The sequence below is a fragment of the Mustela lutreola genome, chromosome 1 (assembly GCF_030435805.1).
Source record: "Mustela lutreola isolate mMusLut2 chromosome 1, mMusLut2.pri, whole genome shotgun sequence".
Lineage (NCBI taxonomy): Eukaryota > Metazoa > Chordata > Mammalia > Carnivora > Mustelidae > Mustela > Mustela lutreola.
The window spans coordinates 59,292,185-59,436,363 of NC_081290.1; the positions used below are offsets into that span (position 1 = coordinate 59,292,185).

Genomic DNA, 144,179 nt, shown 5'->3' on the forward strand with positions numbered 1-144,179 from the left:
AGGAGCAAGGACCTTTCAGGAAGAAGCTTTTTAAAATGCCATTGTCTAAATTAGATCTGAGCTTCGATGAGACTTAGATTCTCGATATTTATCTTATTTCTGTACATTCATTCTTCTTTTCCTATTCTAAGTCTTTATCTGTGCATTACTTTACTAAATCATTTCTAAAATCATCCATTAAAAACAGATTCACATATCTTTTATTTGGAGAGAAGTATGCTAGGCATCCTGGCAATGATGAATTAGACTCACATCCTTCATTCAAGGAATGAGTCTGGAGGGGAGTTGAGGGGAGACCAACTAGACAATGATACCAGACCAGCACTGCCACCACCAGCACTAAATGAGCGCTTACTTTGTGTCAGGCTTTGGCGGAAAGCTTTGCATATATTAGTACTGTACATTAATAGATGGATGACTCATTTAATACTTAGAGTAATGCAGCCTAGAAAGTAGTATTTTTATCTCTATTTTACAGATAAAGAAACTGTCTAAGTGAATTGTTCAATGTCACAAAGCTAGTAACAGTGGAGAGATTTCTAGCCAGGATCTAGAACGTGGATGCTTAGCTACTGTCTTAATCTGTTTGGGCTGCTGTAACTATATACCATAGACTGGGGAGCTTAAATCACAAACATTTATTTCTCAGAGTTCTGGAGGTTGGAATGTCCAAGATCAGAATGTTGGCATATTTGGTGTCTGGTGAGGTCCACTTCCTGACTTGCATCTGGCTCAGTCCTCAAGAGGTGGGAGGGGCAAGGAACTTTCTCAGGCCTCTTTATAAGGGTGCTAATCCCATTCATGAGATGAATCTACCTCTATGACCTCATCACCTCCCGAATGCCCCACCTCCTAGGACCACCATACTAGGGATTAGGATTTTGCTGTATGAACATTGGAGGGATACAGACATTCAGTCTTAGCAATTACCAAGAGAAGATAAAATGAAAGGCTCAAATTTCTCTTCATTGGCTCTATGGCTTTCATGTGGAAAGTTTGTAACCTTGAAGATTGTGACCTGAATGGATGAGCAGGCTTGGACAAGTAGAGGAGGGAGAAAGAAGGACACTTTAGACATGTGTCATCCAGTAACCACGTCTGCAGTGCTGGAAATGTTCTGTATTCAATATGGTACTAAATAGCCACATGTACCCAGCAAACATTACAGTGTGCCAATGTGACTGAGGAAATGAATGTCTAATATTGTTTAATTTTAATTACCTTGAATGTAACTGGCCACATGTTTGTTGGTGATATTGGTTGGTGTAGCTCCAAGGATCTCCTGCATCAACACCACAGTTGATGTGAGATCAACTCATGTGATGTGGGGATCATGAGGGCTTCATTTTCTGGGTGGGTGAACCTGAGAGAGATGGGAAATGGGTGTCAGGTAATGGATGTCGCCTGCAGAACTGAGCTATATTGAAAAGACACTGATGACCTGGTCAGGATTCTCAATCTGGCAAATAACTTGACAAGTGGGAAGAAACAGAGAGGGGAGGATGAATTGGATAGTGAGCAGGAGGGAGTCTGGAAAGTGATATTGAGCTAATGCAATCAGAGTCCTGAAGAGGAATTTTAGGAAGGTTTTTAGGAATAGTATACAAATTAGGGAAAAATAATTAGTAAATAAATTATTCAGGTTTTTTTTTTTTTTTTTGGTTTTTGGTTTTTTTTAAATTTGTTTGTTTGTTTGTTTCAGAAAGGGAGAGGAGTGGGAGGACCAGAGAGAGCGGGAAGGAGAGATTCTTAAGCAGGCTCCACGCCCCGTGCTGAGCCTGATGCAGGACTCGATCTCACAGCTCTGAGATCATGACCCTGGCTGAAATCACAAATCGGTTGTTTAAACAACTGAGTCACCCAGGTGCAGTCAGTCGGGTTCTCATTTTTGATGGTTTTGGGCAGTGTAGCCTTATTTGCTTAGCTGTAATTTTACCCTAACCGTAATTTTACCCTTTTACCCTTAATTCTTAGCTCAAACTTTATTTGTGACAATAACCAACTTCAGCTGGCTTAAGCAAAAATGAATCATGGTAAGAAAGACAGCTAGATGGCTCATTGTGTCCAAGAACAAGGGCCTCTGGAAGACTGAAACCGAGAACAGGAAAACGAGCAAGAGCACAGGCAGTCCTCTGTCTTTCCTAATTTTTGCTTCTTCAGGTGTCTACTTTGTTCTCTCTGCAGACTGCTTGCTCTCATGGTAGGAAAACAGCTGCCTTCAAGGTCTCGAGTCTCTATGTCCTCAGCTGCAACCACATGCAAAAACTCATTGAGTGTCCCAGTACCCCAGCTCAAAAATGAGAAGTTTGACTCTCTCTGCTTGATTTATTTCACTCAGCATATTATGCTGAGCATATTATGCTGAGTGAAATAAGTCAAGCAGAGAGAGTCAATTATCATACGGTTTCACTTACTTGTGGAGCCTAAGGAATAACATGGAGAACATTGGGAGAAGAAGAGGAAAAGGGAGTTGGGGGGAAATTGGAGGGGGAGAGGAACCATGAGAGACTGTGGACTCAGAGAAACAAACTGAGGATTTTGAAGGAGAGGTGGGTGGGGTGTTGGGTGAGCCTGGTGGTGGGTATTAAGGAGGACATGTATTGCATGGAATACTGGGTGTGATGTGTAAACATGAATCTTGGATGGGCTCCTGGGAGGGTCAGTGGGTTAAGCCTTCAGTTCAGGTCATGATCTCAGGGTTCTGGGATCAAGCCCCACATTGGGGTCCACTCAGCATGGATCCCGCTTCCCCCCTCTATCTCTGCCTGCCTCTCTTCCTACTTGTGATCTCTGTCTGTCAAATAAATAAATAAAATCTTTAAAAAAATGAATCTTGGAACACTGAAAAAATAAAATAAAGTTTAAATAATAAACAAACAAACAAACAAAAAACCGAGGAGTTTGGGTCAGGTGCCCACTTTGGTTCAAGCAGCTACAGCCTAAGATGTAGAGTCAAAAGTGTCAAGGGTAGCTGGGTGGGGAGAAAAATTTCCAGAAGTAGAAGTTCCCTATGACCTGGAGAGATGCACAAATGGTGGCCGCCACAGTTAACTCCTACTGCTCTCATGGGAAAGTGTTGGCTGAGCTGTGGTCCCATTTGCGAAAGGCAGAAATGCCTTCATTAATGCCAACAGTAAACACAGACAGGAGTTCAAACTGTAATCAGAATTGACAGCCAGAATGTAACCAGAACACTGACTGGTCAACGCTGGTAATTGTTCTTTCCCATTGAGCTTTTTGTCTTCTCTTGGGCTCACCTTCTGTAACATGCGCTCTAGACTGAGAAATAGCAGTTTCCCCTTGGTTAGGATGAAGAGCGCTCCTTCTACCCTCTAAGTTACAGGGAAAGATTCAGGTACAGCACAACAAGACCTGAGACGACTGGTTCTTATTTTGCAACGTAATCGAAGAAGTAGTACTGAATTGTACACATTGTTAATCACACCTCATATTCTTGACTGCTTTTTATCAGGTGCTGGAAATGAATGATCGAATAGTAGTAGTTACTGCAGACCGAGCTGTTCAAATCAAAGACTGGCTCAAGTGGAGGCCATTCAAGTGGAGGTGATAACATGTATGGTCACCCCCCATGTTTGGGAGGAGGCAGTCACTCTCCCATTTTGGAGATGCCCTGAATCCTGTAGGATACCAGCTGGCAAATGTGCTTGCTGTCACAGGATTAGCAATTTTTTTTTTTTTTTTGTCAGAGAATGTAGGTTTTCAGGATGTGTGCTTTAAGTATGAGGTCAAGATGGGAAGAGACAAGGAAAAAGGAGAGAATGCCAAGCGTAAAGGACCTGTGTTTTTTGCTCTGCCATATTCACATAAAGGTTATATATACTTTGCATTACTTAAACTGTCTTCACAACATTTACCTAGTGCTCATTTCTTGAGCATCCACTAAGTGTCTTTGGTCTAAGTGTTTGTGGTACTATTTTAAGTAGGTGTGATACATCAACGATTAAGTCAGAAAAGATTCTTACCTCCTTTCTGTTTTTGTTCTAGCGTGTTGGCACAGTGGGAGAAGATAGATGACAAACATAATGAGTAAATTATATATCTGATCTTGGAAACTGAGCAGGGTTAGGTCTGGTTAATACTTGGATGGGAGACTGCCTGAGAATACTGGCTGCTGTAGGCTTAAAAAAAAATAAAAGGAAAAAAGAAAGTAAATTATATAATGTGTTAAAGGTGATGCTGTAGATAAGGAGGAAAGTAGAGCAGGTTAAGTGGCTAGGTCTTACTGAGAAGGTGGATGTTGAGCAAAGCCTTGAAAGAGTTATAGGAGGTAAAGCCTGGAGTAGCCAGGCAGGGGGAAGAGCTGGTGCAATGGCTTGGAGGTAGGAGAGTCGCTGGAATCTTCCAGCAGCGTCAAGGAGGCTAGTGTAGTTGGAGAGGAGTGGAACAGGGAGGGTTGAAAGTGATGTCAAAAAGGGCAGCTTGTGTAGGGGGTCATGCGGGGACTTGGTGGGGGACACCAAAACATCTTTGAGTTTTCGTCTAAGTGACATGGGAAGCCACAGGGAGCTTGTGAGTGAGAGAGTGGCATGCTCTGACTCAGGTATTTTTGAAGGCATATTTTACATGCAGTAAAATGCACAGATCTGAAGAGTGTCATTTGATAAGTTTTGGAAAATGATGAAGCCATCACTCAGGTCAAGATATAGAACATTTTGCTCAGTGTTGAAAACTTTTGTCATGACCCTTTATTATTTATTATGTTGATTATTTCTTTCTATTTTATTTGGGTTTGATTTTCGCTTTTTGTACTTTCTAGAAGTGGTAGCTTAGATCAGGGGTCAATTAACATTTTCTGTAAAGGAGAGAATGGTAAATATTTTACATTTTGGAGGCCACACATTTTTTATTGCATATACCCAACTCTGCCATTATAGCGCAAAGCCGTGAGAGGCAGTATGCAATCAAGTGAGCATGGAGTGTTCCAGTAGAACCATTAACAAAAAGAGACAGCAGACTGGTTTGGCTAGTGGGCTATAGTTTGCTGACTCCTAGATTAGATGGCTGCTTTTGAAGCTTCCTTCTTTTTTATTTTTTGCTATTGTATTGTTCAGTTCTAAAATTTTCATTGATTCTTCTTTATTTCTTTGCTGACACTGTATTTTTTAATTTGTTTCAAGACCGTAATTCCTCACTAAAGCATTTTTATAATGGGTGCATTAAGATTTTGGGCAGGGGCACCTGGGTGGCTCAGTCAGTTAAGTATCCAACTCTTTATTTCAGCTCAGGTCATCTAGATCTCTCTGGTCCTCATCACCTCCCTGTGAAGAACCATCTTTATTCTCTTTTTAATGACTCCTAGACCTCAACACTTCTGTGCTCTCTCCTCCTGGTCTTTGCTTAGGCTATTTTGTCTGCCTTTGGAGGGACCTCCTTACAACAGAACACCTCATTTTTTGAAAACCTGCTTAGCAGAGACTTCTGTGATGTCCCTTCTGTAGAAGGAATCTTGGTCTCTGCTATGTCTCTGCAATGTCTTGTAAATAAACACCTCCATTATTGAACCTCAGCAGATAAGCTAAGAAAGTCTCCACTGTGTGCTGGGCACTGTGCCAGGTGCCAGGACTCACTAATCAGTCTCCTCTTTCGAGTTGGAGCTTGGCCTTGTCACCACACTGGAACGGAGCTTCTAGTCTGCAGCTCTTTCTTTCATGAGGACAAACCTATGTCTCTACCACTTCTCTTTGGAAAGGACCTAGCGTGAGCTATGACACATAACAGGAGTTTCAGTGCTGGAAAAATCAAGTTATGCTAAGAATAGGACCATCACTGTTGGGGTTTGTTACCATCAGCAATGGGGTTGGGATTCCACAGATACCAATCGGAGGACTCATCACCAAGTCTGTGTTGAAATCCCAGCCACAATGTTTGTGTCATCAGGAACGAAAAGTAATTCTTCTATGTTGTGGAGCTATGCACTGTTGGAACTTATTGTAGAGATCAGGTCATTAATCCAGTATACCCAAAAGTGTGCATGTGTTGGACTGATTGAACACAAGGTGACTTAGGGTGCAGATGGACTCAGTTTTTCATAGTTATATGTTTCAAATGTACATTAGAAAAATATACATAGCATACCCATGATATTACTGTTTAACATGTGAGTAAGTATAAAGGCAAACATTAGATAATCATGTTTTAAGTAACAGAATATATAACATGAAGACATGGTAAAAATCGGGAAGGTGGCACATGAATAAGAACAGTTTGCTTATTTTGCCGATGACTAAAACCAAGGCATGGAATAGTTTTGCTCAAGGTCCTACAGCTTGAGAGTGGCTAAGCAGGAATGAGGCCTCTGACCACCTTGGTCTCCAGCTGGAGAAATTTCTATGTTGCGTTCTTAGCTCCAGGTGGCTGTAGAGAAGGACAGACTGGAGAGTAGGAATTTGGGTGTGGGCACCAGGTGGCCTGTTTGGAGCCATGGAAGAGTGTGGGAAAGGAGGAGGAAACCAAAGGGAACAGAGAGGGCTGGAGTGTGATAATAAGCCCTCAGTTGAGCCCGGGCTGCCGACAGCAGTGGGTGGCCTCGCTCTGGTTACAGCTTCTCTCTGCGGGGGGCAGGGTGGAAGCTTCACTTCAAGAGAGGCTCCTGCCCTTAGCTAGCATATTAATGCCAGTGGACCCTGGTACCAGAAAAGGGCCAAGTAAGAAAATTTTTTTCCATTCATGTCCAGACAGTGTCTCTTTTTTATTTTGTTACACCATGTAGTACTCTTTGGTGCCTTTGGATTGGAGGTATGTTTTCACCCCACTGAGGGAACTGTCTTTGGGGACTGGATTGGAAGGGATAGAAGAAAGGAATCCCGCTATCCTTCCGTGTGCTGCTCCCCAGTCTACCCTGACAAACACTGCAGCAAAGAACAAACATGGCTCTACCAAGAATTAGTTCTTCAGAGAAATCCCTCCTTGTCTGCACAGGGACCTGGGAGCTATCACTTTGCTGGAATTGGCTGGCTGTCCTTGGAGTGAATGTTGTTTTGGATTCCTTGATTTCTTTGGAAGGACATCTTCTTAAATGGTGGGATTTTTTTATGCCAGGATTCAAGGTAGGGAAGCCTGCCCCCCATTCTCTCCCCACAGAGCATTCCTCCCCCCCCCCCCCACTTATTCCAGAAATATATATTGGGCACCTACTTGGTCACCTTGGGCCCTAGAGACACAATGAATGCAAGGCAGGCAAGACCCCCACCCTCTTACATTCTAGTGGGGAGACACCAATGCACACATAAAGGCTGGAGTGAAATACGTAGATTGTGATCCATACCACGGAGGAGAAACACTGGAGATGAGCCAGGGAATGATAGGCAAGGCCTCATTTCGAGGGGTGGGCAGGGCAGACCCATGGGAGGAATTGAGCCCCAAAGAATCAGGAGGCAGGCACCATGTGAAAAGCTGAAGTCATCCAGAGCCCTGTCCATGGAATGACTAAAAACACTGGGTTGGAGGTGGGAGAGAGATTGGCTCCCTTCCCAAAGGCCAGTGTGGCTGGAGTGTGGTGGTGCTGAGTGGGTAGGGGGAGGAGTCTGGGAAGTGGGCAGGAGCCAGATCATGCTGGTCTCTGCAGGTCATGGTAAGGGGGTTGGAAGGACTTGCTTGGAAGAGCAGTGGGGAGCACTGTAGATCTTATTGCCAGTTGCTGGTGTCAGACCTGGGGGTTGAGGTATTGGTCAAGACACCCCTACGCTGGGCTGACTCAAGCCCAGACATCAGCAATGTCCACCAGGGAGGATACAGGGATGACTGACCCAAGTGTCATCCTATCCTCTCGCTCTGGCTGGATTTTGATTTATACTTCCATCTTTTATAGAGGGACTCCCCAAGGCCTTTTAGGCCTCATTATATCCAACAAAGCAGGTTCAAGACATAAACCTTTGTTTGAAGTAACTCCAATGGGAAATTTTCTTTACAATGCAATACTAGGAAAAGGTTGTCTGTTTTCTAAAGAACATTATAGGTTTTCTCCTTCTCTTTGACAGAAAGATTTATGGAACTGGCTCTTTTTCCCTCTGCCTTTGGGTTGCTAGGACACTCAGGGCAAAATCTTTGGTGCTCAAACAGATTGACAAAGTGTCATGACCTGAAACATTCTGATTCTATTTCCCACTCTTGGTCCTGACTTCTACTTGAAAAAAATATAATTTTCCTCATCCTCATTTTTTTTTTTCAGATCCTTTCTAGATCAAAACAGTCATAAACTAAACAACAACAACAACAACAACAACAACAACAACAAAAACAACTCACTTCCCAAAATGGCCCTGCTGTGGTCCAAGCCAGTGGCTCTCCCATTCCCTGGCTTTTCAGTGTCTCCTCTGAGGCCCAGCGAGGGGCCACCTCCAGCAAGAGCTCTTCCCCACTGTGACTCTTCTCCAGATCTCTGCAGCTCTTCTGGTGAGTACCACACAGGGCAGCTCAGCACTCCTAGTGACTGCGAGTCACTGGAGTGCTTGGATGTGATTTAGGTGTCATGAGACTCACTGTGTGCACTGTGTTGAGAGCAGACCCAAGCGAGTGCTCTGGTCTGAATTATATCTTCACTCAAGTACATATGTTGAAGCCCCAACCCCAGCATAATGGTATTTGGAGGTGGGGCCTTTGAGAAGTAATCAGGTTTAGGTAAGGTTGTGAGGGTGGGGCCCTCAAGAGTGAATCTGTGTCTTTATGAGAAGAGGAAGAAAGATAAGAGAGATTTCTCTGTCTCTCTTTCTGTTGTGTGAGCACATAGTGAGAAGGCAGCTGTCTGCAAGCCAGGAAGTGAGCTCCCACCAGGGATCAAATTGGCCAGCACCTTGAATTTGGACTTTCAGCCTCCAAAACCGTGAGAGAGAAATGTGTGTTGGTATTCTGTCACAGCAGTGAGAGCTGACTGAGACACTGGGGCAGGGGTAAGGAGAATAATCATGTTGGAACCAGCATAGCAAGGGAGGTGGGAGATGTTTGATATAGGATATATATAGAAAACAAATTTCTGTGGATTATAAATGAGCAGATTAAGGATGGCTTCAAAGATCTGGACCAATGACATGAATGGTGGAGATTCCATTGGTGGGATGGAGAAGACTTTAGGAACTCCAGTGTCAGTATGCAAGGCTGGGACACCTACGAGTCATGTGCAGCAGAGATGCCCCATGGCCTGGGAATCTGAGGTCTCACATCACCACTCCAAGCCTCCTTTTCCTCTTCTGTCAAATGGACATAGTTGTACCCTTAATGAGACAGAGAGTCAGAGGGGTGGGAAGGATGAATGGATGTGTAAGTCAGAGGGTTGAGCAGATATAAAAAGTGGTCATTTCGCCTGCTGGTCAGAGGCCTGTGAGGGAAGACTGTGCTGTCCAAAGAGCATCTCCGCTTCTTCCTCCATTTGAACCATCCATCCTGTGACATGCAGATTCTTAGCTCATTGTAGACCTGTAGAATTGGGATTTCTGAAGATGGGACTCGGGAATTTGTTTTCCCAATTCTCCCTAGCTGATTCTCATGCACCTAGAAGCTTGAGAAAGTCACTTCCACTATTGGTCAGGCAGTGTATCCTGATGATACTAGGAGTGGGTAGAGCCAGTGGGTGGAACATACTGTGGCCATGACCAAGTCAAGAAGTCCAAGTGAAATTGAAAAAGTAAGGAGTGCCTGGGTGGCTCAATTGGTTGGGTGGCTGCCTTCAGCTCAGGTAATGATCCCAGGGTCCTAGGATTGAGTCCCATATTGGGCTCCCTGGTCAGCAAGAAGCCTGTTTCTCCCTCTCCCTCTGCCTGCCACTCTGCCTACTTGTGCTCTCTATCTCTCTGTCAAGTAAATAAATGAAATCTTTAAAAAAAAAAAAAAGAAAGAAAAAAGAAAAAGTAAGCACGAGCCTGGAGACTACAGGGGCAGCTCTTGGAATGGAGCAAAAAAAACAAAGTCAGGAGCAAAGTGAGAGAGTCTAGATGAGCCCAGAGAGTGGGCGTGGAGGATGGGAAGCTAAGGGGTGCTTGTGTTGGTCTCCAATGACAAGATGCATGCAGTGGGCTGGGCTGGGCTGGGCTGGGCTAAGGATTGGAACCGAAGTCTTCTGAGGGCCAAGTTCCACATTTAGGGGATTCATCTAGGGTGATCGTGCTAATGGTACACGTTTGACCCACTTTCTTCCTGTCCAGCCACAGGCCTGGGAAGGAGGCTCAGTGAGTGGCTAGAGCCTCCCTCTGTAAGACCGGCCTTCTTTGTTCTCACCAATCCCCGGCCTCTTGCTTTGGAGTCCTCCTCACCATCATGTAGGTGGCAATTGATTCATAATGGACATGTTTTTATTAGAGTAATGGTACCACTTTCTGCAGAAAAGAGCAATGCAATTTTGTTAATGAAAGTCATGTGTTGAGACAGGGTTGGATGGGAACTTCTGGGTCTAGTTTGGCTCTGGCTCAAAACCTTCCGGGAAAACACAAACTTTCAGGGCCACACCCAGAAAGTCCCATTTACCTCTGTCAGGACCATCTGCTTTGGATTAGAGAAATAATAACAGTGTTCTCTCAGTGCCCTTTTATAAATATAAAATGTGTAATAAAGTGGTTATTAGAAGGTAATCAATGGTGCTTATGTTTTCTTTTGGGAGGACATTGATGGTGAACTTGCACAGAATCCCATGACCAACAGCAAGGGATCCATTCTGTATGACTGGCCGAACACCACTTTGCTCCTTGACCCTTGATAGGTCAGAGAGCAGAACCCTTCCCTATGCAAGGGAAGCATCTCTATGGATCCTGACATAGGAGAACAGAGAGAGGACTGATTCCAGGATTTTCCCAGAAAAAACCTATACCTGCTTAATAGCTTTAAGGTTGGGAAAAAATGAATTTAGATTGATAAAGGGCATAAATCCAGCATGCTTTAAGTTGCTACAGATTATCCCCTATTCCATCACCTCTCTGTCTTAGTATTTTTGAACATTTTTGGGAAACTTTTAGACTATTAAGAAAATTAAAGGCACTTTTAAATAGTCTTTCCCTTGAGAGAACCCACATGATTTCCCCTTTTTGTCCTAAACCATTTATTGCAGGATCCTCACAATTCAGAGCTTGATCAAATGAAATAACCTCTGAAAGCTAGCAGGGCCTGGCCTAATGTTACTTTATAAAGCTGTGTTAGATTTTTTAAAAAAAAAAATTCTATTTAAATTCCAGTTAGTTAACATACAGTGTAATATTAGTTTCAGGTGTACAATGTAGTGATTCATCATTTACATATACTACCTAGGGCTCATCGCAAGTGCACTCCTGAAGCTGTTAGATTTTGTTATAAAAATTAATAATACTTCTCTTTATCATCAGATTGTAAAATCCTTAGAAATAAGAACCATGTATTTTTATTTCTACTTCTGTCTTTTTCTGTACCCAGCATAGTATTGGGTGCTTATTTGGAATTAACAAATGTTTATTGACTAGTTGGTGATTGCAACATCAATATTTAGTTATTAATTGATTGACTAATTTTTTATTCAGCAAAACTTTTTTTTTTTTTACCTGTTCCATGCCAGGTGCAGGAGAAACTGATCTTATTATAAGAAAGTTAATTTCTTTTGAGAACCAACTCTGGGCTAGAACTGTTTTAAGCATGTTATGTGTATTAACCCTTTGATCCTTACACTCTTACTATGAGTGTCTCAGATCACAGATGAGGGAATGAAGGTGGTTTAACTATGGTACTTGTATTCCTAACCATTGGAACATAACTGCCTCATGAACAAATGATGCCTAGTCTCTATTCTTAACGGATCCCCACCCAAGGGAGGTCAGGGCTAGGCAGGGAACTGAAGAGTGGTAGACAGGTCAGGTAGTGACCAGATACTGAGGCCCCAGAATGATGAGGGAAAAGCTGGACCAGCTGGCTTTCCAGAAGTTCCACAGAATGAAGCCCACGCCTGCAAAGATCTCATCTTTATGTGCTAAGTATGGGCTCCATTCCTCTCTTCTGAAGTCAGTTGGTATAGGTGATGGAGTTACCTGGGTGCCAAGCTGGAACATTCTTTGAGCTGCCTCTCTTGAAGGTGTGGTTATGCTGCCATGCAGGGCCCTAGTCCTGGGAGAATATCATCCATCTCCATGTACAAGTTCTCAGTCTTGAAGACCTCCCTGCTTCACCAGATGGCCCAGTCCATTCATGTTGAACTGAAATAATTTTCCTCCAAAATTGATATGATGGTGTTCTGCCTGTTTCCATGGGTCAGCCCTTTTGGGGTGTCCTGACCCAAATCTTCTCCAAGATAGTATTTATACGTTCTTCAGTTGTTTCTTAAAGGAAATGAATTCTAGGCTTCATTGGTTCACTTATTCACTCAGTAAACACAGAGATAAATGTGAGGGAGGCAAAGGTGGCTTAACCCTGGCCCTGTGCTTAGAAAGTTCACAATATCAAGGGGGGAAACTTGTGGGAGCTATAATAGAAGGTTAGAGGAGCACAGAGGAGCAAATGCAGGTCTCAGAGATGTTACCCCTCCTCTACTCTTCTCTCTACATCTTCTCTTTGAATGTGGCTGCAAGAAACACACACATCAATTAACTCCAGAATCCCTCTCCCAAGCACAAACCTCTTGCCAGAACTTCAGCCCTCCTTGTCCATGTTTCTCCTGGACCCTTCCCTTCTATCGTCAATTCCAAAGTTACTTCCAACTCAACAGACACCATCTGGATTCATGGTCCTTCCTTTGCACATTCTTAGAAAGGGTAAGGCAGCTTGCCTCTCATCTCACAGCAAGCAAGTCACAGTGGCCCCAGTCAAAGCCAGTGTTGTCCAAGTCCACTCTAGTTCTGCCACACATTCTGGTCTTTGGGATTGGAAATTTGGGAAGGATTGGACAATCTTGTCCTTTTGTGGTATGTCTTTTCTCTGTGGTGCCCTCTTCCACCATGCTCGACCAGTGGGTTGGTGCTCCTCTCTGGAGGGCTCTCATCTCAGTAAAGAAACCAGCTATGTGGACCATTCCTTCCCTGAGCCCCACATACTTCAAGCCTCAGCTTTTCTATGGGACTCATGACACCAGAAATTTCATGCTCTGGGAACAGAGGTCCTCCCAGCCCTCACTATATGATCAATTCTATCTTATGGTTCTAGTACCTCCCCATTGGAGACAGGATCAGATTTATCCTTGAGGGTATTAGAAGGTCCTGGAGTGGTACTTGGCTTATGGTTGATGCTCAACATCTGCGGACTGGCTATATACTGTGTCCATACCAGGCCAGAATATTTTTCTTGAAATTACTTACATTTAAAGGTTAGCTTTAGACTGACTGCTAAGTTTGAAAGCAAGTCCAATTGTTCAGAATGCGATGAAATGCAACATGCATTTATTAAGCACCTACAGTATACCAGGTATGGTGCCAGATACTAGGCTTTCAACAAGGGAAAAAGACAGCCACAGGCTTCAGGCAGCTCAGCAGGGAGGGAAGGTAGGAAGTAGAAGCAGTGGTGTTGGTAGGACAGAAGTGATGCAGTGATGACAGCATGATTGTTATGGGACACAGACTGCTACATGGGGCAGAAGAGGGAGCAGCTAGACCTGTGGGTCTGAGAGGGTTTGGAACTGGGGTAGCAGAATTGGGCTCCCTAGGCCCCGCAATGCTCAACTTTCTTGCTAAGGACTGAGGATGCCTCCTCTCCTGGGTGGAAGTCAAACTTCTTCCAGCACCTTAAAGAGAAGTAAAATCTAGAATTGCAATATCTTAGAGCTGAAAGAGTTATCAGCAACATCTAGTCCAGTGGATTTCCAGCTTTCTTTTAGTAGCAGAAACTTCAATCTAAATCTTCCATTGTAAAATGGATCCAAACAAAGTCCCTTTGGTAGGTAGAAAACCATGATCTAGGCCAAACCTCTGACTTTTCAAGTAAGGAAACTGAGGACCAAAGTCCCAGAGTGCATGAACAGGAAAGCCAAGCATGGGTCCCAGGTCTCTGCTGCATGCGGTGGGTGCAGACGGTTCAGAGGAGAGACTGCCGACAGCCCTGCTGGCCTGAGATTAACCATCAGATGCGGGAAGCAATTACGTTCTGCATAGGCGAGATCCACTGGTCCCATTCTCCCTCCCTGCAGGCTATGTCAAAACATGCAGGCAGGATCCTGCTTCTTCTCACGTTTTAAAAACATACAGTGGACTTGTGTTTACAGTACTGAGAAGGGATGTGACGTGGAACAGCAGAGCACACCACCCCCGGGAAGAGCCACCCTGTCTTCACTGGTGTGCTCTCTGTCCAGACCACAAGCTCTTGAAACGCACCCCTCTGGGCTCCAAATCAGAGCGTCTTGCCAGGGGAGGTCTCTGAGCTTCAGGTCTTAAACAATATTCTATGTTGTGCAAACAAACAGCGCCAAAAATGATCTGACCCTTGGATCAGAGCCACATCTGTCTGGGCCACTCAGCCTGGGATTCTTGCAGTGGTGCAGAGGGAAAACAGATTAGGCGTCAGATTTCTATTTCCAGACCCTGTTTTTCTGCTTCTGTGGGACTATAGGTGGGCTTTTGAGTTCTCTTGGTCTCTGCTTTCCCATCCAAATAATGGCAGAAGCTAGGTGGCTCTGAACTCATTCTCTGGTGTGTGTGTGTGTGTGTGTGTGTGTGTGTGTGTGTGTGTGTGTGTGTGAGATTTCTTTTTAAAATGGAATCTCACAGGCAAATCCAAAATATAAAATAGATGAAAGCCAAGCCTTTGGGTTCATGCAGGAGCAGTAGTCTTGGTCACTTTATCTCCTCTGCTCTGGGAACCCTTGAAATATCTCTGTAGATCCTGAGGGTCCTCAGAATGTGGTTTGATACCACTTGGCTACATGATTTCTCAGGTCTTTTTGGGCTCATACCTTCTATGATCCCACAAATAGAAATGTAAATGCTAGGTCACAATCACGAGTGTAAAACTATGTGTGTTTATATGTACAAGAAGAGAGATTACAATTGGACATTTTATCTTACTTTGATCAAGGCATTGTATTTTTAAGAATGAAGACAGTTTATGGGGCGCCTGGGTGGCTCAGTCGGTTATGTGTCCAACTCTTGATCTCAGCTCAGGTCTTGATCTCAGGGTCATGAGTTCAAGCCCTGCACTGGGCTCCATGCTGGCCATGGAGCCTACTTAAAAAATAAAACAAAGCCAAAATTAAGGCAGTTTAAGGTTCACAGCAAAATTGAAGGGAAGGTAGAGAGATTTTCTGCTCCCATACGTGTAGAGCTTCTGTCCCCCATTATCAGCATCAATCAGAGTGGTACTTTTGTTATAACTGAGGAGCCTACGCTAACAAATCATTGTCTCCCAGAGACCCTAGTTTACATTACAGTCCACTCTTGGTGTTGTATGTTCTGTGAGCTTGGGCAAATGTGTAAAGACATGCATCCACCATTATAGAATTACACAGAGTATTTTCGCTGCCCTAAAATTCCTCTGTGCTCCACCTATTCATCTTGCCTAACTGCCTCCTCCCAAATATCACATCTTTACTTATTTTTTCCTGATTGCAAAAGTAGAACATACCCAAGAAGTCAGTATGAAATAGAAATCATATGAAATCCTGCTTGTCTGAATTGAAGTTATAATGAAAGGTGACTCTGACACTTACAGAACTTTTCAGATTAAAGAGGCAAAGCTCAAAAGGTGAATGTGCAAAGCCACTTGGGTTTGCTGTTTAGGAGATCACAGTCTCTCTCACGTTTGCATCGCTTAACCGTGAAAGTAAATCAGGTCCATGTAGTATGAACCATTTGATAGTCAAGCCACAGGGAAAAGAAAACGGATGAGGAGTGTTTTATAGAGAGGGAGATAAGATGCTTAAGATCTCATGGAGAGGATAAGACCAGGAGTAGAATTCTTTGAGTTGGCTTTAATCTGAGAAAACAAAACTTTCATCCACCACAGCTGTGATTTTTCCCCTTTATTTTCAACTCTCTTTTGCTTTTGCTGTAGTCCTGGGAAGGAGCTTTGTGTCTTCGTCCTGGACCCCGATTTCCATCCCCCACCCCACTTCCATCCCAACACCAACTCCCTCCCCATTCCCTAGTTCTCAACTCACATTTCAGACCCCCAGCGTCTTTGATAACCTAATTTGCCATAGAGTGAAAGATGGATATGACCGAAGGCACTCAGCATCATTACCACCCTCTTTCTGATTTGCCATTCTCATACTGCAGAGGATGTAAAGCCAAGAGAACTACATTTCCCAGACTCCCTTGTAGCTAGAGTTATAGATCCCCATTTGGGTTCAGTTGGTAGATATACCTGCTTGAGATTTAGAAGGTGAAAGTGGAACAATGGCTCCCTATAGTTGATGGTAAACCAAATACAGAGCAACAATTAAGCTTTCTACAGCCTTCTTAAGGTTTTTAAATGAATCCTTTGAGGTTACTGTGTTGAGCAACCATCCTCTGCCATATGCATCATCTCTGAATTTCCTGTTTTACTTCATTTCCAAGCTGTACAGTTTGTGAATTCTGAAGATTAAATGAGCTGATGGGAAGTGGGAAGTGCTCGCCACACACCTGGAACACCACAGGGACCTACCCATTTCATTCTTGTCTCTTTTCTTATTCTTTCTGAGGCCTTGACTCACAGTGTTACCATCTCGTCGGATACTGAGTTTCCCAGTTGGGGAAATACCATCCTAGAATTTTATTCCCAGAAAGAATCTTAGAGATCTTTGAGTTTATAGTCCCCCATTGTGAGGGGACTGAGTCTCAAAGGGGGAAAAATGATTTTTCTAATATTACATAGCTAGTGGCGTGTAGAGGAACTTTTGTCTAATTTTAGGGTCAGGAGAAAAAGTCACTAAATCTCTGTGGGCTTTAATTTCTCTGTCTGTGAAATTGTTATAACAAAGCCTCATCTTCTTATCTTACATGGGACAAGTGGCAGACAAGTATTACTTGTGGAAATGTTTTGGAAAGCTCCTTATCTATCTATCCATCCATCATCTATTATCTATCTATCTATCTACCTACCTATCATCTATATATCTCTATACACACATTTATATTTGGAAAGGTGGGCATTGAAGGGAAGACATTATTAATGATCAGTGTTTGTTAATTTATTGACTGAAAGCTTGTTGAGTACCCACAAGGTGCGAGTGCCAGTTCTCAGTGCTAGACATAACAGCGGAGAACTACCAGGCACTCTGTGTGAGCTGGAGCTGCAAAGAAAGTAGAAACACACAGAGAACAAAGAAACTGATGAATAAATAAGACAAGTTAGAAGGTGTTAAGTGCTATGAAGAAGTAAAGTAAGTGTTATGATCAAGGGCAATGGCGGCTGTTTTAGATGGGGGAGATTGAGGAGTAGGGGGGTCATGACAGCCTCTTTGAGGTGGGTGCCTTACACTGGCCCTAGATGACAATATGGGAATGAGGAGGCAGGAGGGTTGTTCCAGAAGCTTTAGGTGAGTCATGGGAGGTGTGGGATGAAGTCCTATGGTGTGGTTTCCTATCACTGGAGGGCCATACAGCCTAGAATAAGCAGTGTGGAGGAAACAGGAGAGGTGGCAGTTTTGGAGACCTGAGTTTAATCCTGGGTCCTCCCCAAAGCGTCTGGGCCACATTGGATGTGCCATAGCATAGCCCTGGCCTCAGATTCCTTATCTGTCAACTAGGAACAGAAGTCCTGCCCTTACCAGAGGAGTGCTGGGACAGGGGTGTGGCCAAGGGTGGACTTGCCCTCAAATGCTCCTGTTTCGAAGCACAGTGATAAACCCCAGTCTGGCTCAGGCCCTTCCTGGAATTGGGGGCTGCTGGGATGAGGGGCCCACAGACTATCCACCCTCATGCACAATGCAAGACCTGTGCTGGCCCCATGGACAACAGGCGCGGGAAAGAGGGTCTGCTTTTTCTTCTGGTGGACTCAAGCCTTCAAGTCTTTGGACTGAATGCCAACAATAATTCATCAGGAACGCTTTACAACTCAGCATTACAAAACCTGTTAGGAGACAGATCGCCCACAGGACAGGATGGAGAAGGAAGCGTGTTCAGGGCTGGTGACCTCAAGATGATTAATGATTTTTCACAGGGTGAACTCTGTCCTCCACCTCCCACGTGCTGTGTGCTCCCTCCCTCCTTCGCCAGCGTGTTTGCAGGGGGAGGGCGAGGGGGACCCTTGAAGGAGAAGTTTACCATCACAGAGAGCAGCGCCAGAGGAGAGCCCTGTGCTGGAAAGGCCGGAAAGCTTTCTTGTTACAATTTTAGTTTTATTTTTCTCAAAATCTACATACAGGTTCTATATCTTGAAATATGTACAATTGATCCCTTAACTGTGAGTGAGCTTGTTCCTGTTACACATTTTGCACAGCATTGTGCGGTGTCAGCTCTGCTTCCTGTGATTATCACCACTTCTGTCCCTACAGATCCAAATCCTGACTCTACTGAATACGAAATGCAGCAGAAAAGGAAATCATGATTTCAGCTTTTGACCTTCAAGATCATGGTAACTTGATTTTGACTTTGTTAGATTATAAAATGTACAACTGTGATACATGCTGTTTTAATAAACCAAAAAGGATAGAACTATTGAAAGAGATATCTGATCCCTTCCTATGCCCTTCTTGGACCCTACAGCCCTGAGATCATCAGTGTCCAGTCAATGCCTCTGGAACAATAATCTCAGGTGCCTTCTGCACAACAAGACTGTCCAGATGCAAACTGAGAATAATGACAGAACTTTCCAGTTTTTTTTTTTAAAGATTTTATTTATTTATTGACAGACAGAGATCACAAGTAGGCAGAGAGGCAGGCAGAGAGAGAGAGGAGGAAGCAGGCTCTCCGCTGAGCAGAGAGCCCGATGTGGGGCTCGATCCCAGGACCCTGGGATCATGACCTGAGCTGAAGGCAGAGACTTTAACCCACTGAGCCACCCAGGCGCCCCCAGAACTTTCCAGTTTTATGGGAAAAGGAAACTGATCATGATGGGGATGATAGCCTGTATTTACTGACTACTTAGGATGAAGGTACATTCCATGTGCTATTCAATTCTTACAACAACCATGGGAAGTACTTATTAATATTCTCTCCATTTCACAGATCAGGAAACTGGGCTGTGGAGTAAAGTTGGAAGTAGTAGAACCAGAACTGGAGTCCAGGAGGACTCATTCCAGGCTGAATGAACTTTGATCAATGTTATGTCTTTCTTCTACAATCTTTCCTAACCCTGCTGGCTTCCTTGAATGTCTGCCTGTAAGTCTTTGTGCAGCAACATAAATGAGAAGGTGGTAAGTGATTGCAGTCTCATAGGATTCCAGTCCTGCCCTCACTGTGAGTCCCTTCCTCTACGGATCCTTGTTCTGGGTGAGACTCAGCGTCATGGACACATATGTGTTCTTGCTCCCATTCCAAAAATCTAGTTAACTGTGTAACCACATTTTAGTATCTTGACTGACTTTTAGTTTTTCAACAACACTTGAGCATTTTTGAGAAATCACTGAACTTGACCCTGAGGTCTTGTATGAAGTCAACATGCTTCTCATGATTGTATTATAAAAGCAGTTAAAAAGGCCAGTATATAGTAAAGTATTTAAAAGCCCAAGCTTTAGACTCAGAGACTTGTAACAATTCTGTGTCTTCATATAGCAATCATATGACCTTGGGCCTCAGTTTCTTTACCTGCAAATTGGAGATAATAGCACCACTTACTTTATAGGGTTGGAATAAAGATTATTTGAAATAATGTCTAAGTATAACATTTAACACAGTGTCTGGCAGATAGTATGGACTTAGTGCACACTACCTGTTATAATGAGTGCAGTAATTTATTATATCTGCTCAAATTTTTCCCTTATCTTCACTAATTCATTAGGAAGAATCATTATCTGAAAATTTTTGATAGTTTCACCCTAGACAGGGTTGATATTACATGACTTTTGTAAAGTTTTACAGAACACGATGAGTCATGTGTTATAGAAAAAGAAAAGGACAGAGAACACTGGACAACTTGTAAAGTGCATTATCTGCATCATTGTAAATTGAGGAGTCAGATGGGTCATGCCCTCACATTGGCCATTTCCTGTCTAATAGACCAGTTGAGGTGGGAACCTTAGTCTCCATATTGGATAAGATGTCCCTGTTCTTACAAAAAACTACTAGGTTGGGCCACCTTTAGAGAATGTAAGAATTGAACTTAAGTCTGAGACATGGCCACCATAGCTCTCTGGGATAAAGGCCTAGGATGGATGAAAGTCTTAACCAGGTTTTAGAGATTTCAGGGGACAAACATCCATCCAGGCTACTCTGGTGATGGAGATTTATTTTAAGGAACTTACAGAGGACAGACCTTCATGGGAATCTGAGTTAGCCAAATAATCATTATTTCGATTCCACAACCCCATCAGTTAACATATTTTTATATACATTGAATATGTCAAATGTGAATATTATATATATATATATTCATATCAAATCAATATCAAACATTAGGTAGCTTAAACAACAGAACTTAATTTTCTCATAGTTCTGGAGGTCAAAAATCCAAGATCAGAGTTGGTTTCTCCTGCAGCTTCTCACTGTGCCTTGTAAGGACCTCCCTCTTGGATCCTTCAAACAGATATCTGTGTCTCCAGGATTCATGTGTCACATAGCAGCCAAGTGATCTTTCTTTTTTCTTTTTCTTTTTTAAAAAATTAACATATAATGTATATTTGCCCCAGGGGTACAGGTCTGTGAATCATCAGGCTTATACATTTAACAGCACTCACCATAGCACATACCCTCCCCAATGTCTGTAACCCAGCCGCTCTATCCCTACCCCACCACCCCCTAGCAACCCTCAGTTTATTTTGTGAGATTAAGAGTCTCTTATGGTTTGTCTCCCTCCTTTGTGGTCCCGTTTTGTTTAATTTTTTCCTTCCCTACCCCCCACGAACCCCTGCCCTGCCTCTCAAATTTCTCATATCAGAGAGATCATATGATAATTGTTTTTCTTTAATTGACTTATTTTGCATAATACCCTCTAGTTCCATCCACATCATTGCAAATGGCAAGATTTCATTTCTTTTGATGGCTGAATAGTATTCCAGTGTGTGTGTGTGTATGTATGTATATATATATATATATATATATATATATATATATATCCCATCTTCTTTATCCAGTCATTTGTTGATGGACATCTAGGTTCTTTCCATGGTTTGGCTGTTGTGGACATTGCTGCTATAAACATTCGGGTGCATTTGCCCCTTCGGATCTCAAGTGACCTTTTTAGAACAGAAGTCCACCTCACTGGTCCCTGCTCTGTTGGTGTTCAGTCGTCTGTGGGAGCGTGGTAACCCGATGACAGTGATGTGGGCTGCTGCTCAGATATGCTGGGCTAACAGCTAAACTTCTGTGACTACTAAAAAGCCCATCAGAAGGTGAGTGACAATAACTAACACTGTAACATTATAGGATCACCATAAATGTATTCTAACACTAAAAAAAAAAAAAAGCTTTTATTCTTTATAAAATTTATTCTTTATAAAATTATTCTTTATAAAATTTTATTTTATTCTTTATTCTTTATTTTTCATAACACAACCAGTGTGTTGTAACCTTGTGGTTGAGAACAACCTGCCTCAGCACAGAATCCTTGGGCTGGCAGACAATGCTACTGCTAGTACTTTGACTTTAGTGATCTCCCTACAGTGAAGTCCACCTGCAGGCATTTGCACCTTTGTATGGTTTCTCTCCTGTTCCCACTTAGCCCCAGGCTGGGTCCGTGACTGCTTTGACCCATAGAATATATATGGCAGAGTGATGCCATGCTGGTTCCAAGTGTGACCATTGATTGGCCTGGCAGCCGCCATATCCTTCTTCTTGGGCACTTCTTTTTGGAATGCAGATATCATGCTGTGAAGCAGGCCAAGCAACCGTGTGGAGATGCCTCCTGGGAGAATACCTGGGACCCTTAACCCTAGCTGAGCTTTTACAGGATCCTCCAGATGGCTGGAGCCCCCTCAGGGGCCCAAGTAGCCCAAGGCGGAGCAATATAACCACCAGTAACTTGTGTCTCATGGGACTGGGGACAATATTGCTTAAAACCATTGTTTTGTGTTGGTTTGTTATTCATCAATAGACCCTGAAATAGGGTCAAATGACCTTCTCTAAACCTGCTAGTGCCTCTCCTGCTTTCTGCACATCCTGTAGTCTAGTCACCCTGAGTTCCTTTTCAGTCCTTAAATCAGTCTTTGGTCCTTTTTACTTGCTCTTCCTTGGCTGTAAATGTCCTGCTCTGCTTTCCATGCAGAGAGATTTTCTATATCTCAAGACAAAGGTCACCTCTCTTTTCTGAGGCCCCCTTGACACCTCCCCTTTACTTTCAGGCAGAGTTAGTGTCTCCCCTGGGGGCACTCTGTGCCCCGTGGCAGTTTCGTCTTCTAGAATGTTACATGACTGTAGAATCCATAGTGTTAAAAAAAATATGTTTTGTGGTTTGTCCAACCTCACTGGGAGGGGATAGGGTCACTGTGGCATTTTTGGAAGTAGTATGGGCCTTAGATCAGACACATCTGAATTTGAATCTCAGTGCCTACTCAGTCTCAGAGCTATCTCTGGATAATTCTCTTAGTTTGAGCTTTCTCCTCTGTAAAACAAGGGCAGTGATTGCCCCTTCAGAGTGGTTGTGAAGATTGTAGTTCACTGTGGCATATCAAACACCTAGCATGTTACCTGGCCTAGCCAATGCGAGCAAATTCCAGAGAGATCCCTATCTGTCATGCTATAGTGTTAAGCCTGATCACACATCCACAGGCACCTTCCCCTGGCCTCTCCCTCATCCCACGTCCTCCCTGAGTTAGGTGTCCTGCCCTGTGATCTTAGAATAACTCTTATTGCCATCATAGTAGGGTTTTTTTGTTTGTTTGTTTAAAGGTTTATTTATTTATTTTAGAGAATAGAGAGAAAGAGAGAGAGAGGGAGAATTTGTTTGAGCATGTGACCAGGGGAGTTGGGCAGAAGAAGAAGGAGAGAGAAGAATCTAACGTAGAGTCCCTGTTGAGTGTGGAGCCTGATGTGGGGCTCGATCTCACAACCTTGAGACCATGGTCTGAACCAAAACCAAGAGTCAGATGCTCAACTGACTGAGCCACCCAAGTGCTGCACAATCATGGTTTTTATGACACCGCCAGCCTTTCCCATGGATGGGGAACTCCTAAAGGCAGGCATTCATTGTTTCTTATTACAAATTTTTAATTCCCAGCAAAATAGCACAGCATCTGACACCTAGTAGATGTATAGTAAGCACTTGCTGAGTTAAGGGTCCCAACATCTAGGATTTAATTTAAGATTTCAGGGTAGTTAGGATGCAGGGAAGTTATCTTGGTTTTTACTGAATGTAGCTTAGTGTTTTCTCTGGACCACCACTGTTTGCCAAACTCATCATGTTTGTGCACTTGACTGAATGTCCCGCAGGTGCCTGAGGTGGGGAGCAGCAGTGTAAAGGTAGGGTCAGCAGAAGAGGAGCTGTGTGAATTTGAGTAACTATCATAACTCGAGTCTTCATTTTTTTCATATGGAGGCATATGAGCTATAAACCTCAGCTTATAAATTTTGGGGTTACACATTTTTTTAAAAATTTTATTTATTTTTTAAATTCCTTTTCAGTGTTCCAGAATTCATTGTTTATGCACCACACCTGTTTTAAATTTGATAAGGCTTCTCTAATCTTCAATTCCACTGACTTAGTTTTCTTGAATCTCTTCAATCCATCAGGAGAGTTTTGGGAAGAAATCCCAAGAATGGGGAACCCAAGTTGCCAAGGAGTGTTTCATAATGTTAAACAATGTTGATATGTAACCTATGTGATATTTTATAGAATCTGAGAATGTTCCCCCTATGCAAATGCGTGGAAAGACAGTATGTGAATAAGCCATTTAACAGCATTATCTGCCACTTGAAAAAACTGAAAGCAACATGAAAGTCCAACATTAATGAGATGGTTTGGTCAATTTCTAATGTGTAAATCAGAATACTCAACAATCATTAAAGATCTACTTATGCCAGGTGTGTCCTAGGCACCACTTAGCACAGACACCTTTAAGGGTCTGGTAGTTTGGTGAGGGTGACATCAATTGACTCATCGAGTATACAGGGACGAGTTTTCCATGAGAGAAAGTATGAGATGTTGTGGGCACCTTTGTTGGATGTCAGGGTGGAGGAGGCAACAAGGCAGGAGGAAGGTGATATATCTACACTTTGGACAAGCAGGAACATGTGGTCTAGGTATGAAGAAGAGTGTTCATAAAGACCAGAGGCTGAAGTGAACTTATGCATGAGATAAACTGGAGATCCCTAAATGGCTGCAATTCAGAATATGTGGTTTGTGATGGGAAGAGATGGGGCTACAGTGGGAAAGCGATATTGAAATATTTAAATTTCTCCTGTGAGAAATGGAGAGCCACTGAACATGTCTTTTTTATTTAACAAAATTAATTATTTAATTTTGAGAAAGAGAAAGAGAGAGAGAGAGCATAGTCAGGGTAGAAGGGACAGTGGGAAGAGAGAATGTTAAGTTTCATGCCTAGTTTGGAGCCTGATATGCAGCTTGATCTTAGGACCCTGAGATCATGACCTGAAGTGAAATCAAGAGTCAGTTGCCTAACCAACTGAACCATCCAGGTGCCACAAGATGTCTTTTTCTTTTTTTTTCCTCTCAGAAGGATAAAAACCATGCTTGCAGAAAGCTTTCAAGGACAAAAGAAAAATAAGGATAGAATAATAAACAACAAAGGAGTTCGCACAATTCTGTATTTAGTGTGATCTTATCTATGTAAAGACTCACACACATACACAAAAATGTGTGGGTGAAGGGGTGCCTAGGTGGCTCAGTTGTTAAGCAGCCACCTCTTGATTTTGACTCAGGTCATGATCTCGTGTTGTGAGTGAGACTGAGCCTTGAGTTGGCCTTCACTCTCAGCAAGGAGTCTGCTTGAAATTCTTTTTCTCCCTTCCTCTATATACATACATACATATATACATACATACATAAAAAGTTTAAAAAAATGTATGAGTGAAGTCTTGGAGGAAAGTATGACAAAATGGCAACAGTAGATGCTTCTTGGTGTTAGGATAATGAGGATCTTCTCTTTCTGCATCTTTACTGTTTCTCATACTGTCTAATTTTTTTACTGTGAGCACATATGGTTTGAATAATCAGAAAAATACAGGAAAAAACTCCAACCTTGAGGTTGATGAGGTTGTGGGGCCTCATACCACATATGTTGTGGGGCCTCGGGGTGGTCTTGTTTTCGACCCCCCTGAACTGATGTTCCCCCTGGGAAAGGGGAGCCATGGTTCTTCCCTCAGGCACGTGCCTTCCTTGCTGCAGGGCTGGGCTGGGCTGTGCTGCTTGGCTGAATGCAAGCCCTGGCTCCCGCTTAAAGAAAACACAGGAGATTTACACCAACCTGAGGATGTGATGAGAGATGGTCATGGTGTGTGTGGGGAGTTCAGGGAGAAGCTGATGGAAATGTCACACTGCAGTGGAGTCTGCCTCCATGAGCACCATGAGTAAAGCATGGAAGAGGGGACAGATGGATCCCAATAGAGATGGTCAGGCAGACAGAGAGAGATGGGCAGAGACAGAGTCTCGGGCATGGGAGATACAGGGACAAGGCAAGGAGCCTGAGGAACAGATGAAGAAGTGAAACAAAGAGAGAAGCAGAATGAGGTGGGGGATGAGAGAGAAAGACAGTGAAAGAGAGACAGAGAAAGACAGAGGAGAAACTACAAGACCACAGAGAGAGGGAGGCAAAGACAGAAGGACTAAAAGAGGCAGAGACCAGAGATGATGGGAAAACCTAGGAACAGAAGGGCGAAGAGACACATGCAGATACTGCAGCTGGGAGCACTTGACTCAGGAGCTAGAGGCAAACAAAGACCTGCAGAGACAGAGAGATGATACAGAGATGCAGAGAGGCAGAGAGATGGAGACAGAGACTGCAGCTGAGGCAGGAGAGGCAGAGGCTAGAAGGGTGGCCAGCAGGGAATGTTGGCGGCAGGTCCCTCTGAAGACCAGTGTTGGCAGTGCATCAGGGATAGTTCCTGCTCAGAACATTTTTCACAGAGTGCACAAACTATGGCGAAACTCATTTCTTGCCCCGTTGTGTTAAGCAAGTGTAAGTAATAAAGATTTAAAGATCATTTGTATAATAATTTATAAATTATGAATCTCTTCTATAGTCTTGATTTTACCATTCCTTCACTCAATCAACGAGCTAGTAATATGGTCCTTCGACTTGATTTTTAATGCCCATTTTTCATGTGTGAGATCTGATGCCCAGAGCAGCTGAGGGTCTTGTCCTGGTGGCATAGCTTGCAAATGGCGGAGCAGGGATTGACATCTGTACTGTCCAGGCATGGATAATGGCATGAGGGGCTATTCCACATGCCTGGACCCATTATCAAGGCTTCAGGGAGTTGTGCTGGTGGTATGTAGGAGAATGTGAAAACAGCTTAATGCATCAGCAGCTGTTAAGCACCAATGCTATGCAAATATATTGGATGGTGATGGTATAGTGACAACCAAGACTTGATTTATACCCTCAAAAAGCTTCTACTTCAATTGGGAAGGCTAACTGAATAGAAACACACAAGGGTAATTTGGCTATCCCTCAGGGCTTTCAGAAGAGTTATCTGGAACACCTAGAGTTTTGGTGCTGAGAACCCAGAGTCCTTGCAATTTCTGCAGATTCTTGATTTTCTTCCTCATAGCCTCCTGTTTCTGCTCTTGCAACTTTGTGTACCATCTTGGATTGGCTTTGGGCCAGTTGGGAAATGGAACTTGGCCCCTTTGCCATTTTATTTACCCCCCCAAATCTACTCATACAGATAAATCTTGTGAGTTTAGTAACTTTAATAAAGATCTGAGAGTGAATGACATGAATCTTCCACCTTGAAGATTGCCCACCTAAGTCTTGCTGTCTTCCAAAGCTTGCACACCAGGCATGTCTACACCCCTGTGCATGGCCTCTGGGACACAAAGTCCAAGGTCCTTCCTTTGAGGTTCAGCCCCACTTAGCTGCCTAGTCTTTCCCATAGTTCCTGAAGTTGAGGGGCATGCATTTTTCTCGATTCTATTATGCACAAAAAAAAAATCAGAGCCAAGCCTCAGTTTTGAGGTCTTAGCAAGGCAGAAGGAAAAGAGGGTGGATGAGGGTTATCAGGGCAGAGTACTGGAAGCAGTGTCTTTACAGATGGGTTTCTGGAATGCTCCAAAGCCCTGGGACAAGGCTGTCCTCCTTGGAGACATGCAGGTTGCTGGTACAACACCCAACTCCTGCATTTCTCTCTGCATCCCTTAGACCCCTGACTGCAGAGTAAGAGCAGCAGTTCCTACTTGGTCTTGACCTAGAGACTCTCTCCTCCTTAAGCAGTCAGCTAAGGGTGGTGGGAGGAGGTGGCAACAAACCTTATGTTTGTCTATCTGGAAAATCCACGTTCTTTCTTTAAGCGATCACTTTGGTAGAAGACAGAACTCGCTCTTCGACTTTCAGGACTAGGAACACCCCCTCTCTCCAGACTGAGACAGAGGCATAAAAGTATTATTTGCATTGACTGTGTTTCCAGCTGCCTTTTGGCATGGCTCATCCTTTTGCTCAACTGAGGGTTTAATGTTTACCCAGTGCAACAATGCATGCAGCCCTGGATGGAAACCACAAGTGCAGGATTCCCTGTCTCCTGGGCCTCCTTCCCTGGAGGGTATGATCTCATTTGGGGACCCTCAACGTCCTTGGGCTGGTCTGTCTTCTGTGTGCAGCCGCAGTGAATTTTTTTCATTCACATGCATGAAAAATGTTCCAAAAACATGTTCATAGGCTTTCTACCGACTTTGGATAACACAGGTGTTATGTCTTCTGTCCTGGGCCAAATTCATCAGTTTACATTCCTATTTTTCAGCCATTCTCTTTGATACATACCTAAATAGTTGCCCATTACAAGTAAGGTTTTAAAAATAATACCTTAGAAAAGAGAGAAGAAGGGGAGGGAGTATGTGCAGACAAGAGCATGAAGTTGGAGCCTGAAGCCCCAGGCCCAGTGCTCCTCCCAGCCTCACCATGTGTAAAAATTCAGGCCGCTCTATTTCCAAGAGCCTCTGTCTCCACATCTGCAAATGTGGATAATAATGATCCCCCTATTGACCTTACGGGCTTGTCGGGGGGTGGGTCTCATGTGCTGACAGACTCAACGGTGCTCTGAAAGCTGTCTAACACAGGAGACAGACAGCACCTATGTGCTGAGAATTCTACTTTGTGCCAGGCTTGGGAGAAACATTTTGTAGAGATTATTTAATTGAATCTCTTCTTCCACCATACAAGTCAGGTACTATTAGTCTTATTTTATAGGTGAGGGAACTGAGACTTCATGGGATAAAGTAAATTACCCAAGATCACACAGCTTGGTAAGAAAAGTCAAGCTTTAACTCTCCCTCTTTTTAAAAGATATATTTATTTATTTTGACAAAATGAGAGTGTGCATGTGCGAGTAGGGTGGGAGGGACTCAGAGGGAGAGAGAGAGGGAGAATCTCCAGTAGACTTCCTGCTGAGCACGGAGCCAGACAGAGAGCTTGATCCCAGGACCCTGATATCATGACCTGAGCCGAAATCAAGAGTCGGGCACTTACCATCTGAGGCACCCAGGCATCCTTAAACCTTCTTTCTTGTTTCTTAGTGCAAACAGTTTTTAACCTTTCTTCTTCTTGTGGTTTTTCTCCTTTTCCTGCTCTTCCTTCTCCTTCCCTTTCTTCGCCTCTTCTTCCTCCTCCTCCTCTTCCTTTTCTTCATGTGAACTGTATGAGGAAGTGTGGTAGTCCTTAGGGACATTCCCTAAATTCTTCTCTACATGGTAAATTCTTCCTCCTCTGATCTTTTTTGAAATCAGCTACAGCCATGTGACTGGTTTTGGCTAAAGAAACTTGAAAAAAAAAGTGGCATGTGTCCCTTCTGGGCAGAAACTAAAAAATCCATGCATGATTTTCCATATTCCCTTCCCACTTTTGGAAGCATGTGTCTAGCTGAAATGTCCACCCACCTGGAGTGCTGAGTGATTAAGATCACACAGAGCCCTGCCCTACCTCCTGCACATCTACCTGCACTAGAAATGCTCATATGGGTAAACTATGTATGCACTTGCATGTTTAAACCCTGCAATTTGGAGGTGGTTGTTACTGCAGTGTAACAGAGCCCATCCTGACTAATATGGGAAGCAAACCTGTTGGGAAAGCACTAATAGGGAAAAGAGCAGATTATAACACGAATAGCACCAGTCAGTGGAAGTCTTCAAATTTTGGTACTGCTGTCAATTTATGTGGTAAACTTGGACATCTCAGTTTACTATATTGGAAAACAAGAGAGGTAGAGTCACATTTCTCAGGCACATTCAGGAGATGGAGCTTACAGAAGTCATGGTATTTGTAGTTGCCAGGAAATGCTGATGAGTCACATGAACAATAACTGTTTGTGGGGCACCTGGGTAGCTCAGCCAGTTAAGTACCCACCTTCAGCTCAGATTATGATGCTAGGGTCCTGGGATTGAGCCTTGTGTCAGGCTCCCTACTCAGCAGGGAGTCTGCTTCTCCCTCTTCCTCTGCTTTTCTCACTCGTGCTTTCTCTCTAATAAATAAAAAAAATCTTAAAAAATATAGCTGTTCGTTATGCTCTGCTAGGTGTCATACCATCTAAAATGAGATAAAGGTAGAGGCAAGTAAGCTAGAAAAACAGCTGCTGAGACACCTGAAATTCCTTTGGACTCCTTTGAAATTCACCTGGATTCCTTTGCAAAGGAGCAGCCTGCAAACCCACTCCTTTGGAGCACTGGGCTATAGTTTCAAGAAGCAGCAAAGCTGTTGTGTTTTACAATGCAGATACACTCAGGTCATACCTGTTTGAGCAGCTGTGTGTTCACCTCAGGGAAACGAGAGCTAGCTATGGCCAGGAGCTTTATCTTCTGGCTCAGAACACCAGGGACCAGGCCAGGGACTGATCCAAACACTCTCCCCTCAGCTGAACACTTCTTACTTACAAGATGAGGTAAGGGTGAGGAAGACAAAGACTTGGTTTTTGGGATGACTTTATAAATCCCACTGTCTACATTTTTTTTTAAAAGATTTTATTTATTTATTTGACAGAGAGATTACAAGTAGGCAGAGAGGCAGGCAGAGAGAGAGAGAGGAGGAAGCAGGCTCCCTGCTGAGCAGAGAGCCTGATGCGGGACTCGATCCCAGGACCCTGAGATCATGACCTGAGCCGAAGGCAGCGGCTTAACCCACTGAGCCATCCAGGCGCCCCCCCACTGTCTACATTTTGTTGGTTTCCCTCTCTTAGTGCTTTTTATGTTTTTCTATATTGATGCTTATTAACATCACGCTGGCAATAATTCACTATCTTTTCAAATCCAGGTCTAGTTTAATGAACATAAAAATTTATTTTATTTTATTATTATTATTTATTATCTTTTTTTTTAATGTAGGCTCCATGTCCAATGTGGAGTTTGAACTCACAATCCTGAGATCAAGAACTCTGTGCTCTACCAATAGAACCATCCAGGTGCCCTGAACGTAAAAATTTCTCATGGTCTGTAAGGTTTATTTGAAATTTCAAAATAAATATCATCAGTGGGAAAATAAAAAGATAAAGGCAAATATACTAAACAGTTGAGAAAATGTTTTTTAGTAAAACTTGAGTGATTTTCTATTTACTTATGCCCTTTCACCAAGTCACATTACCTGAAAAATAGAAAGACTTTATGAGTTTTGGATTGTTTTCACTGGAAGCCCTTGCCCATTCCCAGACACCAGCATTCTGCGGGTGCATGGTTCAAGAATTGCTGAATAATTAATGGCTTCCTGTTTCTCTTCTGCTATAATGCCCTTGAATTCTGAGTCTGTAAACCTCAAACCTTTCCTAACATCTCTGGGAGCTCTTTTTGCCAAGAATGCTTCTCCTGGCTCATAGGGTGATCAGTGGCTAAGATAATTAGCTCTGGAGGATTGAAAAAAATATAAATAATCAGGTTAAGCAAACAGGAAGGAAAGCCAGTGGGTTTTTAGGCATATTGGTTGAGAGGTGTGCAACATGAGCTGGAGGGTGGGCTCCATGGTTTCTAGGTCTCCTGGGTGTCTCTCAGATTGGCCCACTCTGGCCATTACTATGGGGCTGTCAACTCTTGACTGAAGAGTTTCAGTAACCTCCCAAAGAGTACCCCTGCTGCCCAGGGCTGGCACCAGCACTTCCAGGGATGGAAGCAACTAGGACATAACATTTAAGGCAACACCCACCCTCAGGTGACTCCACACTTGTGAGGTCATGAAAAGGAGTGCCTCCTTAAATGTTTTGCACTAGGTGCCTCCTTTCCTCCTCTTCATTCTAGGCCAGCTGCTGCCAGGCTTGCCCCCCTCGTCATTGTGCACATCCTAGAAGGATCAATGGCTCCAAAATAGGAATCTGATTATATGACTTCCTTTCTTAAAATCCTTAAAGGGCTGCTCACTACCTCTGAGATGAAGTCACACTTGTTCATTCATCAGTTCACCGGGTTTTTGATGGACTGGTTGATGTTTTTGGTCATTATGTGCATAGAGCCAGACACTGTCCTAGGGACTGGAATGAGAGTGATGATCAAGGCCAGCAGTGTTTCTGTCCTCCAGCTGCTGCTAGTTGAAGGAGAAAGACAAATGGGACACTGTGAACCAATACAAGCAGAACGACAGTAAACTCTGATAAGTGCTGTCAAAGAAACAAACAGGGGTTGTGATGTGGGGTGGACAAGGGCAGGGCCTCTGTCAAATGGAGTGGACAACAAAGGCCTCCCTGAGGAGGAGAGTTCAACAGACTGGAAGATTAGCAGCCAGGTCTCTGACCACCTGGGGAATGAATCCCAGATGGAGGGAACAGCATGTGTGAAAGTCCTGGGGAATGAGCAGGCTTGGCCTGTTCACAGAACAGAATGGAAGCCCATGCAGACTGTGTGTAGGGGGAAGGGGGGAAGCTGAGAACAAGGGCCACATGGGACAAAATCCTATGTGGAGATTTTGAAAACATTATTTCATGTTATGTTGAATGTAGTGTAGAAGGCGCATGGACTGAACAGAGGACATGGATGCGGAGGACATGGAGGCAAGAGATGCGGGTGATGTGGATCTGCTTGAAGGCCTGGGAGGCAGAAGAGGACAGATGCAGTATGAATTTTGGTGAGCAAAAGGCAGAAGTGGGCGATCACTTGGGTGTGAGTGTGTACATGTGTACACATGTGTGCATGAGTGGGGTGTGGCTGGGGAGGGGTGGGAAGGACTAGTGAGAGAAGGACACAGTGAGAACATGTGTCTTCTGCAGACTCAGGAAAGGAGAAATGGACAAGGGAGGGGGAACTGGTGTGCACTTTGGGCCATAAATCAGGGACTCTTGTAGGTGTTGCGTGTCTGAGTAACTATTAGGCATTTGAATGAAGGTGTCAGAGAAACAGCTGGAGTGTGGGGAAGAGGCAGGGCTGGAAGTGTGATCCTGGGAGTCAATAGCTCACAGGCAGATAGCATTTCAAGTCATAGGAACTGTTTCCATTTCTGGCCAAGATGGAGTTAGATTGACCCTCATATCTAAGAACATGGAAAACTGGACAGAGAATTAAGAAAGCCATTTCCCACATTCCACATGGAGCAGGACAGTGGTTCCTGTGTGTGAGGAAACCTATGAGGTGAGCTCTAATGTTCCCTGCCTAGAGCCTGGAGAATTTCCCAGATGCAGTGCAGGGATGGGGAATCTGGGCAGAATCTGGCAGTTAGCATCTGGTGGTCAGCCTGAGTTGAGAGAACAGAGAGGAGAGTCCTGGAGGCTGAGCTGATGGAGGACAGAATGTGCTGGAATGGAGAAGGGTGCCGTGTACAAACAGCCAAGCTGGCCTCTGCCGCCCCTCCTCCCAGCTGGCCCAGGTTGTGGCCTGGCATCTTCTACAGCACTGGAAGGCCATCACAGCTTTCTCAGCCTCCTTGTCTGGGTCAAAGGTTCCTCTCAGCTATGGGTATCATACATTGGGCCTGATGTTGGCCCCCATCACACTCTATAAGCCTCTTGCCATCTCAGTTGTGCACTTTTGGCTGCCCTTGCTGGCTTTTAGCCCAGAGCCCTGTAGGCCTCCCTTCCCTTCTCGCTTATTGCTGTGTGTTTCTCTTCCATGTGTGGGCAGCAGGGCCACAAACCTTGTATCAAAATAGGGCCACTTTTTAGAAAGTCTTTTATATTATATCTCTTAGTTCTGTTTTTATTTTCATGTTTTACTCTGGCTGGAGAGTCCTGGAACAGTCCCAGTATCTGTCTTCCTGCCTACTGGAGCATGTAACCATCTTTTTTGACATACCATCTTCCTTTAGTTTTCCTGATACCATGTCTCCCCCTGTTCTTCTCCTTCCCTGGCCTGTCACTGTCTCTGTTGAAGCTCCAGGGATCCATCCTTGGCCATAGTCTCTCACCCAATTCCATTGTGACAGGTGCCACTGACTCCTGCCCAGCACGCTCTGTTTGCACATCTGCCAGACATTCCCAACTCAATACGTTCAAGACCAAACCCTAAAATTTCCACCCAAACCTCCTCCTCTACCTGTATTACTTGGTGTGGTAAATGGCATCCTATAAAACTAGATATTTAAGTCAGAAACAGAGTGGTATCACAGATTCCTCTTTTTTTTTTTTAAATTTAAAAAGACACATCTAATAAATCACTGTCCCATAAGTGTCATACTTATAAACCAAATATAACCAGACCTGCTGGTTCTTGCCTGGAAGTGTGCCTTGGCTTAGAGTCATAGAAAAATAAAAGGCCCAGGAGTCTGGCAACAAAAAAACAAAAATTTAAAAACAATTTTAGCTTTTCCTAAATCCTATAAGGAACTAAAGGAAGATCACACTCATTTGACACAGCAAACCTTGATATCTGTTCTTCTCGTTTGTTTCTCTCTCTCTCTCCTCCTATTTATTATCTATCTTAACTATACCTGAGTAGCTCCTTTCTTTTTTTTTCCCCCCCTGAAAAGCTCTAAAAGTCTTCAAACCCAGCCTGCTAGTATCCCCAAATTTAAGGATCTTGTAATCTTCTCTTTTGGTGTTTTGTGATCTACTCTGGACTGTTTTTTATATAAATCAATACCATAATTGTTTGTACCTCTCAGATTTCCCCCTGATTCATACCTCTTTCAGCACCATAAAAGAAAAGGAATTGAATAGATTCACAGACGTGTTCTTGGAAAGGAGGGAGTGTATAGAAGAGGGAGAAAGCATTTATTTCAAATCAGAAATTTGTTCTTCTCTCACTGCCAAAAACCACTTAAATTTATTTCCTATCCATTCCTTTCTCTTAATTCCTGCTGTAATAATTATATTCTAGTATCAAGAATTGTAAAGGGCCGGATATTGTTCCCTAATTGTAGGTGAACAGTCAAGCCCACCAGTTTCATGAATGCTGGTGAAAGACATGGTCTCATAGGTCAAAGACAAAGGACAATTTATTGCTCACAGCAATAACCAGGGTCAGAGTGTAAGCATTTTTGTGTCATTCCCCTGACACCACAGGATAATGCAATGAGAGCCAGAAGACACCTGCATACAGTGAGCTGTGTTGCCTGAGAGGAACTTTGAACTCAGGGAACCCAAACATTTTATAATGGGCGGTAACCATGCCTGTTCTATCTTCTTCTTTTCTACTATCACAAAACCTTCCCTTTGCTCTGGAGAGAGGTACTCTCTTCCAAGGCTGATGGATATGCAAAGGTCCTTGAAGATACAGTCTAGAACAGAGGGCAGTCGGTGCTTCACTCATAAGATATGTCTTCTCTCACCATTCCTGGACAATCATAATTTATCGTTGTAGTTATCATACTAGCTGCCCAATTGGCCAACCTGCTCCTAGTCTTGCTTTCCTCCCACTCATACTCCCTTTGCATCCAGGATTGTCTTTTGTAATGAAAATAGGGTCACATAACCACCATTACTTACAATTATTTGGTGGTTGCTTATTTCCTACAGGATTATTTCCTCACTGTGCCACATAAGATATTTTCTGATTTGGCTTTTGCCTGCCTTTTCAGCCTTCTTTCCCATCAATGGCATTTCAACAATGATTATAATCTTGAATTTAATACTATAATAGTAAGTTTGGACCTACCTCCTCTACATGGAAGGCAATTTACAGGTTAATGTATCTGAGGCATCCTTTATAAACTACTTTATAAACTCATAAACGATTCTTGATGAACTGGATCTCAAATTCTACGTGTACTATTTATGTGTGAATTTGTGTGTGTGTGTGTTAATGACAGACAGAGGAAATTAGGCAAAAGAACTCTTCTCTTCAACAAATGGAAGTATATATTTCATTTATTTATATTTACTCTGCAAGATCTAGGCCTTGAATAGATCAACTGCAGCTGAACTTGTCTTCTGTCTGGTTCTTACAGTGACCTCTTGCTCTGACTTGCAACGGGGGTTTAAAATCCCCACTCTCAAGTTCACACAACTGTCCCTTCAGGGGCTGTGCATTTTCTCCCAGTCTGAGCTCTTTAGACAAATGTCAGTTTTTTTGTCATTAGCCTTGTGAGAATTTCTGAAAATAAATAAACAGTTTAGAGAAGGAAACCCGCTCTGGGAGTGGAGAATATGAGTCAGTGCCATGTTGGGAGGAGGGGTGTGGAGACAATGAATGTTTGGCTTATGTCTTGGAGGCTCTTGCAGAGATCTGGAGCTGGGGGTGGCCTTGCAACACCATTTTCTGGCATTTACCCTGAAATAGAAGTCTATGACAGGAAAGTGATGATATAGCAAAATTTATGAGGACCATTGATGATATATTGAAAGGGATAGATGGTCGTTATAGTGACTTGAAATTTCCCAAATTTATAAGGGATTGCAGCCTTTCATAAATGTTGCCTCAAGAGAAATGCAGGCCTCCTCTAATCCAGTCCTAACCTACCCTACCTCCTTACTTCCCATTACAATCCATCAAGGGTTTATCATTCCTGCCACTTGCTGATTGAGTGACCCCGGGTCAGTCACAGCCTGTGCCTCTGCTTTCTATTCATAAACGGTAGTACCAACACCATGGGGTTGTTGTGAAGATTGAAATAAAATAATTGATGTTAATGGAAGAGGATGTCAAGTGATAAAATGCTATAAGAAAGTAGGAATTTGTATTCTTTGGCTTCTGAAATCCTATCCTTCCTTCTTATGCTGCTAGTTTGTTTTGACTTCAGGCTCTAGCAGAAGCAGATTAACATACACAGAGAAGTCATGAACATTTATAGGAAAGTTTTTTTTTTTTTTTAATCAACTGTGCTTGCAAATGGAAACATTTAAAAATACAATTAAAATAAAGTTTTACTATTTATAAAAACTATAGGCAAGAAATTAAAACAACAACAACAATAGGAACTATGTGTAGTATTAATTTTAGTCTTTGTCCTGGAATGGTGTAAACATGGGCTAGTCGTTGTACAGACTTGTCTTTTTATACCCCTTTGCTAGACCATGAAATCCCTGAGGGCACCATGAACTTGTCACTACCCAAATTTAGCACACTGTGAGTATGTAGATTGGCAGTAAATGTTTAAAAAGATGAGTGGGCCTTGGTTTCTTCTTCTTTTTAGAATGAGAGTAGGACTACATCAGGGTTCTTGTAAGGTTGGTGACTCATTGGTGTTTTTTTTTTTTATGATTGTATTTATTTATTGAGAGAGAGAGAGAAAGAGAGAAAGAAAGCATGTGTGAGTATGGGGAGGGGGCACAGGGAGAGCATGAGAGAGAAACTCAAACAGATTCCACACTGAGAATGGAACCAGATGTGAGGCTTGATCTCAGGGTTGATTTCATGACTCTGAGATCACTACCCTAGCCAAGAATGAGATGCTTAACCTACTAAGCCACTCAGGCACCCCTCACTGGTGGGTTTCGAAAGGAATTTTGTGGGTACCACTAGCATGTAAAGATGCAATGGGAGAGAAAGAGTAAAAACTTAGACTACACATAATAAGGGGATATTGTTTTGTGAGACCTTGGTTTCAGTTATGTGTCTATGTGTGTATGTGTGTGTGTGTAATAAGTCTAGATATAAAATACATTTCCTATTATTCATTGTGGCAGAAAATATGTGGAAAACACAGGACTAGTCCTCCCATCTCTAGTGTCACACTGCTGCTACCACTCTCTTAATGCACTATGTTCGATAGGACCTTATGTTCTGTAGAAAATGTCTGCATCCTTGCCTTCATATGGCCTTCATCAGAACCTGGGGTGAGGAAGGACATGTTATGGCTCTTCCCATTCTTTTTTTTTTTTTTTTTTAAAGATTTTATTTACTTATTTGTCATAGAGAGAGAAGCAAGAGCAAGCACAGGCAGACAGAGTGGTAGGCAGAGGCAGAGGGAGAAGGAGAAGCAGGCTACCTGCCAAGCAAGGAGCCCGATGTGGGACTTGATCCCAGGACGCTGGGATCATGACCTGAGCCAAAGGCTTAACCAACTGAGCCACCCAGGCGTCCCGGCTCTTCCCATTCTTGTAGAGGAGGAGAGACGTATCCTTGACTCTCCCTTTGAGAAAGGACTGTGTTTGGAGAAACATTTTATCGAGGCCTGGGAAAGATGGCTGGAGCAGAGATGCCCTCAGGAAGAAGGAACAGGTAGGTCCCTGTCTCCTGAGGATGGAAGGTATTGGGGAGAGAAACTGAGGGTGCAGAGAGGTCAGTAAGGTTGTGTGGGGAGGGAAAGGCTGAAAGTGAACCCTTAATGGAACATTTGGGGAATATGGGCTTTTTAGTGGCATTCTGTTATGTCTTGCAAGATCCAGCCTCCTTCCCAGGATTTGACCAATCTTTAGATTCAATCACTAGAAAGTCATGAGCTTCTTGTTGTGACTGGATTTCTTAGGAAATATGGCAGGGAGCTGTGCCAACATTCAGAAAATGCAGACATTTTATGCAGAATGTAAACTCCTATCAAACAGAAGCTAATTTCTGCATCAAGTTGTAGCCAGAGTCAAAGGGAAAACAGAATGCATGGAAGAAATGACATGAGCATCTAGATTACAGACAGAAAAAGAGATGGAGAGTGAGAGAGGTTTTATGACAGCTTACCAAAAAGATGCTAAGTAATTGACTTAGAAAGCTTGGAAATAGAGGAGATGAAGGGACAAGACCACCTAATTCTGTCCCTTTTTTGTTTGTGTGTTTGTTTTAAACTGATAGGGCTTTATGTGTTCTGACCATGACAGTGTTGTTTTGATGCTTAAACGTGGTACTGTCTGTGATGGGGTAGTCAATACATGAACAAGCTGAAAATGGTCAGCAAGAAAGCCACAGGCTGCCTCAGAAAGAGAGTGTGGTCCTGTTTTTTGTTTTTTTTTTTTTTTAATTTATTTTCAGCGTAACAATATTCATTGTTTTTGCACCACACCCAGTGCTCCATGCAATCCGTGCCCTCCCTAATATCCACCACCTGGTTCCCCCAACCTCCCACCCCCCGCCCCTTCAAACCCCTCATATTGTTTTTCAGAGTCTATAGTCTCTCATGGTTCACCTCCCCTTCCAATTTCCCTCAACTCCCTTCTCCTAACTCCCCATGTCCTCCATGCTATTTGTTATGCTCCACAAATAAGTCAAACCATATGATAATTGACTCTCTCTGCTTGACTTATTTCACTCAGCATAATCTCTTCCAGTCCTGTCCATGTTGCTACAAAAGTTGGGTATTCACCCTTTCTGACGGAGGCATAATACTCCATAGTGTATATGGACCACATCTTCCTTTTCCATTCATCTGTTGAAGGGCATCTTGGTTCTTTCCACAGTTTGGCGACCGTGGCCATTGTTGCTATATACATTGGGGTACAGATGGCCCTGCTTTTCACTACATATGTATCTTTGTGATAAATACCCAGTAGTGCAATTGCAGGGTCATGGGGAAGCTCTATTTTTAATTTCTTGAGGAATCTCCACACTGTTCTCCAAAGTGGCTGCACCAACTTGCATTCCCACCAACAGTGTAAGAGGGTTCCCCTTTCTCCACATCCGCTCCAACACATGTTGTTTCCTGTCCTGCTAATTTTGGACATTCTAACTGGTGTAAGGTGGTATCTCAATGTGGTTTTAATTTGAATCTCCCTGATGGCTAGTGATGATGAACATTTTTTCATGTGTCTGATAGTCATTTGTATGTCTTCATTGGAGAAGTGTCTGTTCATATCTTCTGCCCATTTTTTTATATGGCTGTCTGTTTTGTGTGTGTTGAGTTTGAGGAGTTCTTTATAGATCCTGGATATCAACCTTTTGTCTGTACTGTTATTTGCAAATATCTTCTCCCATTCCGTGGGTTGCCTCTTTGTTTTGTCGACAGTTTCCTTTGCTGTGCAGAAGCTTTTGATCTTGATGAAGTACCAAAAGTTCATTTTCGCTTTTGTTTCCTTTGCCTTTGGAGATATATCTTGAAAGAAGTTGCTGTGGCTGATATTGAAGAGATAACTGCCTATGTTCTCCTCTAGGATTCTGATGGATTCCTGTCTCACGTTGAGGTCTTTTATCCATTTTGAGTTTATCTTTGTGTACAGTGTAAGAGAATGGTCGAGTTTCATTCTTCTACATATAGCTGTCCAGTTTTCCCAGCACCATTTATTGAAGACTTTTTTCTACTGTATATTTTTTCCTGTTTTGTCGAAGATTATTTGACCATAGAATTGAGGGTCCATATCTGGGCTCTCTACTCTGTTCCACTCGTCTATGTGTCTGTTTTTATGCCAGTACCATGCTGTCTTGGTGATCACAGCTCTGTAGTAAAGCTTGAAATCAGGTAACGTGATGCCCCAGTTTTATTTTTGTTTTTCAACATTTCCTTAGCGATTTGGGGTCTCCTCTGATTCCATACAAATTTTTGGATTATTTGTCCAGCTCTTTGAAAAATACCAGTGGAATTTTGATCGGAATGGCATTAAAATATAGATTGCTCTAGGCAGTATATACATTTTAACAATGTTTATTCTTCCGATCCAAGAGCATGGAATGGTCTTCCATCTTTTTATGTCTTCTTCAATTTCTTTCATGAGTGTTCTGTAGTTCCTCGAGTACAGATCCTTTACCTTTTTGGTTAGGTTTATTCCCAGGCATCTTATGGTTCTTGGTGCTATAGTAAATGGAATCGATTCTCTAATTTCCCTTTCTGTAAGAAAGCCACTGATTTCTGTACATTGACTTTGTATCCTGTCATGTTGCTGAATTGTTGTATGAGTTCTAGTAGTTTGGGGTGGAGTTTTTTGGGTTTTCCATATAAAGAATCATGTAATCCACGAGGAGAGAGAGTTTGACTTCTTCATTGCCAATTTGGATACCTTTTATTTCTCTTTGTTGTCTGATTGCTGTTGCTAGGACTTCTAATACTATGTTGAAAAAGAGTGGTGAGAGTGGGCATCCTTGTCGTGTTCCTGATCTCAACAAGAAGGCTACAAGCTTTTTCCCATTGAGGATGATATTTGCTGTGGGTCTTTCATAGATAGGTTGTATGAAGTTCAGGAATGTTTCCTCTATCTCTATACTTTGAAGTGTTTTAATCAGGAACGGATGCTGGATTTTGTCAAATGCTTTTTCTGCATCAATTGAGAAGACCATGTGGCTCTTCTCTCTTCTCTTATTAATTTGTTCTATCACATTGATTGATTTGCGAATGTTGAACCATCCTTGTTGCCCAGGGATGAATCCCACCTGGTCATGGTGGATAATATTTTTAATGTGCTGTTGGATCCTGTTTGCTAGGATCTTGTTGAGAATCTTAGCATCCATATTAATCAGTGGTATTGGTCTGAAATTCTCCTTTTTGGTAGGGTCTTTGCCTGGTTTGGGGATCAGGGTAATACTGGCTTCATAGAAAGAGTCTGAAAATTTTCCTTCTGCTTCAATTTTTTGAAACAGCTTCAGGAGAATAGGTGTTACATCTTCTTTGAAAGTTTGGTAGAATTTTCCAGGGAATCCATCAGGTTCTGGGCTCTTGTTTTTTGGGAAATTTTTGATCACTGTTTCAATCTTGGTACTAGATATCGGTCTATTCAGGTTGTCAATTTCTTCCTGGTTCAATTTTGGGAGTTTATAGTTTTTCAGGAATGCATCCATTTCATCTAGGTTGCTTATCTTATTAGCATATAACTGTTGATAATAACTTCTGATGATTGTTTCTACTTCCTTGGTGTTAGCTGTGATCTCTCCCTTTTCATTCATAATTTTATTAATTTGGGCTTTCTCTCTTTTCTCTTGGATTAGTGTGACCAATGGTTTATCGATCCTATTGATTCTTTCTAAAAACCAGCTTCTAGTTTCATTGATAAGTTCTACTGTATTTCTGGTTTCTACCTCATTGATCTCAGCTCTAATCTTGATTATTTCCCTTCTTATGTGTGGAATTGGTTTGATTTGTTGTTGATTCTCCAGTTCTTTAAGGTGTTGAGACAGCTTGTGTGTTCTGGATTTTTCTTTTTTTTTGAGCTAGGCTTGGATGGCTATGTATTTCCCCCTTAGGACCGCCTTTGCTGTATCCCATAGGTTTTGGACCGAAGTGTCTTCATTCTCATTGGTTTCCGTGAATTGTTTCAGTTCTTCTTTGATCTCCTGGTTGATCTAAGCATTCTTAAGCAAGGTGGTCTTTAGCTTCCAGGTGTAGGAGTTCCTTCCGAACTTTTCCTATTGATTAAGCTCCAGTTTCAAAGCATTGTGATCTGAGAATATGCAGGGAATAATCTCGGTCTTTTGGTATCAGTTGAGTCCTGATTTGTGACCCAGTATGTGGTCTATTCTTGAGAAGGTTCCATGTGCACTTGAGAAGAATGAGTATTCTGTTGTTTTAGGGTGGAATGTTCTGTATATATCTATGAGGTCCATCTGGTCCAATGTGTCATTCAATGCTCTTGTTTCTTTATTGATTTTCTGCTTCAATGATCTGTCTATTTCTGCAAGAGGTGTGTTAAGATCTCCTACTATTAATGTATTCATACCAATATGACTCTTTATCTTGATTAACAGTTTTCTTATGTAATTGGCTGCTCCCATATTGGGGGCATAGATATTTACAATAGTTAGATCATCTTGGTGGATAGTCCCTTTAAGAATTATGTAGTGTCCTTCTGTATCTCTGACTATAGCCTTTAGTTTAAAATCTAATCTGTCTGATATGAGAATCGCTACCCTGGCCTTCTTTTGAGGCCCATTGGCATGAAAGATGCTTCTCCATCCCTTCACTTTCAGTCTGGGTGTATCTTTAGATTCAAAAAGGGTCTCTTGTAGACAACATATGGATGGGTCCTGTTGTTTTATCCATTCTGCAACCCTGTGTTATTTTATGGGCACATTTAGCCATTCACATTGAGAGTGTTTATTCATAGATACGTTTTTATTGACATCGTGTTACCTTTGAAGTCTTTCTGTAGTCTCTTGTTCATTTGTTTGTTTGTTTTTGCAGTACAGAAAATAACACAGAGTTGTTGATGTATGCACAGTGAGACAGAACTTTCTGCTCATGCTAAAAATCAGGGCTATTCACATCATGTTCCCACCACTACACCACAGGGACAGATTGATATCACCCTCAGCTACAGACATCTGCAGTGGGCCCCTTTGTAGTGTGTCTCTAGGAACACAACAGGTGTTCCCAAGTTTTGGCATTACAGGGAGCTGTGCTGTCACCATTAGAAAGCAACAGTAAGAACTTTAAAAATAAGCCTGAGAAAAACAAACAGTTGTAGGTAAACAGACTGGGAATACTTATCAATCAAGCATTCAGTCCCACAGTGAGGAAATGTCTGTTCCTATGCAGGTTGGGCTAAACTCTGATCATCATAGGGCCGTGAGAGGACCAGGGACTGATGCAGTATCCAAGTGGCCAAAAAGGTACAGCTACTGGACAGGATCCCATCAGAGAGACAGGGCTCATGCCAACCCCACTCTGTCCTGCAGGGACTCTCAACTTGGAGTAGGGGGTAAGTGGCAGAACCTCCAAGAAAGCTTTGTTAAATAAAATCTGTCCATCCCAGCAGATTTGAATGAACTTATCCCCCAGATATCCCTTCTTTTCCCCCTTCTTTCCTTATTTCAATCACTGAAAATTGCTACTTGGGCACATGGTGGTGTCTGAGAAGTGTGAGAACTAGAGAACAGTGTTTGTAGGGGAAGTAGCAACTTATATATACCTTTGTAGAGATCTGCATTTAGTTCGTTTTTTTCTATAGTCTGGATTCCATCATTGTCAGGGAATTCTCAAATTCTATCCATTATGAAGTTCGTAACTAAGTAACAGAGTTCAGTTTCTTGCCTCTAGTGTGGGCAAACCAGGTAAGCAGCTTCTGCTCTGGGACATACACACCTGAGCCAGGCTAACCCTCTTCGAGGTGCTCTATGCTTTACAAAAACGCCTTTGTAAACCACAGAATGCTCTTCAAATATAAGTGGAAATGATTTCTGCCCTACCCCAACAGCCTTCTACACTCAATAAGTCACTGCATTCACAGTGGTCTCTTTATGAAATTCCCTTTTTCCCCATTTATGAGCCAGTAACTCGATATAGCTTTTTGGTGCCTTCTTTGTCTGTAGGTAAATAGCCTAGGGTGAATTTGCAAGAGCCCCTCTCTCCATAGAATGTTCACCTACCTGTGAGTACTGGAGGCAGCTTTCCAATCTTTGACTTCCGAACCTCATAGCAATTCTGTAGAGGAGGTGGGATAATACCCATTTTACAGTTGAAGAAACAGAGCCTCAGGGAGGCCAAATGATCTGTGCATGGGCTTTAAACGGAGGCCATCTGACCCCAGCATGCCCTTTACCCATGAGGCTATCAGTGAGGTCAGGGATGAGGTCTGTCTTGCTCACTGCTGCAACTCTAGAACTTAGTGTGTGAACAGCGCTCTGGGATGTCTGCTTGATGAATGAATGAGTGAATGAACAAATGATTGCATGGGGATTAGTTGCAATATTCAATTGCCCAGGGCCTCGCATGGCTTCTGGCATGCAGTTATGCTATGTGGATATTTGCTGCCAGCATTAGAGAGGGAATGCATGAGCGTGTGCCCCTGTGAGGCTCAAACACGGTGCAGGAGGTTACATGCTCCTTACCTGGGTTCATCTCTGGGTTCTGGGATAAGGACATTTCTTTGGGTCCCGGTCAACTCTTTCTGACAGCTCTAGTGGAAGCCTCGCCCTTGGGGCTCTCGGCACATGCAGGGGGCTGCAGGAACACACACCCGTCAGGAGCGCCCTTCCTCTACAGAAAGCAGACTTGGAATGTCAACTGAACATCCATATATGGGCATCGCCTATCCCACAGGCCCACAATAAAAAGTCCCCTCTGCCCGGCCTCTCTGAGAAGCAGCATCTCAGCCCTCTAGGGCCTTCCTCCTGGGTCTTATTTATTGTAGGCCTGTTTCAGAACACTCACAAATCCCAGGGAGGCCTCGCTGCTCTGCTCTGGGCCTTCAGAAGACTGTTGATACTTGATCTCCTGTCCTAATTAATCAGCTGCTCTGTGCACTTGAAATGTCATCCTGCTCACATCCGTGTTGTTGGAATGTTCTCCTTGCCATGACTTTGCCACTTCCAGGCTGGAGCAATGGAAAGGAGATGCACTCTGTTTTTGTCCTGTCCTTCCTGTCTCTGGAATAAGCATATTTTGTCCTGTCCTTCCTGTCTCTGGGAACAGCCCCTGCATTCTACCTATAACCACTGTGTAGGGCTAGGTCAGATTTTCCCACCTTCTGGCCAGTTGATGACTCAGTTTCTCTGATGTACAATGAGGAGAACCTTAAGACCTGCTCTGCTTGCCAAGTGAGATGTCAGTTCAGGCTCGAATTGTTCCAGCTTCTAAGATGTATTGTAAAAGTAGCTTCTTGTTGCAATAAGTTTTTCTTGTCATTTCCCATTTTCTCCTCAAAGCATAATATACATTCATTAGAAAAAAAAAACAAAAAACCAAAAAAAAACCCAAAAAACCAAAAAAAGCAAAAAAATTGACACTAACGAAAGGTCAATATACAATAATCACCCACAGCCTAAATCCAAACTCTTGAATAAGTCACTGCCCAAAAGCCCTTTGCTCATTCTTTGTTTCTCCTTGAGGGGAGGGAGCAGGAGGCAGTTAGCACTACGCACTCTGACCACATGCTGTTCCTGTTAGCCCCTTCATGCACCAGCTCTCACTCAACCCTTAGACCATCATCGGTGACAACACAGCAATTTGTCGTGTAGCTCAGAAACCTTGTCCAAGTTCATGCTTTCATCATGTGTGTGTAAAAGAGTCACTTCAGAGATGCAGCTCTTCTCTCTACCTCCTCCCTCCTTCCAGAAAGAGTCAATAGAAAACACTCAGTGGCCCATCAACATGAATGGCATCAGTCTTTGTGCCCAAGAGATCTTAGACACAAAACTACCACATGAGGCTTTGAAGCAGCATTAAGTTATATGTTTGATCATGTTGCCCCAAAGTAGGAGTTTCTGTACATTCTCAAAGGAGAAGATGCTAAGAGTTTGTGCCTATGTGTGAGCTCACAAGTTAGTGGAATAGTTACTGAGCACAGAGTGTGCATTTAATCCTTTCAGTAACCTTCCCAGATAGCTTTCCTTTTTCTTGACATTTTGATTTTTTATTTTTATCATCAAAAATTTCAAATATATATAAACCTAGAAATAATAAAATACACATTCATATTTCCTTTATCTGGATTAGCAGTAATGATCAATTTTCCACTTTTACTTTCTTTTTTTTCCCCTGCCAAATTTTATAAAAGATTATTTTAGAGAGAGAGAGAGAGAGAATGTGTGTATGTGCACATGCACGAGTTGAGGGAGGGGCAGAGGGCAACAGTCCCTGAGCAGATTCCCTGCTGAGTGTGGAGCTCCACTCTGGGCTCAAACCCATGACCCTGAGATCATGACCTGAGCCAGAACCAAGAGTCAGTCACTCAACTATCTGAGCCATCCAGATACCGCTCCCAGCCTAATTATTTTAAAGACAGAAATAATGGCATATCAATCCAACATATTCTAGTATGTATCTCCAAGACACAAGGAATTTTCCTATATAATTATAATATCACTATGACACAGAAGATAAGGTTCTCTGTATTAACATGAGGAAGCCAGCTCAGAGATGTGTGGAGCTCCAGACAAGCAGACTAAGCTTGGAGTCTGGAAGGATGACTCGCTTTTCTCCCACCATGTTGTGTGCTGAGTTAAAGAACTGACATTTTGGAAGGTGAATTCTCTAAATTTCCTAAAGTTAAGGGACTGGAGATGGTGTTTGGAGAGATGGTGAGCCAACTGCAGCCGTGAGGTAGCACCTGCATTTGGGACCTTCCATTTTTTATCCCGTTTCATATACATCAGTGCCACTCAAAGTGCAGAGAACGTTCATGCTCCTTTAACCATTGAAATCTAGGGATCATAGCTGGGCATGATCCATTTCAACCTTGAAATTCTTAAGAATCCTGTTTGTCTTCTGAAAAATAGGAACTCTGGGGGTGCCTGGGTGGCTCAGTTGGTTGAGCGTCTGACTCTTGATTTCAGCTCAGATCCTCATCTTGAGCTCGTGGGATTGAGCTCCATGTTGGGCTCTGCACTCAGTGGGGAGTCTGCTTGACCCTCTCACTCTGTTCTTCCCCCACACTTGCTGTCTCTTCTCTCAAATAAATAAATAATTAAATAAAATCTTAAAATAAAAAAAGGAATTCTATTTTAGAGTATCCCTAAGTGTCTTCATATGTATGCATGAATTTATTTGTTCTTTCATGCAACAAATACCTTTTGAAAACTCAATATAACCATGAACTGGGAACAGCTGAGACCTAAGAGTTGGGATATTTTTTATCCTCAGTTTCCCACCCACTTTTCTAGTGAAAGTAGCACTCGATAGGAGGTGCCATGGTGATCCCATGGTTTCCTGTGTTCCCTTTTGTCTTTGGCACATTTTGCTTTGCATGAGCACTCAGGTTTGAGAGGCCCTTAAGGCAGGAGATGTCCAAGGGCATTGATTGGTGTGGCTGTCCAGTGAGACACATTGCTTGTGAGTTGGCTGCTGGCCATTCACAGTCTCATTTGCTGAGAATCAGATTTGCTAGGTGTCCACTGCACACCTACTGTATGCTGAACTTTGGTAGTCCTCTGAAACAGATGTGTAGAAAAACTATAGTGTAATGTTATGGGGATCATTGGTGTTAATGCCCACTAGTCCTACATTCTAGAAGAATCTGTTATTATTCATTCATTCAACATATATTTATTGTGTACCTTCGTTTTAGGTGCTGGAGATTATGATTGAGACAGACAGAATCCCTATCCATAGAAAGCTTACCTTCTAACATGGGATCCTAATTCTTTCCTTAAAACTTATGTTTGTCCTGTGCCTTATAGTTTCAAAATATTTTTTCATATATGTCTAATTTTGATACAGCATTCCATGGAGTAGGCAAAATAAGTCTTTTTTATTTCAATTTTATAAGATAGAAAATTAAAGTGGGACGAAATTAAGGGCTTGTGGATAAAGCAACAGATCAGGAATTTCAAAGTTGTGCTCTTTGGTCCATATGTCATACCTTGGTCCATATGAAGTAATAAGGCTGTGTATAGCATTACACAGAGCCCTAGGAATGGAAATATGAAGGCTCCTCCAAGGACAGACTAGTCTTTACTCCTGTTCTGAGGTCTAGTCTTTTCATAAAGCCAAAGAAGAACATTTAAATTTCTTCCTCTCTTCTTCCCTCCACTCACTCCTTCCCCATCTTTTTCTTATCAGTGAACAGTACCATAATTCACCCACTTGACTAAGCCAACATTCTAGGTTGGTTCTCTCTTTATGGTACTGACCCCCCAGATTTTCTCAGCTCTCCAGAATATATTCTATGTTCTCTCCATCTCCACCATGAGCTACATAGTCTGATGACCACCTTCTCCTTTCTAGACCTCTGTAATACCTTCAACAAGATGTCCTGTTCTTGTCTTAGTCTGGAGTTTTTCTCTCCAAAGAGCAGACTAAGTGAACTTTAAAAAACCTTACGTCATGATGCTTCCTTGTTTAATAACCACTGATGGTCTCAATTCCTCCTAGAACAAAATCTTGCCTCTTTCCCTGGACTATAAGGTACTGAATAATCTGGTTTCTTCCTTCCTCACATTCATCTCTGGTCAACCTCTCATCATCCTACAATGCCAGCTGCACTTGTTCATGCCAGCCATACTGGTGTTCCTTCTCTTCCATGAGAACCCCAAGTTGATTTACACTGTAGAGTTTTTGTTCTTTCTTTTGATTCTCACATGAACAGGCCACTCGAATCAGATTAAGTGTTCTAATATTTAATCTGGCTCTCAGATTAAATGTCACTTCCTTGGAAAGGACTTCTTTGACTTTCTCCCAACATTCTTTCAGGCCACCTTATCTTAATCTTCTATGTTATACTAATCTTGATCAGTTATTGCTTCTTGTTTATTTGCTTGTCTACCTATTGCCTGTATTCTTCAGTAGAGAGTAAGCCCCAATAGAAGAATCTTTCCCATCTTTATTTCTATACTCTCAATGCCCCAAACATTGGCTGGCACATAGTAAATGTTTAATAAATATTTTTTTGATTGAAGGAATTGAAGAAGTCAGGGCTGTTGCTTTCCAACTTTGAATAAACTTTATCAATTCTTTGCTCCATGGTTATAGACTATGACCAGGTAAGAGCCCATGTGTATAAATCTTTTGGCCTGATAAAAGAGCAAGGCTGGGAGGGCCAAGTGCTGATTCTCTAAGTAACTTATTGAATCCAGTGATTGTTCTCTTACAAACCTTGTCTTTCAGAGGCTCTTAGGTGGTGAATATTCCATGAGGCCCACTTCAGGCTCAGTGTTTCCCAATCTGCTCTCTTTCAACCATGCATAACCCTGTGATGTGAAATATCACCACTTTATGATACAGGTAAGAAAATGAGGCCAGAGAGATGAGTTAACTTGGTCAAAGCTATCCGTCCATGGAGAGCCAGAGCTGCCATCCAAACTCAGGGCTCTTTGGCTGCTGAGTCATCATCTTCCCTCTCCATATCTCTGGAAGCCAGGGCAAGACTTGAGAGCAGGGATTTTTCAAGATTTAAGAAAGAAATATGCAGGTGAATGGAGCAGTCATGACATATCTGAGAGGTTGATGTTCAGATTCTTGGTGAGTGGAGGACCAGTCTGAGACAACTCTCTGTTCAAATGTTGTTTTCTTTTAAAAAGTGCAATTTCACTATGAGGTTTGGAAGGGCCTTCCTCAGAAAGAGAGCCCAATTACAGGGGCGCCACATTCAAAATTCAAGAATGCCTGATTTGTGCTTTTTTAAACAGTAAAAAGGGCTCTGAAACATATTAAATTTTTATGAGGTGTGTTGCTGACTAAAATTTTTTTGAGCAAATAATCATACAAAAAGAGTAGACCACATACTTAAAATTAAAACCTCCAAATAAGAAAAATATTTATTAAATAAACTTACACCAAGCCACAGTGGCCTTTTGCATGGGCTTTCTCCTTGAAATATTAGGCCATTTCAATTCTTGGAATAATCTTAATCAATAGATCGATGGGTCATTATTTGAGAATGTTTTGGTCTGTGAGGTATGACCTGTCATACAGAGAATCCTGGGCTAAGAGCGAGAAGGCCTGATGAGTTAGTCTCATCACTAACTGTGTGGTTTTAGGAAGTCACAAGGCTCTTTGGGATACAGTGTCACCACCTTTAAAACAGAGATAGTGGTATATCCCCTCGTTGCCTCTTAAGGTGATTGTGAAAATCAAAGGACTAGTGGTTGTGAAAGCACTTTGAGGTGTAATAGGAGCATGAAACATTTATGATATTAACAATACTAGTTATTCCACCAATGTTAACAAGTAGACTTATTTGCAATGGCCAAGAGAAAGAGACTTTCATCCTAGAACTCTTTTCTTTTGTCCTTTCCGTGTACCTCATTCCTGAGAAATTTTTATTTTAAAAATTTATTTATGAGAGAGAGAGAGAAAGAGCAAGCAGGGGGAGGGGCAGAAGGAGAGAGAGAATCCTGAAGCAGACTCCCGGCTGAATGCCCCAGGGGGTGTTGAAGCAGACACGGGGCTCTATCCCAGGATCCTGAGATCATGGCTTGAGCTGAAATCAAGAATTCACCACTTAACTGACTGAGCCACCCAGGTGCCCTTTTCACCATCCCTGAGAACTTTAAGTCTTTCACCCTGGAATAATCATATTTGTAATTTTGCTACACATATTATGTAATCCCTTGGGCCTACCTATTCACGAGATTTAAAAAAAATTCTTCTTACCTTCAGTTCCTTTCTCTTCCAGGCCATCCTGTTATCTTCATGTCAGTCACCAGAGCAAAAATATTCCATGACACTCCACTGACCATCAAGAACAATTCTCTGACTATAGGAACATCCAATTTGGCTTAGCTTTCCATTCAGTCTAACTTGGCTTCAGCTAGATGAACATCTTCTTTATCTGCTGAATAGTTATTATATTTCCCCACTTTCTATTCTTTGCATTTGCTGCCCCTCCTCCTGGCAATGCTCTTCCCTCTCCCAAATGTCTGGCTCAGGATGCAAAACACCCTGAGGCTGCGTCTTTGATATACAGGAATACCCCCTCATCCACAGGGGATGTGTTCCAAGACTTCCTGTGGATGCCTGATACTATGGATAGTACTGAACCCTGTATATACCATGTTTTTTCCTATACATACATAGCTATGATAAAGTTTAATTTATAAGCAGGCACAGTAGCAGATTAATAACAAAAATAAAATACAGCATTTGTAACAATATACTATAATAAAAGTTGTGTGAATGTGGTTTCTCTCTCCCTCTCAAGATATCTTATTGTCCTATACTCACCCTTCTTCTGGTGATGAGGTGAGACGATGAAAGGTCCACAGGATGAGATGAGGGAGGTGAATGATGTAGGCATTGTGATGTAGCGTTAAGCTACTATTGACCTTCTGCCCATTTTGTCTGGAGGAGGATCATCTGCCTTTGGGTCACAGTTGGCCATTAGTTAACAAACTATAGAAAGTGATACCAAGGATAAGCAGGGGACCACTGCAGTTCTTTCAGTTCTTTCATACTCTTGTCACCTCTGACCTGATGCATTTTCTCAGTTGGAGCTCATTTATTTAGTCCATTGAGAGGCTGGGCAATCAGACTCTTCCTCAATATTTTCCCAAATTTATCATTTATGGTGGTGTCTTTCAAGCATTTGACACAACTTGCAGTAAGAAATATATTTTAAACGGAGGCCCAACATACACACACAAGCATGTGTGTGCATGCAAAATAAACATTTCAAAAAACAATAATTATCCTTGTCTACGTAAATGCCCTCTCATGTTTTATTCTATTCTGGTCTCTCATTTAAAAAATCTAGTTACTGGGGCACCTGGATGGTTTAGTCAGTTTAAGTGTCTGCCTTGGGCTCAGGTCATGATCTCAAGGTCCTGGGATTGAGCCCCATGTTGGGGTTGGGGGGATGGGGAGGTGCGTAGCTGCTCAGCAGGGAACTTGCTTTTCCATCTCCCTTTGGGCTCCTTCTCTCTCTCTCTCTCTCTCTCGCAAATAAGTAAATAAAATCTTTAAAAAATGTTAAAAAAATAAAAAATCTAGTTGCAACTTAATATGTTGATTTCACATTCTGCTAATAAATCCCAGCCTGTAGTTTGAAGAATACTGGTTTATAGATATTAATGTTATGTACAGAATCCTTTGGGGACTGGCTTTTGCTATTTGAGCTAAACTTTCAGAACTAAAACAAAGTTTTGATACTGCACTTTTAAGCCTTGGCATCTGGAAAGACCATTTTCTATGTTATAAATTAATTTAAAAAATTGTTTAGGATCTTTGTTCACCATTGATCACCTCTGTGCTATTAGATGCCACTTATTCAGAAAAGTGAAGTCTCAGTTACATTGCCAGAATTTCATCTTGTCACATACTCATCATTGGTGTTGGAATTTGATGAGGTTCATCAAATAAAATATTTCTTCTCTGAGCAAACTGTAAACAGACTGAGAAATGGAAGCAAAAATCAGGAAAGATATCTGCATACCATCTTCATTTCTCATAGAGTGGTTGAGAACACAGCTGGGTGTGCCAGCCAAATGAGCTTGCTAACGTGACTGCTCTGAATGAAACTTACTCTCTTAGGCATGGGCAGCACAGGCAACCCCCAGCCTTGACTGTTCCCCCCACCAGGTTCTTGCACCAGTAAAATCTGATATATATGTGTGTGTAGATATATATATCAGATTTATATATATTATATTATATATAATTACATACTTATTATATATAATATATAATACTTATATGTTATATATAAATAGATATTTAAATATTATATATATATATATATATATATATATATATATTATTTATTTATTTGACAGACAGCAAGAGAGGGAACACAAGCAGAGGGAGTGGCAGAGGGAGAAGCAGATGTCCCACAGGGCAGGGAGCCCTATGTGGAGCTCCATCCCAGGACCCTGGTATCATGACCTGAGCTGAAGGCAGCCACTTAATGGCAGAACCACCCAGGCACCCCCCAAATCCATGATTTTTTATTGTCCGAATTAACCAACCCAAGAGTTCTTCTACCACTGGGCTTCCTTTGTGTGAGATGATAAAAATATTTTTCATTTAAGCAAGTAGAATTGAGGTTTTCTGTTACTTGTAGCCCAAAATATCATAATAGGACATATTTACTTAAGTCTGAGAAGCCAGCGTGGGCAACTTTTGGGTATTACTTATGTTTTCTTGAATGGGAAATAAAGGGACATTTTTCCTGATTAACCCAGTATAATGTATGCCTGCCTTTATGAGTTCTGAGTGATTTACTCACTGCCTTATTTAAAAATATATATATTTATAATTAGGGGCCACAGCGGAGAGAAGGTAATCTCCCTTGATCTTTGGACAAGAATTCCCCTAAAACCACTATGAGGATAATTGTCTTAGAAAATACCTTCTACTGAAGGGCATCTTGGCTCTTTCCATAGTTTGGCTATTGTGAACACTGCTGCTATGAACACTGGGATACATATAGCCCTTCTTTTCATTATATCTGTATCTTTGGGGTAAATACCCAGTAGTACAATTGCTGGTTCATAGAAAAATTAGTCAAGCAGAGAACTAATTATCAAATGGTTTCACTTACTGTGGAACATAAGGAAAAACACAGAGGACATTAGGAAAAGGAAAGGAAAGGTGAATTAGGGGAAATCAGAGGGGGAGATGAACCATGAGAGACTGTGGACTCCGAGAAAAAAAACTGAGGGTTTTAGAGGTGGGGGGGTGGGGTGATGAGTGAACCTGGTTGTGGGTATTAAGGAGGGCACGTATTGCATGGAGCACTAGGTGTTGTACATAAATAATGATTCTTGGAACACTACATCAAAAACTAATGATGTATTTAATGGTGACTAACATAACACAATTAAAAAAAGAAAAGAAAATACCTTCTTTTGACTCTCACCGCCTATATTAGAGTTTCACAACTTCCTTTTCTCTTCATGGACAAATTTCAAAAGAGTTTTCTTCTTTTGCTTTCTTCATCTGTTTATCTCTTTTACTTTTCAACTCATTTATCAAGTGAGTATCATCAGTAGTTTTCTGATTTTGAGGCTCTTTCAAAGTCTCATGTTGTTTAACTTCTCCCTGCCTTTAGGTACAATTATCAGTCCCTTCATTGTCATCTCTGGTTTCTGCTCCACCATGCCAACCTGCTCTTCCATTTACCTCTTGGGATTCCTTCTCATATTCTTTTATGGTTCCTTGTTTCCTGCTGGATGTTAATTGTTGGTGATCCCTTGTCCTTTCTTATCCCATTTAATCCATTCTTCCTTGGTAATCACCTCTAATTCCTGAAATTCTATAGGCTGATGACTCTTAAGTCCATATCTATGAACAAGATCTCAATAAATTTTTATTAAATCAAGAGAATAAATGAAATAATCTCTTCTAAGTCAAGAATCACACATTAAGGGGCCTGGATTTTCACTTTGTTGTCTCATAGGAACTTAAACACAACATGTCTCAACATTTTTTCCTTTCCATCTCTCTCCTGCTCTTATGCCCATACTCCCTGGCTTAGTCAGTTAATTTGTATACAGCTAGGATTTATCCTGAACTCTTCCCCTCACCTTTCATTTACTCCTTTACCACCCTCTGTCAAATTTTAGCTCTTAAATATCAACCAAGTTTTCTCCCTCTTACCAGATCAGTTGCCACTCTCCTACTTCAGAGTCTTATCATCTCTTGCCTTGAATATATCAATGACTTCTCAACTGAGCTCCAATACTGTCCCTTTGATTTTCCTACAGTCAAGGTATTAATTTGCACATAGTATTATGTCAATATAGTATAAGTTCTTATTTTATTTTATTTATTTTATTTTTATTTTTTTAAAGATTTTTTAAAAATTTATTTATTTGTTAGAGAGAGAGAGAGCGCACAGGCAGACAGAGTGGTAGGCAGAGGCAGAGGGAGAAGCAGGCTCCCTGCCGAGCAAGGAGCCTGATGTGGGACTCCATCTCATGATGCTGGGATCATGACCTGAGCCAAAGGCAGTCACCCAACCAACTGAGCCACCCAGGCTTCCCAATATAGTATAAGTTCTATACATAGAATAAAAGTACTCTTAATATGAATCTAGAAAGTTTCTTTTTAGTCTATTCATAGGAAGTTAAAATGTTTTTACTGTAAAAAGAATCTTCTTTTATTATATCTTATCATATATATATATATATATATAGATAGATAGATAGATATGGAAAACTATTTTAAAATACATATTTGTAGGGGCACCTGGATGGCTCAGTGGGTTAAAGCCTCTGCCTTCATCTCAGGTCAAGATCTCAGCACCCTGGAGTTGAGCCCCACATCGGGCTCTCTGCTTGGCAGGGAGCCTGCTTCCTCCTCTCTCTCTCTGGCTATCTCTCTGCCTACTTGTGATCTCTGTAAGATAAATAAATAAAAATATAAACTCAACACACACAAAACAGACAACCATAAAAAATGGGCAGAAGATATGAACAGACACTTCTCCAATGAAGACATACAAATGGCTATCAAACACATGAAAAAATACTCATCATGACTAGCCATCAGGGAGATTCAAATTAAAACCACATTGAGATACCACCTTACACCATTTATAATGGCCAAAATTAATAAGGCAGGAAACAACATGTGTTGGAGAGGATGTGGAGAAAGGGGAACCCTCTTACACTGTTGGTGGGAATGCAAGTTGGTGCAGCCTCTTTGGAAAACAGTGTGAAGATTCCTCAAGAAATTAAAAATAGAGCTTCCCTATCCTTGCAATTGCACTACTGGGTATTTACCCCAAAGATACAGATGTAGTGAAAAGCAGGGCCATCTGTACCCCAATGTTTATAGCAACAATGGCCACAGTTGCCAAACTGTGGAAAGAACCAAGATGCCCTTCAACAGATGAATGGATAAGGAAGATGTGGTCCATATACACTATGGAGTATTATGCCTCTGTCAGAAAGGGTGAATACCCAACTTTTGTAGCAACATGGACAGGACTGGAAGAGATTATGCTGAGTGAAATAAGTCAAGCAGAGAGAGTCAATTATCATATGGTTTGACTTATTTGTGGAGCATAACAAATAGCATGGAGGACAAGGGGAGATGGAGAGGAGAAGGGAGTTGAGGGAAATTGGAAGGAGAGGTGAACCATGAGAGACTATGGACTCTGAAAAACAATCTGAGGGTTTTGAAGGGGTGAGGGGTGGGAGGTTGGGGGAACCAGGTGGGGGGTATTGGAGAGGGCACAGATTACATGGAGCACTGGGTGTGGTGCAAAAATAATGAATACTGTTACGCTGAAAATAAATTAAAAAAAATTAAAAAAAAATTGGGGCACCTGGGTGGCTCAGTGGGTTAAAGCCTCTGTATTTGGCTCAGGTCATGATCCCAGGGTCCTGGGATCAAGCCCCACACCGGGGCTATCTGCTCAGCAGGGAGCCTGCTTCCCTTCCTCTCTCTCTGCCTGCCTCTCTGCCTACTTGTGATCTCTCTGTCAAATAAATAAATAAAATCTTAAAAAAAAATTTAAAAAAAATTAAAAAAAATACATATTTGTAGCCACATTACTGAACTATCTTATTAGCTCAAAAGTTTTTCATTCATTTTTTACAATTTTTATTTTTGAAAGAACATCTTTTTGAAGTGTAGTTGATGTACAATGTTTTATTAATTCAGATGTATCGCATAGTGATTTGACAATTTTATACATTACTCAGTGCTCACCTGGTAAATAGTCTCCATCTGCCACCACACAACATTATTACAATATTATTAACTATATTCCCTATGCTATACTTTCTATCTTCATGACTTAATTATAACTGAAAGTTTATATCTTTAAAAAAATATATTTATTTATTTATTTTAAAGAGAAAATGAGAGAGAGAGAGCGCAAGGGGAGGTGGGGGTAGAGGGAGAGGGAGAGAAAATCTCTAGCAGATACCCCCCCCCCCCCCCCCCCCCCCCCCCGAGCATGAAGTCCAATTCAGGGCTCATCCTTAGGACGTGAGCTGAAATCAAGAGTCAGATGCTTGATGAACTGAGCCACCCAACTGTGCCGGAAGTTTATACCTTTTAATTCCGTTTGCCTATTTTGCCCATTCCTGACCCCATTCAATATTTTTTGTGTATGTTTTCTAAGTGTATAACGATATACTTTCCAAATAAATAAAGCTTTTCACTTATAAGACACTTATAAAGCATACAAGACCTGTCTAAGTCTTTTTTCTTTATTTTGTCTTACTGTATTATCCAGAAATTATGCAAGTGTGGTGACCAGAGAACAAGCTGACAGGGTCCTTGCAGTTGTAGGGCCAGGACAGAGACCAGCCCTACCCATGATGGTTCAGCTCTAAAACACTGCAATAACCTCAGCTTGCAGAAGCAAGCAAACCACATAGTAGGGAGAGGGCCTAGAAAAGGAGATTTGCTCTTAAGCTAATTGCTTTGCCACAATGTAGTGTAATAGGGCGAAAACTTATTTACAGGTAGTTTGTTATGTTGATTGTTCTATTTAATTGTAATTGCAATGATTAAGGTGACTCCCCTGTGATTGTATTGTGCTTGAATCATATAAAAGAGCTGTAAACCAATAAGCAGCATTGGCTGCCACCTTTGACCTACCTTCAGGATCCAATCCTTTGTGTCTCTTTTCTTTCTCATTCCACCCCAAAACTCAGGTTTCTCAGTTCAGTAAAGGCTGGTTCTTTGGAATACAAGAATAGTAAGTAATGTACAGGGCACCTTGCTTTTTTTGTCTTATCTTTGACTTTCATACAAATTTATCTCATATGCTACACTTAAGGATCCTTCTGTCAATTAATTTCAAGATCAATATCCTTTGTCATGTTAAAAAATAGTCTTCACTTTTACTAAAATTCAAAATAAACAAGAACAGATTTTGAATTTTTTATAGCTTAAAAATTTGTTAAAATGAATACAGACTTGTATTCTGTAATTCATTGATGTGATAAGTTATATTAATAACATCCTATTAGGAATAATGTGTGGATCTCAATAATATTATGGCAGTGAGTCTGAGGAACTAGGGATACCTGAGTCCTATCTCAAGTTCCTGTTACTCCTCCTAATGAAGTTCCTGAAGAGGAAATATGCACAAGGAATAACTACAAATAAGATCATATTCTAATTTAAAGAACTCTAGAAAGCAAGGCTGGGCCACATTAGAACACCAATGTTTCTTAAGCTAGGTAGGATTCAGACAAAAGTAGGCAAAGACAACTATTTCTTCTATTTCAGTATACCTAAACTCAACCCAAGTCTCAGATCTTTACACTCTGGTTCTTTGAAAAAAAAAATTAAATAAAATAGAGAGGATGGGTAGTCTTGGAGAAAATCCCAAGTTAGCTCACAACATAAGCTACATGGATAGAAAGGAATAAGATAGAAGTCAAATATGAAAGATTCCCTAATATTAAGACAGCTTTACTTTCAGTGACTCAGTTGGTTATGAATCTGCCATGGGCTCAGGTCATGATCCCAGGGTCCTGGTATTGAGTCCCACATCAGGCTCCCTGCTCTGGGAGGGAGCCTGCTTCTCCAGCTGCCTGCCACTCCCCCTGCTTGTGCTTACTCTCTCTCTCTGTCAAATAAATAAATAAAAATCTTAAAAAAAGAGAAAAAGACTGACTTACTTTCTAGAATAAACCCATTAACAAATCCTTTGGTTCTCCCAAAATACATCCACGGTCTGATATAGTCTTACCACCTCCACTTCTATTCCATGGTCCTGACCACCATGAACTTCTGGATTATAAAAACAGCCTCCAAAGTTTTCAGAATTTGCTTGTCCCAAAAATACATTCTCCGTGTTTGAGAGTGATTCTTTTAAATTAAAACATAAAGCAGAATATACCACTTTTCTCTTTAAAACTCTCTCATGGCTCCTATCTCACTTGCAGCAAAACCCAGAAGTCCTTCCAGTGGTTTACAAGTCCCTGCCTAAGCTGGCCCCTGCTGCCATTACTTCTCTGATTTCTCCTCCTACTGTTCTCTCCTGGAACTCCACAGCCAAATCAAGTCTCTTGATGTGCCTCAAATCCTTCAGGCACACTTTACCACCAATCATTCTTGTCCCATCCTTGGGGAGTTTCCTCACATGAATGTGCTGATCAGTACTTGAGATACTAAGGGTGGACCTTTTGAAGATCCCCAGACTTTTCTCTCTGAATGGCTCTGTCCTGTCGCTGGTACACTTTCCTAAAAAGTCTAGCTTCCTTGGTCTCCCCAGACTCTCAGTTCCATCTTCTCAAATCAGGAAATACGCTGGGCTTGGTCTGTGCTGCTCCTCCCTACACTCCAGCCCGGAAAATTTCTCTAGGCAGCATGCTTGCTTTGTTTGTTTCTTGCCCCTGCCTATCATTCACTTGATATCTGATGACTTGGAAACAATTGTTTTATATGTTTGATCCAGATTTAACAGTTGTTTTAAATGGAAGGGTAAATTTTGTTACTGTTATTCGATCTTGGCATGAAACAGAACCTCTTAGCTCTGCTTAATTCCCTTTCCTACCTTAGTCTTCCTTCATGGCACTTAGTAACATCTGACACAGTCTTTATGTTATTTATTTATTTATTCATTGTCTGTTTTTCTCCCCATTAGGATAATGCTACAAGAGATCTTTCACTGATGTATCTTTGAGCTTGAGGAGCTAGCACATTGTAAGTACTCAACAGTTATTTATTAAACAAATGAATGCAAAAAGTGGCAGCATCAGGAAGAATTTTGCAGGACCATCAGGCTGTGGTTCTACTTCTACAAGAAATCCTCAATGTCAGCAGGGCCTGTGTGGGCTGGACACTCTATTAGTTGCTAGAGTTTATCACCTCCTCAGTCAACACCCCTCTTTGTGGAACACTTTCTCATTCCTCTTGCCCTTTACCTTAATGGGCTTTGTTTACACAACACTCCTTAACTGGATCACAAGACTGAGAAGCATGGGTGGAGGGTTTTAAGTTTTTAAAATATAATCATTTTACAACCAAGCATGTATATGTTTCTTCTCTACCCAAGCACTAAGCAGCTGCTACTTAATCCTCATCTCTTTCTTTTTATAAAACATGAATGTTAAAGGTCTTTTTAGCTCATAAGGGTGGAAGTTCAGGTGGGAATGAATCCAAGGGAAACTTTGGACTCCCTCAGCAAGGGTGGGTCAGCTAAAAAACAGCGCCTTTTCCCACAGACTTCCCCTTGTCACAGCTCCGTGCAAGGATTTCCCATCTGTCAGCCAGTCTGTTCAGCAGTTACTCACTTTAGGAACCTAAGTTAAGTGTGTGCATGTGTAAACATGTGTGTGTGTTCCCTGGAATGTATAGAAGTCTGGGAGACATTTTTCTCGATTTTAATTTCTATCTGGGTTTCATTTGGTCTGAGAGCTTTTGCATAGAGTCTTTTTCCTCTCATGTCTTACTGGCTCCTTGCCAATGTTTAGGTCTCAGTTCAAATAGTTTTTATTTTTTTTTTTAAGAGAGAACTATTCTTCCTAAACCAATTGATGAAGGTTTCTTTAGTTAACATTATCCCATTTAATCTCTTCATTGAAATTACAGCATTTTGTAATCATCCAGTTATTTTAAAAATTACTTTACTTGATCATAGCTAGTTTCTTTCTCTGATGTGACATCTGCAGGGAGAAGAACTTTGCCGGTCTTGTTCACTTCCTTTTACCCTGTGCCTTACATAGTACCTGACACATAGTAGGTATTTAGAAAATAAGTATTGAGTGAATGAATGAATGAATTCATTAGGAGAACAAGGGAAAAGAATACTAATGAGAGTGCAGAATTTACATGGAATTTCATATTTATATAGGGCTAGGGTGGGAGTTGGAGGGATAAAAAGGAGATTTAGGGCCATATTAAGAGGGCATTGTATACCCTGCCATGATAACAATTGGACTTTATCCTGAAGGTGATGTGGATCTATGGAAGGGCTTAAGCAAGGGAAGACAAGGTCATGTTTATATTTTTAAATGATCAATCTAGTTCTGGGGTGGTGAAAGGTTAGAATAAAACATGCTGTAAATTGGCCAATTTGGTTACTACTGGAATAATCTGGAGGAGAGATGATAAAATCCCTAAGTAAGGAATATTTGCAAGACTTGAGGTCTGACAAAAAAAAAAAAAAAATTGATTGAAAGTGGGAAATAAGGAAACTGGAATGTAAAGGAACAGAAACAGAACAGCTGGAAATGAAAGTGGGCCAAACAGAGCAAAGAAACATTGATATAAAATGAATCTGGATTGGACCTCAGTGAAAATGATGGAAAAACAAAACAAAACAAACAAACAAACAACAACAACAACAAAAACCTTTGAAGACCCTTTCCCCCATAAAAACAATAAGAACAGGGGCACCTGGGTGGCTCAGTGGGTTAAGCCGCTGCCTTCACTCAGGTCATGATCTCGGGGTCCTGGGATCGAGTCCCATGTCGGGCTCTCTGCTCAGCAGGGAGCCTGCTTCTCTCTCTCTCTGCCTGCCTCTCTGTCTACTTGTGATCTCTCTGTCAAATAAATAAATAAATAAATCTTTAAAAAAAAAAAAAAACCAATAAGAACATCAGCAAAATTGCCAGAATTAACTCTCTCAAAATTGTGGAGATTAACCAAAGGCTCAAAGCAATCTGTGGAGTATCATTTATTCAAGAAAAAATAGCTAAATCTTCATATGAAAAGTTGGTATGAACAGTGGAGTTTTAATTCTCCCCATTCTCATCACTTTATTTCAAGCTCTATGGTAACCTTGAACCAACAGCCTGTAATCCAGTGAAAACTAGCAGTCTGCCATCCACTAGAGGGAGCAGAGCAGGGTTGGAACTCTTTGAAAGCCCTATTTTCAGAGAATTGTTATTATTTGATCCACCATATGGATTTCTGGAAGAGCCCATTTTCAGTACTGTTCTTATTTAACTGATTCAGAGCTCACCTAGTGTGAAAAATCTTTCCCTTGGGGGCACCTGTTGAATACCATGAAGGACAATTGCTTAAGATCATGGCTGCTCAAGATAGTGGATAACAATTGGGCCAAATAATAGGCTACCCAGAATTCTTAAAAGGAAAAGCTCAAAGATGATAGTTCCACTCATAGCCTTGAAGAGCTTTAACATATTCTTGAGAATCTAGAAACCTATGTATATGCTTTGGCCTCTGTGAATGCTCAGAAAAGACCTGAGAATGCTTTCAGTTCTCATTTGTGACTGACTTTGAGGCTCTTCTCAAGAACTAAAGGCTAAAGCAGAACTGTTAAAGACCTTAAATCCCTAATTGAGTGTTGATGGAATGGTCAGTATGCACACAGAACACTTTTACAAAGACTGTAAGACTTACTGACTCCAGGAATTTAAGGAAATCTCTGCTTATTATTAGTTGACTACTAAGCTAACAAAGCAGAGATAACAGTATTGACACATAACAAAGAATGCAGAACTTACTGAATTATTTCAGTAAAGTCACTAAACCATCAAGAACAATAACAATAAACAGCAGCAACAACAAACCCTGGTTGGAGAGTGGGGAAAATATTTTATTTCCAGAATTACCATATAGTTTTAAATGTTCAGCTTTGGCAAAAATTTATGAGATATGCAAAGAAAGAAGGAAGTATGACCTTTACACAGGAATAAACAAAGTCACTAGAAACTGAGGAAGTGTAGATGTTAGACTTACAAGACAAAGGCTTTAAATAAACCATTTTAAATGTGTTCAAAGAGCTAAGGAAAGCATGCCTAAAGAACTAAAAGACAGTGTAATAATGATGTCTCACTCAATGCATAATATCAATAAAGAGATAAAAATTATAAAAAAGAACCAGATAGAAATTCTGGAGTTGAAAAATGTAATAACTGAAATGAAGAATTCACTGTAGGCTACCAACATGTGAGTAGGCAAGCAGAAAAAAAAAACTAGCAAGCCTGAATGTAAGTAATTGAAATTATTTTGTCTGAGGAAAAGAGAAAAACAGAATGAAGAAAAATGAACAGAGCTCGAGAGACCTGTGGGACATCATCAAGAATACCAACATACATAATAATAGGAATCTGCAAAGGTGGGGGTGGGTGGGGGATGGGCAACAGGAAAAGAGAGCTAGAAAATGTATTTGAAGAAATAATGGTTGAAAACTTCCAATATAATGAACAACTATGTGTAACAAGCTTACTGAACTCCAAAGAGGCTAAATTTGAAGAGATACATACCTTTATACATTACCATCAAAGAGATTCTTTTTTTTTTTTTTAAAGATTTTATTTATTTATTTGATAGACAGAGATCACAAGTAGGCCGAGAGGCAGGCAGAGAGAGAGAGGAGGAAGCAGGTTCCCTGCTGAGCAGAGAGCCTGATGCGGGACTCGATCCCAGGACCCTGAGATCATGACCTGAGCCGAAGGCAGTGGCTTAACCCACTGAGCCACCCAGGCGCCCCACCATCAAAGAGATTCTTAAAAGCAGCAAGAGAGCAGTGATCACTCATGTACTAAGGACCCTTAATAAGTCATGTACTAAGGACCCTTAATTAAGATTAACTGTTGATTTTCCATCAGAAATCATGGAGTCCAGAAGGCAGTGGAATACCATATTCAAGGTGCTGAAAGAAGGTAATATCAACCAAGAATTCTTTATTTCACACAGCTATACTTCAAAAGGTGAAATTTAAACATTCCAAGATAAACACAAAACTTGAGAAAAATTTTTACTAGCCTTTAAAAATACTAAAAGGATCAATCAGGCTAAAATAAATGAAAGGACACCTGGAGTAACTTGAATCTGCACAAGAAAACAGAAAATCAGTAAGGTAACTACATAGGTAAATAGAAAATAGTATAAATGTATTTTTTGTTTGTAACTTTTTCCCCTCTTGCCTGACTTAAAAGAAAGCTGCATATAGCAATAATTACAAATTTGTATTGGTGGACATACAATGTAAGAAGATATAATTTGTATGAAATAACAACACAAAGGAGCAGAGTTTTATTCACTATTGAAATTAAGTTGGTATTAATCTGTGCTATGTTGGTATAAATTAAAATATATATTGTAATTCCCTGACAACCACTAAGAAAATGGATGAAAAAAATAGTGAAAGAAACAAGAAAATTAAAAATAACTCTTTAATACAAATAAATGTTGTGATTTAAGGGTAGAAAAAGAAAAAAAAATCAAACATACAGAAAACAAATAGCAAAATAGCAGACACAAATCCTACCTTATAAGTAATTACACTAAATACAGATGTATTAAACACTCCAATTAAAAGGCAGAGATGAGCAGAATAGATTTTTAAAAATCATCCAACCATATGCTGTCTACAAAAGACACATTTACAAACTATAGAAAGACCTCAGATGTCCATCGACAGATGAATGGATAAATAAAAAGATGTAGTGTATATATACAATGGAATATTACTTAGTCATTAAAAAAGATGAAATCATACCATTTGTAGTGATGTGGATGGAACTGGAGGGTATTATTTAAGTGAAATAAGTCAGTCAGAGAAAAGCAATTATCATATGGTTTTACTCATATGTGGAATTTAAGAAACAAAACAGGACCATAGGAGAAGAGAGGGGAAAATAAAATAAGACAAAAATCAGAGAGGGAGACAAACAATAAGAGACTCAACTATAGAGAACAAACTGAGGGTTGCTGGAGTGTAGTGGGTGAGGGAGTGGGGTAACTGGGTGATGAGTATTAAGGAGGGCACATGATGTAATGAGCACGGGGTATTATATGCAATTGATGAATAACTGAACTCTACATCTGAAACTAGTGATATACTGTATGTTAATTAATTGAATTTAAATAAAATAAAATAAAAAGAGACACATTTAAATTCAACAAACAGGTTGAAAGTAAAATAATTGAGAAATTCATATCGTGCAAATAGTAACCAAAAGTGAGCTGAGTGGCTCTACTCTCTACTAGTGCTGGATAAAATAACTAAAGTAAAACAAAAACACAAAAAACTGTTACAGGAGACAAACGAAGGTATTTTATATTGGTGAAATGATCAACTTACCAAAAAGATACAACTATAAACACATAATTAAAGTAAACCTAACTTTAGAGCTCCACACAAGCCTCACTTTGGATAATAAATGGAACAGCTAGGAAGCAGATAACAAGGAAACGGAAGGTTTCACCAACACTAAGTCAACTAGACCTAAAAAATATCTACAGAACATTTTACCCAAAAACAGAATAAAAATAAAATTCAAGTATGGAATTGGGTAGAAGAAGTATAAAGAGTATAAAGAGGTAGGATTGGGAATAATAAGAGAATGCAGACTACAAACCAGGGTGAGCTTAATTAAGGGCATATGAAAAAGACAAAGTGGATTTACATGTTGTGTCCCAAACCTTAGAGACACTCAGCTGAGATTTCTGACATGAATTTTTTTCATCATTACCTAACTCCTACTCAGTCACTCAAAGTCATGATCTCTATTTCCCCTTCACAGGTAAACCTTAGGTTTAATACATTGTACTGTCATCTCTGGACTTGCCAAGAGATGAGCTGGCCAAAGTGCTGAGACTTTGGAAGACGGATGAAAAAATTGTTGAGAGATAGCAGAGATGAAAGAAGGTGATAGGCCATAGCAGAGATATATGAGACTATATGACACTTGACAGTCCAGGAAGAGTGCCTTGGCAGAAATGCGGCTTCTATTTAAACATAGTTTCTTGCACTTCAACACAGGAGTACAACACTGTCCATTACTGTAGGTTCCTGGTGCAATGATTAAATGCTCTACTTTGGCTGGAGCACCAATGGAGCTAATCCTGCCACTTAATGTGTGTAATACTGCATAGCTCAACCAGTTTAAACCTTAGCATCTTTATTTGCAAGGTGGTAATGACAATAGTATTTTTCTCGTAGGGCCATTATGAGACTCAAATGAAATAATGTTAAGTCTTTAGCTCAGTGCTATCTGAGTCCTGAACTTGGTAGATTAAGTATTTTTCAAAGGGTCCAAATCTCATTAGCCTGGAGTCCACAATGCTGTCCAGGGAAATATCACTCTTTGAATTTAGGTAATTTATTTTCTGGAAAGTTATTGCACCAGATCAATCTATATTAAAAAAGAAATCCCAACAGCTCCCCACAGCCTTACTCTCCTCTGGTAATGTAGTCCATGGAGTTAAGGCATGAGATGGTTAAGCAGGAAATACCCTGACCTGCTCCACTTAGGGTGAGTGTTTATTAATATTACACAGGAAATAACAAGTCACCTGCTTCCAGCCAATGGAGCAAATCCATTTGTACATTGGAACTCCCCCTCCTCCACCTAACCTTTTTGTAAAAGTTGTCAAATATAGAAATAGCCTCTTATTGCTAGAGCAAAGAAGCTTAGAGAAAAGCACAAGCTGAAGCTGGAAATGATGACTTTGTCTCAGGAAAGGAAGTGGCATTCACGAGGGAGGAGAGTTGTGGGGCCCTGAGAGGGTTATCATAGCCTGCAAGAAGACAAGTACCCAGAGCAGACCAGAACAGGGGGTCTTTCCTTACTTTTTGCAGCTCAGGACTTCTACTGAAGGAATAACTAGAAGCTGTTTTTGTGTGACTACAAGCTTAGGTTATCAGTCAAGAAAATATAGTTATTTTTCTTTTCAGAGTATGAGATCAGTGCTTTTAAATGAACCCTGTTGTTGTAAGGTGCTGAGTTAATCACCTACTTGCCCACACACAGGTATAACTCGGTAGAGATGCCTGAACTCTGTAAGCTGAACTGTCTATTTCAGTTAGGGTTCTGGTGCCCAGAGTGACCCAAACAGGGTAGAAAGTGGGTTTCAGAATGCTTCTTTAGCCAGTTCATTCACTTCTGGTTAGCAATAGCAGAGGGCTCATTCCCCAGTGCACCCCCAGCTTCCTCCATTGTAAAGTGAGAAACTTGGATAGATGACTTTTTAAGGTACCCCTGTTTCTAAGAGCCTCTGATTGTGTCACAATGCATAAATCCCCAACCCCCACCCGTAGTGAATCTGAGTAACAAGACTGTCCTGAGGGAAGGGAACGCTAACAGTTTCCTAGTGGCCTCACACAGCGCAGCCGCAGAGAGAGGAGTGAGGAACAAAAGGTAGTAGGAGCAAGATCTCTGGTGATATATTAGGTGAGGGTTACTGACCATAGCCCACACTTTCAGCACGGTTAGAACCTACTAGATGTATTTTACCAGCCATGACACATATATGTGAGAAGGAGCCTCCTATTGGGAACTTTTCCAAAGTCTAATAAAGCCGTACTTTGCTCCCTCTGACCTTGGCCCAGGAACAGGTAAGTCCCACAATCTCTACCACCTTATAAACACTGAGATGGGCTATAAGAAAGGACTATAGAGGCTCTATTTTGAGGCTTAGACCAGCAAGTAGGCAGAAAAATGTCAAAACCACTAATTTAATTTTTTGGTGGCTTTAATGGGAGTATATAGGAAAAAAAAAATTTCTGCTTCACACTGCAAATCTTACTTCAGTTTCTTCATCTACTGTACCCCAAAGTTAAGAAATGGCCGGATGAATATGCAGTGCTACTGTCAGATGTAGGTAGGGGGTGGAAATGAGGAAAATAAAGTATAGGTGAACTTGGGTTAGGAACATCTCGGCCTTTCTTTTTCTCTCTTTTCTCCCCCCTAGTCTCCCCTTGCCTTCCCTTGCCTCCCCTTCCCGCTCCTCTTCTTTCCTTCCTTCCCATTCCCTCCTTCCCTCCCTTTCCCTCCCCCTCATCCCCCCTCCTCTTTCCTTCCCTCCCCAACCCTCCTCTTCCCTCTCCAACTCTCTCCTTCCCCTCCCTTCCTCTCCCCTTCCCTTCCTTTCCTTTCTTTGTCAAACGTAACTGGAGTGTTTACTCTATGCCGTGGCACTACATCAGGAATTAGAAATAGAGATACTAAAAGTATGTCTTGATGTTGATTTATTAAAATAATTGTGCTAAGCAGTGTACAGTGTTTAGTTTAGCAAACAAAGTATAACGTGGTAGATAAATGTGGAAAGTAGCACAGGAATAGACAAAGCCACAATTCACTTTGTTAGGACAATGGTGAATAATTGACCAATGTGTTGACAACTGAATGGGTGAAGGTGACTTGGAGATTTCCAGGTGGAGGTATCGGGAAAGGCATTCTGGGTGCGGAATGGTATGAAAACAATAAACAGGGTAGTGGGGAACAGTGTAGTATTTGGTGTCATTGGATCACAGGGCCTGGAGGAGGGATGTGGAGAGTGCTGGAAGATGAGGCTGGTAAGGTCAGTTGCTGTCAGATCGTGTAAGGTCTTGCCAATGAAGTTCTTCAAAATTATTTCTGGCTTAGGAGGCCATGAAGATGACTTTAGTAGGGTGGGTGGGACAAGGGTCCTAATTGGCTCTGCATTTTATAGAGATCATTCCAGGGACAGCGGTGGGTGGAAGCTAAGAGGTCAGTTGGAGAGCTGCTGAAATGGGCTGAGGTGGGAGTCAAGCCAGCTCTCCATGTCCACAGGCAGAGAGGTGGGGGCTGACCAACTCTAGTGTTGGGAAAAGCCACATGGAATTACCCCAGTGTTGGGACATCTCTAACAGTGAGGGACTTTTCAAGCTACTCCTCACAGAGGAGAAGCGAAGTGACAGCTTCTTATATGTCTTAGACAGATCTCAACATAGTAGATGCCCTGAAGGTTCTGGAAAGCTTTAAATTTCTTTGTATAGCAACCTGATGAATAACAAGGATCTCTTTGCTGGTGTGAATGAAGTTGTTGTAGCAACAACAGCAGACAGCATGAAACCAAACTGATGTTTTCTCCGTGGTGTGGGAGGCTGATGGAGAGAAGAGGAAGGAGAGAAAGTCTCCATGTATGAGCTGACCTCTGCAACCAGCTGTGCTCAGGAGCCTCAGGCCTCATTGTCCCCATGGGTGTTGTGATCAGTGCAGTAGGCGGTAGTCCAGGCTAACCTACTGAAGTGGCTGTGGGCTCTGGGTGTTACCTCCTCCTCTCCAGGACCACTGTCTAGCAAGAGAGGTTTGTAACAGGTGGTCTCAGAGACTCTCTGGATTTCCTACTATCTGGCACCTTGGGTCTAGTTGGGTCTATTAAAGGTTTATTGAATAAACACATAAATGAATGGATGGATTGCGTTGAAAGTGTAAAATGCCTGCATCACAGAGCCCTGGGACTGTGTGTCTTAGAGTCTGATTTCAGGGTGAAGTTCCTCTCTTGGGGTGATAGAGAGGGAAGGGGTGGGTGCATTCTGTCCTGAATTGTGGAAAATGACCACACTGAAATCTGAGCCTCTCTTCCGGGTACACATTTGTTCCCAAGGGTTGGCCTGCACAGTTGGCCATGGACACCTGGGATGCTGTGCAGGTTGTATGTTTTCCTGCAACATTTGGTAGAACGTTTCAGGCTGGGCTGTGGGGAGGAGAGGAGGATTATCCAAACCAGATGTTTGGAGGCCATCTCTCTGACACAAGTGAGTAATTAGTTTTAAGTGATTATCCATGTGACCAGTCTGGGGGCACTCACCCCTTGGGGCTGGGGAAGCGGCTTTGGCTGGCCACCCCCTGATTGGAGAAGAAGCAGGAGTTGAGGAGGGCTGCCTGCAGGTGTGTACCTGTGTGGGGAGATTACTTCAGGAAAAAGCTGCATGAATCAGATGTAAACGGCAGGGCAGGCAGGGCACATCCATCTGTGATGGCTCTGGACGGTAGAGCCGGTATGGCTGGCTGAGCAGTCACAAGATGCTTCTGTGTGTGTGGAACAGCACAGGGTTATGGGAAAGCCACTCTTATGGGCCCAGGAGTGTCCTGTAGGAACTGACCGCTGAGAGTCATCCCGATGCTGGACGTGCTAACTAAGGGTGGGGCTTTATGGCTATGACGACCAGCTGCCCTGCCATCCTCCCTGCCCTGTGTGGCTTCCACAGCCTTGGTTCTATGTCAGCCTCAAGCTGTGTGTAAGGCTCCAGGCAGAGGAGGGGGACACCCTGTATGGACTGACATGAGCCTCCTGTGGGAAGAGGGGTTCAGCATAACCACTGCATCGAATCCCAAAAAAGAGAGGCACGTTTCTTGTGTGTATGTGTGCATGACCCTCATGAGATTTGTACCTGAAACAAAAATGAATACAAGGAAGTGACAGAATTGCTGCCACTTTAAGTTCCCATTGGGGTGCAATGCAGACACAAAAGAGGGAGGGATAGTGCCACCACCCCCCCCCATGGTGGGGAGGCAGGAGCAGTTTCACAGACAACACAAGATCAAGATCCAAAGCGCTTGAGTTCTTCTTTTAACAGTAGACCAATAAAATCTGCTCTTTTCACATTGATTTTACACTCCAAAAGTTTTCAGAGAGGAGGACTCAAACCTGCAGTGGCTCCTTTGGCTTTCACAGAGGGACCCAGGGGGCATTTGGCCATTCGTCTCCACTCCCTGTGTCCTCTCTGGCCCACACTTCCACAGATTCCTGTTCTTCTTGTGATCCCAGGAGGAAGCCTAAGGTGTTTTTCTTGAGACAGATAGCTCATTGAAGGGGAGAGCTGTCCTCATTGGGCCTCTGGGGGTTTGGTTACTGTCCCTCCATCTGTACCTGAAATTCAGGGTGCAGGGGGTGCGTGGGCAGGGGAGGAGCCAGACCTTTCTTCCTCCACCCCACAGGAGCAAGACTGCTGTTTGCCAACACTGTCCCCTTTGTCTCTTCACTAAGACCAAGGGCATTCTGTACGGAGCGCTGTGCTTAATTATTAACACAACTTAGCCTTTGCATCCTTCCAACAACCTCATGCTGAAGTCACAGTTACTACTCAAATCTAACAAGTAAGGAAACTGAGGCACAGAAGGTTTAATGGTACACTTCTATAGCTCTTATTTGACACCAGGCCCTGTTTTAGGCACATTAGGTGGGTCATATATTTAATCCTAGTGAGAACTCTGGGAAGTTAAGAACTACCCAATGCTTGGAAACAAGACAAAAGTTGGAGTTCATATTCTCTTGCGATCATATTGAACATTGTCTAGCAAGCCCACTGTGTCAGGCAGAATATCGGCTCCCTGAAGGTGTCCACATTCTAGTCCCTGCTTGGATCCTGTGAATTTATGATGTCATGTGGTAAAAAGAACTTTGCAGATGTAATTAAGGTTATAGGGTTTCAGATAGAGATATTCTACTGGATTGTCTGGGAGAGCATGACCTAATCACTGGAGGCTTTAATAAAAGCAGAGACTGCTCTCCAGCTGTTGTCAGTTTGAGAGATACAGCAGAAGAGGAATTGGAGACATCCGAGGGACTTGACCTGTGTTGCTAGAGAGGGCCACATGGAAAGCAGCAGAAGGACCACAGCCCCTGGATGACAGCTAGCAAGGGAGTGGGCCTCCGTCCTACTTTCTACCTAATGGAGCTTGGAAGTAGAATCTCCCCACAGCTCCCCAGTAGGAGCCCAGCTGCCTGGCACCTTGGGTTTGGCCTTGGAAACCTGGAACAGAGAAACCAGTTGAGCTCAGCCAGACTTACAGACTTATAGAACCATGAGATAATAAGTTTGTTATTTAATTTTTTAATTTTTATTTTCACATTTTTTTTATTTTTTAAGGTTTTATTTATTTATCTGACAGAGACAGAGAGCACACAAGCAGGGGGAGGGGCAATGGGAGAAGCAGACTCTCCACTGAGCAGGGAGCCTGATGCAGGGCTTGATCCAGGGACTCTGGGATCACAACCCCAGCCAAAGGCAGGTGCTTAACCCACTGAGTTTGTAGTAATTAGTTTCAGCACCCATAGGAAGCTAACAATGCCACCCAAGATTTTTTGAGGGTGCTGCTATCCACTAAAACATTGAGCTATGATTGGAAATGCTCTATTCTACCCTTTCCCACACGGTAGTCCCTAGCTATATCTGGCTATTGGGCTCTTAAAATGTGGCTATTGAGATACTGAATTTTTAATTTTATTTATTTTTAATTAAGTTTGAATTTAAGTAGCCGTATGAGATTAGTGGCTACCATATTTGATGGTGTGGTTCTAGGTCATCTCACTTATGTTTCTTGTTACTTAGGGTCCACACTCTTCAAATCAGCTGTTAACGTGTAGGTTTTGTTTGGTAGAGATGTATAATAGACAAGATAACTCCAAAGATAATGGATTTATTGCCTACAGTATTTTAACCAGCTTTATAGCAAATCTAATGGTCTTATTCTGATATAATTTCTTCAGTGTCTATAAAATCTCAATCCTTCAAATGTTCTTTGAATAATTTTTACAACCTGTTGGTCCCCAACTTAATAATGAGTTAGAAAAAGCTTTGAAGCTATGCACCCTATGTTTGTGTTATGTTTTTTTTTTTTATCTTCTTGAAAATGATGCTATTACTAGATACTGTATTATCCTCATTTTACAGATGGTGAAATTGAGACACAAAGGTGTAGGTAATTTGCCCAAGGTGTCCTAGCTAATGAGAATTACAGCCAGAATAATGCCAGAGGACATACTCTTAATTAGCACAAGAAACTGTCTCGGTTTATTTGTACAATAATCCAAAAACACTACATCAGAGCCTCTTGAAACTTGCTTAGGGGAGCCCTGAGAACAGTGAATATTGATAAGGCAGAGAGATGCCCAGCTGTGTGGGGTGGCAGGAAGCCCCAGGGACTGGCAGACATGCATATGAAAACCATGCCAAGGAAGGACTGAGGCTACTTCCTGGTGGCCATTTTTCTTGATTCCTAGGGTTGTTATTTTTGCTTGGTGTTTTTTGAGGAAGCTGTATAGAGAAGATGTCAGAACTCTCTCAGCAAGTGACTTAGCTAGTTTCCCATTTCAGATATGTCTAGTAAGGTAGTCCACTTGCAGAGTCACACCCATCAACTGTTGTAAAAAAAACATTCCCTCTCCCACTGTGATAACGTCATAGTAAATATGAGTTTTACTTCTCTGGGAGGTGGTGGATCTCTGTGAGGGCTACAAGACAAGATCTGTTACTCTAGGCCTATGGCAGGTGGTTCCACCTGTAGCAAAGGGGGCACGCTCCTCTCCCCACACTTGACCTGGTGTTGGGCTTCCCCAAAACTACCAAAGCTGCTTTCAATCCAGGATTTCTGGGTGGCATTTGAGATGCCTGTCTCTTCTGCTTGGAGTTCCCAATTAATTATTCCTTTTAGGGAAGGCCACCATGAAACTGACTTCACCTCAAGAAAAGAGTGGATTTGTGAAGAATATGGACTTACACCCATTTTTTTTAAAGATTAAAAAAATGGAAAATCTTTTATCATAAACAAATGGTAACAATGATTCTAGCTACTACTTTGGAGCTTATACTATGCGAGAAGCATGTAATTGTCATTTTATATACATTATCTCATTTATTCCACCCCAATACCCAAGAAATTAATTCATTTTTTCATTATTCAATAGGTGATGGAACAGACTGGTAGAGGCTGGCATGATGACGGAGGCAGGATGAGCCTCTGTATCTGTATGACCCAAAACCTGTGTTATTCTGAGTATTAGAAAACACAAGATAAAACTTAGTATCTTCCATTCTTGTATCTCTAATATCTAACCCCTAGTCTGAATTTATTGGTGCTTTATAAATATTTGCTGAACAAGTAAGTGCTTGGTGATTAAAAAAAAAAAAAGCTATACAACAACTCTTTCTTTGTTTATTCCACAAATATCTATTGGGTACCTGCTGTTTGCTGGGTGTTGGCTATGTGCTATGGTGTAAAGAACAAGGGATATAAAATGAAAAGATATACCTTCATGGGAATGCAAAATGGTACCACTATTTTGGAGGACCGTTTAGTTGAAAACTAAACATACTCTTAGTATATAATCCAGTAATCATGCTTCTTAGTATTTACCCAAAAGTGTTGAAAACTTATGTCCACGCAAAAATCTGCACACAGTGTTTAGAGCAGCTTGATTTATAGTCGCCCAAACCTGGAAGAACCAAGATATCCTTCAGTAGATGAATGGATAAATAAACTAGAGTGCATCCAGATAATGGTGTATTATTTAATATGAAAAATATATAAGCAACCCAGCCATCAAAAGACAAGGAGGAAACCTAAATACATATTACTAAGTGAAAGAAGCCAGTCTGTATGACTCCAATTACCTGACTTTTTGGAAAAGACAAAACTATGGAATTAATAAGAGAAAATTAGCAGTTGTCAGGGGTTGAGGGAGGGAAGTATGAACAGATGAAGCATGGAGGTTTTTAGGGCAGTGGAATTTCTCTGCATGATAGTGGTTTAATGGTGGATACATGTCATTCTACAAACTTATAGCACGTATATCAAACACCAAGAGTGAACCCTAAGGTCAACTGTGAACTTTGGGTGATTACAATGTGTTAGTGTAGGTTTAGCAGTGGCAACACAGGTACTGTTCTGGTGGGGGTGTTGGTAATGGAAAAGGCTCTGCATGTGTAGGGTCAGAAGGGCATACAGGAAATCTTTGTACCTTTTTCTCAATTTAGTTGTAAATCAAAAACTGCTCTAAAAAATGAAATAATAAGAAAAAAATAGGCACCTGAAAAGTACATGGTCCGAGGGTCAGGCTAGAGTTTGAGAGCTTATTTCTACTTGTTAATGATGAGAAATCTTCTCAGTGATAATAACTGTGATACCATTGTTTTGTGGAATGCTGAGAAGGACAATTTTCAGTGGATTAATGCAATGAAGTGCTCCTTCTCCACTAAATGTTATTTAATGGTTTATAATATCTTGAGTATGTTCTTGGCTTGTAACTTTTGGGGATTGCAGACATTTATTTATTTATTTATTTAATACTGTCTACCTCTAGTGGAGTTTTAAAGGTTTTTGTTCAAGAGGAAAGTTTTCAGAACTACCTAAAGAGATGTGACATTTTATCTGCAGGTCAGGAGCCACATCATGGAATCCAAGGAGTTCTAGAAAGTTGGTGTGTCCTTTATCACACGAATAGGCTGAAGTATAACCAAAGACAGTGGGCAACACATTGGTTTGGATATCAGAGGGACTTGGGATAGAAACTTGGCTCTGCCACTGATTAAATAGTGAGCTTTGAGAAGTTACTTGCTTTTCTCGAGTGTCAACTTTCTTATCTGTGAAATTCATTCCTTTCAGGGTTACTGCAATGACAATATAGGGAAAAGAACATGGCATAGCTTTGGCTTAATGGAAGCATTTCATCAGTGATAACGATAGTGATTGTTACTTCTATTACCACTTTGCTCTTCATCCCCAATCTCAAAGTTGACACTGTGCTTTTCAGATGTTAATGTGCCCATGAGTAGTCAGGGATCTTGTGAAAATGCACTGTCTGATTCAGTAGGTCTGGAGCAGGGACCATCAAGCTGCATTTTTAGCCAGTTCCCAGGGGGTACGGTGAAGTACCCAGTACTTCTGGATACTGCCAGAAGTATCCAGGCTCCAGTGAATCTTCAGGAATTAAAGTGATAAACTGCCACCTTACCTATGGTGCAAGTTTCGCCATTTTCTTTTCCTTTGCTGGAGGAGATAAAACTATGATTCTTTGGATGGAAACCAGAATTAAAATATCATGATTTCATTGTTTTCTCTAAGTTAAAGATACCACCAGATATTGATGGGCCAATACTCTGTCAGTTTTGCCAGGCTAAATCTTTGGCATTTTTCTGCTCCAAAGAAAACCTTTCTAGGTTGTGTGTTGTGTGGAGTATCAAAACACTAGTTTCTCCTTATGCCTCTTGTGGGCCAACTCCTCACAACCTATTACAGTCTTGAAGCTGGTGGTTTCTGATAGATGCCTATCAGACCAACTCATTTTGGTCTGGTGGGCTACCTGGATGATATCCATTATCTTCCTTCCTTTCTTATTTTAAAATATTTTATTTATTGATGTGACAGAGAGAGATAGAGAGCACAAGAGGGAAGAATGGCAGAGAGAGAGAGTGAAGCAGGCTTCCCGCTCAGTGGGGACCCTGGGATCCAGACCTGAGTCCAAAGCAGAAGCTTAACTGAGTGGCACAGGTGCCCTGATACCCATTTTCAATCTAAATATGCCATTTTATTTTTGGAAAAAGTGCTTTTCAGAGGAAAATGAAAATTACAATGGGAAATCATGACTGACAAGGGAAAAAACATTTTGAGTAATTTTTGTCTTAATTGAAGTAACTTTGAAAACTTGGACATTGTAGAATTTCCACACATCCTCTCCACCAAAAACAGGTGAAGAAAAGAGTATTTTCTACAAAGCAAATGTTTGAGCTACTCTCCCCTTCCTAGCCCATAGTGATGACGGTGAGCTTCATGGCAGTCAAGCTTACTGCCCTCCAGAAACATGTTTTATTCACCCCCTGGTGAGCAATTAGAAGTTTTATGGCTTAAACAGGGAGCAGGGTAGAGTCAGGCCTGGGGAGTTGGCCATAGTTATTTAATCATAAATTTGGTTTTGGTTTTTACATTGATGAAAAATAAGCACTACCTCCTCTGTTCCAGAACAAATTGATCAATAATTTAGGTTCCAAATAGACATTGCAGATTTTTTGTTCTCTCCTGTTTCATATTGGGAAAAGCGACCAAATGGTTTTTCCTTTTAGAATATTGGGTTACTTTATGATTACAGCTTGACTGAGGGGCTGGTTCTCTTACAGTGCTCAAGGACCTTTTGTGATGCTGGAGTGTGTGTGTTTATTTGTAGGTGTGCACATATCACAGCCCCATGGTACTCTACTGGGTTCCTAGGGCTGACACCACATTTCAGTGATATCAGTTTTTATGTGGAGACTCATCTTTTAGAACAAAGTATCACGCATAGAGCTGCTCGTCTCCACAGCAGGATGAGTGGTGTGATCCAGGTCTTTGGAACCAAATGGACCTGAGTTTGAATACAAGGTGTACTGCTGCTGTGTTGCACATGAGAGGCCTAGGGTGAAGCAAGGGAGGCTCGTAGGATGTAGATTTAAGGTGACACTCCAGTGGCAGCCCTGCACTTATATAAGCTTGAAAGTAAGAGCTTCCTTAAGTACTGTATTTAGGTGCCTCTCTTTCCTTACCCTTGTCTGGCCCTGGTGTATGACCATGGATGAGCACTCACTTCTTTGAGATGATCCTTCATCTATAAAAGGATGGTAATAAGAACTATCTCATGGGATTGCCATCCTAAATAAAAGCATGTTGATTAACTTCTTGACATGGTGCCTGGAACTAAGAAAGACCAATCAATGGTAGTTATGTTTAGTTTTGATTCACGCATTAATTAAGCCTCTTGACTACACCCCCTTTTAGGATAGCTGAAGTTAATCCCTTTGTCCTTTGGAGACAAACAAAACTCCAGGACTGTTTAGAAAAGTCTTCACTTAGGACATTGTTTCTTTTGAGTTTTTCTTTAGGAAATAACCTGTTTTAAATCTCTTTTTACATAATTCAGTTTCTCACAGTTGAAGTATAAAGTGTTGCACCAGCAAAACGAGGAACTGAAATTTGAGTGTATCTAGTTACATGCAGGGCAGAGCTGGGGGCTCCCCTGAGAGCAAGCACTTCATTCTGGGGAGACGGAATGTCTCACCCACAGAGTGAAGTACCCAGTGATTTGGGCTGGATGCCTAAAGTGGCTGCGTGCTGCCTGGTCCAGGGTGGGGCCATGAGGCTCCCATCTCTGTGCTCCGTCACTGGGATCACTCACTTAGCACACACTCAGAGCAGCTTAAATTTCGACTTGCAAGAGCGTGTCCTTGCCCTGCTCTGTCTTCTCCCTGCTTGGTTTTTCTGTTGGGAGGCTGACTAAGGCATTCATTGTCAGGATGGAGGGGAATCTGTTAGAATACTGGTGTGGTAAGATGAGAAGTTCTGAGGGACTTGATTCTCCCAGTGGATATTCTTGCCATGTTGCTTTGAAGAAAAAACCAAGAACCTTGAGCTTTTTAAAAATTCCCATATTTTTACACAGTTAACCGGATAAAGTCAGGTACTAAAGAATTCTACTAGATTCCCCCTCCCTTCTTTTGAATATTGCTTCTAACTTGGTTGTTAAGGGATAATGACTATAATTGAGTTATATTCTTGACTTCTGGTTCCATTTGAGTGAACTTTAAAAAATTAATTCCGGTGTAACTAATATGTAGCATTATATTAGTTTCAAGTGTACAATATAGTGATTCAACAATTCTTTATATTACTCAGTGCTCATTATGATAGCTGTACTCATAATCCCCTTCACCTATTTCACCCATCCTCCCCACCTCTCATCTGGTAACCATCAGTTTGTTCTCTGTATTTAAGAGTCTGATTTTCAGTTTCTTTGTTTTGTTTTGTTTCTTAAATTCCACATACAAGTGAAATCATATGGTATTTGTCTTTCTCTGACTGGCTTATTTTGCTTAGCATAATATACTCTAGCTCCATCTATGTTGTTGCAAATGGCAAGATTCTTCTCTCTATGGCTGGGAAATGACCCATTGTGTATATATGCTACATCTTCTTTATCTTTTTGCATATTGATGAACGCTTAGATTGATTCCATAATTTGGCTATTGTAAATAATGCTGCAACAAACATAGGGGTGCACATATCCTTTCAAATTAGTGTTTTCATTTTTTCTGGGTAAGAACCCAACAGTGTGTTACTGGGTCATAGGATAGTTCTGTTTTTAATTTTTCAAGAAAACTCTATACTGTCTTTTTGCAGTGGCCGCACCACTTTTCACTCCCACCAACAGTGCACAAGGGTTCCTTTTTCTCCACATCCTCTCTAGCACTTGTTGTTCCCTGCATTTTTGATTTTAACTATTCTGACAGGTGTGAGGTGATATCTCATTGTGGTTTTTGATTTGCATTTCCCTGATGATTAGTTATGTTGAGCGTCTTTTCATGTGTCTATTGGTCATCTGGATGTCTTTTTTAAAGGTTGTATTTATTTATTTGAGAGGGAGAGTGTGAGGAAGTAAGTGTACAGGTGGGAGAGGGGCAGAGGGAAAGGGAGAAGCAGTCTCTCTGCTGAGCACCGAGACTGACACAGGATTGATTCCAGTACCCTGAGATCATGACCTGAGCTGAAGTCAGATGCTTAACCAAATGAGCCACCCAGGTGCCCCTGGCACCCCTGGATGTCTTTTTTGGTGGATTGTCTGTTCATGTCTTCTGCCTGTTGTTTAATTGGATTAGTTGTATAAGTTCTTTATATATTTTGGATACTAACCTTTTACTGGGTATATCATTTGCAGATACCTTCTCCAGTTCACTAGGTTGTATTTTAGCTTTGTTTGTGGTTTCCTTTGCTTTGAAGAAGCTTTTAATTTTGATTTAATTCTAATAGTTTATTTTTGTTTTTGTTTCCTTTGCCTCAGGAGACATATCTAGAAAAATGTTACAATGGCTGATGTCAGAGAAATACCTGCCTGTGGTCTCTTCTAGGATTTTTATGGTTTTAGATATCACATTTAGGTTCTTAATCCATTTTGAGATAATTTTTGTTTATGGTGTAAGAAAGCAGTCCAGTTTCATTCTTTTGCATGTTGCTGTCTAGTTTTCCCAACACCATTTGTTTGACAGTATTTTTTCCCATTTTTTTTTTTTTTAATCCCCAGAGGAGGAAACTTCTTTGACCTGGAGAAACTTAGAAGCTGGCTTGATATATGAAGCCTATGTGAGTTGAGTAGGATCCAAAGAAATGGACAATGAATGTATAAAGACTTGGGTAGTTGTGGGGCATAAGCTAATACTCCTACAGAAAAAAGCCCATCTGACCTAGAGGATTTAGGTGGCTGGCTTAACTTGGATCGTTAAATGGTTTGGACTTGGATTGCAGGAGGGCAGATGACTTCCCAGACAGGGAAAGCTGTAGTAGAAAAGAGCCCTTGGCAGGGATGAGTATGAGGAATGCAGTGGTCATTTATTACTGTTAAGATAGAAAGTAAATGCTATGTAATTTCAAAATATATAAATTAGATTGATCTATTTTGAATGTTACTAAATTAAAAGAATATGCTACATTTATCTATATTAAATGCTTATTTAATTCTAGACTAAATATAAACTTATTCTTCCACTGTGGAAAGAGCTTTTGGCCAATCATACAGGTGGAATTTCCAGCTAGGTATGAGAATAATATAGTGCAAAGAGCGATGGACCTTCAGCTGGCATTGAAGAAAAGCTGGAGGACACCTGGAGTATGCAATTTACACATGTCATTTAATTGATTACTTATCTGTCAAATATTTTATTGCACCTGGCACAGGGGACACAAAAAGGAACAAGACGGAGGCCTTTCTCTGAGACTTATTCTTAGTCAAGTAGGGTAGAGAGACTCAACAGACCAATGTAATTTTAAGCGTGTGATGGGAAAACCCTCACTTCCCCCCATGTTTCTCCTTTCTGCTGATACTGCTATGATATCGGCAATACTTTTGATCCCAGATGTGGGGGTTTTCCCCACCAAACTGAGTGTCCTACAATTTCACTACATTCAGAAACTGTCTGCCTGGAGAGCATCAGATCCCATAGGATAAAAATGTCAGATCCTGTAAGACCTCTCCCACTTCAGACACCAGTCCCAAGTCAGCTGGTTACCTGTGCTTCTGACTCAGCAGATTTAAATCAGAGATTCTCACTACCCCCTCCTTGGGTTCAGTTAATTTGCTAGAGGGGCTCATGGAACTCAGGAAAAACGATTTACCTATTGTTTATGGTTATTATTAAAGATTATGATAAAAGATACAGGTGAACATCCAAATGGAAGAGATGCATAGGACAAGGTAAGTAGCAAGGGCACAAAGCTCCCATGACTTCTCCAAGCATGCTGCTCACCCTGCACCTTCACGTGTTCTCCAGCCTGGAAGCTCTCCCAGTCCCATCCTTTTGGAATTTTTATGGAGGCTTCATCACATAGGTATGATCGATTATTAACTTCTATTTCCAGCCCTTCTCCTCTTGCTGGCTTCTCCTAATCATGGCTTGGTCTTGTTAATGACCAGCCCCCATCCAGGATCCCACCAAGAGTCACCTCATTCAAACTCAAGAAATTCCAAGGGATTTAGGAATTATGGAGGTTTTAGGAATCCTGTGTTAGGAGTGGGGAACAGAGACTAATAAATTCATTTTCTGTGATCTCACAAAGTGGACTGTCAGCAATATGAGAAGTTATTATGGGAATATAACCTCCTCTAATGCTCCCATCAGTTCCTTGCAGGTAAATGTTACTATCCTCATTTTACAGATGAGGGATCTAGGCTCAGAGAGAGCTGGGAACCATCTAAGGCCACACTGGCAGTCAGTCGCAACTGAGAACTAACACTGAACCCAGTAGGGGCTCATTTAAACCCTCAGGAAAGGCATAAATTCAGGCATAGTTGGGTAATTAGCAAGCCAACATAGCTCAAGCACTTAGTTTCATGTCAGTGGGTCCGAGTTCGCTCTGTGTAGCCAGAAAAGGTGAGATGTGATAGTATATAAGGCTCCTTCCATTGCTGACATGGGGATGACTTGTGTGGACTCTTCAGATTTGACCTCCATTTAGCATGGGAGGGAGACATATGGATCAACCCTCATACTATATAGACACTTTCTCTCTGCTCAACCCCCTGGTAGGTATGTTTCATAAATTGCCTTGTGGAACGTGCAAAGCCAGTTGCCTTTGGTGAGGGGTCCAGTCCAGGCTCGTTCATTTTCTTGCCTTGCTCTACTGGTATGTAAATTGGAAATAATTCTGGAATGATTCTGGAAGTTTAAAGTCTTTATGAATTAAAGCTTTATAACTTATGTTTCTCTTTTCTACATTCTGTCCTTTTTTGGTCTAAGGGTTTGCCATTTCTTGGTAGCTTTTGTTTTAGAATGTGGTATCTTTGAGTCTTGAGAAATGGGGCTTTTTTTTTTTTTTTTTTTAATGAAACAGCAGAATATTCCACAGGGCCTCAGGCCAATGGGTCAGGCTTTTCCTTTAGGACTCAGGTTGTAATTGGGGGTAGAAAGTAACAAGGTATAACAAGGTGTCAGAAAATATTTCACAAAGAAGTACAACAAACTCAACCCATTGAATTACAGAAAGTTTAAATAAGATCCTTGAAATGACATGGATTCTGTGTTCTAGCTGAAAACTAAACTTGTGCAAATCTTTGCATGAAGGCGGTCCCAAATGGCAGGAACTCGTAACAACTGAATCCGCCGTCCTAACCAAGAAATACAATCGGCTGCTTATTGGGGCCATTTGAAAAGAGACTATATAATCATTTTCTGATCTCTCTGATACATATTTCTACAAATAACACTGGGGACAAGTGAAAACTGTTTTATGGTTCATAAGGAATCAACTCCATGAAACATGAGATTCAGATGGGGCTGGTGTACACATGCCTGAATCCCTGTAGAATCTTTAAAAATAAGCATACACTTCTCTGGGATTATCAGAAGCCTCTGATCTGCTCTGTGTTCAATGCCCCTTCCTTTCTTCATCCACTCACAGAAGACAAAGACGGCCAAAGAAAATTGAGCCAATTCCGCATTCACTACCCTTATTCCTTCTCTCTGATTAAACATATTTTGCTAAGTACGCCCTCTCCTTTTTCGGTTTGGCCAGGATGGACCCAAATGAAAATGCCAACTCATTTGAAAGGGAAAGTAGGGCCGTAAATGGTAGTGTGGTGTTGTGGAAAGGATGGGAGTGGCTTTGCATTTGTGCCTGCCCTAAAATCTTCTTTCCTTTGTCTTCTCGTCATGGTGTCTGCATGCTACAGAATATGTCTGTGCCCCCATTTCCACATCTGCTCATTGGGAAGGATAAAAACTAATCGGTGGGGCTGAAATGAGAATTAGAGTGTTGTGAACCAAATAATCATGAGTTATTATTTTTTTTAGTTGCTCCATTCTGAAATTTCTGAGGGTTATCTATAGTAAAAAATGGTGGCAGGAGGAGGCAATAGGCAGAAATGCTGAAAATGGGCTCATAGTAGGATTAAACTTCTTGTGACTGAAGATGACCTGGGGTTGTAAGTGGAAGAGATGTATATATCCTCTGGGCTGGGGTATTCAATTGCTATGTAAGACCCCCTACTATGTTCTCTTACTCTGAGATAGGAGATAGGAACTTCTCCATTTAGCCTGGCCTCCAGGGTGGCTCTGTTGAGCAAAACCATCTGCTGATTCTTGAGGAATATACAGTGTGATCAAAAAAATTATCTCTGCTGCTTTAAATCACTATTAGTTTGATGTTGGTGGTTATAGCAGCAGAACCTAGCTTATTTTGACTGATACAGTGCCTTTTCAGATTACTGATTTTCTCTTTTGTGAAATTCACATATTTTCACAATAAGACCATAGTCATCATTTTTCACGTTTCTCCTTCAAAATTCTACAATTACTATTTGGACCAGCAGCATCTGATTTGGCAGTGACATGCCCAGGAATGATCTTCTTAATGGCAACATCTCTTATTATTTGATTTCAAACATACTGACTTTCTGGCAGTACCATCTCCAGAGAAGCCAGTCAATGTTCTCTGAAAAGATACCATATTCTGACTTTACTTGTTACTGACTGTTAGCTTTGTATCTCTGGTCTGAATCTCTTCTCTGAACTGCAGATTTGGTTTCCAACTGCTGTTTGATGACCCTACTTGGATATTAGCCAAATCACACCTAGGTTGCTAAAACACTATTGTTCGCTTCCCAATTTGTATCCCACATACTTTGCACTTGCTTTCTGCGAGAATTCAGATGAAATATCAATTCCTAACATAAGCCTACAGGACCATGTTGACCTTCTTCATTCCTTCCTCCTCCATGCATCCACCTTGTGTCCTTGGACCCCATCACACCGACTTTGCTCCTAATCCTTAGATACAGTTCTTTCTCTCCAGCCTTTGGCTCTCTGTACTTACTGATGTCTCTGCTTGGATTCTTTGCAGCAATCTTCTTCTTATTCCTAAGTTTTTTTTAGGTAGGTCTCCTTGACTGCCTCAACTAACACCCTTGTTGATACTAAGCTAAAAAATGATCTTACGTATTTGATTAAGTTTTACTCTCTGCCTCCTCATCCCACCTTAGGGTATAAGCTGAATGAGGGCAAAGACTCTCCGTTGGTTCTACTCTGTAACCCCAAGGCATATAATAATGCCTTCACGGGAGTGGAGCTATGTTGAAATCATCCATGTTTATGTCCCTTTCCCCTATGAGCTCTTGAAGGCAAGAGCTATCTATTGTCTGAAGTATAGTAAGAGTTCAGTGAATTTAATCAATGACTATTCAGCTAATTAAAGAAATTCCTATTAGTCACTGAGCTATATATTGGGCATGAAATGAATTTCATCTCTACCTCCTCCCCACCAGACTCTAAGGTCACAGTCATAGATTGTGGTGTGCCTTCTATGTACCAGGCACTGTGATAAGCACTTTCCCTCAGTACATTCTCACACTTGCTCTGTGATACCCCATCCATATTTCCCCAAATATTTACTCCTCCTTCTCTTCTAAGAACATGGTATCATTATTGACGGATGGGTCCCTGTGACAAGTTTTGGCCAACAACCTTTGAACTAGAGTGACATGTGTCACTTCTGGGGTAGGGCACTTGATTGTCATCCGGAGGCTCTCCTAAGCTCATTTTCCCCATGGCACAGCCACCAGAAATGTCTGAGAGGGAGGCTGCCCTGTCAGCCTGTGTTCCTGAAGGATATGAAGAGCAAAGCCCCCTTGCTTACCCCTAATTGGTAATGTGATCAAGAAATCCTCTTTGTTAGTTCAGGTTGTGGAGAACTGGGGACCATTTGTTACTACAGCATAACCCAACACATTCTGACTGAGAGATGAGGTACAATGATCTCATTTAAAATTTTTTTTTAATTTTTTTTTTTATTATTTATTTTTTCAATGATCTCATTTTGTGGATGAGATATTTCATGGTCAGAGAGATGAGTTTCCCAGGGTCATTCAGCTAGGAAGTGGGCACCTGGACTATATTATTTTTATTTATTTTTTATTTTTTTTAGAGATTTTATTTATTTATTTGACAGAGATCACAAGTAGGCAGAGAGGCAGGCAGAGAGAGAGGAAGGGAAGCAGGCTCCCTGCTGAGCAGAGAGCCTGATGCGGGGCTTGATCCTAGGCCCCTGGGATCATGACCTCAGCCTAGGACAGAGGCTTTAACCCACTGAGCCACCCAGGTGCCCCTGGACTATATTATTTTTGATGGATATATAATTTAGGTAGTACAAACTTTACTAATAGATTTTTCAAGATGTATCATGTAAATTTAGTTTATCTACATCAGTCTGAATCTGACTCAAAGCCCCCATCTCATGTGCTAGTGGAAAGGTCATTTCCACTTGGTCATTTCTCTGTCTCTGTTTTTTCTTCCATGGGCACCTATCTTTCTTTCTTTCTTTCTTTCTTTCTTTCTTTCTTTCTTTCTTTCTTTCTTTCTTTCTTTCTTTCAGATTCCATTTATTTATTTAACAGTGAGAGGGATAGTGAGAGAGGGAACACAAGCAGGGGGAGTGGGAGAAGGAGAAGCCAACTTCCCACTGAGCAGGGAGTCTGATGTGGGGCTCAATCCCAGGACCCTGGGATCATGACCTGAGCAGAAGGCAGATGCTTAACGACTGGGACACCCAGGTACCCCTTCTTCCATAGACTTTTAAGAGGAGCCCAGGTGTCATCCCTAGAGCACACAGCTTTGGGAGATCTAGTTGACCTTGATTATCCCTAATGCATTGCATGGTCCCTATACACCTGGAGGTTTTATTGATTCAGGGTATATGTAGATCACCTGGAGGTTTTATTGATTCAGGGCATGCTTAGATGTAGGAATCAACTCAGTCCTGGGTACACCTGTGTCTAGAGATTTACATCCCTTAAAGGTCCTGCTACATTTCCTAGGGCTGGGAAGGAGGTTCTTTACATTTTCACTACCCTGGGCATCTTAGATCTCTGTGCTCCTCCCTCCTCCTCTCCCTCTCTGACTCCCTTCCATCTTTTTTTCCTTCCCACCTTCCTTTCTTCTTTCCTTGATCCTCAATATTTGTTGGGTGCTTTACTATAAGCAGGCATTAGCCTTTGTGTTGGGGACAGAGAGGTGAGGTGTACAGAAACTCCTGCCCTCAGAATGCTCAATGGCAGAGAGTCATAGAAAGATAGACAACAAATAAAAGCAATGAATTATATGGCAGCTTAGCAGAGATTGGAGCTACAGAGAAAGCAAAGTAAGGGAAGAAGGATGTGTGGTAGTGGGAAGAGGTCAGAGCGAGCCTTCCATTTTGCCCAGAGGAAAAACAAGTGATAAAACAAACAGGTGGCTATCTGGAACCAGAGAGTCCCCTGCAGAGGGAAATGGATCTGCTACTGCTGAGGGTAAAATAGCCTGCCTCGTGTGTGTGGAGAAGTGCCCTAGAGTGAAGATGGGACAAATGGCATTGGGACAGATCAAGCCTCACCTTTTGTTTGGAGTGAGATGGAAGCCACACAAGATGAATCTGGTTGATGAATGGTATGAGCTGACTTTCATTATAAAAGGCAGGTAGGTGGATTTTTTGTTTTTTGGGCGTTGTGTTGGTAGCAATGGAAGCTGGAAAACAGTATGGAGGTTCCTCAGGATGTTAAAAATAGAGCTACCTTATGACCCAGCAATTTCACTACTGGGTATTTACCCCAAAGATACAAACATAGTGAGAAGAAGCAGCATGTACTCCAACATTCATAGCAGCAATGTCCACAACTGCCAAACTGTGGAAGAAGCAAAGATGTCCTTCAACAGATGAATGGATAAAGATGTGGTTCATATATACAATGGAATATTCCTCAACCATCAGAAAGGATGAATACCTACCATTTGCATCGACATGGATGGAACTAAGTCAAGCAGAGAAGGACAATTATCATATGGCTTCCACTCATATGTGAGACATAAGGAATAGAGCAGAGGACCACAGGGGAAGGGAAGGAAAACTGAAAAGGAAGAAATCAGAGAGAAACAGAGAGAGACAAACCATGAGAGATTCTGGACTCCAGGAAACAAACTGAGGGTTACAGAAGGGAAGGGGGTGAGGGATAGGGTATCTGGGGGATGGGTATTAAGGAGGGCACACGTTGTGAGGAGCACTGGGTGTTATACGAAACTAATGAATCGTTAAACACTACATCAAAAACTATGATGTACTATATGTTGGCTAATTGAGCATAATTAAAAAACCTAAAAGGCAGGTGGGGAGTGCAAAAGACAAGAGCTGCAGCAGAAGACCACTTAGGCTGCTATTTCAATAATAGTTTCTTTCCAGTATTGGGAAACCTCCCTTTTCTGTTCCCCTGTTTTGGCAGCCTCCCCACCCCTTAAAATGTGCTTCCGCCTCCTCTTCCTTACCCTGGGAAGGCTAGCTGCACTTATTTGGATGAAAACAATTCCCTGCAAGACAGAAGGACATCAGCACCTGCAAGCACTTCTGAAGTGGTCTGACCCACCAAAACTGGCGGACACAGAGGCTCAACTCTGTGATCTCGAAAGGGAGGGAAAGTGCAAAGACCAAAACAGAAATAGTGCCATTCTTCTGAAATAGTTCCCCACAGAGGCAACAAAACACTATCATCTCAATAAATACCTTGCCCCATAGCCCTTAAGTATTAACAGGTGCTCAAAGTAGGTCAGGGTACTTGAGACAGAAGAAGGAGAGGTCAAGAAGAAAAAAAGCATGAAAGTGTGCATATGTGTGTAGGTGGGAACAGGAATCTTCTAGCAAGACTGAATTTCTGGATGCGAGCAGAGGTAAAGCTAAAGCCTTTCAGAGAGTGTTGCCAGATAAACCAGTCAAAGTTGCATTTTAGATAACAGTGAATGGGTATGTCACAGATATTACATGGGACATACTTATACTAAAAATAATATTCATTGTTTTCTGAGATTTAACTGGCTGTGTTGCATTTGTATTTGCAAAATTTTGCAGCTCTGATCTCAGATGATTTTTGAATGTAGCTATGATTGAGAAATGTAGCTTGAGTCTCCAAAAGGGTGTGTCCTCTGGACAAAGAAGTGGGGAAGGAGGAGTGTGGTGTCCTTGGGGGAGGAACGCTGAAAAATGATAAGCTTGGCGATAGTCTGGCTCAGTTTTGTGCAGAGAGAGGAAAGAATTTCACTCATTGAGTTCACCTCTCCAAGTGCCTAGTGTGTAAAATGTGAGTGAGAACCATTGCTTTACTTCTTACCTTCTCTTGATCCTGGGGAAATATACATTTGTCAGGGGTAATGTCAACCATGAGACCTTTATTTGTCTCTATATAGCATTTTCAATTTAATTTGATAGTTGGGATGTAGTTATTTCATGAAAAAAGTCCTCCCATATTTTCCCCCTGGACCTTCTGATGGTGTATAATAAATAAAACATTCATGAGCCATGGGTAGCTCAGTTGGTTAAGCAACAGCCTTCGGCTCAAGTCATGATCCTAGAGTCCCAGGATGGAGTCCCTCACCGGGCTCCCAGCTCCATGGGGAGTGTGCTTCTCCCTCTGACCTTCTCCTCTCTCATGCTCTCTTTCATTCTCTCTCTCTCTCTCAAATAAATAAATAAAATCTTTAAAAATAGATAAATAAATAAATATATGCATAAACCTTATTGACACAAAAGGGACGTTTTGGACTCAAAAGACCCCAAACCAAGAAAATGAGACTTAAGATGAATGGGATATCTTCCTCTCTGTTATCCCAGATAGGGTCTCCCAGGGGTATTCATTGTGGAAGGTTGCAAACAGCCATATTACAGCCTGGTCATGACCGTCCACCTACCAGGGAGCCCATGCCTAACACACATGTTTCAGATGTTTCCTGAACAGGACATTGTACTTTTAATACTTGACCTACACACGCATGCATGTGCCTCATGTGTTATGTGTCCTGGCTTCACAGACTTTTCTTTGCTCCAGTGGAAACTATTTTAATAGACTTTCTCTGGATTCATGAAAATATTCAGAGTTTGAAGAAAAGTCCCTGAAGGGTCTGCCTCCTTAAATTTTTCATATACCAGGAAATTGGGTTTTGTACGTCTTCCACTTTGATCCACTTTGAGTAGGTAAATATTTTTTGAAACTTTCCAGGTGTGAGCTCCTGGACTTGGGAGACAACAGGGGATAATGGGAAAGAAGTGGTATTTATATTTCACAGATAGAGATTAGAATTCAGGTTTCTTTTTTTTTTAATATTAATTTATTTTCAGCATAACAGTATTCATTATTTTTTCACCACACCCAGTGCTCCATGCAATCCATGCCCTCTATAATGCCCACTACCTGGTACCCCAACCTCCCACCCCTCTGCCACTTCAAACCCCTCATATTGTTTTTCAGAGTCCATAGTCTCTCATGGTTCACCTCCCCTTCCAATTTACCCCAACTCCCTTCTCCTCTCTAACTCCCCATGTCTTCCATGCTATTTGTTATGCTCCACAAATAAGTGAAACCATATGATAACTGACTCTCTCTGCTTGACTTATTTCACTCAGCATAATCTCTTCCAGTCCCGTCCATGTTGCTACAAAAGTTGGGTATTCATCCTTTCTGATGGAGGCATAATACTCCATAGTGTATATGGACCGCATTTTCCTTATCCATTTGTCCATTGAAGGGCATCGTGGTTCTTTCCATAGTTTGGCGACCGTGGCCATTGCTGCTATAAACATTGGGGTACAGATGGCCCTTCTTTTCACTACATCTGTATCTTTGGGGTAAATACCCAGTAGTGCAATGGCAGGGTCATAGGGAAGTTCTATTTTTAATTTCTTGAGGAATCTCCACACTGTTCTCCAAAGTGGCTGCACCAACTTGCATTCCCACCAACAGTGTAAGAGGGTTCCCCTTTCTCCACATCCCCTCCAACACATGTTGTTTCCTGTCTTGTTAATTTTAGAATTCAGGTTTCTAAGATACTTCTAGGACACTACCTTGCTTCCAGTATCCGTTGAGATGTCGGTCTTAATTCTAGTCCTAATAAGGTTAGTGCTAATACTAGACTACTCCAAATGCAAGCAAGTACTTGTCCTAATACTGATGCCAGTTCCAATAATGACAGCAATTACATTAGGGGTACCCATTCTAATACTGCGTATCAGTCAGTGTTCTCCAGAAAAGCAGAACCAATAGATTGTATATATCCAGAGAAAATAATTTATTTTAGGGTATTGGCTCACTCAGTTATGGAGACTGGCCAATCCTGAATCTTCAGGGTGGGCCAGCAGGCTTGAGTCCCAAGAGGGGCTGATGCTACAGTTCAAAGGTCATCTGCTGGTGGAATTCCCTCGTGCTCAGGGGAAGGTCAGACTTTGTTCTAGTTAGGCTTCACCTGATTTGAAGGGACCTACAACATTAAGAGGGGAATTCTGCATTACTCAAAGTTCACTGATATAACTGTTACTCTCATCCAAAAACGCCCTCACAAAAACATTCAGAATAGCATTTAACCAAACACCTTGGTGCCATAACCCAGCCAGGTTCACCATAACATATCAGTACTGACACTAACATTAAAATGTACTAATATTAAAATGCACCATATCAGAGTTTCACCGGAGAAACATAACCAGTAGGAAATGTTTATCTATCACCTATCAATCTATGTATCTATCTGTAAATGGATATATATAAATATAGACACACAGAGAGAGTTATTGCAAAGAACTGGCTTACTTTATTGTGGAGGCTGGCCCGCCAAGTCTGAAGTCCACAGGCAGGCCATCAGGAAGTAGGTGCTGGGGTTCTCACTGATGTTGCAGTCCACAGTGGGAATTTCTTCTCTTCTAGGAAGCCTCAATTCTAGTCTTAAGACTTTTCAACTGGCTGAGTCAGGCCCATCTGAATTATTAGGATGATCTCCTTTACGTAAAAGCAGTTGATTATGGATGTTAATCACATCTACAAAACACCTTCAGGCAAAATCTAGCTTGGTATTTGATTGACTAAATGGATACTATAGCCTGGCTAAGTTGACACATAAAACTGACTGTCACAAACATACAAAGCAGTAGCACATGACTTAGCACATACATGTGTCCCATCATTTCTAGTTAGGGTAGTGAGAGATTCAATGTATCAATCCTTAGATTAAGAAGCTTGTGGGGCACTTGGGTGGCTCAGTCAGTAAGCATCTGCCTTCGGCTCAGGTCATGATCCCAGAGTCCTGGGATCTAGCCCTGCATCAAGCTCCCTGCTCTGCGGGAAGCCTGCTTCTCCCTCTCCCACTTCCCCTGCTCATGTTCCTTCTCTTGCTGTGTCTCTGTCAAATAAGTAAAATCTTAAAAAAAGAAAAAAGAAGGTTGTGATGTAGTAGAAAAGGTTGACTAGGGGTGCCTGCATGGCTCAGTTGGTTAAACATCTACTTTTGGCTCAGATCATGATCTTAGGGTCCTGGGATCAGGATCTTAGGGTCCTGGGAGCCTGTGTCAGGCTCCCTGTGTTCAGTGGGGAGTCTGCTTCTCCTTTTTCCTCTGGCCCTCCTTCTCTCTCTCTCACAAATAAAATCTTAAAAAAAATATGACTAGGGTTGCCTGGGTGGCTCAGTCGGTTAAGGGTCTGCCTTTGGCTCAGATCATGATCCTGGAGTCCAGGGATCAAGCCCCTCATCGGGCTCCCTGCTCTGGCAGGAGCCTGTTTCTCTCTGCCCCTCCCCCTTATTTGTGCTCGAGCTCTGTCCCTTTCTCTCTCTGTCTGAAATAAATAAATCTTTAAAAAGAAAAAGGTATGACTAGATTCAAGTATTTATCCATGGTAATAAGCCAAACAACAATTTTTAATTTACTGAACCACTAGAAATGTTCCAGCCACTGTGTTAAGAGCTTCCCATCAGCTCTTTACATCTTATTTTCATACTCTGTGAGATAAAATATTATTATTATTTGTATTTTGCAGCAGAAGAAATTTTATCTCTGAAATCTGAACTTTTATCTCTGAAAATCTCTGAAAGTTTAAGATATTTGGGGAACATCACACAGCTCCCAAGTCCCAGAGCGAGGACAGCCACCTGGGTCAAGCCAACTGTCTCAACCAAGAAAGAATTAAGTTTGGTGGGAGGGAAACAGAGCATGTGTTGGTTGGTGGGGTTGGATACTGGGAGAGTCATGGGATTGAGTGGTGTCCAGCCACTGCTGCTGGGTGGGGAGGACCAGGTGGGGACACCCGATGGGGAATGGCTGAGAGAGAGCAGGCAAGCCACAAGGAGAGAGGACACAGATATGGGGCCCTGGGGGGGGGTACTCTCAATTGTTGGGGGGTGAGAGAGAAGACAGATGCACAGACACGGCAGACCAGTGGAAGCCATCAAACTCAGATGACTTCACTGTGAGCAGACTTCTCAGGAAAAGCACTAAAGATGCTGAGTTTGGTTTCAGGGTTAACAACGTCCCTCCAACCCCTGGCCCCTGAAGCATGAGTAGAACCAGCAGCTCAGGAGGCAGAAACCATGGGTGATATGGTCAATTAATGTTAATGGTAGTGGTGAGAAGAGGAAGAAGAAAAGGTGAGGGAGAAGAAGGAGGGAGAGTTCTGAGGTCACTTTCTTCACAGAACCTCTAATTTTTGTGGCTCATTTGTAGGAAAGTGAGCTTACGTGCTGTGCTCCTGTAACTTTTTGGGACAAGTTCTCATTGTTTTCCTAAGTCCCTAAGCCATAAGAAAAATCACGGAAAAATGGAGGATTTGAATATCTGAAAGCAGCTAGTCCAACTTGGCTGGGGCATTTTTTTGGGGTGCAAAATTTATAAAATGCCTTGAAAGTATTTTCCACGGCACATTCAGTGACTTCACTCAGCCTCGCTTGGACGGTCTATTTTGGTTTTGAGTTCATAAAGCCCCTCTCTCCCCCTCGTCTCCCTGCTCAGGTTCACGTCCAGATAAAACAGCTAACTCAAATATGGTGTAAAAATACAAGCCCCTTTTTGCCTGGCTTTTCATGCTGCGCCCCAAAGTGCGCCTGGGCAGTGAAAGTGAGAAGGGGCGGGGCTGGGGGAGGGTGTTTTTCCAGCGCCAGTTAGGGGGCGGGCACCTTCAGGGGAAGGAGCCCCGGAGCCCCAGCGCCCTTGCTAGGGTGAAATTCGCTTGCTTGCTCGGGATAATGCCCGTATGCAGCGGTCGGTGGAGAGCAGGAAAAGCTGCCAAAGTCAGCAGCTGGAGTAAGTTGAGTAAATCAAGTTAAGAGGGAACGGGACAAGATTTTGGAAAAGGAGAGAATACATGGGTCAAACCATTAACCAGACCTGCCGGGTTAAGATGATGAGATATAAATTGACTGGTATTTCCTGGGTTTAGGAAAGGAAGTCTGGATGGGATTTATATCTGGTCCTCTGGCTCTGCTGCTCTCTGGTACCTCCCTGCCCCGCCGTCCGCCTGCCCAGTGGGCCTCAGGTGTGGGGCATTTAGAGCAGGATGGGGAACACGCCAGAAAGCTCTGGGTTTTGCAGCTATAAATACATTTATCCAGCCCGTCATCCTCAATTAGTGCTGGAGTGCTCACAATACAGCGCTCTTCCCACAGGCTGTAGGGAAGACCACACAGGCCTCCCAAACCTCTCTTTTCTGACTTTTTAAAACCTTTTCTCTTCACATCCTGACAGATACCTGTGGGACACAGCTCTGCCTCTTTTGGAACCATGACAGTCAGAAATAATGGCCCCGTGGGACTCGGTAAAGAGGGAATTGTGCATCCAGCCAAGTCTGGAGGTTGATCTGGCCTGGGGGCATCTTCCCTCACCGGGCTCTGCGGGCTCTGATGTTGGTGGAGGACCTGTACCCCACTCTGTGACTTCCGGAAGGGTGACTTGGAAAGTACTCCCATACCAACCCGTTGTTGTTTTACTGAACCTTCCAAGCATCCTGTGACCAAGATAGTGGTGGTTATTTGTTCCATCTGACAGGTAAGAAAAGCAAGGCTGGGAGTGCTTCTGTGGTTCACTCACGACCACACAAGCCAGGTGTAGCAGATGCAAGACTGTGAGGTTGATACAATGATCCCTATTTTACAGATAAACTGAGGCTTAGAGAGACTAGCAAAGTCATACAAGGACACACAGTGAGTGGTGGAGCTAAACCTTAAATACAGGTCTGTCTCACTCTGTAGCACCCATCATCTCCACCTGCTCTGAAGTCTTGACCTCCCCACTGCTTTACCTATAAAGCCCCCCAGGAAATGCCTGGATGGCTCAGTTGGTTAAGTGACCGACTGTTGATATTGCTTAGGTCATGATCTCAGGGTTGTGATATTGAGACCTGTGTTAAGCTCTGTGCTGGCTGTGGAGCCTGCTTAGGATTCTCTCTCTGCCCCTTCTTCTGTCCCTCCCTGACTGCTTGAACATCCACACACACTCTCTCTCTCTCTCTCTCTTAAAAAAAAAAAAAAAAAAAAAGCCTGGTGGGACCTTGGGAATTGGGGAAGATGGCTGTTGCCCCCGCTCTCTACATGGTACACATAGAGTTGCTCTAAGATCTACTTCTCACCATCATTCTATCCATGTATTATTCATTCATTCATCCTTCCATCCAGCCAGCCAGCCACTGAAATAATCGCCCAGTGCTCCTTGTATCAGGACCTGAGTGGAGTGCTGGGAACACACTTGTGAATAAGCTCCAAACCTGGGACTCATCCTTGATCCCCATTTTCCTTATTCTCAGGATCTCCACACCTGATTCGTTGGTGATCCTGTCAGCTTCACTTCCAGCCTGCAAGCCATTCCTTCTCTCCTTTCCATAGCATTATCCTATCCTAAGACCCCATCTTCTCAGAGTTTACCTCCTGTTTGTTTCCTGTGTCCACTAATCCATTCCACACACAACAGCCAGAGTGGGTTTTCAGAAAGCTACATCAGATCACTTCACTCCCCTGCTTCAGATCTCCCAGTGGCATTTGATGGCACTTAGAAAAAAGACAAACTCATTATTACAGTGGGTAAGACATTGCATAATTTAGCCCCTATTAGTCTCTGACCTTATCCCCTACTATTGCTACTCATCCTTTCCCTCCTCCAGCTCCAATCACACTAGCTTTGCTTCTGTTCTTTGCACACCCCAAGGTTACCCCTGCTTCAGAGCTTTGACCCACTCGCCCCTTGCCTGAAAAGCAATGTCCTGGAGCTGGCCCCTTCCCATCAGTCCTGTGTCAGCAACGTTGACTCCTTCTCAAAGTGTTTCTTGTCACTCCACCTAAAGAACCACCTTATCTTTCTCTGATATCCCTTATCACTCCCTAGTAATATTTGTAATTTGTTTATTTTCTTTCTCCACATTAGCATGCAATTCCATGAACTTCTCTTCTCTACTCTTGTGTTCTCCACACTTAAAACAGTGCTTGCACGAGGTAGGCACTCAGCAAATATTTGTTGAACAAATAATATGGATACATAAAATCCCTGCCTCTATGGAGCTTTCAGTCTGGTGTGTGTTGTGTGTGGGGGGAGATGAAGACGTTTAAGTGTATATTACTATTTCCAGATGCTGGGTGGATCCCATGATTTCAGACCCTCTCCCTAATTCTGACCACTGTGCCTGGCAGCTGTCCTTTTTCTCTGTGGTCCATGATGGCTCCATGTGCCCTTTGACCACACTTCAGAGGAGAGAGAGAAAAAATGTTTTGATAGGTCCATTATTGAGCGATTTATGGGGATGATAAAATTTCAGAATGAAGACTTCTGTTAACTCTGTTCTGCAGCACATTGAAGATCTGAACCTTGTGTTTTTGTGAGTTTGCACCTCAGAGCTGCAGTTCTGCCCTCTGGAGTCTAACATGCTGTGTTTTGTGTCTTTTCCCATTTGGAACTAAAATTTTGAAATATCCAGTTAAGTGTAGAGAGAATATAAAATTGCCTGAAATTCCAAACAACAGATACAAAAGCTATTAATACTTTAGTGTTTTCCCTTCCCATATTTTAGGTACACAGTATATAAATCCATCCACCTCTATCTGTTCATCTAGAACTTTTCACAAATTTGGGACCCTAGAGTCAACTTAAAGTGGCACGTCTGCAGCATAGGAAGAATCCATGAGGAGAGACAGATGAGCACTATGGCTGCACAGGCTCCCATGGGACCTGTAAGCTGCCGTGATAAGGGGGGTTTTGTGCTGAGGACAACTGGAAGGCACTGGAGAATTTTTTTTCAGAGTTATTTATTTACTTTAGAGTGTGAGCAGGAGGGGCAGAGGGAGAGGGAGAGAGAATCCCAAGTAGACTCCATATTGAGTGTGGGGCCCGACATGCGGTGTGATCCCATGACCCTGAGATCACCACCCGACCTGAAACCAAGAATCAGACATTTAACTGACTGAGCTATCCAGGTGCCCGCTGGCATGGGAGCATTTTGAGAAAGGGAGTACCCTGATGCAGATCATGCTTTGGACAGCCAACTGCTATGTGCTCCCCCAACAGAGGCAGGCAGTAAATTGGGAGGCTGTGTTAGTGACCCAGCTATGAGATGGGGGGTGCAGAACAGGGGGACATACAGGAGTGGCAGAATTTTGAGGACTTGACACTGTCTTGGATATTGGGATGTGGAAAGAAGAGAAGGATTCTTGTATGGAGAGGCTTTCACATACTGTTGCTCTCAGTATCCTATTTTAAGAATGGCATCTGATTAAAGACACATTCAAGGGCATCAGAAAGGGTTTACAGACCTAACAGACAAGGCTAGAAACTAAGCTGCAATAGCATGATATATTGCCATGATTAATTGCTTTCATAAGAAGAGATGATGACTGTTTGATCACTTCATCTCAAGGAGGGGGAGGTGCCCAGGTGTCAGTGAGTTTCCTTCTGTCCAAACAAGAATGATTAACTTCAATTATGGCTGCCTTTGGAAAACTGTGCAGGTCTTTTAGCTTGTTTTAAAGTATTTCATTTAGACATTTTGGAAAAACATACATCTCTATTCATAGCAATGGTTACTGTTCTGATTTATAAGTTCTGCTCCACTGTAAATCATTCAAAACTCAAAAATTAAATTTTATGGCATAACACTTTGATGGCTCTATGCCTGAGCAAAGGGCAGGAGGAATGCAATTTTTCTTACTACCAATTACAAGTGGACTTCTTTTCATTATGTCTTTTTTTTTTTTAAATAGAGCAGATGGCTCAAGCCCCATATATAGAGAGAGCAGTACACTAATGTTCTGTTAAGAAAAACATTCAAAATTTGACTTTTAAAAAATGGTATGCTTTTCATCATTAGTTCAATCTTATTTGGTTTTAGAATTATGTATCCTAAGCATGCTAAAAATTTAATATAAATTCCCATGTCTAAAACATAGATGGATGTCTGTGGGCCTTGGCCATTTAATTGCCTTAGGTGCAAACATGAATTATTCAGCTATACTTACATGAGCAGGAAGGACTCTTCATACAAATGTGCTTGCTCTTTCTGATATTGCTTGATTCTGTTTCATATATTTTCCCCCATCTCCTAGGAGCGTGGGATTAGTTTGGTTTCTTCATTTGGGGGATGGAAGGAAGCCATGTTTATTGAGTGACCACTGTGTTCCAGGGCCTGGGGGCTCTAATGCACTTTCCTGAATTTTCCCTACAATCCTTCATACTCCTAGGTTCACAGATAATAAAACAGAGCCAAAGAGGGTCAGAGACAAAGAACTGCACAAATCCCAAATTTATGGAGTTAGGATTCGAACTCAGAGCCCTTTGGGGCCAGTCTGTACTATTTACTCTTTGCCAACGGGAAAAGAGAAACAGATCCTTGTAGCCTGTGTTCTCACACTCAGCTAAAGACAACACATGTCCCTGCTTATTGCCCTGACATGTAATATGTGATGATTCCTCCCTTTGAAGAGTTTTAGTGTTATTTATTATCCAAAGAGTTATAAGAAATAAAAGGAAAACTGGAAAAAAAAAGTGATTTCATAAGTATTCACTGAGCAAATTCTGGACACCATGCTCACAGCTGGGGGAGGGCTGCCAGGGGTGGGTCAAATGGATTTGGAAGAGCCCCTGCTTCCAGGAGCCTATCAGAGGAAGTGCTGAATGCAGAGAAAATGCAGCAATTCTGTGACAGGGGTTGGGGGGCAAAGAGAAGGTGGCCGTCCATGCTGCAGGGATGTGGGGAGGGAGGCCTTCTGGGGGCTGTGGCCTTTGGACTGGGATTTGAAGATAAGCAATATTCAGAGAGGCTGAGCACAGAAGACAGGATTCCTTGCTCAGGACCAGCTTGAGACTGGCTTGCCTCTTAGTGTTTGGGATGGGGTGGGGTCACATGTGTTTATCTGTTCTCTTATCTGTTCCTTTCCTTGAACGGCTTTTGTACAAGGAAGAAGAAGATTCTGGCAGGTACTGGTCTTAGGAGAAGGCAGCTTAGGAGCCTGGGGACCAGGCTGGGGTTGTGTCCTGGGAGTACATGGGTGTCTGGAGAAACAGATTCCCCAGGTGAATGCTGAGGTCAGCCACAAGGGGAGCTTGAGTCCCAGCAGCTTGGGCTGAGCCAGAGACCCAGCGAATGGTACCAGTTTACCCAGTCCTGGGTCTATGTAGCTTCTTTTGTTGTATCTTAGAACCACTGTTAGATCTGTTGTGAGAAAAGATTTATATAAATCTCCATTCCACGTTGATCCAAATGGAAGCATTTTGCATGAAGATAATTATCATCATGACAAGCACCACACTGCTTTATGGTATCCAGAGGTTCCAGCTGTTCACGTGTTATGCCTCCACCAGTCACATAGAGTTGAGCATGAGTTGATGGGGGCTTCTCCCAGGCACGCACGTGTCCCTTCGTTTTTCACCCTCTTTGCTTGAGAAAGGGTTTACAAAGATTAGACAATATTTCTAGAGAGAATAAACATAAGGTGAAGGGGGAAATTTAAGTCACAAGAAAAATGTAAGGAAGGAGGTGGTACCATGAATGAGCTGGAAGAAGAAAAGACATGCCTTCACAGCTCATGCTTTAGTGGAAGAGAAGGTTTCTAGTTTGGTACTAGGTCTCTGGCCACTGATGACACCATTTCATCTAGTTGACTATTTGATAAGACACTCATCACACTCAGTGAGAATGTTGTTTTACACGTATCCATCTTATCATCCCTGCTGACTGGGAGCCCTTTATGGGCAGGGCCTGTGGTACATTCACTTTTGTACCCAGTGCCTTACACAGAGAGGGATCGAAAGAAACAGATGGCTGGCTAAATAAAGAAATGATTTCAACAACATAAATAGTATCAGTCCCATTTTATAGAAGAATTAAGAGGAGAGGTGAATTTGGATCAGGAACAATGCCTTTTCACTCCTACCCCAGTTCAGGGCTTGAACTTCTGGTTCCCAATGCACCTTTTTTTTTGTCTTCATGGAGCCTTTGAAAATTCTGTAAATACTGAGGAATGAGGTGTTCGTCAGACAAGGCTGAGCAGCCCTTGGTGCGTGGCTGCATTTGGCTGAAATGTGCATCATGGGACGAACGGCCCTTTGATATTCTCATTTCCTTTTTGGTGTTTCTTTTCTTAGAACTGAGAAGTTGGTTTCCCTCAGCCTTTGTTCTTTTTCCATAAACATAGCATTGCCTAATCGTTTTCTGCTCATGACCATCACACCAAATAGCAAATATTGAAAAGGGAATATCAATGAGTCTGTGAATCATGCGGCATTTATGCAAAGTCTTCTAAGAATGCACATCACAGAGTTCTGCAAATGATTAAGGCTCTGCTGTGGCTATTATCTCTTCAGCTCAACTTTGGAACCTGCTTTGACTCCAATGGCTAGAAACTCCCTTCCACATTAAGTACCTTGACACAACAGCCTGTGGCAGCTGAAGTATTGCAAATACTCTCCATCTCCAGGTTTGATTCTTCCAGGAAAATATCTGTATTCTGGGCTGATGAATCAAAAGTGATTTTCCATGAGCAGAAAACATGGTGGAACTTTTAACCTTTGCTTTATACATTCCAAGCAAGGAACATATCCATCTTTTTGTATTCTTAATGCAAAGGAAGTATTTATTTTATGAGAACTATTAAATGGGATTCCTATGCAATGTGCCATCTAGAACACAGACCATGTATGTTACATAAAGCAGACATGCTTCCTTCCCAGGGGACCTCTGGTCTTCTTGCCTTTCTTCTCACCTCTCTGAGCTTTGATCTTGATGGAGAGATGCTTTTGCTTCTAGCTTGAAGATTCATAAATCTGAGGGGAGGAAGAAGTTGACTTCTTGGCTCTTCCCTCTTAGAGACTTATGTTCAATTTATCAAAGGCCTCGTCTCAAGAACATGCCTGTAACACCTCAACATCCTAGTAAGATTTCTGTGAGCTTTTCCCCTCTGCCCTTTCGGTTTTTAAAGGCTGATGCAGCTTCTGGTATGTAGGGGGATTTGTGAGGTTAATGGGATTCTTCTAGGAGGTTCAAATTTCTGCAAATATCTAATAGTGAGGTAAGAGGAGGATTTACTCTCACTCCAAGGGACACTTGAAGCTGAGACAGGACAGGATAAGTGTCTGTGCCTCCATTGTGCCAAAATGGAGGAGTTTTCTCCTCCTCCATTTTACTGAACTTCCTCTTCTAAGCTATCAGGCCCATCCAACCCTTAGGTTGGCTTTAGTATAACCCTAATTCTGAATCAGGATTATTTGGGTTTCATGGAAGTGCAGGTGTAGCAGGATAGTTTTGAAGCCAGACAATTTTGGTCTAAGTTCTGACTTGCCATTTTCTAGTTTTGTAATTTTGAATAAGTTACTTAATCCTTCAGTTTTCTTATCTAAAAAGAGGTTAGCAACCCTAACTTTGCTGAATGGATAAATGAGTTAGCACATGAAAGCATCAACACAACAACCTGATGAATGCCACTTTTTGCTTCCTATGACATTTAAGAAAGAGATTGTATCCAAGGAAGGTCATTACCAGGTGCGTGTTTAGAACTATCACTAAGGCTGCCATGTTTAGTCTGTATTGGAGGAATGTTTTGGTTATCTATTGTGTGTAACAAATGATCAGCTGGTGGGGTAAAATGGCATACATTATTGCCTCACAGTTTCTGTGTGCCAGTATCCAGACATGACTTAGATGGGCCCTCAGTGTCTCTCATGAGGCTATAATCAAAATGTCAGCTGGCGTTGAGAGTTCATCTGAAAGCCCAACTGAGTGAAGATCTGTTTCCAAGATTGCAGGGCTGTTGGTAGGATTTGATTCTTTGCAGGTTTTTGGACTTTAGACTCTGTTCCCTGCTGGCTTTCATCTGGAAGCCATGCTCAGTTCTTCATCATATGTCTCTCCATAGGGCAGCTCAAGTATGGTAGCCTATTTCAACAAAACCATAAGGGTGCAAGTCCACTAAGAAGACAGAAGCCAGAGTCATATGTAATCTATTCAGGGAAATGACAGCTTTTCACATTTTCTGTGTTCTGTTGTTCAGGATCAAGTCACTTAAGAAGATGAGGTTACGGGCGCCTGGGTGGCTCAGTGGGTTAAGCCGCTGCCTTCGGCTCAGGTCATGATCTCAGGGTCCTGGGATCGAGTCCCGCATCGGGCTCTCTGCTCCGCAGGGAGCCTGCTTCCCTCTCTCTCTCTCTGCCTGCCTCTCCATCTACTTGTGATTTCTCTCTGTCAAATACATAAATAAAATCTTTAAAAAAAAAAAAAAAAAAAAAAAGAAGATGAGGTTACACAAATGGAAAAGATGTCACCAGGAGGTGAGGATCACTGGAGACCATCTTGGGTTCTATGCCCCATAGAGAGAGAGCATCAGTTAGAGGTAGATAAATGAATGGTGGAAGACTTTGAGTAGTTAGGTAAGGGATGGTGATCAGAAGAGGATGGTGATAGTCCAAGTAGATGGAGATACACATATTTGTCATCTATTAAGGAGAAAGAGGAGATGGGAATGGTAAGTAGGGATAAATATAACTTTCAGGTTGCCGGCTTAATTAGCTAAGGATAAATGGTGGTGACAATCTCTGAGAAGGCGAACCAGGGAGATTTTAGGGGGGAAAAAACAATGAGTTTATTTTCAGTTGTGTATTTTAGAGATTTCTGCTGTCATTTTTACTGTGGGACTGGTCAGCCCAGGGCTCACTTCTCTTCCAGTATAATTTTATGCAGAATCCTATGGCATAAAGCAATTAAAAATGTAGTTTCTCTGGTTGAATCTGGGATGGTGATGCATGGGAGTAAAGCCTGCTGAGGGTCCCCCTTACCGCTGTAGCAACTCCTTACGTACCATACTGGTTTTGTGTTTGAATATACTGATTTAGAGTTTTAGCCACTCCATAAATCCTTCTCTAATTAATATGGGATACATAGATGTAATTTAATTAGTATCAAAGTAAGGGAAGATACTGAAAATTCACACAATTCACAAGACCTTGTGTAATCAGCAAATATTTAGAATTTTTGTGATATAACACAGCCTTTTCTCTTTTCTCTATAGAACCCTATGACAAATATGTTTACATTTACATGATTTTGTCTCTACTCTTCATTAGTCCTGTGACCCTAAGAAGACCATAGGTGCCTGAAAAAGAGATTTAAAACTATAGCCTCCAATTTCTGGATCCTGATATTTGTTCCCCTATCCAGCTTTATCATTAGTTCCTGGATTAACTTTTTATATAAAGACTTCTAAACTCTTCATGTAGCTCTGATAGGTTAAATTGTTTCCCTATTATTACTTTGGTGTGTCAATCAGTTATTGCTGTGTAAAAAAACAACACAAAACCTTCTGCCATATAAAATAAGCATTGATTTAACTTGCATATCTACAGGTCAGCTGGGGTTTGGTGACATAAACTGGGTTTGGCTCACTGGTGCTAAGCTACAGGTTAAGATAAGGTCTCCTCCATGAATCTCATCCTCCTTGACTCAGCGGGCCAACGGGAGTATATTTTTCTCATTGTGATGGTAAGGGCACAAGGCACACCATATTACTTAAGCACATTTCAAGTGTCGGCTTGTATTCCACCTGCTAACATCCCACTAACCAAAGAAAAGCCTAAGCCTAAAGTTATGGACAGGAAAGTATATTCCCATGGACACTTCAGGGAGGGCATGAATATCTTTGAACAATAATTTAACAATCAGTCTTTACAATTAGTAAATTTTATAAAGGACATGGAAATCCTTGACAATGTCAGATGTGTGTAGTAAATATTTGATAATTAATAAATATTCTCCTTCCTCCCTGCCCTTCCTTTACCTGTTTCTTTCACCCACTTCCCCACCTGAGGCTTTGTAGTTTTTGCACATAACTGACCAGTATCAGCAAAAGGTAATGCTCTATCAGCAGCTCATACAAGTATGAGACTATCATTAGATTGTGAACCACTCCCCAAATGGAGAGAAAGAATTTTAGAGAATCATCCCAAGGAACTAGAACATGGTTTTGAGAGGCTTGACCATGCGCTCTGATTACATTGTGTTATAGCTTGGTGTCATTAGTCATAATTTAAGTGGATAAGCAGAAGGGAGGAAGTATGCATTAAGAGACTCATTAAAGAGGGTTCACTTACATGATTGTTGGGGCTGGCTAGGTAGGTGTGAAGTCTGTAGTGCAGGCGGGCTGGGCAGGCTGGAGATCTCAGGTAGGAGCTGACACTGAAGTCCACAAGCTGAGTTTCTAACTCAGGGAAGCTTCAGCTTGACATTTAAGACCTTTCTACTGACTGAATCAGGCCCACCGAGACTATCTGGGTTAATCACTCTTAACTTCAAGGCAACTGATTATGGACTTTAATCACATCACAAAATACCTTCTGAGCAACATCTGCATTTGTGTTTGATGGAATAGTTAGCCTAGACATGTTTACACATCAAAGACTAGCCCTCTTGAGTAAACTTGACAACCTCTGGTTCCTTGTCTGTGAAAGTGGAGATGATAGTATCTACCTCACAGAGTTACCAATGATTAATTAATTCATCTCCTAGAGTCACCACCCCCTTTCTTGCTCCTTTCCTCCATCCCTTTCTGCTTTACTTCAAGCTTTGTTGCTAAGATAAACCTGTCCATCTCTCCTGAATTCTTGTTTTTTAGTGGCATATCTGGTAAGAAGCTGATGCTGGACTAGACATGCTGGAAAGGACTGGAACTCATCTTTATTATAAAAGATCCATTTTGCTTTTTACTGGCCAACACGTTAAGTCCTAACTATTCAGTGTGAACAGGTCCAGAGGCTCCTGTAAGTCTAAGTAAATGTCACTACAGTCTGGTCAGTTCTCTGACCTGGATTGCCACTGGCATAGACACATCTCATTATCAGTGATTCAGGTTGTTTCAGAAAGAGGGTGCTTCTGACTATCAGAATCCCACACAAATTGGAGGCCCAGAAGAGGCTGAGACCAGGGGTGAAATACTGAGAGAGCAGAGGAGGCTATGGATGCCAGCATTTTTCCAGGGTTTTAAAAATCACTAGAGTCGAAGGAGGTCAATGTGTGGGTATCAGCTATGGCAAGCTTCTTCCCCCTGGGCTACACATTTCTCTTCTGCACATGAGAACATCAGCTGAGGTAACTCTGTGCTTTGTTGTCTTATCTGGTGTACCACTGATGGTGAAAGGAATAATTATTCCAGGACAATACCTCTAAACCGGCTTTGTCTAGGTCATTTGGATCATGTGGTTATCCTGAGGTTGCATAAGTTCTGTAAGTCCATGAATCTCTAGGGAAGACGAACATTTATGCAACACCATTCATATGCCAGACCCCAACTTACATCCAAGTTACCTACCATCACATATTTAAACTGCTTTGGGTTTGCTTCTTCCCCTGGTCAAACCCTGGGGTTCAGGCTGCCTCATCATCCTTACAGTCTTTGGTATAGGATGGTTTCCCCACCAACTTGTGTTGCAGCCTTTAGATCCTCACTCAGCCCCATGGTGCTGGTAGACATGTCTTCTCCACAGAGATAGGACAGGGAAGCTTGAAGGCACTCCCACTACAGGAGCAGGCATGTCTTCAGTCTTTGCAGGGCTCCCAGGCAGAGCTGTGGGTCTGGGGGTGCCACGCCTGCTCCCCACCTCAGGCCCCAGCCCTGGGTTTTCCCAGGCAACGTTACCTCTGATTGATATTAAAGGTCATGCAAGGTCCTTTATAGGCCGGGGGAAGTGAAGCTTATTTCTTGCCAGGGGAGTTGTTATGGCTGGTATCACAGGGTTTACAGGCCCCAGGAACTATGTCATGGGGCTTTTGAGTTTAAATGGAAGCAGTTCATAGGCTCCAGAAGACCTGTAATGTTTATAAGAATTGCACAGCCCCATGCAACTCTCTGGTGCCCACAATTCAAGCCGCCATTTCTCAGTCGTTGTAAAATCCGGGCTGTCAAAGTGAGCATCGTGCTCCAGTTTCAGGAAGAGAGCACAGAACTCAATAAAACTCAATATGGAACTTAAAACACAGCTCTCTAGACTACTTTGAAAACGTGAAAAATGCCTTCTGTTCTTAAGGTTATCTCAGCTTGTAAACCAAGGCAAAGTTTTCTGCTGATACATAAAACTTGAGAGATTAAAGAATGCTATTTTTAGGGGGGAGAATGAGACATCTAATGTTCAGTAAGAACCGGTCTGGAAGTTGCAGCTGATTCTTAACTTTAAATTTATGATGGCTTCAACCTGTGTGTGTATATGTGTGTGTATATGAATGTGTGTGTATGTGTGAATGTATGTGTGTGTATATACGCAGGTGTATATATGCAGGTGTATATATGCATGAATGTGTGAAAGTGTACATGTGGGCATATGTGTGTATGTTTTGGGTGTGATTGTATATAATTATGCATGTGTATACATGTGAAATGTTGTGTGTGTGTATATGCTTGTGTGTGTGTGTGTCTACTTTCACTAGGGACATCAGGGAAACCCTCTCTGAGAAGCTGACACTTTGAATGAAGGGGCAGCCATACAAAGACAAATTATCAAAGTCTTTGAGCTGGAGAGTGTAATATATTCAAGGAATACAATGAAGGTTATGTGGCTAGACCTTGGTGTTCCAGGTGTGGTCAAGGGAGATGAGATCAGAACGGTAGGCAGGCTTCCATCACATAGGACACATAGGACTGCAAGGGCTTTGTTTTTGGACTAAGGTTTAAGAGACACCATTGGAGGACATGGGGAGATAGAGAGGAGAAGGGAGTTGGGGGAAATTGGAAGGGGAGGTGAACCATGAGAGACTATGGACTCTGAAAAACAATCTGAGGGTTTTGAAGGGGTGGGGAGTGGGAGGTCAGTACCAGGTGGTGGGTATTATAGAGGGCATGGATGCATGGAGCACTGGGTGTGGTGCAAAAATAATGAATACTGTTATGTTGAAAATAAAAAATAAATTAAAAAAAAAAGAGACACCATTGGAGAATTTTGAGCAGCAAAATGATATATTCTGATTTACATTTAAATATAGAATGAGTACATCATGGGAACAAAAGGTATAGCTTAGGGAATATAGTTAATGATACTGTAAAAGTGTTGTGTGGTGACAGATGGCAGCTACACTTGTGGTGATAATATAGAGAAAAAGAACCACTATATTGTACAACTGAAAGTAATGTAGCATTGTGTGTCAACTATACTCAATTAAAAAAAAAAAAAAGAATATCCTCTTGGCTTTTGTGTGAAAGCTAGAGAGGAAGCAGGAAGCCCAGCTAGGAGGCCCCTGTGGGAGTTCAGCAGGGACTTGGAGAAAGATGAAGTGTTGACGGTGGTGGGGAGGGTTGGATCTACTTTCTCCTTGGGAGCTCAATGACTATGCTGTTGAATTTGATGTGATGGGTGAGGGGAAGAGAAGCATGTGAGATCATACCTAGACTTTGGTTAGCAGAGCAAGATAGTTGATGGTATCCTTGGCAACTATGGAGAATACTGAAGGAACTGGTTTTTAGCTGGAGGAGGCTGAAACCAGGCATTCTTTAACCATGTTACCTTTGAGAAGCATATTCTCTTCTCTCCCTTTCGCTCTCCTCCCCTGGGCTTCCTCTCACCTTCCCTCTCCTTCCCTCCTCTCCCCTCTCCTTTTTCCCCTCCCCCTTCCCCTCACTTTCCTTTCCTTCCCTTCTCTCCTGTGTATCTCTCTCCTGCTTCCTTTTCTCTTCTTCTCTTTCTTTCCCTTTTCTGAAAGCCTATGCACCATATTAGGTGCTAGTGATACAGAGAACAAGGTGATGAGATTGTTGTTTTCAAGTAAATCACACACATGGGAGTGGTGGATGCATAAATAGTTAGGGGCTATTAAGAGAATGCTTTAATAAAGATTTGCCAAATTGTCACGGAAACAGAAGGGACATAGCTACCTCAGGGTTCTTTAGGGAATCACATACAAGAGATAGCATTTCTTGAATTGTTTGAACTTTCCTGTCTTGTACCCCAATTCTTATTTCATTCTCTTGGCTCTTAACTTTTAATCCGGCAGCTGGTCATTGATTCTTTTGTTATACACACACTCACTTTTTCTGGGTTGAATTGCTGGCTCTTTTCTTGGCTGAGGTTTTAGCCTTTACACTTGATGTATTCATAGATTCAGAGTGATAGCTGGCTGAATCTACTTTCCGTTTCCAGTACAGCTGACCCTTGAACAACATGAATTTGAACTATGCAGGTTCACTTCTCTGTGTGTTTTTTTCAATAAATATATTGGAAAATATTTGGGAGATTTGCAACAATTTGAAAAAACTTACAGATGAATCACAAGGCCAAGAGATATTGAAAAAATTAAGAAAAAATTAGTTATGTCATGAGTGCATAAAATAGATACAGATAATAGTCTGTTTTATTATTTACTGCCATAAAATTTACACATATCTATCATAAAAAGTTAACATTTATCAAAACTTTCACGTACATTTATAGATCATACATGGAACCATTCTCATTAGAGAGAAATGTAAGCAAATGTAAAGACACAGTATTAAACCATAAATGCATAAAATTAATTGTAATATGCACTGTACTCCTGTAACAATTTTGTAGCCACCTCCTGTTGCTACTGCAGTAAGCTCACATGTTACAAGCATCAACTTCAAACACCTGTGATGCTAATCACCTCCACTGAGCGCTTCCTCTCTCCAGCAAATTGTATATAGCAGTAAAAAGTGATCTTTTGTGGTTCTCACTATTAGTAAAATTGGGGGGAGTCAAAAGTTCTACATGGATTTTTGACTGCACGGGGTTCAGCATCTTTAACCCTCGTGTTGTTCAAGAGTCCACTGTACACGGTTCTGTAGGTGGCTTGTAACCGGTCCTGACCCATTGGGCAGGGTGTGCACAGATTCTACCCTGGTCTGCAGAAGGCTTTGTGGAGGAGGTGAATGTTGAAGGAAGGGTAGGAACAAGCCACACAAATAAGTCAAAGTTCTCATCATTGCGTGGCTCCACTTTTGGGTGTTAACAAAAACACATCTCATTTCTTCTCCAGTATAGGTTTGCTTGACCCAGTTGCTGAGGAGGAGGTGGGGGAAGGTACTGATTAAAGTCTTACTAAGGCAAAGCAGTATAATCTGCCAGGTTTTAGGCTAAGCACAGTGGGGTACTAACAAAGGTGCCTAAAATACTTCCTGTTTGAGGAGAGCTCAAAAATCAGTGCTGAGTGAAATATGTCAAGCAGAGAAAGTCAATTATCATATGGTTTCACTTATTTGTAGAGCATAACAAGTAACACGAAGGACATGGGGAGATGGAGAGGAGAAGGGAGTTGAGAGAAATTGGAGGGGGAGATGAACCATGAGAGACCATGGACTTTGAAAAACAATCTGAGGGTTTTGAAGGGGTCGGGGGTGGGAGGTTAGGGGACCCTGGTGGTGGGTATTATGGAGGGCACGTATTGCATGGCACACTGGGTGTGGTGCATAAACAATGAATTCTGTTACACTGAAAAGAAATTAAATTTATTTTAAAAAAAGGAAAAAATGCAACAAAAAATGAAAAAACAATAAAAACTGAAAATAAACATCTCAAAAAAAAAATTAGTGGTGGAACCGGCATGTAGATCAGTGATCCTGTGCCCTGTGATACCTGCTATAATGGAGGCATTTATAGGACCTGAGACCACAGCGAAGGGAAGAACTGAGTCTCAGAGAGACATCTGAGGATAGTGTCACAGAGGAGCCCATAATTAGGTTGGAGACTGAAGGATAAGAAAAAGCCCACCAGGGGAGGAAGTGGGTTGAATTCCAAGCAGAGGAAAGGGGAGGTGCAAGGCCCAGAGCCTGGGAAAGACACAAATTCTGGGAATGGTGAGAAGCTGAGCGCTGATAGATCCTGGGGCCTGGGAGGGGATGCAGATAGGAAGTTGGAACCAAACTGTGTAGGAACTTGAGCATCATGCTTGCGAAATGGGGCTGCAGGGCCAGTTGTAGAAAATGGTGAGCTTGATAAGCCACTAAGCCAGATGCGGGTTTTTACGTGCTCTTGAGACCTCTCTCCCTGTTGGATTCCTAGAGTAGGATGCAGGCAGAACCTGCTCTCCCACCCCTTGTTCTCTCGTGTCAAGATGCAGCACAGTTCATTTAATGAATGAAGGAATTTACCAATGGACCATTCAACTTTGGGAAAATAAAATTTTGCTTTTCTTTTGTTTACAGCTCAAAGTTAGTGGATATTATTATGTATGTGCTTCAAGTATGTTGGTTTTCCTATTTTGGGAGGTTATTCCTTCCTTCCTTTCCTCCCTTTCTTCTCCCGTGCCCTCCCCACCCTAATCCTCCTTCCTTCCTTCATTCTTTTTCCCTCCCTTCTTTCTTTATTCTATAAACTTTAATTAAATACTTACTATGGCATGCTTTCAGTGTTACCTCAGGATAATGGCATGGTGGGAAAGCCATAGGCTTTGGCATCAGGTGTATCTGGGTTCATATCTTTGCTCCCTTTATTTTTCAGCAGTCATTCAATCTTTTCAAATCTTCACTATCCTGATCTGTAACATATGATTAATAAAATTTAATTTTAGGCTTTGTTGGGAAAACTGAGACTTAGAGAAATTTAGTAAACCCTGATTAAACTGATCAAATAATGAAAAATGTTTTTAGACCAACATTTTGAATGCTTTGAATCAGATATCTATCTATCTATAGATATAGATCTTATATATACATTCTTTTTTTTTTTAAGATTTTATTTATTTATTTGACAGACAGAGATCACAAGTAGGCAGAGAGGCAGGCAGAGAGAGAGAGGGAAGCAGCAGCCCAAACCACTGAGCTACCCAGGTGCCCCTTATATATACATTCATATATATATATATATATATATATATATATATATATATATATCTTAGGATCCATTCTGTTCAGGGTATTTGGCATGAGGTAAGAGATCAATCTGAGATATTTAAATGATAGTTCCTTTAAATAAGTGAACAAATGAAAAGAACCCAGAGTGGAGCCAGGCACAGAGTCAGTTCTCATCAGATTCTTTTATTATGTAATTATCCCTAGTCACATGAAAATTGTAAGATAGTTAATTAGCTCTTAAAGACTTTCTTTTTCTCCAAAAATGTGCATTCCAGAAACTGGTCTTATTTGATTTTGAAGTCAAATCAATGCATACACACACACACACACACACACACACACACATATATGGAGAGCTGTATGTGATGGTTTGAATGATCATTCAGCAATATTCACTTTTCTCCTCTCCAATTGTGGGCAGAGTAGACTGATTAACCCCTTGGATTTTGAACTTGGACAAATGGTGTATTTTGGCCAATGAAATGTTAGAGGACAAAATATAAGCAGAGACTTTAAATGTTTTTATGTAGTTTGGCTTGGCTCTGGGCTCCAGTAGCCACCATGGGAAGAGAATGCCCTACGTGCATGAGAGAGGTATACTAGGCCTGAACATCACCTGAATATTACCTGAAGCTAAATCCAGCTCACCCAAGGCACAAAGCAGAGTTGCTCCAGCTGTGGTTCCATCCATTTGATAGTAGCCACTTATTTTTGGGTTGGCTTGTTAGGCACCATTACTGAGAAAATTGTTGCCTAATGCGCTATGCACACATCCTTTGTATCTAGTGCCCTGCACCCTGTATCTCTGCATCTAAGTGTTCTTACTCAACCTGGTATTATGCAACACCTGTTGCTTGACTTTGGGAAACAATCTTATTCCCAAAGTCAAGCAACAGGTGTTTCATATTGATCTGAGTAGACCGAGCTCTTCAGTTTTGGAGGTAGAATGTCATGACTGTAATGTTATTTATTCTGGTCTCAGCAATCTTATAGATGAAGAATCCCAGAGGGAAAGCACTTTGGCTAACATCTGACTGTTCTTAAAGGGACAAAGGGAGAGTGTAGGCATCCTGACTTGCCCTTCTCTGCATCTTTTCCTTCTGCAAAATAACTTATAATCACGTGAATCGATGTTTCAAGATACTGTAAATCTGCTTTAGCAACAGAGAAAGATTTGATATGCAGATAGGGAGGGAAGGTGAAGGCATCAGCCTAGTGGTGCTGAGGGAAGCTGAAATCGATAGGTTCGTCAGGCATTTGCATGGCTAGACATAAAGGCTCTTCTGAAGTGTGCAATCATTGGACTTGTTCAAAGAATTTCTCTGGGAAGAAAGGGGATGAAATTAAGCCATGGGAGTTTTGGCCAAGTCATGAAAAAACATTTTCCAAAAGAGCTGTTAATTTGATGGTGGAATGAGTCACAGCCCATGGGCAGGGCTGAAAATCCCATCAGCTGAATTACTCAAAACTTAACTGGACAATAAAAAAATGTATGGTTGAGGCAACTATCAATGCAGGGTTAGGCCAAAAAGACACCGTGTCCCTGTTTGAACTTTTCCTTTGGATTTTCAGGACAAATCTGCATGGAAAATTACCTGGTACCTCAAATCAAGAGAATGTTGGGGCCAGATTATTTCAATACAGAAGACTTTCCTCATTTCACATGTTTTCAGGGTCAGATTCACTGAGTGGCAACTGAACTTTCATTATTATTATTGTGGCAGGCCTAGTACCTACTGGTTAGGAGTTGGGAAGATAAAGTTTCTCAGTGAAACTAAACCTTGAATTTCCCATTTTATAGAATAATATGGTACTGTTTAATAATGCAGATATCACCATGGAGCTTACTAACTGCAAGTGTGCAACAGTGTGGTTTTAAAAATAGAATCCTGGTTATCACAGCTTTGTAATATAGTGTGATCACCAAGATAGCATGGTACTGGCACAAAAACAGACACATAGACCCATGGAACAGAATAGAGATCCCAGATATGGATCCCCTATTCTATGGTCAAATAATCTTCAACAAATCAGGAAAAAATATCCAATGGAAAAAAGTCTCTTTAATAAATGGTGCTGAGAAAGTTGGACAGCTCTGTACAAAAGAATGAAACTGGGCTATTCTCTTACACCACACATAAAGATAAACTCTAAATAGATGAAAGACCTCAATGTAAAACAGGAGTTCATCAAAATCCTAGAGGAGAACATAGGCAGTAACCTCTTCCACATCGGTCACAGCATTAGCTTTTAAGACACGTCTCCAAAGGCAAGGGGAACAAAAATGAAAATGAACTCTTGGGACTTCATCAAGATACAAAGCTTCTGCACAGAAAAGGAAGCAGTCAACAAAACAAAAAGACAACCCATGGAATGGGAGAAGATATTTGCAAATGACACTACAGATAAAGAGCTTATATCCAAGATCTATAAAGAACTTCTCAAACTCAACACCCAAAAAACAGACAATCAAGTAACATAATGGGCAGAAGACACAAGCAGACACTTCTCCAAAGAAGACATAAAAATGGCTAAGAGACACATGAAAAATTGTTCATCATCATAGCCATCAGGGAAATTCAAATAAAAAACACATTGAGATACGACCTTATACCAGTTAGAATGGCAAAAATTGACAAGGCAAGAAACAACAAATGCTGGAGAAGTTGTGGAGAAAGGGGAACACTCTTACTCTGTTGGTGGGAGTGCAAACTGGTGCAGCCACTTTGGAAAACAGTGTGGAGGTTCCTCAAAAATTTAAAAATAGAGCTAGCTACCCTATGACCCTGTAATTGCACTACTGGATATTTACCCCAAAGATACAGATGTAGCGAAAAGAAGGGCCATATGTATCCCAATGTTCATAGCAGCAATGTCCACAACTGCCAAACTGTGGAAAGAGCCAAGATGCCCTTCAACAGATGAATGAATAAAGAAGATGTGGTCTATATACACAATGAAATATTACTGAGTCATCAGAAAGGATGAATACCCAACTTTTGCATCAACGTGGGTGGGACTGGAGGAGATTATGCTGAGTGAAATAAGTCAAACAGAGAAAGTCAATTATCATATGGTTTCATTTACTTGTGGAACATAAGGAATAGCATGGAGGACATTAGGAGAAGAGAAAAATGAAGGGGGGCAGAAATCGGAGTGGGAGATGAACCATGAGAGACTATGGACTCCAGGAAACAAACAGAGGGTTTTAGAAGTCGGGGGAATGAGGAGGGTGAGCTTGGTGATGAGTGTTAAGGAGTATACAGATTGCATGGAACATTGGGTGTTATACACAAACAGTGAATCATGGAACACTACATCAAAAACTAATGATGTACTGTATGGTGACTAACATAACACAGTAAATAAATAAATAAATAAATAAATAAACTTGCCAAAAAAACCCATTAGAATTCTGGTTTTAAAATTGTTCATCCTTAAATATACTGTGGTCCTTTTCATCTGAAAAGGATAATTTCATCTGAAGGATCTGTACCCGATCCCAAAGGATTAGTGTGAGTCTTCCTAGGCCTGTAAGCAATTCTCTGACTCCAGGTGGGTGTTTTACTATTCAACTCCTTTCCAACATCATTTACCTGGAGACAGCATTGGATTCTCCAGGGCAAGGGCTTCGTCCCACAAGACTGTCCTCACTGAGATGCCAGTCACAAGTCCAGGCAGTTACCAGTGTTTCTGATTGATTGGCTGCATATCAGGCATAGTTATGTACCCCTCCCGGGCCTCAATTAATTTGCTTGAATGGCTCATAGAAGTCAGGAAAACTGTTTCCTCACTAGATGACTTGTTTTTTACAAAAGATATGAATCAATAGCCAGATGAAGAGATACATAATGTGATCCCCTCAGTCAAAGAGCTTCTGTCCTGGTGGAATTTGGGGCCTGGCAAAATGGCACACAGATGCATTCTGGTTCACCAATCTGGAAACTCTCCAAACCCAGTCCTTTTGGGATTTTATGGGGAGCTTCATTACACAGACAGAACTGATTATAACTTCGACCATTTGTGATTGATTCAACCTCCAGCTGCTCTCCCCTCCCTGGAGGTCAGCAGGGTGGGAATACAAATTCCACCCCCCTAGTCACATTGTTGGTTCCCCTGGCAGCCAGTGACCATCCTTAGGTGGGGTCCAGAAGTCACTCATTAATGTAACAAAAGGCCCTTCTATTGCTGTCATCACTTAGGAAATTGCAAGGGCTTTAGGAGCCCTGTGCCAGAAATGGGAATGAAGACAAAATATATATATTTCTTCTAATAAGTCACAATATCACACCCTCCTTAGTGTTTGTTTTTAAAAGAAAAAACATGCGATGTGTCTCTACATGGTGGTAAAACTCCTCAGGGAGGCCCTGTATTGCACTCTGGTTCAGGGCCGATGGGAAACTCACAAATACCAATTCTTTTCAGAGGGCTTATTTCACCCTGCCACTGTGCATTCCCTGGTGTTATTGTTTTATTAACATCCATCTTCCTCATTAGTCGGTAAGCTCTTCACTTAATGTCTGATTCAGTGAGTATATCAGACTGAGGGCGATGCTCGGTTTCTAGTGATTCTTCCTGAGGCCTTTGTGCTTACACCCTCCTGTGTCTTCTGTGACGTGGCATGTAGTTGTCTTCAGGTAAGTCCAAACTCCCCCTGGTGGCCCTGAAGACTTCTCGCACTGTTGGCTCCTCCTACCCCAACTGACTCTTCCCTTTCTAATTCCTACTCGGAGCTCCATTTTCCAGTCATCACGGGACTTGTATTTCTCTAATAGAAGGATCTATTTTCTCCTCCTTCTTCTATCTTGCTCATGTTTCTCTTTGGGTTTGCATTATGTTACAAAGCAAAATTCAAGTCAGTAAATTTGAAGATCTAATTGGCTTTATTAAGTGATTCATGAACGGCTCAGCATACCACCCAGCAAGTAGCTGATCTGAGGAGTCGTACAAAATGGACGGTTTTTATAGACAGGAGGGTGGGACAAGGATGTTACTAGCAAAAGAAAAGCCAGCATAATTTCAGGCCAGGTCATCTTTTAGGGGGCAGAGATAAGAGAAGGGTAGGATGGTTTATAACGTGCAGATGACCTCACCGGTGCTGATCAGGAAATTTCAGGTTGAATTTTTTTTTTTTTTAAGATTTTATTTATTTATTTGACAGAGAGAGACAGTGAGAGAGGGAATACAAGCAGGGGGAGTGAGAGTAGGAGAAGCAGGCTTCCCACCGAGCAGTGAGCCCAATGCAGGGCTTGATCCCAGGACCCTGGGATCATGACCTGAGCCAAAGGCAGACGCTTAATGACTGAGCTACCCAGTTGCTCCCAGGATGAATGTTAAAAGGTCTCATTCCTGGGAGAGGTTGAAACTGTCAGTTTTTCTCTGTTGCTATGGGGAGCAAATGACTCCCTATTTGGGGCCTGTTGTTTCTTTCTTAACAGTTTCCTATGATGACAGTAACAAATTACCACAAACCTGGTGTCTTAAAACAATAGACTTACTTATTCTCTCACAGTTCTGGAGACCAGAAATCTGAAATCTGGGTCGCCACAGGACCATATTCCCTCCAGAGGTTCTAAGGAATAATCAATTCCTTTCCTCTTCTAGCTTCTGGTGTTGGTATTCCTTGGTTTGTAGCCAGATCTCTGCTTTGTCTTCACATTTCCTCCTCTGTGTGTCTTCTCCTTTACATCTTACAAAGATTTTGGTCATCAGATAAAGGTCCATTTAATTTGATGCATAAAATTAATCATCACAGTTACACAGAATCACTTCTATTGCATTCTGTTGGTTAAAGTTCATTACCAGCCAAGATTCAAAGGTTGTGGATAGAGACTCCATTTCTTTCAGAGTCTGTGTACTTTACCACAGAAAGGCAAGCATGTTTCTGCGAAATGTGTGTGACTTGATCCTACCTTATATCCATTGATTTAGAATTGAGGAAGTGGGCCCCAGAAATCTAGATGCTTTCAAAGCTTTCTCAAAGATCGTAATTCCAATCATAGTTTAAGGACCCATGTCGTGGGCAATAGAAAATAATCTCCCTGTTGGTTCTGGATTCTTTACCAATACAATTTTTTTTCCTTTAAGATCTGGACCCATCTATCCAGCTTCATTGTCTGTGCCTTTGTATTTATTGCCTACTTTTCTTTTCTCTCTTTTAAATTCTCTGCTTTTCTAATTCTATCTCAGTTACATCATCTTGAAATGAGTCTATTTCATTATACAAAAGTATGGCACTTTCTTTTATTTTTAATTTTTTTTTTGTTCTTTTTCTTTTTAATCTTGAAAGTGTGCTAAATTGTTTTATTTTTAAGATGTTCTTTTAAATTTTAAAATAATTTTACATTTATAGGAGAGTTGCAAAGATAGTATAGAGAGTTACCTTATGCTCCTTACCTGTTTTCCCTTATCTTGAATAGGTAGGCATGGTTCAGTTGTTGAATAATTCACATTGATACCATTCTATTCAATAAACTACAGATTTTATTTGGAATTTACTAGTTTCTCACAGGGACTTCTCTTTTTTTATTATTTAGTCACTGTATAGTACATCATTAGTTTTTTTTTTTTTGTTTGTTTTTTTTTTGAGATTTTTTTTTTTTTTTAAGATTTTATTTATTTATTTAACAGACAGAGATCAGAAGTAGGCAGAGAGGCAGGCAGAGAGAGAGGAGGAAGCAGGCTGCCTGCTGAGCAGAGAGCCCGATGCGGGGCTAGATCCCAGGATCCTGGGATCATGACCTGAGCCGAAGGCAGAGGCTTTAACCCACTGAGCCACCCAGGCGCCCCCATCATTAGTTTTTGATATAGTGTTCAATGATTCATTAGTTACATATAATACCCAGTGCACATCACAGCATGTGCCCTCCATAATACCCATCACCCAATCACCCCATTCCCTTACCCCCTCCCCTCTGAAGCCCTCAGTTTATTTCCAGGGGTCCATAGTCTCTCATGGTTCTTCTCCCTCTTTCATTTCTCCCTTCAGATTTCCCTCTCTTCCCTTATGGTCCTCTGTACTATTATTGCTCATGTTCCACACATGAGTGAAACCATATGATAATTGTCTTTCTCTGCTTGACTTAAATCACTTAACATAATCCTCTCCAGTTCCATCCATGTCCATGCAAATGGTGGGTATTCATCCTTTCTGATGGCTGAGTAATATTCCATTGTATATATGGACCACATCTTCTTTATCTGTTGAACAGACAGTTCTCCAAAGAAGACATGCAAATGGTTAACAGATACATGAAAAAATGCTCAACATCACTAGCCATCAAGGAAATACAAATCAGAACCATGATGAGATACCACCTTCCACCAATTAGAATGGCAAAAACGAACAAAACAGGAAGGGCATCTTGGCTCTTTCCACAGTTTGGCTATTGTGGACATTGCTGTTATGAACCTTGCGGTGCATGTGTCCCTTCTTTTCACTACATCTGTATCTTTGCGGGTAAATACTTAGTAGTGCAATTTCTGGATCATAGGTTAGCTCTATTTTCAACTTTCTGAGGAACCTCCATACTGTTTTCCAGAATGCCTGTACCAGCCTGCATTCCCACGAACAGTGTAAGAGGTTCCCTTTTCTCCACGTTCTCACCAACATTTGTTGTTTCCTGTTAATTTTTGCCATTCTAATTGGTGGAAGGTGGTATCTCATCATGGTTCTGATTTGTATTTCCTTGATGGCTAGTGATGTTGAGCATTTTTTCCTGTGTCTGTTAACCATTTGCATGTCTTTGGAGAACTGTCTGTTCATATCTTCTGCCCATTTTTTGACTGCATTATTTGTTTTTTTGAGTGCTGAGTTTGAGATGTTCTTTATAGATCTTGGATATCAGTCCTTTATCTGTAGTGTCATTTGCAAATATCTTCTCCCATTCCGTGGGTTGTCTTTTTGTTTTGTTGACTGCTTCCTTTGCTATGCAGAAGCTTTTTATCTTGTCCCAAGAGTTCATTTTCATTTTTGTTTCCCTTGCCTTTGGAGACGTGTCTTAAAAGAAGCTGCTGTGGCCGATGTCCAAGAGGTTGCTGCCTATGTTCTCCTCTAGGATTTTGATGAATTCCTGTTTTACACTGAGGGCTTTCATCTATTTAGAGTTTATCTTTGTGTGTGGTATAAGGGAATGTCCAGTTTTCTATATGTAACTGTCCAGTTTTTCCAGCTCCACTTATTGAAGAGACTGTCTTTTTACCATTGGATATTTTTTTCCTGATTTCTAAAAGATTAGTTGACTGTAGAGTTGAGGATCCACATCTGGGCTCTCTATTCTGTTCCTTTGGTCTATGTGTCTGTTTTTTTTTTTTTTTTTTCTTTCCCCAATACCATGCTGTCTTGGTGAGCAAAGCTTTGTAATATAGCTTGAAGTAAGGCAGAGTGATGCCCCCAGCTTTGTTTTTCTTTTTTATCATTCCTTTGGTGATTTGGTCTTTCTGGTTTCATACAGATTTTAGGATTATTGGTTCCAGCTTTTTGAAAAATGCTAATGGTATTTTAATAGGGATGGTACTGAAAGTGTAAAGGTATCCTATGGTTTTTGTTGTTATTGTGAATAGAATCAATTCCTTAATTTATTTTTTTTTACCAATAATGTATAGAAAAGCAACTGATTTTCTGTACATTGATTTTGTATTCTGCCATATTACTGAATTGCTGTGTGAGTCCAAGTAATTTGGGGGTAGTCTTTTGGGTTTTCCACATAAAATATCATGTCATCTGTGAAGAGAGAGTTTTTCTTCTTTTTTTTTTTTTTGCCAATTTGGATGTCTTTTATTTCTTTTTTGTTGCCTGATTTCTGAGGCTAGGACTTCTAGCACTATGTTGAACAATAGTGGTGAGTGTGGACATTCCTTTTGTGATCCTGACCTTAAAAGGAAATCTCTCAGCTTTTCTTCATTTTTAAACCCCTGTGGGCTTCTCATAGATGGTTTTTACGATACTGAGGAATGTTCCTTCTATCTCTATACTCTGAAGAGTTTTAATCAAGAATGGATGTTGGAATTTGTCAAATGCTTTTTCTGAATCAATTGGGAGAATCATATGGTTCTTGTCTTTTCTTTTATTAATGTGCTCTATGACACTGAGAGATTTGTGAATATTGAACCACCCTTGCATCCCAGGAATAAATACCACTTGGTTGTGTTGTATAATCCTTTTAATGTACTGTTTAATCCTATTAGCTAGGATCTTGTTCAGTATTTTGTTATCCATGTTCATCAGGAATATTGGTTTATAATTCTCCTTTTTGATGGGGTCTTTGCCTGGTTTTGGGATCAAGGTAATGCTGGCTTCATAGAGTTTGGAAGAATTCCTTCTGTTTCTAGTTTTTGAAACAGTTTCAGTGAAATAGGTATTATTTCTTCTTTAAATGTTTGGTAGAATTCCCCTGGGAAGCCATTTGGCCCTGGACTTCTGTTTTTGGGAGGTTTTTGATTACTGCTTCAATTTCATTACTTGTTATTGGTCTATTCAGATTGTCTATTTATTTCTGTTTCAGTCTTGTTAGTTTGTAAGGAAGTTTCCAGGAAGTCTTCCATTTCTTCCAGATTGCTTAATTGGCGGACATTTGCTGGTAATAATTTCTAATAACTGTTTCTATTTCCTTGGTGTTAGTCATGATCTTCCCCCTTTCATTCATGATTTTATTAATTTGGGTCCTTTCTGTTTTCTTTTGATTAAGATTGGCCAGTGGTTTATCAATCTTATTAATTCTTTCAAAGAACCAGCTTCTATTTTCATTGATCTGTTCTACTGTTTTTCTGGTTTCTATTTCATTGATCTCTGCTCTAATCTTTATTATTTCTCTTCTCTTGCTTGGTTTAGGTTTTATTTGCTGTTCTTTCTCCAGCTCCTTTAGGTGTAAGGTTAGCTGGTGCATTTGGGATTTTTCTAATTTTCTAAGAGAGGCTTAGATAGCTATGTATTTCCTCATAGAACTACCTTTGCAGTATTTCATGGGTTTTGGACTGAGTATTTTCATTCTCATTAGTTTCCATGAATTGTTTAAGTTCTTCTTTAATTTCCTGGTTGATCCAATCATTCTTTAGCAGGATTCTTTTTAACTTCCAAGTGTTTGAATTCCTTCCCAACTCTTTCTTGTGACTGAGTTCCAGTTTCAAGGCATTGTGGTCTGATAACATGCAGAGAATAATCTCTATCTTTCAGTATTGGCTGAAATCTGATTTGTGACCCAGTATGTGGTCTGTTTTGAAGAAAGTTCCATGTGTATTAGAACAAAATGAGTATTCTGTTGTTTTAGGGTGGAATGTCCTGTATATATCTATGAAGTCCATTTGATCCAATATGTCATTCAAAGCTTGTTTTTTAGTTGAATTTTGTTTAGATGATCTGTCTAATACTGAGAGTGAAGTGTTAAAATCTCCTACTATTAATGTATTATTGTCACTCTGATTCTTTATTTTGGTTAACATCTGGCTTATGTATTTGGCTGCTCCCATGTTGGGGGCATAGATATTTACAATTGCTAGATTTTCTTGTTGGATATACCCTTTAAGAGTGATATAGTGTCCCTCTGGATCTCTTATTAAAGTCTTTATTTTAAATTCTAGTTTGTCTGATGTAAGAATTGTGACACCAGCTTTCTTTTGATGTCTATTGACATGATAAATAGTTCTCCATCCCCTCACTTTTATTCTGGAGGTGACTTTAGGGTCAAAATGAGTCTCTTGTAGACAGCATAAGGATGGGTCCTATCTTTGTATCCAATCTGCAACCTTGTATCTTTTAATGGGAGCATTTAGGCCATTCACATTGAGTTACTACTGAAAGATATTTATTTATTGTCATCCTATTGCCTGAAAAGTCCCTGTTTCTATGGATTTTCTTTGTAGATTTCTGATCTATATTACTTTTGGGGTCTTTCTTCTATTATAGAATCCCACTTAGTGTTTCTTGTAGGGCTGGCTTGGTTGTCACAAATTCTTTCGGTTTCTGCAGGTTCTGGAAGCTCTTTACCTCTCAATCCATTCTAAATGAGAGCCTTTCTGGATAAGGTATTCTAGGTTGCATGTTCTTATTATTTAGTACACTGAATATGTCTTGTCAGCCCTTCCTGGATTTCCAGGTCTCTGTTTATAGGTCTAAAGTTATTCTGATATTCCTCTCTCTGTTTGTAAGAAATGTCTCTCCCCCACCCCCAGCTGCTCTCAGGATGGCTTCTTTGGTTCTAAGATTTGTGAGTTTTACTATTATATGTTGGGATGTTGGTCTGTTCTCCTTGATCTTGGAAGGGGTCCTCTCTGCCTCTTGGATATGAATGGTTGTTTCATTTCCAAGATTAGAGAAGTTTTCAGATATGATTTGCTCAAATATACCTTCTAGTCCTCTCTCTCTCCCTCTCTCCATCCCCTCAGGGATCCCAATAATTCTGATATTGGAACCTTTCATGGTGTCATTAATCTCTCCAAGTCTGTTCTCATAGATTTTAAGATGTTTGTCCTAGACCTCCTCCTGTTCATTTCTTTCTATTAGTTTATCTTCTAGAACACTGATTGGTTCTTCTGCCTCATTTAGACTGCATTTCATTCACAGCATTTTTAAGTTTGGCCTGATTAGCTCTCATTTCTGCCCTTATATATTGTCACTGATGGTTTTCTTAAGCTTAGCTATTGACTTCATAATTGCTACCCTGAAGTGTTTCTCTTAACATCTTGCTTATATCCATATCCACCTCTGGGAGAGGTGATTGTCTCTGGTTCTTTTCTTTGTTGGGAGTTCCTTCTTCTAGTCATTTTGTTGAGAGGTGGTTGAGGGGATGTAGAGTCCAAAATATCAACCACAATCCAGATAAGATACACCCTTGAGACTTCAGATATTCTGCTTGTGGAGATCCAGATATGTATTCTTACATCTCAGGTTGATTTTGTGGGTATTCAGAATGGTTTGGTAGATATCCAGCTAAATTCAGGGCACCAGTTGAATTGGAAACCTCTACTCCTCTGCCATCTTCCCCCCTCCAATCATAGGGCCTTTTTTTGTTCATATTATAAGATTGAATCCAGGAAATTGCTTTTATTTAATTGAGATGTTTCCTTAGTCTCTAATCTATGACAATCTCTCACTTTCCTTGTTTTTTATTATCTTGACAACTTTGAAAATTGCTGGTCAAGTTATTTTATAGGCTGTCCCTCAGGGTTTATCTGATTTTTTTTGTTCTTTCTTTTATTTTTATTATTTTTTGGTATTATTTTATTGGGAGTTTGCATTTGTAGGAAAAATTCTACTGAGATGAAGTGTGCTGCTTTTTTTAAAAATTGTATTTTATTTTTTCAGTGTTCCAAGATTCACTGTTTATGCACTACACCTAGTGCTCCATGCAATACGTGTCCTCTTTAATACCCACCACTAGGCTCACCTAACCCTCCCACCCCCTCCTCTCAAAAACCGTCAGTTTCAAAATCACATTGAGATGAAGTATGATTCTAATCATGTCATGTCAGGGAGGACATGAGGACAACATGAGTTACCATTGGGGATATTAACATCCATCACTTGTTTGAAGTAATATCCACCAATTTTCCCCACTATAAAGTTGTCTTCATAGCTCTCTACACTATTCAATGGAAGTGAGGCACTATGCTCTACCTCCTGCTCTCAAGGGGAGGGAGGTTAAGCTGTTCCTCCTGGGCAGGTAAGTGTCAGGTAAGGGATTCTTCTATAGGCAAGATTCCAAATAATATATGTTTCATCTTTTAAGTCAAGGAATTTTCAAAGTAAGGACATTAAATAAAATGGAGACTCATGAGAGTATTGGGCAGGAAAAAAATGAATTCCACTTTCTCCAATTGTATCCCATTACAAATCTTCTTTTCTTCAACTAGGCCTACAGTGTGGATACTATCTTTAGGATCTATTGAAATATCATATGCTGTCTTGATAAAGATTATTTCCTGAATTTGGAGGGTCTCTAAGTCAGCTGCCTACACCAGACCTTTAAAAATCAAGTGAAAAAGACCATGCCATGAAAAGTACAATTGCTCGCATTTCCATGGAAACTGGAATACAAAGGGGCTGTTTGCCTAGAGAGGTCTGTTTATTTTATTTTATTTTATTTTTTAAAAAACTATCAAGAATAACCCTTTGAGATGTGACATTCTGTTTTCACAAGCGCACTCAAGGTGTCAGACAGAGCCCAATTTTATATTCCTTGAAAATAGAGTGCACTGCAGTGTTTGCTGGACTTTTCAACATGTCACTTTCAACCAATTTTATGTACAAATGGGTTACAGTCCCATGAAAATATTCAGAAAAAGAGGAAACTGTTTCCAAAAGGAGTATTAAGTATTATTACATTGAAAGCCATTCAGAGTGGAAAACCTTCCCACTCAACCTCCGTCTTCTGGAGGAGCAAAGAACCAGAGTATTTCTAGAAAATGGGAGAGTCTCATCTTTACCAATCAGCTGTCTAGGGGGAACTCAGTTAAACTGGTCATTAATCTCTCCTCCTCTAAAATCATACTTGGTTTGGTGACATGATCTTGGAATTGCTTTCAAAGGCACCCTTAATCCCTTGTCTTAATGGCTATCCAATATGGCTCCAGGATTACCATGCTTATCCCACGACCAGGTCTTCATATCCACAGAGAATTTATTACATAAGTTACTGAGAAATGCTGGATTACAAAGTAATCCAGGAATCACTTCCATCTTTAAAAGAATATATTCACTTAGAGCACTGAGGACTGGCTTCTTAGATCTGTCACTTAAAAATATGCCCCTCTCACACTGATGTAGTTCTGATGCAACCATGTCTGAACAGCAGCATTTCAAGGTTGTGTCAAGGCAAGAAGTAGGGATAATTTAAGGTGACAGGGCCAACTTTAAAACAGAGGCCCAGTGTTCCTTATTTTGGGGACTGGGCTCAAACTGAGCTACTTTTTGGCATCTAGAACTTTTTAGAGAGTTTCTCAAATTTTACTCTCCACTCCCAGGAAAATGAGGCTTTCCACCAACAGCACAGATGGAATCTTTGCCCAGAGCAAATTTCAGGGACTTGAATTTGAGGGACATTATAAGAATTAAGAGGAGTTTTGTTGATTCCCCAGAGCTTTTTCTTTGACAGTCTCTTTTAGCATTGGAAATATTTTATACTCATATATTCTGTATGCAAATTTTTATATGTCAAAATGAAATGCTCTTAATGTTTCATCTTTTGAAGTGGAAATCAGAAGTGACCAATCCTTGGAGAAATTATGAGGGAGGTGGAAGACCCAGTCTTCCCTTTCATTGCACATTTCCCTTATTCCACCTTTCAGCCATGTAACCCTCTGGTAGAGTGTCTTGAATTGTGTCTCCTGCTCCCAAAAGCTACATTCAAGTCCACACTCCCAGGAACTGTGAATGCGACCTGATTTGGAAAAAGGTCCTTGCAGATGTAATTCAGTTAAGGATCTTGAGATCAGATCATCTTGGATTAATAGAGAAGATGCTAAATTCAGCGGCACATGTCCTTATAAGAGAGAGAAGAGGAGAAGATGCAGACACAGAGGAGAAGGCCCAGTGAAGTCCCAGGGGAAGATGGATGCCAAGATTGGACTTCTGTTTCCACAAGCCAAGAAGCATCTGGATTCACCAGAAGAGACAGAAAAAGATTCTCCTTCAGAGCTTCTGGGAGGGATGGTTTGTGCCAAAACCTTGGTTTCAGACTTCTGTTGTCTAGAGCTGGAGATAATACATTTCAGGTATTTCAGTTGCCATGTTATGGGGATGTGTCTGACTGCTTCTGGAACTTTATATACCTGTGTTCTCTGTATCATTCTTGTCATCCTTGCTCATCTTGTCATCCTTTTATTCATTTATTTTCTGCTTACTATAGTCTAGGCCCTGGAAATATAAACACCAAAAGGGTGAGTCAGTGCCTTTGAGGATTTTACAGTCTGGGAGTGATGGGAGAGGGAGGTGGGTCTCTCACAGCCTAACTGGTAAGAGCAGACACTTGCAGATCCCTGGGTTAACCTGTGCTTTGCAAATGGCAGAGCTTCTCAGCCTTGACACTATTTTGATATTTAGGATGGATAAATCTTTGTCATTGGGCTGCTCTGTGGGTTGTGGGATGCTGAGCAACATTCCTAGCCTCTGCCCCCTAGAAGCCAATAGCATGTCAAACCCCTCTCCACTACTACAATCAAAACTGTATCCAGATATTGCCAAATATATATCTCCTGTGGAAGCAAAATTGTATCTGGTTGAGAATCACAGATGTATGTGTATGGCATTTCTCTGCCTGGAACACTACTGCCCTTGAGCAGTTGGTAAGCTATTCCTGTCTTTCTGGATACTCAAACATGGGTGCTTCTCCGTTATTCCTAAGGCAGTCTGTGCTAACCTTGCTTAAAGCAGTGATATTACCTTGCTTCATTTTTCTGTCTGAACCTCTGCTTTCTTGTCCTTAAAGTTTTCCAAGAAGAGACGTATGTCTTTGCATGCCTGTTCCCCCCCCCCCCCCCCCACACACCTAATGTTTGTTATGTTCCTTACATGAGTAAGGAAAGACTTACTGGGGTCACATTGTGAGGCCCGCAAAGGAGGCAGATGTGCATGGCCCAGTAAATGCTTTATTTCCAGAAAGGGCTTTGTCCTTACACTTTAGTCCAGGTTCTCAAGGAGCTGGATGGAGCCTTCTGAGGACCACAAAGGCTTCTTTTGTGCCCTCAAGCCTAAGGCTGCAATTTGAGCAGTGTGGGCAACTTCTGAGACCCTGTTTCTGTAGGCAGGCTTCCTCATGCTTGTTCTGTGGCTCAGCAGTCCCTTGAGCCAGTCCTCAGAGAAAGGGTCTCCTGGTCATTAACATTGAGGAAACTTTGCCCCTGTTCCCCCTCTCAGAAATTCACAGTGCACATTAGTAAAGATGAGAGATTGAGATAGAATTTGTTTCACATTATTCAGATAACCATCTTCTAGACTTTTGGACTGAAGAACCTAAGGCATCTGAGAAATATACAATGTCTTAACATATATTCCGGGAAATGATAACTTAAATTCATACCCTAATAGTATCCATCTTAAGCAACACCTGCACACTGGCCCACATTCCTTTTTGTTTCTGTTTTTGTTTTTGGTATGTTTTTAGATTTAAATTAGTGTCTGTATATTGGGAGATTTCTCCTAAAAATGGGTTTAGGGGTTTCCTTAAAATTTTTTTTCTTTTCCTATTTGGTATCAGTTGGATGGGACTTTCTTCTCATTTTAAAGGAGAAGAGTTTTCCTCAGTGAACCGAAGTCACCACCATGCCCTTTTATATCCCTAATGAGAGCAGAGGGTGAGATACCTTTTATCATATGCTCATACTCTCGTTTTTACTGTAAGTAGAGAAATACTGCCCTCTAGGAAATGGGGGCAAAGAGAGATAGGCTTGAAGGCTGTGTTTCAAGAAAAAAATGGGAGCAAAGGTCTTGACTCTCTTAGACACAGACAGCATCACCTTGTGCATGCCTTCCAGAGAGAGAGTAAGGGCACAGGAAAGGAAATCGCAGGCAGTGCTGATCAAGGGAAGTAAAAGAGCCTATCCTTCCAATGTCTAAAGGGTCTTGGCACCCAGGATCCCAACCAGAAGTGGGCCATCTTCCACTCCTTTAGGAGAGATACTCTAAAAAAAGTCTCCTCTAAGGGTGCCTGGGTAGCATCTGCCTTTGCCTCAGGTCAAGATCCCAGGGTCCTAGGATGGAGCCCTGCCTGGGGCTCCTTGTTGAGCAGGAGTCTACTTCTCTCTTTCCCTCTGACTCTCCCTTTGCTCATGCACACTCTTTCTCTCAAATAAATAAATAAAATCTTAAAGAGAGAGAGAGAGAGAGAGAGAGAGGGATAGAGAGAGAGAGAGAGAGTTTCCTCTAAATAAGGAGTTGCCACAGAAGTGAGAAATCTTTGGGGTTGGTACAATGATCCTGCTGAGTATGAGAAGGATGCCTTCCTTGCTGGTGGGCAGAAGGGGATACACGAGCAAAGATATTAGAAGGTGCAGGGCATGTCATGTTTGGGGCAAGACCTGATTAGTTGTTGCTGCCACCCTGGGGGTCTGGAGTGGGGATTTCACAATAGACAGAGAGAAAAGTAGATAGGAATTGAAAAGTTTCTCATGGATCCAGGGTGTCTGGACTGGAAGAATGTTAGCACACTGAGGATCACCCCTTGTGATACCTAAAACTTGACCTGATTTGTTCACTCATGTCAAGAAATAATGACCATTAGATAAAACTAAAGAGGTGGGGTGAAGAGCACAAAGACTTAAGCCAGGAAGGAGTCTGGAACATGGCAGACACCAGGGCACCTGTGGGGCAGGGGTCCTCCATCCCAAGTGCAGACACATTGTTGTTTCCCTCTCAGCCAGTCTGGCTGAGGGACCATGGAGACATGAATTTAGCGCTCTTGGATCAGCCAGGCATTTAGACTTGAGTGTCAAGATCCAGGATCCCGGATTCTGTCACATGGAGCCTGTCTTTGTAAAACTTCACTTTCCCCTGAAGGAGTTAACATGGTGCCTCGGAGTGACCAGTGCAATTAAAATGTCATTTAGACTCTTGGAGAATAATCTGGCTCCAGATTTTAAAGGGCCTCAAATAAGATCTGGTGGGCCCTTTAGGGAGTGAGATAACATTGTTATTGGTGTGAAAGGGGGGTGATGGAGCACAGGGTCATGGTCTAACCCAGGGGAGATAAATCTCCCTGCACCCAAGCGGAGTCCTGGCCATCTCCTTGTGCTGTGGGCTTTATATACAGGCTCTGAGTTGTGATTTCTTAACCCATTCTCATTTGAGCCACTGGTACCCACGAAGGCAGATCTGTACAATCTCATATTCCAGGAAGTCAATGTAATGTCACAGGCCAATGAAATTGACTAGTCTGACAGGAACACACAAACAATCAGGACATAAGGCTGCACCCCACATCCCCCTGCCATGTTTATTTAGGAGTGGAGGTCCATTAAGTGCTCTGTGATGGCCTTCTGATAACACACCCACCTTTGCAGGCTGGCTGGGGCTGGATGTCTGCCCTTAAATGTGACAGCTGACATTTTTGGATACACTTAAAGATGGGCTTGTCCGCCACAGTGCAGAGGACAGAAACCACACATCTTAAAGTTGCAACCTCTCTCATCTGTGCTTAGGAACAAGTGGTTCTTTTCAGGGCTCTCCATTTATCTTGAGGGTCTCTTTTCTCTGTAAGAATATTGCAAATTCTGGCATGAGAAATCGAGGCTCTATTGCTGCAGGGAGCAACATTTCAGCAGATGTTTATGGGATGTGTCAGAAAAATAATGCCGAGATGCATACACTTTATCAACAGTGTACATCTTGAGGGACAGAGCCCCCTGAATCCTTTGCCATCTTCCACTTTGATTGTCAGGAGTCATGTGTCTGAAAGTCTGAAAACTGAACTGCAGCTTTTGAGACCACCAACTACCTACCGAGGCACATTTCTGTTAGTTCCCTGCAGGTACCCTTGTGCTCTCCCTGCCTGAACTTCATCCCTGTCTTGTTCATTGCTCCTTGCCCCGTACCTTGCTAAGAATGACCTATCTTTGATCTTTTTATCGTCATTGATTCATTGATTGATCAATTCACATAATGTTAACTGAGTGCCTGGCACTGACTTCCCTGGTGCAAAGGATGTTGCAGTAAATTACTTAGAAAACTCCTAGGTCTTGTGGAGTTGACATTCTGTGTAAGGCAAGGGGAGAGACAGAAAATAAATATCTAAATCATTGAGTAAAGATGCATGTTTCTGGGAGTAATAAAAGCCATGAGAGAGTGAAACAAATGGAGTGAAGGGACAAAATGGAGGTGAAGAGGGGTCTGTTTTAAGTTGGGTGGTCCAGGAATGCATCATGGAGGAGGGAGCTCAGATGGGGACAGTATGGAGGAACCCTGTGGCTCAGAAGCTGATGTTCCATTTGGTGGGGGGTGGTCCCCTCCCTCTCCCCCATCCTGAGGACAGGATTGGGTTTGGATTGGTTGACAAACATCAGGAGGCCTGGAGGGAGGTAAGGGTATGAACCAAGTTGGGGAGAGATGGGGGCTGTTGGTGAGAAATCCAATCAAAGAACTAGGGAAGGCCAAGGGCATGCAGGACCCTGAATGTCATGGTTAAGGGATTGGATTCAATTCAAGGTAGGTGGGGGAGCCAGAAGAGCACGTGAGCAATGTGGATGGGATGGGATGTACATTAAATCAGTGTTGTATCCTTTCTGAACCATGAGAGACTATGGACTCCAGGAGTCAAACGGAGGGTTTCAGAGGGGAGGGGTGGGGGGATGTGTCAGCCTGGTGATGGGTATTGAGAAGGGCACATATTGCGCGGAGCACTGGGTGTCATATGCAAACAATGAATCATGGAACACTACATCAAAAACTAATGAAGTACTCTATGGTGACAACATAACATAAAAAAAAAATAAAAAGCACCCCTACTTAAATTAATAATCTCAAAAGAAAAATCAGTGTTTTATCTCTCGGTTCTTTTGTGTCCATTCAGATGTGCTGTGAACTGTTTGCAACAGAAGGAACCTGGGGCTCAGCATGTGATGGTGCACTAATGAGGGGGACCACCTTCTTGTCCATGGCCCGTGTGCTCCACGAGGACAGATATCATGCCTGGGTTGGCCCTATTTCTCCACTTTGCACACAGTGCTTCATCAATAAATGTCTACTGCTTTGACCATAATTATAAGCTCCTAGAGGTTAATAACATTTGCCCAATTTATTTTGTAAAATTCCAAAGGGCCCTTCAGAAAAGTTCTTTGATCCGAATCTAGAAACAGTGGTATTAATGGATCATCACCCAGATGGCCCCCCACTAGTTGGGAGGGTAATCAGGGTGAACTTGACCAAAAGAATTTATTCAAATCACTCCCCTTGGTCAATTAGTTTCCTGCAGATGATTTTAGAATATTTCTTAAATGTGTCAGTGTTCAGGCAATGAAAACGAGTTTAAAAGCCCAGACTCCTTCTTGTTGCAGGGCCCAGAAAACACACATACACACACACACACACACACAAACACACACACATTTTAACGGCTGCTCCCCTAACTTCAAAATTAAACTTATTACATTCTTGGGAGTACGATTTCAGCTTCTTTACATTTATGACACAAATGGAGCCATTTGCCCTCACTTCAGCCCATAAAGGCAAGACTCATTAGAAGGAGGAAATTTCCTTTATCATTAATGGGCCACACTCACATGATAAATCCGGCTTTGCTTCTCCCACCCCCTTTCCCGAAACTTCGATTCTCATTTTAAGCAGTTCCCACATAGACTATTTATCTTCCACATTTCCCCAACTCTCAATAGTACCATTATATCCTTTATTTGGAATCATAAAACTTTGAGAATAAAAAAGAAGCAAATTAATCCTCCCAGGGGAGAGAGGGAAGAGGGATCCTGCCAGCGTTTAACTTGTAGGATTGGACTGGCCTCGAAACACAGTTTTCTTTTTCAGCAGCTTAGCTAGTGAGGGGGAAATGAATGGTTATGACAGAGAGTCCTGAAATAAAATGCAGAATTATGCAAACGCGTTAAAATCTGACATCTTGAAATAAAAACTGTTGAAAGCCTGAGGAATAAACAATGCGGGCTGGAAGGGGAATGTTTCGAAGCGTCGAATGGGTCACTCTGCTTTTATTATTCACAGCGGAAAAATAACCTCGATCATGATGTGAAAACCACAATTTCCTTTATTTGTGGATCATGCCAGATTAAAAAGCATTCAGGGAAGAAGTGTGGCTGGGGGAACTGAACGCTGTCGGAAGAGGGGAGCACTCATGGTCCAGAATCCTGTCGCAGACGCTGGCTTTCTCTGTCCCGTTGCCTGAGTCGCTTAACCTCCTGATGACTCCCTTCCCATCATCAGGCTGGAATTAAGGAGTTGGACTTTCCTCTGGGGCCAGAGATCTGGATTTCCTAACAGCCAACTGGATAGCATGCTTGGCCATTGCAATTTGCTCTAAGGAGTCTCAAGGTTGTTGTGAAAACAAGCGGTAAAAGTCCGGCTGCCACCAGAACAGCCAATGAGAAAACCTACGTTAGAGAGTGTCTCCAAGTGAATCTCCAGGTTTGGGGTTCTGGAAACACAGATTCTATGGCTAGTGAAACCTTTATCATTTTATTTTATTTTTATGACTTTTTCAATTGTGAGCTAGAGTCCCTGGATAATAGCTGAATATTGCGCTCTCTTAAAGTCAAATGAAAACTGTTGAGTTGAGAAGTGGTATACAAGCAGGATATAACAGCTTAGAAGGATTTCAGAGATAATCTGGTCGAGCTCTTTCATTTTGCAGAGGACGAACTTGCTGATGCAGAAAGTTTGAATGACCTCCCCGAGTTGGTGGATCCACAGATTTCTTGGTTGGCACTGACTTTGAAACAGGATTTTGATGGTGGCCTAATTAATCCAATAATTTGAATAGGAGTCCTTGAAGAAGGCTGGTGAGACCACAAGGTTTCCGCGTTGCAGTAAATTTGATGGTGGGCCAGAGGGATCCAGAGGCAATGCTGGATAATGTCCTTTATCATGACAGAAGTCTTCCAAATCTAAAGGAGGCACCTTTTAGAAAAATGATGTGAATGTAACTGTTACTTGCAATGTAAATTGCAACAGTTTTTTATTTTACCTTTTCCTTCCCTCCTCCTTTCTTTTTCTGTCTCTGTCTCTCTCTTTTTTAATTTAATTTATTTTTTTTTAATTTGAAGAGACATTCTGGAGAAAAACGAGGTAAATGTAGAGTCAATGTAGGTCTTGGTTGCCTAGGATTGAGAGAAAAACCCAGAAAGTGGAAGGAGGCTTATTCACGTGGTAGAGAGGAAAAAGCTCCTGTGATTTACTCTGACTTGCTAATTTTCAGAAGGAAATTAATAAAATTGATTCCAGCAAAAACTCTAAGTGGACAAATAGAAGAAAAACAGATCAAGAATTGTGGATATTTAGGGCAGAGAGAAAGTTCTTAGAGAAATCTTTCCCTCAGGGAGAAATAAATATTTAGGAGAAATCACTAACTCTAAGGGTCGTTAAAGCAAAGATCACTCATAGGATGGAAGCAAACCCTCCCACCAACTATTAATTCCAATTCCTAGACTTGGTGGCAGTAACATGATTAGTTATTGTGGGTTCTGGAAGAAAGCTGGACCCTTGGCAATAAAGCCCTGGAAATATGTATTTTTAAGTACTATAAAAGATGAGGAAAGCGACTTTTCTTTTCATCCTGGGGACTAGAAATAATACACCTGCAAGGACAGATGAATGGCATAATGTTGGCATTCAATGGGGCATTAAACATTTTGCACCACGTTTATGGGGTTTTCCTGTCATTAATTCTAGGTAAAATAAACTTTTAAAAAATATTTTGTTGTGTTTTTTGATCACATTTATTTTTCACCAACTTACGTTTCTTTGCCATTTTTTTTTTTTTCTGCTGGGTTTTCATGTCCATTATGTTTTCTTGTGTCTATTGTGCTCTTGGCTAGTTTCGTAACTGATATCCCTGTTCGAGGGGGCCATTCTTTTTCCCACCCCCTGCCCCCTTTCTCTTTCTTTCTTTCAGTGCCACCGCATGTGTTCGGACCCATGTCAGGGTCGGATGTGGTTGGTTCTGCTGGCTGTAGTCACTGTGGCTTGCCTGTGGTGTCCTGGGATTGGTGAGGTCTTGGGCAGACGGTCCTGGAGCTGCACAGATTGGGACCACCTGAATCTCTCCATTACCAGGGTACCTGCTCCACAACTGATTATGATGGCAAGGCCTTGTTTTTGCTCCTAGTTCACCTTGAGGGCTTCCTCTTTAATTTTGTCTGCTTCCTTAAAGAAGTTCTCTTCTCTGTTAGCAGTACAGACACCTTTCTTCTTAAACTTGTTCAAATTTGCATCTCAGGAAGAGAGGAAGAATGATGCAGTGGGAGTTGGGATTCCCGGGTCCTTTGTCCCAGCTCTGATGCTTACACAGTGACATTAGATGAGCCATTGAACCTTCCAATGTTCAGTTTTCTGAGAGGTTTGGGTAAGATCCATGTGTCATCTCCCGAGATCCATAATATAGTAATTCTCCTCTGGGGCTCCAGGAGTGATAGAGAAGGAAAGCAAGAAAGGAGCTGAGCAAAACATACTGTCTTGAGGAAGTGGGATAGAGATACTTGAAGAGGTGAAATTTGACTTGAAGAAGTAAGGCTAGCAGCTTACTAAGTACTGTTCAAGGACTAGTCTTTGGATCCTTGGAGCTCTTATGAGAATTGATGAAGTTACTCACCAAATAATTATGCAAAGCTGACTCTGTGCCAGGATCTGTTTTGGGTGCTTGGCACATAGCAGTGGGCAGATAAGATGGGGCCCTGCTGTCAAGCAGCTTAACCTTGGTTAGTGATTCAGGTGGTTATGTGCACCAGGAAGAGTCTAGTCTGCAAAGAGATGGGTGAAAGGCTGCTGTTTCATATGAAGTAGTCAGGGAAGCCCACTGGATGAGGCAGCAGAGTGAAGTAATGGAAGAAGTAATGAAGTCATGAAGAATGAAGTAAAGAAAGGAGCCATGTGGATGTCTAGGGAAAGAGTATTCCAGGTGGGGGAACAGCTAGTGTAAAGACCTGGAGGTAGGAGGTATGTTTGAGAAACAGCAAAGGAGGCCAGTGTAGCTGGCACGGGGGCAGGGGGCAGGATTCCCGAGTTCTGCTATCAAGTCCAACACTGTGTCCAGAAGCCTGGATTTGGGTTAGAGTCAGATGCTAAGCAGGTGCTCCAAGAGTTTCTTATGCCCGTTCAACATTTGAACCTAAGTCTTGCTTGATGGTCAGGTGATAGGTGAGCGATCTTTTGGTTCTGGATTCTGAACACTTTCGGCCAGTCAATGAGCATTCTACTGAGGATTATGATCTTAAGAGTCTGTTTTAGTCTCCCTGGAGCTTTGTTTTGGTAGCCTGGGAACAATCTTCCCCTCAATTCCAGAGAATTCACTATCATCCCTGTTGAGTGATCTTTGGGTGCCTGTCACTATGGACTATGAGCTATTTCCTGGGTTTAGATCCCTAATGATCAGCACTAGGAAAGCAGGACAATGAAGATGGGTTACCTCAGAGGGGACTCTCAGCCTGGATTTAAGGAATCCGAAGTAGTAATTTAGACACATAAGTCTATCAAGACATGTGAGTCAAAGTTTTTTTGTTTTGTTTTGTTTTTAACTTAATTGATCCAATCTAATAGAAAGCCTTTGCTGATTTCAGACAATGGATGCTTGTTAAACAGATACTTTGATTGGACAGCTTTGTGACTTATCCCACTTTGCAAAGGACCTTAAGTGTGTGACAGTTTATCCTCATATCTTTCTGGGACCCTTCCCTGACTCAGCCAAAGAATTTCTTTTAGTTCTAGGACCCAAGTAGCCAGGCCCTGGGGAAAAGTATATCTGTCACACTAAGAACCTTGAGGATCAGAATTTAATAGGCTCTTCATTTGCTGGTTAAAAATAGGGTCAGGAGAATCTTCTGGAAAAGAGATGTCCACTTTCATCTGAGTGGTCTATTTCTCATGGACACCCATGATAGCGGCCAGACTGCTCAGTGAACAAACAAATGTCTCATGGGTCCTCATGCAGAAAATGTTTCCCAGATGCACCAGCCACCCCTCTATTCACTGAGCTTGCTTTTGCAGCTGTGATTTCAGCTTTGGGCTTTGATTCACAGGTTTCTCAGCCAGAAATCCCACCTCTCTACTTCCCCCCAGAGAGAAAATCCCACTGTCCCTCAGGCCCAGCTGGAAACTTGCCCCTTCCATGAAGATGCCATGGAACAGAAGATGTCCATTCTCTAACTCTTCTGAAGACTTGGACCACTCCCTGGATGCTCCCTACCACATCAAAATCATGACCCTTTTCTTGCTACATCTTCCCATTTTGGGTAGAAATATCTTATAGTTGTAATTCAGAGTTTATCTCACAAGATCACCCATCAGACTTTTTTTTTTTTTTTTGTAGTCTCTGGGTGATGTGAAGCTGTATATTTTTTGTTTGGGTATCCCCAGTGCTAGCATGGGGACCCCATTGTGTGGTGTATGGTCATCACATACTCACTGCCAGAATGAGTCCAATTAGCTGAATAAATTCAGGTCTAGTACAGACAGTGTACCCAGCATAGGATTTACAGTATGTTATGAAGAACTAGTACGGATGAGTAAAAATGCAATCAGAATACCAAGAGAGATAGCATAAAGGAGTAGATGAGATAATTCACATCAGATAGATTAGTAGACCATGTCTAGCTTCAATAGTCAGAAGAAAGCAAAATGATCATGTCCTTGCTGATGACTTGGGAGATGTGTGAATTTTCTGGCAGCTGGGCATCATACATTGGTGCACACCACTGCATGTTGATAAGTGTGCATTTTGAGTCATAAAGCTTTCATATGTTTTGAACAACAATCCTGCTCCTGGGAATTGATGAAAGGAAATAATCCAAAATAAGGGAAAAAAAACCCCTACAGTTTTGTTCAGAGCTCTGTTCCTTATAATTTTAAAGGTTTTATTTATTTATTTGAGAGAGAGCAAGAGCAGGCAGGAATGGAGGGTAGAGGGGCAGAGGCAGAGGGAGAAGCAGAACGGCTGAACAGGAGCCTGATATGGGGCTCAATTCCAAGACCCTAAGATCATGACCTGAGCTGAAGGCAGAAGTTTAACGATTTGAGCCACGTAGGTGCCTGCTATAATTTTAAAAACAAAGCTGCAAATGCCATATTCAGTAATAAGGGTTAAATAAAACTTGATCCATGTATACTTTCTGTGGCATACTCCACAGCCTATTTGAAAACCACTTACAAAGGTTTTGTACCAACTGAACTACATAGTGAATATTTTTATCATCTGGTAGACACACTGATTAGGAGAACAAAGGCTGAGTTTAAATTAAAGAGCTGATTTTCAGGGTCAGGGACATTTACTTGACTTGTATTTTATTCTTCCTGAACCTTGGATTCCTCAACTGTAAAATGGACACACAAATTTTCACCTTTTAGGATGAGATAAAATGCATGAAAAACCCAGGGCCTGACGATAAAGGGCATGCTCAATAAACATAGATATTATTATTTTGGCAGAATTTATTGCACCTATAACCTAGATTAAGGATCCAAGACTATGATAAATAGTTAAGGATGAATGAAATAAAAAGGGGCTTTGGTATTGTTCCCTATTGCTGTGGGAATTTTAGGAGGGATGGATTGCTGAGAAGATAAGGCAAGATTTTGGAGGATGGGGTGATGGAGTAGGAAGAACATGATGTGGGGGGCAGGGCAGAGATTGGTAAGGGAGGTGAGAACCAACATAAGTTATGCCAAAAGGCAGAGACTGGTCTGATTAAAAAGAGGGCCATTTGTGTTAGGGAGTGGTGAGGTAAGTGATGTGGATGAGATTCTGGAGGTTTTTGTCAGCATTCATTTTTAAAAGAAAGCATTCTTAAATGAAGATGAATATTTGAAGAGTAAAGTAAGTTTTGGTGAAAGATGGAAGCTTCTTAAACTTCTTACTGATGGAATGGAAGGAATTAACAATGTCAGATTTCATCCTCTATCTTCCTTCTTATCCCAACACTTTGCTAGGGCCTGATTCAAGATTAGTCATTTACATGTTAGTATGAATTTATTGTTCTTATTTTCAACAAATGATCAAAAATTCATTGAAGGATTCCCCAAAGTATTTGCACTTTAGGTCTTATTCTTTGCCACAGGATGAAATATATTGCTCCATGTGACAAGAATTCTAGTCATTCGGTACTGTGGAGAGAGGCACATGGGTAGTGCTGACATTGGATATGTAAATGTTAGTAACTCTATAATGTCAGCTCAGCCATAAAGCTACTACTTTGCTTAACTGCTCATTAATTTAGTCAATCAATTGTTTATCTATCTATCTGTCCACCATCTGTCTGTCCATTTTCCACCCATCCATACATCTATCTACCCATCTATCTATCTGTCTATCCATCCATCCATCCATCCATCCATCCATCCACTTTTTAGCAATCCTTAATAAAGCATGTATCTTGTGCAGGCAGAATGCAGGCATTAGGATTATAAAAGTAAATGCAACATATTGACAGTTTTTGTGGATCTTGGAAGATTATTTTTGAACAAAACCCCTCTTCAAAAATCCTGCAAAATATTTTCTGTGTCAAATTATTTAATTAGAGGAAAGAGAGGAAGATGACATAAGAATTCATAGTTAACTCTTGTCTAGAAGCTTTGACCACAGGGGGAAGCTGTGAGTCAGCTCTCATAGGCCTCCAGTCTAAACTCCATGTGGGGTGTCCTGCAAGGCCCCTCAATATTTGGTCCTCCACACATTCCCAGTCTTTGTCCCTCACTCCCTGTCCCTCTCTAACCCACACTGCAGGTACCCTGCACCAGCTCTTGCTCCCCAGCATGCCAAACTCTTTCACATCTTTGTGTTTTCGTGAACACACCATATCTATTTTCAGTTTGGAACATTCTGCTTCAGTCTCTCACTGTCCTAATACTCTTTCCCAATTCCGTTTTTAGACCAGTTTCTCCCTGAAGCATTCTGGTCCTCCCCAGATAGTGCAAACCACTGTCTCATTTGTGTCCAAGAGCACTTTAGAGATGCACTTGGCCATCATGAGAAATGTAAGGTAGCAGATATCGGGGTGAAATAGAAAGCATGTGTGATTCCAAGAGGGATGGAGTTGACCATAAATTCTGGCTCCCATCCCCACACCCCTCACCAACCGCTTGGCCTGGGTCTGGTGATTCAATATGTCTAAATTCCTTCCTTTCTCACATTCTTGCTGTTTGTCTTATTAAAAACTGTTAACTTTCACAGAATTGTTGTGGGGATAAATGATGTATGATGATGTATTGTGAGAAGCTGGTCCTGGGCCTTGTACATGAAAAGTGCTCCATATTTGTGTCCACACTTGTGTCCTCCTATTGTCACCTCTGGTGTGCCAGACTCTGTCACAGTACCATGAATGCCTCAAAGTCAGATTGCTTGTCTGTGCATCTCTCACAACATCCACAGAATTTTTGCTTCTCAGAAGCAATACAGCATGGTGGCTAATAGCAGGGATTCTGGTGCCAAACACCTTGTGAGAAACTAATGCTACTACTTGCTAACTGTGTGGCCTTGGGGATATTACTTGATCTCTCTATGACTCAGTTGTCTTATCTGTCAAATGGGGATAATACAAGAACCTGTCTCATAGGGATGTTATAATGTTTACATAAGGATCTGGTCATGGTAAACCCTCATTAAAGCTGGCTATTATTAGTAGGTGTTCAAGAACTGTTTACTGAAAGGCCAATGAATAGATGTTAGTGTGTGATAGTCTCAGGAAGTCTGGCTAACATGGAGGTGTTTATTTGGTTCATAATGACTGTTTCTTGACCTACCTATAATTAGTTTCTATTACCAGGTTATTATTAAGTTGAGAGGAATTACTTTCCTGTGACGGGCCATGTCCTGACATACTGAAGGTTAAATGCTACCGATGTGTCTGACATCCAACATTGAAATTATTTTGTTGGTTTTAGTAATATGGATGAGTTCTAAGGTGAGCTGTTGGTCAGAAGTAGAGGTTTTCCTGTAAAGAAGTGACCAGAAATATCTGAGCTGTGGTCTCAGAGAATGTTTGGAAATATCCCCTTCAAGTCTTAAATTTCCCACCTGAAAGAATCCATGTTGTTGGCTTTTTTAGGGGGAGATTCAACAAGACTGTAAAACTTGGGAGGAAGGAGGCTCATCTGAGTCTCTGCATCCATTCAGTGTTCAGAACGGTCTTGGGTCCATGACATTGCCCACAAAAGACCTGTGAGCTAATTATGCAAAAATTGAAGATGTTTTTCTTCCCAACCTAGAGATCACCCTCTGAAATTTCCATGTGATCAGTGCCTGACCCCAAGGAAAGCATTATTCTTAGTACACATATATGTTTTATTTCTGATTATCACATTAAAAAAATTAAGTAATATCATTTTCTGTCAAGAGGATTGGCTTAGGTAGACCTGTGGCTGGGGGTCACTTTGCCTTCAGCTGACTGAGTGACTTTTGCTGTTTCTTGCACTGCTGAGATTCAGTTTCCCTACCTGAATGAGAAGCAGTTAGAGTTTGGTTATTATAGTAACAAGGATACCACCTTGCTGACCATATGATGACATCGGACTCAGTTCTTTAGAATTCCTTGCATTTAATCCACAGCAAGCCCAGACAGTAGCCACTTTTTACCCTCCTCATGTTACAGGTAAGGAATCTGAGCTCCGGGGAGTGGAGTCGTTTGCCAAATGTGTAAATAGCAGGCTTACGCATTGAGCCTGGGCTTTTTTATGTTTCACAAACTTATGAATAACCGATTTGTGACAAAGAGCGTTAACATCAATGGGGGTTTTCAGGAAGGATGAAGAGGTGACTTTCCCAGTATATTAAAACATATGTTCACGCCCTTATTCCTTTCTTTCCTACCTCCAGTGTTTCCTCAGTCAAACCTCTGGTCCACCTTAATCTGCCTGATTAGATTTTAGTTCTTTTATTTCTCCAGAAAGACTCTATTCTCTAGAGTCTTCTATGCTTTTTCCAAGCCCAGCTAGTATCTTTATAATCATTATTCTGAGCTCTAGTACCATCATCTTATGTCCATACTGATTAAGTCCCTGCCCATTTGTACTGCTTCTTGTTCTCTTTTTTGAGGTGAGCCTTTCCATCTTGTCATTCTCTCCAGAGAAGAATGGATAAACTAGGGAACAGAATACTAAAATAGCAACAAAGACCCCAGAGATTTACACACTTGCATAAAGTGGTCAGTTTTCTATTTGTAGAGTTGCAGCAATTCTCTTCTTAGATCTCTGGTTGAGTTCGCAGGTGTTCAGCATGATTTGATAGCTAACTAGCTGAATTCCAGGGACTAGATGAAACTAGGATCTCCTACTCCACTGCCATCTTCCTCCAATGATCTATAGCCCACCTTCCAGAATGCTAAGATTTCCCAGTTACTCTTCCTCTACAGTACTCTTTACTTCTCTTTTGATGTGCTTGTTATAATTGCTGTTATGTAGTTAATTATTCACTTGGATTTAAGGTCTCTCTCTGCTAAAACATAAAGCTTCTAGTGACAGGGCTACCTCAACATCATCAGCCTGAATCCAGAGTTTACCTTGCGCAGTAAACAAGGCCCAAGAGAAATATTTGTTTGAAGGTTGAAAGAATGAGGACCTACTATGTTTCCCACATGGGGAGAGGCCAGAATAACCAAAGATAGTGAACTCTGGTGACATTTCTATGCAATCCCATGCTTGTCTTTCTAATTATATGCTTCCTCAAGCTGGTAGTAGTAAGCTGGTGAGCATGCTCCACTGGACACCAAATGACCACCCTTCAGGAGTGCTCTCAAAGACCTGCTCTGAATTGGATGGGAGGTTATGCTTGATAATCGTTAATCTGTTCATCTGTTCATTACTTCATTAGTTCACTCAGTCACTCTGTTAAGCAATTATTACTGCCACAAACATTTACCAAGCATCTTGCTAGTTGCTGGTGATGGAATAGTGAATAAAAGCTTATCTTCTAGTAGAAAGAAATGCTAGCTGCCCTTCTGAGTACTTCCATGAATCAGATAAGATATGTGTTTGATTGCTTGTCTTCAGTCTGACACTGCAGCTTGTTAGAACCATGTCGTGAAGTAGGAAACATGCTTAGGGAGGTTAAGTGGCTTGGCTAAGACCCCACAGCTAGGAGGTGTCAGAACTAGGACTCCGACTCAGTACTAATTAAGATTCTAGAAATCTATTCCACAAGAGAAAAGAATGTGTGGCTGCAGAGCGGACAGCATTTTTGTGAAACTGTGAGCATTATTAAAGCAACACATTCAGTTAGTGGTGCAAACTCTGGTCTTCAATGCTCTGCACTGATACACAGAACCCCAATTCTCCACTTACCAGAGGTTACCGTGTATCGGGGATGAATGTTGGCAGCTCATAATTAGGAGATTGTAAAGAGTGCTAAGACTGGGATGTGTCTCTCAGATGGCTTCACTGGGGAAGTATAGTCTAAAAGGAAGAAACAGTCTTACTGATACATGGGGATTTAGGAGAGAGAGCTTTCCCGACAAAGAAAAATCTCACATATAAACCTTTAATTTCTTATTTCAAAGGGGAAGAGGTTGTATGTTTGCTGCTTCTAGAGGATGTCGTGAAAACTCACCATATCCTACCTCATTCTCCCTTGGTACAAATACCAAATGATGATATCTCCCCAGGCTACAAATGAGATTGCTTTAGAAGGCAGTAAAATTCATTTCAACAATTGTATCCCATGGTGATCGAGAATAGGATAAACAAAATCAGCCAGTAATGAAAGAATTCTTTTCACTTCTATATGATAGCTGGGCCTGAGCTGAGTGTTGGGAACTGGGCTCTGAGCTTAGCACTTGCTAGCTGCATGACTTGGCCATGTTCTGCAACCTCTCTCTGAGGAGCTATAGAGATTCTAGGAAAATGCCTTGGGGAACAATGTGGGGTCCTAAAGGGATGTTGCTGTGAAGATCCAGACACCATTCTCATTTCAATCCCATCCATTTGGTCCTTATTTGCTTTCTCCATTGCAGATTTCAGTGGGAGGAATCTTCCTCTACTGTGAAAGAGATGCTCTGGGCTCAGGTCACTGCAGTCCCTCCATGGCCCTTTGCGCAGGGGTCCTGGCCACAACCAAGTTCTGGCTAAGGCCTTCTTGTGTCCCTGGGTGCCTCATTACTTTGGAGATGTGCTAGTTGCTCACAAAGGACTGAGGACTGGGATCTCTCTTTGGGTCAGGAGTCCTGGTGCTATCAGTGTGGGCTGTAGAATGGAGCCATCGAGCCTTTCAGAGGAAATTTAGCAAGTCATTAAGAAAACAACTGGAGACTGTTGAGCTGTTAGTGAAGTGCAGCCAGCATCAGGTTCTTTGCATGGCTGATGGTTGAAACAGGATCCTACCTGTAGCTTCCACTCCAGTGGCCTGAAGCCAGGCCTGCTGTAGTCTGCTGTATCTCAAAATCTTCTAGGTCCCTGTGCACCTGACACTGTTGGGATGAACACAGGCCAGGTGCACCAGAAATGGAGGGCTGCCAATTAAAAGGGATGGAACCAGAGAAAGTTGTTTGCTGTGGTTTCCACCGTCTTGACAAGAGAAGCCTGGAAAGTGCTATTATAAGTGGTTTTCTAATACCATGTGAAGAGGTATTAGAGAATATAGGTCAGCATTTGAACTGTGTGACTCTAGGCAAATTACTTAACCCCTCTGAGTATCAGCTTCTTCCTCTGTAAAACGGGGATACAAATTGTAAAGACTTCTCAAGACTGTTGTTTAAGTTTTCCAGGGTAGATTATCCATACAGCACTTAGCATGGAGCCTGCTTTGCAGAAAAATAGCTGCCATTTCTGATTATTTAATTTTCTGGAACATCACTATTTCCAATTCGATGCATTCAAATGCAATAAAACAAAGTTAATGGATTAATATAACATTGACCTTTATGCCTGGGAACAGTGGTTACATGTGAGTGTGCACATGTTTTGGTGCAAACAGGTTTGGCTTGAATATTACATAGAAATCATGTGAATATGTATCTTTAAATTTGGACCATAGAGTGTTGTCTATTCTAACCATGACTTTCAGATATTAACACATGCAGTCCTGACTAACGTCAGGTTCTGCTCATTTGTTTATTTAAGGAATACTCACTGAGGGTCTCCACCCCAGGTTAGGCATTCTTCTGGATGTTGAGTATATACATGGGACTCCTAACTCAGTGAAGTTTATTGTAACAACTGGATACACACCCATTTAGGGTCTATTTTGTGCTGACATTTTTCTAGATGATGTTCAAGATGCAAAGAAAAGAAGTTTCTGGCCTTCAAGAAACTTACACAGTACCCAGAGGAGGAAAAAATTGTGGCAGCAAGTTACACCCTTCTTAGAAGCTCCCAGGGAGTGCTCTCTTCCCTCAGGTTCCTCTTCTCTGCATTTCTATGACCCATTAGGGCTCCCACTGGTGGTCCTTTCCAGAAGAAAAGAGACCACTTTAAGGGTCATTTGAGAGCTGTCATGTCAAAATATCAAATGGGAATCACTCTCATTCTAATTGTTTTTAATAAACCAAAAATCAAAGTCAGTTTTGTAGGCAGCATGTAGATGGGCCTTGCTTTTTATCATTCAGTCACTCTGTGTCTTTTGAATGGAGTGTTTATTCCATTAACATTTAAAGTAATTATTGGTTGATATGTGCTTTTGCCATTTTCTTACTTGTTTTCTGGTTGCTTTTGTAATTCTTCTTTGTTCTTGTCTTCTTTTCTTGCTCTTTTCCCTGCTATGTTTTTTTTTTTTCCCCTCCCTGGTGGATTGATGGCTTTCATTATTGTTATGTTTGGGTTCCTTTCTTTCTTTCTTTCTTTTTCTTTTCTTTCCTTTTTTTTTTTTGCATGTATCTATTATTGGTTTTTGTTTTGTAATTACCATTTGGTTCATATATACATTTTATGAGTATAGCAGTCTGTATTAAGTTGATTTAAGAGATTCTCTTCAGACCTAGAAACACATGCAGATTGAAAGGGAAGGGATGGAAAAACACCATGCAAATGAAAGTGATTAGAAAGCCAGGATAGCAATACTTATATCAGACTAAAAAGACTAAGACAAAGACTGTAGCGAGAAACAAAGAAGAACATTGCATAATGATACGGAGAACAATCTAATAAGAAGATATAACAATTGTAAATATCTGTGCACCCAACATGGGAGCACCTAAGTACATAAAGCAACTATTGACAGATATAAGAACCTTCCATCAAGAACAGCACCATATACATTCTTCTCCAGTGCTCATGGAATGTTCTCCAAGATAGATTAGATAGTAGGCCACAAAACAGGTCTTAATAAATTCAAGAAGTCTGAAATCATATTATGCATCTTTTCTGACCATGAGAGTATGAAACTAGAAATCAATTACAAGAAAAAAAATTGGAAAAAACACAAATACATGGAGGTTAAATAACAGGCTACTAAACAATGAACAGATTAACAAGAAATCAAAAAGGAAAATAAAAAAAAATACATGGAAACAAATGAAAATGAAAACATAACAGTCCCAAATCTTTGGCATTCAGCAAAAGCCATTCTCTGAAGGAAGTTTATGAGAAACTTTATGAGAAAAATCTCTAATACACCTAATCTTACACATAAAGGAACCAGAAAGAGAGGAACAAAGACAAAAGCCAGTAGAAGAAAGGAAATAATCAAGATTAGAGCAGAAATTCATGAAATAGTGCCTAAAAGAACAACAGAAAAGATCAAGGAAACCAGGAGCTGGTTCTTTGGAAAGAGAAACAAAATTGATGAACCTTTAGCCACATTCATCAAGGAAAAAAGAGAGAGGACTCTAACGACAAAGTCAATTTGGACAAGCCCATTAGTCACCCATAGGTCTTATGTGACTTCATTTCCTGCCTAGTGAAATGGAAATGACCATCCTCCTCTTGCAGATGAGGGTTCTAAAGTTCACAGGGTGTTTCTGTCACAT

General features: G+C 41.5%; 1 long non-coding RNA gene across 1 annotated transcript; it reads left to right on the top strand.

The window, feature by feature from the left end:
- The first annotated feature begins 6,936 nt into the window (after positions 1-6,936).
- On the top strand, positions 6,937-73,151 carry LOC131826030 (uncharacterized). Its single transcript, XR_009351399.1, has 10 exons — positions 6,937-7,067; positions 8,189-8,412; positions 18,362-18,441; positions 19,035-19,222; positions 21,098-21,355; positions 32,040-32,164; positions 48,800-48,916; positions 59,190-59,248; positions 63,124-63,177; positions 72,956-73,151. It is a non-coding gene; the product is annotated as an uncharacterized LOC131826030 (long non-coding RNA).
- Positions 73,152-144,179: the final 71,028 nt, after the last annotated feature.